This window comes from Achroia grisella, unplaced genomic scaffold (genome assembly GCF_030625045.1).
Source record: "Achroia grisella isolate CSIRO2021 unplaced genomic scaffold, CSIRO_AGI_Agris_v1 utg900, whole genome shotgun sequence".
Classification (NCBI taxonomy): domain Eukaryota; kingdom Metazoa; phylum Arthropoda; class Insecta; order Lepidoptera; family Pyralidae; genus Achroia; species Achroia grisella.
In genome coordinates this window covers 2063662-2207840 of record NW_026713059.1, presented here as the reverse complement: position 1 = coordinate 2207840, position 144179 = coordinate 2063662, and the positions used below count along the sequence as shown (strand labels likewise).

The 144179-nt window shown below is 30.7% G+C and overlaps 1 protein-coding gene across 3 annotated transcripts; it reads left to right on the top strand.

Annotated features, from left to right (window-relative positions):
- The first annotated feature begins 27707 nt into the window (after positions 1 to 27707).
- On the top strand, positions 27708 to 125295 carry LOC131853156 (uncharacterized). Of its 3 annotated transcripts, none has more exons than XM_059203980.1 (8): positions 27708 to 27934; positions 75562 to 75824; positions 104102 to 104337; positions 111749 to 111877; positions 112334 to 112427; positions 121016 to 121143; positions 121852 to 122020; positions 123574 to 125295. In XM_059203980.1, exons 2-8 carry the CDS (start codon positions 75731 to 75733, stop codon positions 123675 to 123677), a joined length of 954 nt encoding a protein of 317 aa, XP_059059963.1. In that variant the 5' UTR covers positions 27708 to 27934; positions 75562 to 75730; the 3' UTR covers positions 123678 to 125295. The 3 variants fall into 3 exon arrangements, with proteins under 3 accessions (XP_059059963.1, XP_059059962.1, XP_059059961.1); XM_059203979.1 differs by having other exon boundaries at positions 123550 to 125295; XM_059203978.1 differs by having other exon boundaries at positions 123547 to 125295.
- Positions 125296 to 144179: the final 18884 nt, after the last annotated feature.

Below are 144179 nucleotides of genomic sequence, written 5' to 3'. Positions count from 1 at the left end.
ATTCACTCCGCTAAGTAAGATTGATACAACAAAAATAGCTGAAAAAGCTGAACAAAGTCCAAGTTTCGACACAATTATGTATGTATGAGGGCCGCGAGGGATCGATGGACTTTTTTCTTTGGTTGGAAACTTTGGCATAAATCCTTAGGTTCGACGACAAGTTTTAATTTAAAACGACTTACCGCTCGATTTGCCGGCGGCAGTGTGGATTAAACTTGTCGTGTACGTATCACCACAAGTTTCAGGTATCAGAGATCAAAGAACGAAAATGTAAATAGAACGCTGATCTTTGGCGTCAATTCGCAGCTTTATTAATTACTGGCATTGGCTTCACGCTTTACTTTTAATTTCTTTTCAATGTCTACAGTTTCTTGGACGATAAAAGTTCTCAATTTCCAACAGAAATTGTATTCAACGCCGTGATAAACTATTACTTCGGGCCCCGCGGTTGCGCACCTCATGCACCCCGATAGTTTTACGTATCGCCGATCGACCGCCAGCGCTCGCTCGCTCTCCCCGTACCACGATATCACGAACACGCGTCCGTGTCGCAATGTAACGCGTGAATCAAGTAGACGAAGCTTCGGTCCCCAATTGAACAAAACTATTACGGAGTCTTCCTGTTTGTTTATATAATTTATATTTATGAAGGCACATTGATATTTTAGAATTTACAATACAGTGGAACTAACTACGATACGAATTAATTATAAAGATTCTTAAAGTAAAGAATTAAATAGAAATATTGAGGTAGAGTTACATATTTCCGTGATTATAATTAACGTAAACTAGTGCTTTTATTACTATCTTTGAAAGAAACACCAAAAAATAATCTTTGTGTTTTTCGTATATATTGTAATTGGTAATTACGACGTTTATTTATTTGCCAACGACATTTTTTTGAAACATGTATACTACATATTAACTTACTTACGTTAAATGAAATGTGAAAATATACGAAGGTTAGTTACTTTATAAAAGAGACAGTAAGTCTACGTTTCTGTGAATGATAGGTCTATCAATAAAAAAATCTATATATATTATATATTTGATACAATAAACCTAAATTTAGCAATAATGTACGTGACTTTAATTTTATTTATTTGATACGCGTGGACATTATTTCTTTATGTTTTAGAAAGTATATTTTTAAAAATGCGTAAGTAATTTAACATTATATGTAAGTAAAGTACGTAAAGATATACACTTTATGACAAAATAGTAAAACTTTTACAGTAATTTATAAATTATTATAATAAATATTAAGTTTTAATTACATGTAAAAAGGACGTGAACAATTACAACCTAATCATAAAAGATCTATTATCTTCATACAAATGAAATTATTGAATAATTATAGGTTTTAACATGATTATTTATATTTTTATGCATAATTAAATGACTATTCTGCAAACCTTCTCTATATAAACTATAAGTACGCGAAATTTCATATTCATCCGTCCGCGCTGTTTTTCGTAAAAAGGATAAAAAGTTATTACGATAACAAGAACAGGATAAAAAGTAGTCACGAATTAATACATACGTTTTAATAAGATTATATAATACTTTTCATTATTTCACTTTTTTATTTATTTATTTCCTTGGACCACCAAGGAATCTTAATTTTACGGCAAAATAATAAGGAAGATGGATAGTGGACATGTTTGCCATGAGTGAGCGAGACAGATATGACACCACTTTTCACCAAAGGCAACAAAAGTAAGTAAAATAATTAAAATGAAGAAAAATCTTAACCTAGTTTAGTTTTATTTAAATAAGGATAATATTGAGGAATAAAAGTTTGAACTCGTTGTACGTGAAACGGATGCATTTCGGGTCTTTGTAAAATACGATGTGCTGTGCTATTACAATAAGAAAGAACGGGAAAAAGAAAAAAAAAAAAAAAAAAGAAGAAAAGTATTTTCGTTTGTGTACAAACGAAAATACTTTGGTCATCTGCGACCTTTTGCAACACTTCTTCCTCGTAAGGAAAGCGAGTTCTACCTCCAGCCCGTATTTGATTCGGGAAATGGCCGCCCTCCGTGAGTGCGGCCGTTACATATTAGCAGTGATCTGGATAGCGCTCTAAATTTGGATATCTTTCACAATAAAGCCTAGCGGCAGCAATTGCATTGCATCTGCATTCCTCATAAATGAGGTGCTTGTTCGCAATTTTTGTGAAGTAAATAACAAGGATACCAACACAAAAGTCCAATTCCAAAAGAGACAACCCAAAGTTGTCGGTATGGAATCAACAAGTTCAATTCACAAAAATCCAAGTCCAAAAAGAGAAGCCAACAACAGCGAATACGGAAAGACGCGCAGTAGGCTGAGCTGAAGCTGAAACAGAATGAGCAAAATGTACTAACTGGTGTCAGACTGGTAGCGTAGCCATTTGCTTGGTATGGCGACTGTATCTGTTTCATTCGCGCGCGTTTAAACGACGCATCTCCGTCTCACTGCGTGGCACATCTGTCTCCCTCGCTCACGACAACATGTCCACTACCCATTTCTCTCATCATTTTGCCGTAAGATTAAGAACCTACTACTATAAGCTTGTGTGAATAAGAAACATTTGAACGGAATAAAATGGGTTAGCAAAAATCGGGTTACTTGAGGTTTTTTTCTCGTTTTTTTTTTAGTATGAAACTAACAAGTATTGTACATTTACAATCCTGATTAAATGTCTGAACTTTTAATGGCACTTTAGTACATTTTTTTAAACGAGGGCTTTTCAAACTCGACAATTTATGAAAATTTTAAATATAGTTTAACAAATAGTCTTAATTCTAGAAAACTTGGGGCAATTGTGTCATTATTTTTTACTGTGATTCTAGAAATGTTATTTGGCTTTATGGTTCCAAAGTTTAAATGAACAAAAATAATAAAAATTAACCACAATGACCGAATAATGGTTATAGTTTGACCAAATTTCTAAGTTTTTCTTTAATGCCCCTAATTTTCAAACTGCATGGAATAGATTTTTTTCTGATTTTTCTCATGATGGTTACAATCAATTCTCTCACTGCTTGAAATTGAGTTCTGGGACAGCCTGTATAGTATAATCGAAGCCAAATATTTCACCATTACTTTGATTTGCTTTCCATAGCTACAAAGAAAAGTGCTTATCTAGACTTACTACAGATAAAAAGTACTTATCGGGGAAAATAAAGTTGAAAATATGTCACAAATATTTATGTGATACTCCAACATATAGTCGGACAGACAACAATGATTAATTAAATAATATTTTTGTGAAATTATTGACAATCAATAAGTTTTTTGATTACACTAAATATGTAGTAACATTGAGAAAAAAAACTTTATTTTGGATTCAATATTATATATTATTAGTATTAGTACGTATAACATTTATTCGTATAAGTAAATAAAATAGTGTAAAAAATGTAAAAAGGGTAACTAAATGATTACATTACTTGAAATAGTAAAAGAATTAAGTTACAGCAATATTTAATTTTTGTATAAATTCATAGACGACTCCACGATTTTACTTTGTTATAATGAGTCAGTCGATTTTTTCTTTGGGTGTAGGGTTGTCACTTCGCCAATCCTAATAGCCGAACAGACCATCCAGTTTGGCGGGACATATTGGTAAAAAGGCCGGATACCCTACATTGTTGAGGGTTTTGTGTCTCAATATTATGTAAATATTTATTACAAATAAAATTTTGTAAATTATTATTAATAAGTGTTACTTTAGGTGCGATCCGTCAAAATATTTAAAATTTAAATTGACCCGTTGATAAAAAAGGTTGCTCACCCCTGTTCTAGATAAACAGTTATCAACATTTTAAAATTCTTCTTAACGTCTAATGAAAGGTAATTGCATAAATAAGTATTATTTACCTGTACCTGTTACTTCAGCAACTAACGAAATAAAAAAACATCTAAGCAAAACAAAACTTCTTGAGTTAAGCAATAAAAAATAAAATTAGTTTTACAATAAAATAATGTAAAATCCTACCAAACGGCGTACAAGACTATTTATTTTAGTCAGATGCCAAAAAAAGTCCCGACAAAATCAGTGCAACCATTTCAGAGATCAGCCGGAACAAACAGACAGACAGACAGACAAAATTGGTAAAAAATGTTATTTTGGTGTATGTAACGTATTTATATTTATATGCATGTAGTAAAAAACGGTTTTTTCAATATTACCAACAAATACTCCAATTTTATTTATATGTATAGATAATGGGAGTGCCCTATTTTTATTTATAAATAACTACGAAATCAAAATAATGTAAAATTTGTTTATATTTTCTTAACCATTTCTTTACATTAATACTAAAAGTTTTTTATCATTTTTAACAATTAATTGTCACTACTTTACAAATTATTACTTAGTATTACATTCGTAATATGTACAATAAATCATTACTAACTGTATTAACTTAAATACAGTAATTGTTAAATGTAAAATTAGTAACTGTCACCCGCACCATACTATAGCGTACGCAGTATAGTATGACGAAATGATTTACGATTTGATAGCGAGGCGAGCTCTCCGCGCTAAGCACAGGTACGACGTTGGCAGGGGCCGGGGACTGACTGACTTGGTCTAACTCTCATACAAAACAACTTGTGAGCAAGAGATTTTTTGCGGAAAAACAGTTTATCTTGTTTAAAATAAAAACTATTGATTATTATATACATCTGCATTACACTATTTATGTATGTATTTAGTATAATGTATATTGAATAATTCGGGTCTTAAATCACTCCCGTTTTCTTATACCAGTCAAAAATATATTTTCTAAGACCAATCTTTGAGATTTTTTTCTCTGCTACAAAAGTTAATCAATCATGTAACGAGAACTGTCAATATGATGTCAAAGATCTGAAAAATGAAATACCTAAATATCAGCCCCGAAGGATTTGTAATTGCTGAGAAAAGTTAAGGTATCTGAGGTCAATATTTGCGATGCGTCGCCTTCATACTGGCAACTACAAAAGTTTAAAAGCAGCAGGATGTATTTCACGAGGACTTGTGGAAAATGTACCTATGTATACATTTTTTAAATATTGTAATGCAATCATACATTAACGGAGCGACTTTCGGATATATTTTAATATAACTAATAGTAATTTCAGATAAAGTACTGTTACAATTATAAAGTATTACTTTTTCATGTTGTTTTGTTCAAACATATTTTCCAATAGTGTGTAAGTGGGGGAAAAGGGGATTTTAGTAATAGTGATCCTATTACTAGAAATGTACCATCAGTTCAATCTCAACGCGGTCTCCCCTGGAAACCATCGCGGATAATTCCTAACTGACCTCACTTCATCGTCATCTTATCTCCACTGTTAACCATTAGTCTACACCGGTAACGCCGAATATCATGTACTGTTTAATGTGTTTTGTTAATAATATAATATTAATTTCGATTCAATTGCAAGAGTCATGATTATCTACAACGTAAAAGATTATATGTATATGAAATGGTGATATAAGGGCATTACAGATTATTAACATTCATCTATTTGAATACTGTTTCATCGCTACATATACATATACTTTATTATTATGTTATAATGCAATGTTATCCGAATTCCTTTTTACGAATACCCATGAATGAAAGTGATTGACGTTCAGATTCCACCTCGGCACAATCCCTCGAGTGATATGCCTGTACGTAAGTAGCTTGACGTAAAAACGCGATAAAAATAAAAATGAAGTCTTTGTAAAGTGCTAGAGCGTACATAAAGGGATCGATTATGTTAAAATTAAATTTTATACTACGCCTTTTCAAGTTCGTTAAAGTTTATTACCGCAATATGTTTTACATATTGGCCGCAGTATTTTTGCGTTTATTTTGATATCAGAGCGAAATAAAATTATGATAATACCTAAGTAATATGATAAAATATGAGTATATAAATTGACATTTATATAAATTTAAATAGTGCCATAAAATATAGGGACTTTACTTTTTATATAAAAGAACGTCCATTTTTTATACAGTCCCATCTATTTTACTTAAAGCTATATTTGTAATGGGCATATACCTACGTCGATGTTTGGATTTTTGATGTTTGTTACTGAACTAAACTGAACTCTACATGCTAAATATATCTTCTTGTGACATTATGGATGGGTCTTGACGTTTGCGTCTGTGCGGTATATTCTTTCAGGGCACCAGTTGATGTTAGATTAGCCACTTAGCCCACGGTAGCGGAAAGCCCAGAAAATAAGGAGAAACTATGGTTTCAATGATTAAAAAGTATTCTTTATTTTGTTTGTAATTTTGAGAACATATTAGAACCATTGATCATATTGAGTACAGAGTATGTGATAAAAATCTCTATGTATAATAAAATATTAACAGATTTACGTTTAACTGTTATGCTTCTAACAATGTTTTAGGTGTTAATATTAAATTTAATAACATGTACACCAGTGTGAAAGCGGGTACGGCAGGGTTTCAATATGTTTGAATGAATACTAAAAAGTGTTTATTACAGAAATAATAAAATATTTCTATCATCTTATTCACAGACAAATATCATGGATGAACTTTGTTTATATTAAAATTGGCAGCAACGTTACTTGTCTAATTATTTCGTGGACACAATGACTGACAATGGAATACTGCCAAAATTGCAAACTTTTAGCTACATTTTCTAGACTTTTACATTTGCATAAGTTCATAATGAAAAAGAATCCATAGAAATAACAGCTGCTCTTGTTTTTATTAGTAGTATACTATGTATATAAAAATATGAATAATTTATTTTTACTTTATATTTTTAATGTGAGTCGGTTACGTTTTTATTCAACAGCCATTCGATATGGATCTAACCATAGATTAATGTCATAGTGATTGAACCTCAACAAAATAATATTATCACAATAGTAATAATAATAAGTTTATTATTCTTGCTAGTTAGCAACCCGCCCTGGTTTCGAATTAGATCTAAAGTCGAGAAATAAAAATATGTGTATGCATTACACATATTTTAATATATCGACTTTTCTGTACTATATTATGCATACATTATACATATAAATCTTTTTCAGAAATAGCTCTATTTATTGCAATAATTTCCATTAACAATTGTGTAATTTAAAAGACCTAAGCGTAATGGTACAGCGGCTGCGAATTTGTTTTTATATAAAAATATTACTTTTCCAGTTGATTTTTGAACTATATCGTTAGATTTATTTAATTTTTAATCGTTTCAAGACCGAACTTGCTTTTATGTAAAACAAAACTGATTTAAAAGACCTAAGCGTAATGGTACAGTGGCTGCGATTTTTTTTTTATATAAAAATATTACTTTTCCAGTTGATTTTTGAACTATATCGTTAGCTTTATTTAATTTCATATTAATCTTTTCAAGACCGAACTTGCATTTATGTAAAACAAAACTGTAGTCAAAGATATACGGTATTTTAGCTCTGTCTATCTAAACACGGCTGTTATGCTTTCAACTACACCAGTTCCACTTTTAAATCCAATAACAACGCAATATAAATGCCAAGATACAACTGTCAAAGCTCGTTCAAAGTTGAGGCTCACAATTCCGGCCACAATTTTCAATTTCATTTAGTTCGTTCTGCATCAACGTAATTTGCAATACAATGTGGCGTTGTTGTTAGATCCTAAAGTAGGTAGTAGTATATTTTTCTCTTATTTACAATAGTAAATAAGAGAAAAATAAAATAAAGTAAAACGTAAAGTTTAATACGGAAATATCCGTATTTAACTTTACGTTTTATGATGGGGACAGTAGTGTTCATTTTGTTTTGGAATGTTAAAAATTAATATTTTATGAAAGTATCGAATAAAATAGTCTTGAAGTGAAGGTATCTTCCAGGCAGCATTCCTCAGTCATTCCGTTTCACTTAATGAAGAAACTTTGTCTCCAACTTAACTAAGTAGCCTCTTACTTATTTCCAATAACTCAAACAAAAAGATACTTACCGTCTCATTCATACCTTTTATTGTAAAAGCTTAGAAAACAGTGTAAATTTAGAAACAAATGAAAACTCTTCGTCTCCCTAGTAAAGTACCACGTAATAATTTAATACTAACAAAACATTCGCTTTCGGGGGAAAATACATTTAAACATCTCTTTAAAAGAATTCATTTTTCTTTGACGCAATTCCATCTCATCACTTTCTAGCGAGGGTCTTTGTATGCGGCTCTTCTCACTAAGTACATTATGTAAATGTAATACTGGAGGCAGGACCGCCGGTCCTAGTACACTGTAGATAACCACACCCATATTATTATTCACAGAGTAAAAAAATACATACAACTTGATATTTCAAAATGGCAGCTTCCTAAATGGTGAATAAAATAGTTGATTTGACTGTAGCCTGAAAATTTCTAACATGCTACAAGTCTGTAAATAGTAAAACGCAGCGGGCAGCTTTGTCGTGTGAGTGCTCACCATTTCTTCAACGATGTCATGGCAACACATGTATAAAGATAATGTAATATAATTTAGCAAAATTAAATTGGTACATTTTGTAATTGTTTTTAATCCTATATATTATTATACATATAATAAAAATGTAACGATTGCTCTACATACATAAAAGATATATGAAAAACCATGATTATTTAATTTTTTTGTTTATTTGGTTGTGATTATCATTGACTTGCTGTGGTAAGCTATACTGAAAATATTGTGTTTGTTTTAGTGTAATCAATATAGAAACAAAAAAGGTATTCAATTCAGTTAGTTTATAAATAATTTAATTATTGTGATTTATATTCTTTTTTTTTCAATTTTATTTCCTTTCTAGATAATTATGTATATTTAATCGCTAACGTAATGTATTATTTACAATAAATTGAGGTAATTATTTATTTCCTGCTATTTGCATATAATACTGACAGTGATATTTTTTTATTGTATTCGGAAAAAATATATATTTCGACTACATATTCTTTTGCCAGTATGTATTACGATACTGTATTTTTCCTGTTTTTACAAGTTAGGACGCAACAAAGTCATGTAGAAAAATATCAATGTCCATATTTACCAGTACTCTCTGCTTACCATTCTTTATTTAACTTGACGTCTTTACAGTTTGAAGTTATTTGATATTTAAAGCTATATTGTAAGACACATTCTTGTTTCATTTTATATTTTCATTTATAAAAATATTCTATGGTTAACGTGTCATTAATATAAATTTATTAGAGTTCATTTTTTTTTCCGTTATTCTCTCAACTTTGTCGAACAATCATATCAGTCGTTTAGTACCCGTAGTCATGACGGAATACTGACCTATACAAACCATGTAGCCCCGAAGCATAGATCATTAGGTACATTAAGTTATCAGAAGATCATTCGACAAATAAATAAAGTCAGTTAGTAGTAGCTGTCGCAAACTAAGTAGTGGCTTAGGTAGTTAAAAGTATATGGTATTGCTTGATTTGTCCAAGTCTTTTATTTGCATTGTTTTGTGTGTATTCTACTATGCCTAATAGATTTTTTTAGTGGAAAAAAATAATATACGTTTCAAATTAATGAAATAACGGTATCTTACAACGTTTTATTATTTACTATTGAATTCTCAATATTTCGGCAGTATTAAAATGACATCTTGCCATAATCTAAGGTTTTCCACTCAGTCAGTTTACTGATGTTATTTCCTTAATATTTCTTATAATATTGACCACATAATTTTAAAAGGATGAATAACGAGATTAATTTTAAAAGACATGAAAGGGAAAAACCTCGAATGAATGGAATAAGGAAGAAGATGATTAATTTTAAAAAAGTATATAAATTCTGCAATCCACAATATCAGCTATCTGCCAGTACTAGTTATAGGCAATGATAAATCCGTTTGCAGTTCCGCACACTCTCCCGCTGTCGATCTGCGCCGCTGGTAGCTAGAACCTGTTAATTTCCGCAAGCTTGTATCGCCTGAGTGTAGTAGCGGTTGTATTATTGCGCCTTCCCAGCAGTTTGTGACCTATTACATAACTTTCAATAAAGTGCGGTTATGTTGACGAGCGATACGAGAAATGTATATCTTATTTTAATTAAAATAATACTTTAAATATTAAAATAGTGTGGAAGGGGATTGTTAGTCATGTAGATTAATAACCCTATTGCTAGCAATGTACTACGTCAGGTTGACCTCCACGCGGTTCTCCGTGAAACCCATCATGTTAAATTCAAAATTGATGAATTTGTCATCAGGGACTAACTAATCTGACCTCATACTCATCTTATTATCTTCTACTAGTGTCCCGTCAGCGTATACCGTATTTTTTTATTGATGATAATGAAATGATGCTCCCGCCTGCGCTAACGGTTCACGCTGGCGGGGCACTAGTGGAGGATGATAAGATGAACATGACTGACCTTAGCCCATCGTGACAAATTCACCAGGAATTTATGATGATGGTTTACAGGGGGAACCGCGTGGAGGTCAACCTGACATTATACATTACTAACAGTCCCTTTTCCCCCAAGCGTATACCGTTAGCACATGCGAGTATATCATCCCTTATAAAATGTTAAAATGAGTTTGTTTCCTTTTTACGCTATTGTCAGAGCATACTAGTGGTAGACAGATAGATATCTCAGTCTGAGCTATTACACATTGTCATGTAAATTCTGTTTTGGTTGCAGGGTGCGATTAAGAAATAAAATTACAGGGTAAGAGGCATAACATATTTGTCTCAGAATAAAAACGCATTCATCACGGGTAGCACATGATAATGTAATATGCGTGGGGCAGTTCATATGTATATAGGTGACGGTTACTGCTTACCATCGGATGTTCTGTTCCTATTTCTGTCAGTTTGTTTGCCATTCTAATTACGTTAGAAAGTCTTAAGCAGCTTAATTTGTTATGTAAGAATCACGAAAACTTATAAATGTAATACAAAATCAAGGCAATAATGATTTATAAAGAACTAGCTACTCACCCCGGCTTCGCATGGGTGTATGTATTATACATATAATACATACATCCATGCGTATTACATACATAGGTACATGTGTTATATATATAAACCTTCCTCTTGAATCACTCTATCTATTAAAAAAAAAAACCGCTTCAAAATCAGTTGTGTAGTTTTAAACATAATATGTATGCTTAACACATAGGGATGGACAGACAGCAACCGCGACTTTGTGTTTTACTAGGTAATAATAATCAAAATAATGACGAAGACGTTGAGTAGGTAGTATCTAAACGACTATATATTATATAGCCTACTTTTAAAGAGTCTATATAATAACTACTTTTTGAAATCTTTCTAAAAATAATTATACCATATACTATATCACCATTACGTACATATATCGTAAATATCTATTTTATTTTAGAAACGCTAATAAAATATTGTTGAATCTTGTTTCTAACGTATCCTAACCCTTACTTGCCGTTCGGAGGCCTCACTGGTTGTCTATTGAGGAAATGACACATGTTTTAGATCATATGCAATCCAACATATCTAGTGATGCCGTTTCAAGTACATACTATATTATACATATAGTCATTAACTACTAGTGGCTACATGTGTTTTATTTATTTATTTATTTATAACTCTTTATTGCACCTTTTAAAAATAAAATAGAATATACATACACAGTATGTCGATACAAAAGGCGGTCTTGTCGCTTAAGCGATCTCCAGACAACCTTTCGGTAGAGGAGAAAGGACAGAAGCTGTCTTGTACGGCTTTTCTAAATATAATACTAAAATATATTACATCTCAACATATCGTCACTACTGTTTTGCCAGATGGGGTAGTCAAAGGCGTTGTTAGAAATCGATGTTATACTCAAAACTTGGTCAGATATCGTTCAGAATATTTTAAATACTAGCTGTGCCCGCGATTTAACCCGCGTGTAATCTATACCCTATGTGCTAGTTTGATCTATCAGCAATATTATGACAGTTTCATTAATATCCATTAAATAGTTTTTGTATAAAAGAGTAACAAACATCCATCCACACTCAATAAATTCCGTGTTTATAATATTAGTAAATTAGTACGTGAAGTAAATGTTATAAAGTTATTTTGGGCGTGTCGGCCAGATTTGAACTCACGTCTTCTTGAGCGTAATTCATGGTAATCTATTAGGTCACAATACTCAACACTGTAAGTTCATTATATTTAGCATTTACATTTACATATTTTAGTCTATCACTAAATCTTTACTGGTATTATAAACGTGATAGTATGTATGGACTTTCATGAAAATTTATAGTATTATAGCTTGTACATGGGAATAATACATAGGTTATAATTTATAAAGGTACTGAGTGAAATACGTTACTTGAAGTAGTAATCCTCCGTAGAGAAAGTAGCGTCATTTAGTACCATATAGAAAAAAATAATGTAGGTCACATTTATCATAGAAAATTTTATATATCATTTGACGACCCAGATATTTGAAATGTGAAAGTATGTTTTTTTTTTGTTATCTTTTCACCACTAAACGGGTGAAAGATTTCATTTTAAAATTAAACTTAAAGATAGATACTACGAACACAAATATAGACTGTTTCTTATCTAAAAGAAAAAATAATATTTTAGTCATTTAGTATATATGAACTCATAAAATATAGAACTAGTAGATTTTAGATTTTTAATTTATTTATGTATAATATGAGACAGAGAGACACTGTTTCAAAAAAATTTAAATCTTCCATGTCTTTTACTTTTTCTATATATTAGAATTCGTACCACATACACGTATTTCACCAGTATACTTATTCATTCAACCTTATCCCTTATACTTTAGTAAGTAAGGTAAATTTTTGGTAAACAAACCTGTTATTCTAAAAATTTCTCGCTTCGGCCCTCGATTCGACCCTCCTCCGCGTGATATTGACATACGTAGTGCTTTAGATGAAATATTAAATAAACTGAAGCGGGGATATACACGGCCCTGTCTTCAGGGACAGGTATTTGAACACGTCTAACACATCTTAGCATGTGTAACATCAATCAATTTCTAATGTAACTATGTCACATAACTAACAACGTGGATGCTTAATGTTTTCCTTGTTTAAAGCTCCAATATTAACGAGGTAGACTTTCTTAAAATGTATCTGCATCTACAGAGGTAGATCTTTGTACCCCTATTTGAGCCACCAAGTAACCTTTGTAAGATATGTTTCTGTTGAAGGGTGAGATGCCAGTGATCCTTGTATTTATCAATCATTAAAAAGTATTGATAATAAATTGGTATATAAAGAAAATCATAATCTTCAATTGTACATATATTGTCATTGTAATATATGTATAGTGTAAGCAGGTTTTGTCTTTTCTGTATATATATGTGTAAAAGACTATATTATTGTACTAACTAATATCGCAACTTCGTTGTAATATAATATAACTGTTATATATATAACTGTTTGTAAATTGATTAAATTAAAACAAACAGTGTATTTTAAGTCTAAGTGAAGTATACCACAACGAACATTATTGAAAACTGCACCTAAATTCATGAAGCTGTTTCTGCAATTAATGCAATAGAAAAACACATACTCGTACAAATAATTAAAAATATAAAAATATAACAATAATTGTTTGAACTTTATTACGTTGATTAACCGGTAAGGTTATAGTTTTTCTCATATAATCCGTTTTACTCATGAACGGGTGCTGGTCTATGGGACTGGTCTGTTCTGGTTATGAATACTGATTAGACTATTTACTTTTGATAAAATTGCAATAGCATATCCTACCAGGATATGTTATTACAATTATAGTCACTCTATTTCCCAAATTTAAATTCAGGCAAAAGGAATCTCTATTATTGTCTTGTCAGTTCTTCTCGTCAAGAAATCATTCCGAATGATGGTAGATTTAATTTAATTGTATTTTCATAAGAGTCTCTAATGGACCTACATGAATAAATATGTATTTTAAACTTGAATTTGAATAATTTTCAGACAGTAATCAATTACATATCTGCAGAAGATTCTAAAACTAAAAAAAGTACATTAAACTTTTATAAAACACAGTAATTGGAAATTTGCAGCAATCATAGCGATCTGGATTTTTCAGTTTGAATAGATTAGCTCTCGCCGTCAGTTAAATCAATCGATTTTCAATTCGACGCCTTTAATTTAATTTTAACTATTTGCAATGTTGTGTTTACTTTAACTACCCGTTTGAACTATGAAAATAGCTGTTTCGTGTTTACGTTTAAATTATTTTGTACAAGATAAAGATAGATATTTATTTATTTATTACCAGTGAGGTAGATTTCGTAGAGATGCTTGCTTTGCCTCCTCTCTCATAGTTATAATATAACATAATTTTAGCCATCTGCAAAATGATTAGAGGTAAACTTTTTGCTAAGGCGTCTGCGTGAAGGATTCTGTTTCACTCATTTCTACCTGTAGCAGAGCATCTTTTTGTAAATTTGTGCTTCAGTTGGCGGGTGAGATATGGTAGTAAAATTACAGAGTACGGAGGCATAATAAGTATAATAATATAGGCCAAAGAATGGCAATGCTTGGGGTACGACATCACATATGATGACGTCATATTCGAGAGCTCTTCAGATATGTAGACAGCGGGTGGCATTTATCACCAGATCAGCTCGTCCGTCATTCCAGTTGTATAAAAAAATCTGGTAATGTTACTAATATTATAAACGCGAAAGTTTGTTACTATGAAAGGATAAATGGATAGATGTTTGTTACTCTTTCATGCAAAAGATTTAATGAAACTTTACAATAATATAGCTTATACATTAGAATAACAGATAGATTATAAATTTCACGCGGGTGAAATCACAGGCTAAGCTAGTTGGTAATATTCTATGAAAAATCAGCTACATTTGAAAAGTCGTTTAAATGTCATTTTGCAATAATTTTGCTCCAGTTAAGTGTCAATAGCAGAGCTTTCAACCATTAATAAATAACTGTTTTGTTCGTTACCCCGCCCAGTGTATGGTTGGTATTTACAAAGGATTAAAGTAACGTTACTATATAAATTAGTATTAGTTATTAATTGTTTTTAACAAAAAAATATGTAAATACAGACAGAGATGTCTTTCGGCAAAATGAAATCTAGATATTTGTTAACCGAGCTAGAATTAATTTTGCGAATAAAATATTGGTAATAAATCAGCTTGCTCAGTCTCAGCTATATTTTTATATGGTTGATAATTGAATGGTGCGCTAAAGGTTTACGCTGGCGGGGCACTAGTGAAGGATAAAATGAGCATGAGGTCAGGTCAGTTAGCCCATCTTGATAAATTCACCAATAATTTATCAGGATGGTTTCCATAGGGAACTGCGTAGAGGTCAACCTGACATGGTACATTGCTACTATAAGATCATCAGTCCACATTACTAACAATCCCCTTTCTCCCTAGTTTCAGCTATTTCAGCTACCAAGCAGCTTCCCTTGCAGCTTGCTTCCTATGTTTGGGTTGAAGAATTAAATATGTCCTATAAATTACACGATATTAAGGTTTAGAATGGTGCTGCCATTCTAGCACCATTCTAGGGGTAGTAGTAGTAGGTAGGGGTAGTAAGAGCATTGCATAATGACTTGATGTCTCTGGTATTGCTTATGTAGGTACTGATATAAGCGTCGGGTTCTTCTAAACAACAGGCGACCCTTAGGATATTTAGCCTTCTAGTTACAAGCAAAAATAATAGAATAATGGATTTATAAAAAATATATATAATTATAGAGAATTATATATTGAACTGCCTTCAAATCATAACCATGCCGGCAACCGAGCGTTGGTTGCCGGCATGGTTATGGCAAATAATAGTACTAATAGTAATAACCTAGATAGACTTTTTAAAGTCATCTGCGTGGGTTGGCTATTAATTGTTTTATGCTAAAAAATATAAATGTTTTTGTTTCAATTAAGAAAAACTATTCTGTTTTTATTTTTAAAATGTATAATTTAATTTTTTTTTTAAATTTAATTTATTTTGATATGGAGGCTTTTGTACTTGTGTTTCTGTTACAGCTACGAAACATCTTACTTTGTAAGATATGTTTCGGTTGAAGGCTGAAATAATGCAGTGAAATTATAAGAAATATTAAATATAATTAATAGTAACGCATCAGTATTTATATCATATTATTCATATACATAAAGGTGACAGTGACCACATACCATCAGGCGGGCAGTAAAATGGTTTGCAATTCCAAGTATATTAAATAAAATAATAGCAATAGTTATTACTAGTAGGCATACAATGAAAAGATCAATACGTTTTATAGTTAAGCAATTAAGTACCGGGTGACAAATAGTCAGCTTATAACCTGATACCTAATTGGGTTGTTGACATGTATGACGTACATTCACGGGTATTTATAGATTTAATAGATAGATAGGTTAGAATTATCTTTCTTGTCTACATTACCAAATTAATAAGCATATACAAGAATAAGAAAAAACATACCAAGATGGCAACGGGAGCTGCCACAGCTGTTTTTGATATAAGCACAACCTCTATGAGGTGCACATATACAGCGCTGGCTTACAGGTAGGAGCCATTACTCACAAAAAAAATAACAGACGTGGGGGTTTACATGATTTGTAATTTCAATATATATGTTTGTAATATTTGAGAGAACAATAAACAATGACGATATAAGATCTGGCATTTATCTATTCTTATATAGATTAAACGCAGTTTTATAAACGTACAAAAACTATAATTACTATATTATATCAATTAGTATTGGTGTGGGAATAACCCACATTCCCGTCTATGAAGGTATTCTATTTGTAGATACTAGTTTATTCATGGTTCAGTTTCTAGTATTTTTTTTATAAATTATGTGAAAAATAAACGGCTATAATATAATTGCGCAGGAAAACAAACGAGATGCTTGTAATTTAACAAAAATAGTAACTATAATATAGTTAAACGTTGCTGTGAATGCTAGATTTTATTCATATAAAAAGTGCTATTAAAATTTGTTTTATTATTAAATTAATTAGTTATATTCGTCAAGTATTTCTTAGGCTGGGATGAAAAGTATCACAAATATTAATTGCTAAAAATAACGGTATGATCTATGTGTAGCTAATTTAAATAACAACCAACCGTTTAAATTACAATAAGTAAGTAAAAAACATTCAAACATCTAATCTTATTTTAAATTTTCTATATTTATAATATTATTATAATAGTAATAAGCATCTATAAACATTTTCGGCAATAGGAATGTAATTTGCTAGGAATGTAATTTGTAAGTTATATAAATTGTCCTGATTGAAGTAAAGTATTACAAAACAAGTACATTATTTAGGGACAATTTTAGGCACTTAGCTGTAATAATAACAGAAATAGACATTTAATTTACTTCAGTACCCAAAAAGGTGTTCTGTGAGTCACTTAAAAAAACATTCAGTTGATTTATTTCAGTCGATTTCGTGAATAGGCTGAGAATACAGAGTTTATTTCACGTTGTAAATAATTACAAAACTAACAAAGAAATTGTCGTTTCATCAAATATTCATGGTGATTGGGATCGAAACTACATATCTACCTACATTTTTATATATTTTTATATAGAAAAAAGGTCATTCATTATGAATATAACAATAATTTCAATAATACGTTGCTTGAAAATAATTACAATCAAATATTTAGTTCCATCTATCAGTATTAGTACTATCAGTCTCCGATTCTATATTTTAGCCCTATTTAACTAAGTTCCATAAAAGAGAATTTTGCAATCTGTAATTAGAAGCAGGAATTTTTCGTATATGCCAATTAGTTCTTAGGAAACCAATCTGAACTAATCTTTATAAAATGTAATATAAAAATAGGTATTTTTGAGATTGATCCTAGTGCTTATAGAATAATAAAACATTCTGTAGTATCATTCTCCAATCCCAATTTTTATTTGGAAAAAAAGGAAAATTTGGCATTAATTTTGTAAATAAAATTTGGAATATAGGCTAGAATATATCTGATGATATGGTAATACCATTCAAGTTTTACCACTCTAGACGACTGAAATATCATGCCACATGCGCTGTAATTTTACCAGGTCTATGTAATCAGTAAATTAATAAACAAACTGACGCTCCTGATAGTTATTGGCAACCGTCATTTATTTAACAGTTCCACGAATAATACAGTAAGGTATAATGACACCGTATTTTGTAATTATACTACCATGTCTCAACTGAAGTAAAGCAAAACAAGCAGAAATACATGGAACATACGCTAGCAATAAAGTTACCGCAGTATCGGTATACTATTATATTAATAGTTCTGTATTAATATAAAATAGTATACCGAATCTTTTATGAATGAAAATAGTGTTACTGAAAAATCACTCGATATCCTATCCATTGCACCACACAGAACAAACCGTTGCGATCAAGAAGTTTAAAATCCCTTTGTGGAAACATCAATCTTGCTTTACATTCCGTTTAGGGTACGTTCGCTTGTATTTATCTTATTTGGGACAATGACAAGTGGTTTGTTAGACCCAATGCAATCTAAAGAACAATAGTCCTTTATATATTATACCACTAGCTTAATTTATAGTATTTCGTGGTAAACTTACATTAATTGCTATATAAAATTATTGCGACGAACTAACTACGTGTAAATGTAAGTAATTTAAAACATTTGGATTAAACAATATTAATATAAAAAAATATTGATAGTAGTATTGAGGTACTATCAATATTTTTTTATAGATGGTATATATAGTTACTTTATACAGTTTTCATATACAATGGAACTTTAGTAGGTACTAAAGTTCCATTGTTTATATTCTTACTTTCTTTAGTGATAACTTGAACGAAGCTAAACCTGGTTGATAGTGTATTATAAGATATTAATTAAGGAATTACGGATTATTGTTTCTTCTCATCTTATGTAATACATATATCATTACATAGTATAAAACAAAGTCGCTGACGCTATCTGTCCGTCCGTATGCTTAAATCTTTAAAACTACGCAACGGATTTTGAAGCGGTTTTTTGAGAGTGATTCAAGAGGAAGGTTTATATATATATAATACATGTACACCCGTGCGAAGCCGGGGCGAGTAGCTAGTAAATAATATAAATCATCTCTAAATAAATATTAATAAACAAAGAATATGATCATAAAGAACGCCTTAACATGATTTCTAAAAATACTCTGTGATTTGACCAAGAATATTAAGAACTGTCAGAAACAGCAGCTAAGTGAGAAAGTTGGTATAAGTAGAAATAAAAATAGGTATTTGTACGCACTACTGTTTCCTACGTTCAATACAATTATTAATAGCTTATAAATGTAAAGGTATAAATAAAATATTGTTTGTTTTATTATAAGTGTATATCATAGTTTCTTTATATTACTAACTGACCCCGCAAACGTTGTTTTGCCATATAAATTAAAATCTACAACTACTAACAAATAGAGGTTGATGGTAGAAGTGTGAAAAATTAGGGCCGTATTTTTTAATGCACAAAAAAAAATTGTGGACAACCTTTATCACTTAGGGATATTAAATAAAGAAGGCAGCCAATTCTCAGATCTACTGAATATGCATAAATTTTTTTACAAAAATCGGTCATGCCGTTTCGGAGGAATATGGTGGCATTGTGACATGAGAATATAACATTAGCCGTATACTCTTAGCATAGTGTTAGTAATATGAACGGGAGTTTAAGTACTACTAATAGTGTCTAAGGTCTATTTTAGTCACAATGAGTTTATATTTATACCCATATTTTTTCTTTCTCTGTTTATTACTTTCCACGTTATCAGGCTATCTAGGCTAACAGCAAACTCACTTTGCTGTTAGCAATATCAATAGTCTTTTAAAGTACATTCACATATAGGGTTCTACTTGAGCTTCTTTTTTAAGTATCAACAATTATATTTTTCAATTTACCTAATTAGATATATGAATTAAACTTTTTAGATAATAATAATATGAAATTTTGGTATTCGTATGGAAATTAAAACATTTCACATCTATCGACCATGTATATATAGATTAAATAGATTTTTCACTAATTGAAAGTAAAGTAGACTTCAAGTTTGATTAGATTAGATGATTTGATTGATAGATTGAATAGATTATTTGATTGTTCTCTGTTTAAACACTATTGTAGTTTTAAAATTGTGGAATAGGTATATTACATTGAAAGAAAGAACTCGTGCATCGATTATACAAAATGCTCGTAATAAATACAAACTATTGACCTCGAGTAAGTATAAGTTCAAATTATCAGCAAATTATTGGGTTGGTTTGTATAAATTATGGAACAAAGGTAGTTATGCCGATCGGCTAATCTGTTTAACCTTGACATAATGTGGAAATAGGGTGGCGTTTGACGTTAAGCGTAGAGTTCGTGTTTATATTTTTTTATACCTATAGTGACAATCAAGTATTTGGCGCAAGTGACGGTAAATGGTTATTATAGCCAGTACCGTAGTCTTACAAAACTTTATATTACTTTTAATAACCTCGGTGGGTAGTTCATTCTACAAACTAAGTGTATACGGAGAAAGCTTCTCTGAAATCTACAAGATGTTAGAAACACGATCGCTAAAATGATATTTCTGTTCAATATAAGTATGTAAAGTAAGTTATGTGACCGGCGAAAATGTTAGCTAGTATACCAGATAGAAATCCACGCGGTTCCCTGAAACTATCATGGTTAATTGTTGGGAATGCCATGATGAGCTGCCTGATTTGACTTCATATTCTCTATAACCGTTAGTGAATGTGAGTGCACCGTAGCATTATCATCAATGAATAAAAAAAAAATACAATTTGGACGGAAATTCAAAATTATATATTATCTTAATGGAAAATAAATTATATTGTAAAAAGTGTATCTCAATAAAAGTATATTTTCAGTTTATTCAATATAAGTAAAACTTCAAATGTATGTATCCTCTGTATAGTATTACTTTAGATTATATCTTATAATACGCACCGCTTTCACTAAGACCCAAAGGCCGTTGCGTACCCTTGCTCACGCATTTTACGAATAAAAAATACTCAAGCACTTATTTATATTCGTTTTTTTTTTTCAAAACATTTACTTTAAAACTATTTGAGTCACATAGAAATATTACAATTTTAGTTGTAGTGTTAAGAACTGGCTGAAGAAAAATATTGTTAAAATTTCGAACGCTTAAAATTTAAACTATGTAAATATACTTTTTCATTTTTAATTCCGGATGCATTAAGATGGTTAATAGACTATTTTACTAGAGGAAGATCTTATACAATGTCGCGCATAAGTACCAATTTATCACATATTTCTGTCGCCAAGTAGCTTGGAACTGTCCAGTAGGAAGGATTAATCAAAGGAGTAAAATTACATAGTAAGAATACTAGAATGGCAATGTACGAAGCTTCAAAATTTTGTTGTATCCATTATGTTATTTAGGTATTACTGACAAAATTATCAGACAGGTGGTTCAGTTTGAATCGGTCATGATTACTGAGTTTCTTATATGGTATAGAGTAGTGATTATTACACGGATCTCATCTATTTATTGCACGCAATATATAATCTGTGTTTTGGTGCTTATAATTGAATATATAAACTTAATTACTATGCAATTACAACAAAATCTTTTATGACATTTATTTCCTACTAATGATAAACTTACTAATATTGTATACGCGAAAGTTTGTGAGCGTGGATGGATGGATGACAATTGTTACTTGTTCATACAAAAACTACTGAACGGATTTTTATGGAACTTTACAATAATCTAGCTTATATTAAACATTAGAATAACACTTATCCTATAAATTTCACGCAGGTGTAACTGCGGTTACAGATAGTAATATATATTCACGACCATTATCCCAGATGGGGGACTTACATATATCGCTGTACTCCAGTAGTATTATGATCAATGTGCATGCAACCTAGTCAATATGTCTAGAAAAGTGAAAATCTTATATTATTTTATATAATCTATAATTATTCGTATCAAGACCAGATTTGTTACAGTTTAGCTAAAATTATTGAACATAAAAATTTATAAAAGAACTAAATTATTTATATTTCTATATTTCTATATTATATGTATAACATACATTAAAAAGATGTCCAATATAAATGTATACATAAAAGTATACAGCGGCAGCCTTGAATTCAAATTTTAAAGTTGGAGTTTATTGCTTTTAGTCGGATCAAGAATTTAAAAATTATTACCGTCTCGTCTTTGTTTTACGGTTAAGGGAATTCCAAGTTATGACGGAGTTAGTCTGTTGAAAGGAAAGTCTGAAAATTGTGTCTGCTGGCGAGTTAATTATGAATATATCTTAGAATCAGTTTTCTTATTGTTTTTTTTTATTAAAGACAATTACAACTGTAGATATTATTTTATATGTAAAAATATACAAGGAACATTTTGATTTCATTAGCAGAAATATAAACGCACTTTGTGTTTGAAAATAATCATTACCTCAATCAATATTTTATTAAAAATCTACATCAATGTTATAAAGTTGTTATGGAACCAATATTTTACATTGTTTAAAACTTGATTAAGGATATTTTTGTCGTATAAGTGTTACTATTCCGTAGATGATTATTACAATGTTTTACAATTTGTTGTTGTTACTATTATCTTTTAGACCTTGTATGTTATCCTACTCAATATAAATTGTTTCGGATAAATAGATAAAAAAATAATCGATCACAATTTATATATGATGATTAAATTCTATGAATTGCTAAAACAATAATTAAAATTAGTACACAAGTAGATAGAAATTACTTTTTTCGGTTTTTAGTTATACTCAATTGTTTATTACAATAATCCATAGCCGTATTCCACGGATCTACCTGCGTCATATGCGTCCAATATTACTCCCTATCATTAAAATAATTTTTAAAATTGACGAATTAAGTATTTATTGTATTTTTCCATTAAAAATAAAACAAAAGATAATATTTATAGTCGGTATATTAAAAAATTGGATTCCAGTAATAACAATGAAACTTAATATACAGAAACTTGTGATAAGGATAAATGTCAACAGTCCTTTTGTTTTGAAGTAATTATTATATAAATAATAACGTAACATAAGGAAACAATAACGTTGTTAGATGCGTAATAGTGTACACCCACATTGTTGTGTAGGTGTGTTTATTTTTATGTGACAAATAATGAGAAACCAGCTGACGGTCACTAGGTGGAAAGTGGAACAGTTATATATACGCCCAATGGTCGAAATTCGAGCAGAACTAATTGAAATTATAGGTTTCAACATTATTAAGGTTCTATTAATAAAGACGATATACTTCTATTCGTGTGTGTCGAATATATGGTAGTATGCGTAAAGTTTTTGTTTAATGTATTTTTATTTATAATTTATAAGAAAATATTAATATTCTGGACTTTTCTATATAAACTATAAATGTGCGAAATTTCATACTTCTCTATCTGTGCTAAAAGTTTTTGCTTCACGTATTAATTTAATGATATATAATAATTATAGCAAACAAGCTGATGACCCGCCTTATGTTTTGTGGTAACCGTCGCTTATATACACTGTATATAAGCGACTATCCCACGTGTCTGTAGTGTTGTACATACAACACTATGGACACGTGGGTTAGATTCCTCGTAGAGTACATATATTTGTATACTCTGCTCAGCTACTACATTGCGCTGTGTGAATTGTTCACGTATATTATTATTACTATTAATTTGTGACACTCGCTTTTAGACGCTTACTAACTTAAAAATAACTGGGAAATTTTAAAAAGTTAACATATTAAGGTAAAACTTTAAATAACATTTACCTCGATATTAACAAAAAAATATTATCATTAATGTTTAATGCGTGAATTAAACGAGAAGTCTAATGTCGGTGAAATATTTAATTTACAATCCAGCAATATTTATCAAAGAAAAATATACGTGAATTTTTTTAACAGAATTTAAACATAAGAATATTTTAAATTTTACTGTGTTTACTACCAACATTCCAAAGTATTTCTTATGCATCTCTTTTTTTAAACTGTATACATGCATTTATTTAGTTTTGAAATATACACATGTAACAAAGTTTATTAATTTATGTGAAGATAATAAAACAATAAATATATATGTTTGCAGATTCGTGCTCATACATCTACAACTAGATGGAATGTATATTATTATTATATATTATTAGAAATAATTATTACAATATTTTTGTGAGGTATTTATCTTAACTTGCGATATGGTCTGTAACCTATATTCATAAACATATTCTATAAAAATATCATCCCACTACTTCCATCGGTTTTCTCATGAAGCATTAATACACAAACAGATATAATTTTATTCTACGTAAATACAATCGTTTCTTTTGTTCAGCATAACCTTAAATTATAACATAAACATTTAGTCCTCATCCCATATGTCATCCCACATGAGTGGGAGAATTGTGTAAACAACAATAGCTGCGTTTACGTTTCAAGCCCTTTTGCAACCGACTTAATTTGTCCCTTGTCTTGAGGGTTTCATTAATGCATTCGGGAAATAAAACGGAGGGCAACCCATACCCATGTAATCACATTAGTCGAGAAAACAGTGGGTAACTTACGCTGAGATACCTCATTTCGTATTTTTCCAACATTTTATTTAAATAGTCACGGGTCACGGCTTAGCGCTTTTTTATCCCAACATGCATCCAAGAGGTAGTTTAGATCACAGTTTAGATCTGACCCACATAAAAAAAACTTATACTGATTAAAAAACCAAAAATTAATCCTAGAGATAATGGAAGGCTCGTCCCCTCAAATATACCTAGGGATATGTGGAAAAATAAGAGTTCAAGACATTGACAGTCAGCAATATTTCTGACCTCATCCAGTACAAAAGTAATTATTCTATGCGTGTGTTATATTGGTATTACACTGTGTATCATATAAATGTAACCTATGTTATTCTATTAGTCATTTTCAAATTTTATATACATATATAAAACATACAGATTCAGTCTAATATAATATTGCTTTCTGAATTGAAATCTAGTTTCTTAACATTGTTTTGAAACCTAACCAATAGTGAACCCTTTATTTGGATTATAATTTTATAGTTCTTTCAAAAGTCACAAAATTTATTGCAGATGTACTATTCAAGAGTTCGATAAGTAGCAAAACAGAACAATCTAACGTTGTTTGAACGCAATTGACTTAAAGAGTACAGTCGAACTCAGAATCTCCTTTTTGATTTCGATTACAAATACTAAAACACAGGTTACATCCATTACAGATATTTTATAAAATATGTAAAATAAAATTCACGTATGTATTCGTGTATACTCATCAAAGACTGTTCAATTTGATCTTTATGATATAGGTATGTAGGTCGAGCATTGTAGAGCATTAGGTCGAATCGAGTTGCTTATTCATCGTTCAAGGTTAATACTAAAGCGGTTTCAAAGGTTTATTACAAAATTTTCAACTGAAATTACTTCAACAAACGGTACTCAATCAATACCGTACCCTTCATAATCTAACGAGTAATTAAATAATTATCAGTGAAACAGTATTTTCACTTACATTCGAAATGATGCTGTTTTTTTTTTAAATTGCCACACAGTTTTATGCTGCTGTTAATATAATTATTCATTAATATTTACACATAATTCTGTGCTGAAAAAAATATAAAATTTATAATAATATGATATTAATATATATATTAATTTGTTTATATTAATTTAATTTAGCAAATTAATACAATTACATTGGTATATTGTTGATCGATAATGAATGATTAAACATTTAAACAACTGATAAAAAATAAGAGTTTTATGATTTATAAATAAATATGTTGTTACAGCAATAGTAGGAGCAGGAATAGTAATAACTACCTAACAAAAATATCGACTTCATTAATATATTAATTATAACTGACATTTTAAGTAATTAAATAGTTTTTAATAAGCTTATAATAACGGTCTCTATCGTTACTAAGAAATTATACAAAGGAAAAGATGAATATACGTAAAGTATTAATTATGTCCCCGAAATTCAAAACTACTATACTCGACTAATTTAATTTTCAATGTTTCATAGTCTAATAGGTTTACTTTGTACGACACATTTCAGACAGAGATTATTTTTAACGAATTTCTATGAAAATTTGAAATATAATATTATAATTAATGAGATATTATTATAAGGATTCGTAGGCAGCATGTGTTACGAGGTTTCTGGTTTTTTATTAATTACTTCACTCGGGTACCCATAACGTTTCTGAACTACACATTGATAAAATAATATGGCATATATCACTCTGGAATAATGTTAATTCAGTTAATGAAAAAGAAAATCCTATTTATTTTTTTATATCTGTAATTATGATACGTAATATAGTAGAGACTAGGAAGATGTCAGAGATAATTCACAGAGAGAAAAAAAAACTTCCAGATGGTTGCTTTGTACAAAGTTGTTGTTGTGCTTTGCAAGATATATTTTTTATTATATTAATATCAAACTATATTAAATATATAGTATACATTTGAACACAGACGCAGATGTTATGAATTTACTGTTTCCTATCAACTGCAGTTTCCTATAAACTCAAAATGTATTAACAACTGTCTCTCAGTCTCAACAATATCTTAGATAGTATAGTCACAGATATTGTCAAATGTCGGCGTTATGGTAACAAACATTTGACATATCCAAATTTTGCTTTGAATATTTGGATCCAACGTGACAGAGCGTGACCCTACATCTCCCGGATTAATTTGATTATTACGTTTCCATTTCAGTCATAATACTGACGGAACCGTAAACATTTTTATCTATACATAAAGCAAATTATTCTAATACTATTAGGGCTGACAAATAGAAAAAAAAGGTTCGAGTGCGTTTATAAATAAGAAACATCTATTCAGATCCTAGGCAGCCTTTATAGCTATACGTATTATTTACGTATGTATCGTTAGATACGTATAATTTGCTTCTACTATTACTAGGGCTTGTACTTAGAAATGTTACGAAATTAGGTTAGTTCTACGTGTATATTACCATATTTTATATAAATATTTTTTTATTTACAATTATAAAATATGGTATGATAATTCATAAGATCTATGAATATGAATAACACATAGGCGTGAAGGAACTTGGAAAGATACAGGTAACAGTTATTTGAGTAACTATTAATTAAGTAACAATTAATAATACTGATCAAGATAACTTCATTAGACGTCATCGAAGTGGTCAAGGTTGTGATAATTACAAACAAACTTTAGTGGACGAAGAATTCGTAAATATTCCTAGGAAGTATGTTTTATCTGCAAACGATAAAATACCCAAGTATGTATTTAGTAATATCATAGATCCACTGCACTTAATGCAGTATTAACTAAACTAAAAGTACCGAATACCACTCCGCAATAAAAATCAGGAACCGTCATTCGTCTACGTAGCCTACGTAACGAAATATTTATATATACGAAGGCATACATCAAAAAAATATATACGTGGGGAATAGAATTTTTGCAAAGCTATCTTAAAGTACTACAAGTTTCAATTTAGCAATTACCAAACCTATAACTTTATAAAAGAACCGTTACAAGACTTGGAAACATCTAACTAACCCCGCAGGCACCTAGATTCGTTTTTTCTTCTACATTCCCTGTCCTTACAGCGCATACTTTATTTCTATTTGCTCGTACTGTGAGGTAAGCGGGGTAGAGGCGTGGGGGGTTAAGGACACGCGCGTTGGCGTCGCCCCAGCCAGTTGAGGCTGCGTCGCGTGAGAGAACGCCTGTCACGGTCACAAGTGCCCAAAAAAGAACTGGTGTAACCCTATAGTGTTAGTGCCGTGAATGAGTGCCCGCCTGCAACGCACATGCGTGTACAGGGATGACCTATAGTGAACAAATTTTTTGTGACTTGTGATTTTGTGTTCCGTGCGACTAAGTGGGATCGTGCCAAGTCCGTGATAAAGTTACTGCGCTGCAATACCAGAAATTGCTGCCGGTAAGTCGAAGTGTTTTCAGTGATAGAATTAGCATAGTAACAGGATTGTTTGGAGTTTCGATTTATTACGTTTTGGAGTTACGGCCGCGTGTTACGGACTGCAGCCGGATGTGCTCGTAGCACCATTAATCAGCTCTGTTATACCGCTACTACCCTCTAAACGCTTGTAAGCTGTCTACTAATTTTAATTAGTCTAATATTTATGCTATTTATACAATAAATATTGTTTTACTTACTAGCGTCAACAAAATAAATTACAAAATAATCGCATTGAAAATATTTCAAAATTCTACGAATATAATAGTTTTAAACAATTTATCAGTATTTCTATAAAAAAAACATGTTATTTATTATTATCTAAATGTGAATTAATTAATATAATTTACCAATTATTATTTAATAATGTAACAAAATATATTATTTATTTCCTAATGGATTATCGTAGAGGGTCTACGAAATAGTGCTACGCCAACGCTAGAACGCTATAGTAGATATTCGAATAATGCATATATGTTTTAAAATATATCAGAATAGTAGCTTCTTAAAGTAAAATAATGATGGTATGAGTTTAGATTTATATAATTGATTCACATAATTATTTTATAAAATTTATATAATTAACGAGTTTTCGGCAATTTTATATGTTAATATAACTTAATGAGTATTATAAATTATATTATAATTAAAAACTATATTAATGAATAAATATCTCGTTAAAAGTTTACTACTTACTTTGTACTGTAATCCAAAATACAGTAAATAGAGGCCTGTCAACCGCTATACGCATATTTTGTTGAATGATTTGAATTCAACGCGGCGGATGGCGAGCGTAACGCCATCTCTCGGAGTTATACTATAGTTATAGCTTACTATAACATTTCAATTAAATAGATGTATTAATTAACGTGTAATTATACAGTAAGAAAATATGATAACTTTATAGAAAATAGTTTTAAGAACATTAAAACATATTACAATACATATATCTGGAATACAGACTCTTATGATAAGGTAAATCAACTGCCTCTTCGGACTATAGAATCAGCCCCAAGTATACCATCATTAATTGTGTTAATTATAATTATTACATATAAATTATACAATTTTTCTGTATATTCTTTAACAGAGACACTCTCTATTTTTCTCTTGTTCTAGTTCTTCCTTTAACTTTGTAACCATTCACTTTCTTTTGCTAAACATTTCTAACTCAAAATATTCAATGCATATTAAGGCATATCGATAACAAGATAAAATTATCTTTGGCGCTATTTTCAAAATTCTTGTGATTGACCGAATACTTGTGATGTATCACAAGAATTTTGAAATTAACGCCAATGATGATTTCACCGTTCTTAATTTAATAAATCTTTATCACAACAAACATCGACCCTTAACAACAGTCTCTCTCTTATTTATATATGCGCATCTTCACGTCATCATCAATAACCTTTCAGGAGAAACTCTTCAATAAACAATAGTGAGCTAGATCAGGCTTTTATAATAATGTTTCTTTAGTTTTAATTGTATTGTTGGATCAGGCTTTTATAATAATATTCCTTTAGTTTTAGTTGAATCCCCAAGACACACATGAAACAGCAAAATGGCGGCACCTCTTTTATCTTATGCGATGTCCGCGTCGTCCATACTACATTAATTTGGTGTTTTATAGTTCAATCTGTTTCAGTATCGTTTTGTAGAAATAAACCAATACCGAACATTGAAGAAGGCTGGAGCTTCGTCGAACTCTGTGATCTGTTATGTCTCTTCGTGATCTGATCTGTGAGAGACCATAAAATCGCAGAATGTTTGTTCTGTAATTTTATCCGTTTTCTGATTTTTGGTTCTCTTAATTGTATTCTACTCTAGACCCTAGCTCTTTTATCTTAAAGTCACAAATAGGTATATAGTAGAAACAGCAAGTAATCTCTTTAGACTATTTATAAACGCTACAAGATAATGTGAAACTATTAATTAAGCTGATGCCTATTCAACACTCATACTGAAACACATAGGCATTTATTTCACCACGTTACGTTAGTTAATTACTAGTTATTGTTCTGACTTGCCAAAACTCATTCTCTGATTAGATTCTATAATGCTACACTATAATTTTCATGATATAAATCAATAGTTTACTAGGCGTTTTCAATTGCTGTTATTATAGCACCTACGCAATCGTTGCTTGGTTTCAATAATTATAATTGTATTTGAATACTTTTCTAATTTTACATTTTTATTGATTTTATTAATAAATAATTATATGATATTATATTCAAAACAATCACTTAAGTTTGACTTAGAGTTGTAAAATGTTGCTAGTCATATTGTATCTACAACTTAAAGCCTAAAATCAAAGGCTAAGCTTACGGCTATTGAGACTAATTCTTAACAAACTTGCTTTAAAGGTGGCAGTGATGTTACAGAGAATGGAGACATAACAAAATAATCAGGTCATAATAATCAACATCAGGTATGAGAACACAATACACATTGTCATCAAATATATCACGACCGTTACAATCTATCTGGTGACGTCCAAGATATTGTTGACGTATGCATGCATACATAGGCACCGGTCACCACACTCAGTCAGAAGAAGTCAGCATATCTGGTAAAGAATTTCGTAAATAAACCTTACAGAAGTAAAAACAGATTGATCAAGGAACAACTGAACACTTAGTACGAAAATATGAAGCTTGACATAATTTCCCAAATGTATATGTAGTAGAGAAATTGTGTTAAAGTATACTACGGGTTTTTTTGGGGGTTTCAGGTGGACGGAGATTTTATAAAGTCTACGAGAGAATGGGTTTAGTACGGGTCATGCTACAAATAACATGGAAATCTATAGGTCAAATATTTTTAGAGACTCGACATTTCAGAATATACTTCGTCACTCGACTCATGTACCGACCGGTTTAGTATAACACCTAACTTTCGAATATAAGGGGTTCGATTCTCGCGATATAAGAATTTGTACTCGTATATATAATTCTTTGTATTGTTCTGGATTATTCTTAAAGTATTTATAAAAAGATTTAAGAATTTTTAATTACAGTTTAGTACCTATGGTATATAAGCTTTTTAGTTTGGTACTCCGTGGCGCTGATTGAATTATTTATTTAAACTTTAATGTATATAATTTTGAAGTACCTTTAGCGGACTTAACACCATGCCGCATTATCAAAAAGAACAAAACATAAAATGTAATTTGGAAACTGTAACAGGTTTAAATGAATGAAGTTTTAAAATTAGCCTCACGGATTGAATGACTCTGCACTATATATATTTTCTTATGATCATTAGATAAGTAGTAAACTTATTGTAGTCAATTATAGTTGTTTGAAGCACGTGCTATTAATGAATTCTGGTAATAGTGTCACTATACTATAATTCAACTGACTTGTGAATGAATATCTATTTCTAATATTTGGCATATACTTTTATAAAACTGAAACAAATATTTGTAAATAAAATATAAAAGTAAAGAACTTCAGACAGATCGAATTGCGCCTCTTTTGAATGATTCAGCACTATAAACCTTACTAGTAATATTGATGAGTAGATAAGCAGAAAACTTATTGTTTTCAATTATGGTTATTTGGAGCCCGTGTTATTATGGAATTCTATATCAGTACCTGTACACCATAATTTACTTGTGAATGATTTTCTATTTTAATATTTGGTATATTTTTATTTACTCGATAATTGATCGTTGTTACTATCATCATAACTTATGAATGTACATAATCTAAAGTGGATACAGTGTGCGTGTGTAAATAGAATAACTAATGGATTTCGATATTTTACATTTTAGGATTATTACTATTTTTGTAAACTATATATTTTTTATTTTTATGATGCCTACAACTTTGAATGTTTACAAAACTACATGTTAATATCAATAGAGTATTGTCGACTTTTTATATTAAGTACAATAATAGGCAATTATTTCAACATCATAATTACTTTATTCCTCACACTGGAACATATTCTATGTTCCAGTGTGAGGAATAAAGTAATTATAAGCAAGTAACTTGGTAACTTTTCTGAGATTTAAATTCCACTAGTTTCCCAAATAATAAGTACGTACTTCATCCTAAAACGCACAGTACAAATAATATACCAAGTATCATTAACGATTGAATTAGGTAAGATTCGATAAATCTAGATTTCTAAACATTAAAAGAAATATGAAATATGAATACAAAATTTATAAGTAAGCAGTAAATACCTCTAAGTATATGTATTTACCGTACCTGCTTTTATATGTTATATAACGAGAGGCTAAATGTGGAAAATAGAGCCGAACATACCATAGGAAAGTTGTCGCCACAGTGCACTCAATATATTTGAAACTTGTTGACGTTGAAAACTACAAAAAACAGTATTCTTACATACAAGTACTATCTGCTCTACGTGAAAAACAACAGAGCTAGTCCCTCGGTGAGCGGTTTCAGTTTCAGATTAAATAACGTGGTTGTTCTATTTTGTCTTATTGTTTACACTTGGTAAAATAAGATTTGAGTTTTTGTTAGGATACTGCTCTTAGTACAACCATTACGTATTATGGTTTAGACTTAGATTTGTCATCTTGATACTTTATTAAGATAGACTTTATACGTAGTTGTCTGCGTTACCTCTATTTGATCTATTCCAGCTACTCGGTTAAAGCAGCTTGCTTTGTAGGAAGTGTGTTGGTTGGAAGGTGAGATAAGGCAAGGTCCACACGCAGGCCTCCGGAAAAGCAACGTATGAATAGTGCCAGGGTCGTCACATGATAACGTGATATCATTCGTGCTGTTCCTGTATGTAGGCGACCGTTACAGTTATTCTGCAGGTGTGTCGTTAGCTAAGTAGTAACTAGTTCAGCAGGTTCTAATGATGATAAATGAACATTCTACAATCAATCAGCATAGAAATAGGTATTTTTACTATTACATTATTATAGATTCTATTAAAAATTGATGGGAGTCAATTGTCTTATTCACAACTAGGTCTAGTTTTAAGAATTTGCCTTTTATTAACAAGTGGCCAATCAAAAAGCATTACATTTTCATGATATCAAATACCGGTCCTTGACTCATTTCCTAACAGGTTCATTTGCCAAATTACTAAATGAAACCTTTAGACCCTTGGACCCTTTAATTCATTTTAACGTTCCTTTATTATTTTCTGACATTGTAAAATTAACACGTGGCAGGAAGAACGCTTAAACAAAATGGTCTCTTGAGTGTCATTTGATTGAAGGTAAATCGCTGCCTGCATTAAAAAGTCCGAAGATTAAGAAAAGAATTAAAAAGCTTTCTTCAAAAGCTCCGATGTCAGTTTATAAGTTGTCCTTATTACGCCCGATTTCGAGTCAGTTAACTTCTTTTTTTCTTAATATTTGTGACATTAATTACTGTACTAATCAACTTTTTACGAATTTACTTAAACAAAAAGAATCCTTTTAGAAAAATTCAAGGATTACATTTATTAAACTGACTTTTGCACACTAGGAAATAAATTCGAAAATATAAGATCACGATAAAAAATTATTAAAATCAGTTGTAGTTAAATCTAGTTCTGTATATTTTTTTATATTCTTTATAGTACATGTAGGTTCTCATATATACAATATATATTAATTAAGTGTTATTTCTTATAAAAAAATGTAATACGGCTTTAGCTCTGCAGATATTTCTGCACGTATTAGACATAATATATTATTTATATTAAATATTTATAACATTTAAATATTATGTGTTTATAATAAAATTTACGTATATTAACAAATTAAATATTTAACCACAATTTAATATTAATCATAAGATTGCAAAAATAAACCGGAATTCATGAGGTAACTTTGAATCCACTTATATCTCGTTAAATTCAGGTACAAAGCTCTTATCGCGCCTTGAGTGTCTCATGTCAGAAGGGAAAAATAAGTGACTCCCCACGAACCTGAAAAATTTCAGGCACACGAATTGATCCGTTGTGAAGCTTGAATATTTAAATAATTCATGTCGGGAACTGCTTCGCTCGAGAGCTGCCTTATTGATTCTGTTTAAAAATAACAGTGAACAATCTTTTGTCTCATAAATATGAATGGAAAGGATATGTAGATTAAAATTATGTATAAATATGTCATGGATAAGCGAACACGTGCAGATTATGTTTATGTATATCCATACAACAAAAATTGAATTTACATTATGTTGTGTTCTAAATTTTGTTATAATTACGAATATTTATTAATATTATCGAAATAACGGTTAAAATTATCGTGTTGTGTTAAATAAATATATTTACTTACTTACTGTCAATATTGTATTATATTCATGAATATAATTATAGAAGAAATATATTATACTTCTTACTTGTTGAAGAGTTTAAAAGGAATTACGGCTAACAATAAGGAAATAATATTGATTTATTGAAAGTATGGTTGATTAGCGCATATGATTGTTTTTGCCGAAGATATTATGCGCATTTGCACATATTTAAGGAATTTTATATTTAATGTTCGTGCATTGAGAAAACACCCATAGTGGAGTAACAATAGTGTATTAGGGCGGGCAAAATACCAAGGGTTTTCGGCTTAAGGGATCTCCTAGATGTGATGTGAATACAGGAAATTTAATGTTTATTACTTACCTAATTTAAAACAATGTGTGATCAATAAAAGAAACTGCTTGAAGGTTTTTAAATAAAGGAAGGTCTACATCCGATAACTTTTATAAGGAATACAAGTGGTACAGTCATGCCAATATATATATATCTTATTAGTCTAATAATTCAGTATTTCCTTCTTTATATTTAAGTATATTAACTATTAATATATTTCAAAGTAATCTAATATTATAAAGTTCAACTTTATTAATCTAATGAACCTTTTACAATTTAAGGCAGATGGGAATTCTTTAGTCCTTGATTACAATATTTTTACAACTTTGAGATATATTAAGTTCGTTAAGAATCTCTATAAAAAATAAATTTCTAAGACCTAAGGTGATGATTTAAGATGAATTTTTAGAATGATGAACAGGTATATGTATACGTATAACGGTAGGCGTATCATATACTCAACTATGAGTAGCGTCATAATGTTGAAATATGGATGTGAAATTTGGCGTTCTATGCAATTACTTCCGCAGCTCAGCTGGAAACGCACGCACTAAAATTGAAGTATTGAATTATTACAACAAAAAACTATTAAACAATTTTCAAAAATATTTTGGTAGACGATATTCGGTAGACGAACAATACAGAAAAATTTATACAAAGTCTACCTAGGTGTAATAAATTTGTTGATTTTTGTTAGATCTTGCATTGATGGTCGTATTTTCTTATTAGGTCTTGCAGCAAAGATTTTTATTTTGCCAGCCCACAGCTGCAGTTCATACTCATCACCAAATACCCAATTGTTTGATACTGCCATGTTTAACTTTGCAGCAAAGTAATAAGACTCATATTTCAAATACTTTTAGAGATATCTTTTACAAGGAATACAAGTGGTACAGTCATGCTAATATATAAATCTTATTAGTCTAATAATTCAGTATTTCCTTCTTTATATTTAAGTATATTAACTATTAATATATTTCAAAGTAATCTAATATTATAAAGTTCAACTTAATTAATCTAATGAACCTTTTACAATTTAAGGCAGATGGGAATGCTTTAGTCCTTGATTACAATATTTTTTCAACCTTGAGATATATTAAGTTCGTTAAGAATCTCTATAAAAAATAAATTTCCAAGACCTAAGGTGATGATTTAAGATGAATTTTTAAAATGATGAACAGGTATATACGTATAATAGGAGGCGTATACTTAACTATGAGTAGCGTCATAATATTGAAATATGGATGTGAAATTTGGCGTTCTATGCAATTACTTCCGCAGCTCAGCTGGAAACGCACGCACTAAAATTGAAGTATTGAATTATTACAACAAAAAACTATTAAACAATTTTCAAAAATATTTGCGGTAGACGAACAATACAGAAAAATTTATACAAAGTCTACCTAGGTGTAATAAATTTGTTGATTTTTGTTAGATCTTGCATTGATGGTCGTATTTTCTTATTAGGTCTTGCAGCAAAGATTTTTATTTTGCCAGCCCACAGCTACAGTTCATACTCATCACCAAATACCCAATTGTTTGATACTGCCATGTTTAACTTTGCAGCAAAGTAATAAGACTCATATTTCAAATACTTTTAGAGATATCTTTGGTAATATTGAGGCGCGTTAACATAACTCAAAGAATCAGATCTTAATAATTTTTTATGAGACCACCTAGAAGCATTAACTTCCAAATAAATAAATCCTCCTTTTTTGAAGTCGGTTGAAAATTGAACCACCATACAAAATATACACAATGACGTACATCTGACATATAAGCGTTAATACTCACAATGAGTTTACAATATAAAACAAAGAAATGTGTATTTTTATTGTAATGTTACCTTGTAAAAATACGTAGGTGTATGATTACAAATAGAATTATAGCTATATATGTGTAGGTTGTTGGCAACAGGACTTTAAATACAATTTTTCATTTTTTGACTTATAGATTAGTGTAGAGAAATTCGTTGTGCGTGGGTACCTCAATTTTATCTATATCAATCGCCAAGCAGATTTAACCAGTTGCAATACAAAATTGCAGATTCAGAGTCTTCGAAGACGAGAACTGGCAATGCATGTGTATTAATTTATTTAAAGTTTATATATTGTATTCTGTAAAAGTATAAAACAAAATTCTTCACTTAATAAGTCACCTTACTCGTTTGGTCCTAATGTATAACGAACAAATAATATTTATTTCACATTTATGTATGTATAATATTACGATATCGGTTTACATACTTAACTCACAAAAACATGAAGTACAATTGAAAACCTTCCGTTAGAAGTCATTTGCAGAAGCTATCGTTTTTTCCACAAAACTGTTAACGTTCATTACCATAAAAGGATATGAATATTTTATTAATATGAATAAAGTACAGAAAAAGTGACATTAATACAAAAATGTAAATCACATTTACATAATGGACACGTTAATGACCCGTTTGTTCATCGCCTTATTGTAGTCGAATCGAGTTGGGAGCCTTATATTTGTTTATTAAGAAAAATTTTGGCTAATGCATAAATTATGTCATAAGTATTTCATGCTTTTTTACTCTTTTCCCTATCTTTTCTCCTATCAATGTGACATATTTAGTAAATTTATTAATATTAAGGAAATATTTGTATAATTTGCGTTAATAGTATAAAGTTTGAATACTTAGATATAGTCACGACACAAAACTTTGAACACCTCTCATCCCTTGTCACATATAATAAAATGACACTATCTAAATAATAATATATGTTATGTTGTGTAGTCTATGATTTATTATGTTTGTTGTTTAGGAAATTTCAAAACAACTTTTCTTAGTATATATGCATATGTCTGGATGTGTAGTTGTAGGTTGAAATATATATTATATTTCTTTACATTTATAATTACAGACGTAGTATATGGAATATAGTAAACGGACATATCTACAATTGGCTGAGAAAATTTAAATTTTAATCAAACATTGTAGGTGCGAAGCTACTGTCACGTAATACGGTTCGCTAACTGTTTTTTTTTATAACTGAAGAGTCAGTCCGAAGCTAGATTTTATGTGTAAGTCGGCTAGTAAAACGCGAGACTCTCGAGAAGCGATTGTTTACATAATGAAAACAATTCTCTACATTATAAAATATCTTAGGGTGTAGTTTATATATACATTTATTACATCAGTCAGTAAAGATTGAGATACATGTCATTGGATTTTTTTAGCATTTATCACGACTATTGTTATGTAGGTATTTTCATTTTCCTATAGCGCCTTAGACCAGCGGCACTTTGCCAACAGAGAACTGAGCATTGGCGGAGTGCCACTCGTCTGTACCATACCTTATTGAACAAAATGTTTACGTAACTTTTGAAATATATCCCAAATTTTACAAACTACTAGGAAATGCAAATAGCGCACCTGACTGAACCATTTATTATTGTTCACAACTACGAAATTGTTAATATCTACATGACTAATGTGTGTTAATGAGCCTCTTGCCTCCATTATTTTTTTTTATAATTATATTAAGTACAGTAGTTGGCATTTCCAGCCTAACCGGACGAAAATGGAAGCGAGTACTAAATGCATGCCAAAAGAACTCTAAGAAATAAAGACTCAGGCAGTTTAGGTCCTCTTCTTTGATAATTAATAAACCCCATTTTATAATTTAAAAAAAATAACCGAAATCATGCTTAAAATATGTAGACAATAATAGAGGTTACAAAGTATTTTTTGAACATGTAAACTAGACCAGCAATTATATGAAAATTGCTATCAGTCATATTGTTTCTAAGTCACAAAATATGTTTTTTAAGTAAACTAGCACCCATGACTATTATTAGGTAACATCGTATCATACTTAGTATTTCAATTCAGTACAGTTCAATTCGAAATAATGTATTAGAACATGTTTTATGTTCATAAACAATATTGTTTTGACTATACCACAAAGCCTTCACAAAAATGGAACACAGCCAACATTTGCGATTTTAAATTATTTAAGCTAAACCAACAGTGAATTCGTACACAAGAAAACCACACAACCCGAATTCGTATTATGCCTACATACATTTATCACACGTTTTTCGGTGAGCAAACATCGTAAGGTTATGTTAGAAAAGGAATTGTGTGTGTAAAAACTGGCAAAGTATAGCGAGAGTGGCATCGTACCCGTTTTACTGGTGATTTATTGGAGCCGACCTCCCTGTTGCGAATTAAAAAGAAATACGAGCAAAAACAAATGTGGAATTGCTAGCGGTGACCGCGGACAAATACCAATGATGCCTGTCGATCTGTGCGAGGAGAATTCCAACATAGAAACAAATTGGAAAATTGTAACAGTTTTGTTTATATATGGCATTGTGACTTTAGGTTAGCTAAGTATATGTGGATAAATAAACAGTTTAAGTAAATTTATTAACAGTTCAGTCAATATAAATACAAATAAGTTTTATATGCTTAAAGACTCACAACTAAAGATACAGTTCACGAGATCTATATGATCTACATAAATACATGACTTAGATATCGAAGAACTAAATTTTTGCTGTTAATTGTTGCTGGATTGACTTTAAATTTGAGTGCTGATATTGTTATGACCGTAGGAATAATTTTAAAACTGAAATAAATTTTTTTCTCAGTTATGTTTCAGCTGGATATATATTCCGTGAGTTGCGTGCAGATTTGACTAATCATATCTGTATGAGACTGACGTAAATATATATTTTTTAGTTAGAACAAAGTAGCATTAACAATCTTACTATAAAACTGCGTTATCTAAAAAATAGTGTACTTTAACAATAAAAAAATTAAATGTATTTTTAATCGAAGTATTTCAGTTAATCTAACTATGTATCTTTTTGTATCTCCTAATGTTATTTGTTACAAGTAATAACATGTACCTTGTTTAATATATCAAATAAGTTCAATTTACTTTATAAATTTTATTTTATGTACATACTAAAGTTGCGATGCCAACCGGCCAGCTGTGTCTAGTCACGAACAAAATGTGGGTTGTACTCATTACATGACCCCTGGGCGCCATTACTTTCACACAATACTTGTTCCAGCACATTTCAAATGAAAGCTTATTTACGACTTCTTATTTCGCTCTGATACCCTTCCGTACTTTCATGGTAAATACTATTTATATGTACACTGTACAGTTTTATTCATTATAATATAGATTTAACTATTTATAATTGCATATTTGTATATTTGTAATTGAGAACGCACTTAAAATATAAATTTGATACACATACCTTATTATAATTTCCCTGTTTGTATTAACTGAGACAAAAATTCCGATATCATATTGTAAATTGATATAAAGTCTTTAAAAACCCATTTACAGTGTTTCCCTCCTACACAGCCCATGAAAATAGCCAAATATACGTAATTATAAATTATGAGCATCGATGCCGGTGTTATAATGGGTTTAAGTAAAGGAATAGGTGTGAATGGTCCTTATAGTACCTATTTTTATAACACAGACTTGAAGATCACGGGTTTATTACTTTCACAATGGGCTAGTTTGTTTGTCTGAAAAAAAAGAGGTAAGTGATTTTTTGTATCTCCGTCAAAATCAGACCAGTTTTAGTTTAACTAAACTAAAACTGACATAAGATGAATACAGTTATCCAAAATGCGCCTATATATTTATAAGAACGCAATCTGGCTATAGATATATGGAATGCGAAAATAACATAATTATATAAAGAAAAGACATTTATGTCATACTCGTATACCTAAATAAATGTACGGAAAATGTCGTCGTTCTGAGATGATTTGATTTGTCCTCCAACGCGTTGTAAATGATTGAATTTGTATTGACAAATTCTTAGACCTTGACGGTGTGGAAGATTTTTGGGGAATCGAAGGTATCGAGCGAATCTCGTCGGGTTGTGTTGGCTATACGAATAGTTGAGGCGATAAATATTAGGTTATGTCAGTTTTATTCACATCAGTATATAAAAAGATCTCGTTTTTCATGTTTATATTTCACTTGAATAGTTTTCCAAATAAGTTAATGGATTTTTTACCTTGGAAATTTCCACAGATCCATTTAGTTCTATGCTAAGCTTGTGTTATGGGTACAACTGACACTAATACTTAAATACATTTTTATTTGTAAATACACGCGTAATGTACCTAGAACAAGCCCAAACCGAAACAAACCATTATACTTATGAATACAAATGTTTGCAACGGGCATGGAACCTGCGACCATTGGTGTGCTAACCCACTAGATCACCGAGGCCGTCAAAATGGAAAATTGTAGCCTTTATATACGTAATCATAAATGGCATGTGGAATAATGTATGAGTGATGACCTATTGACATTAAGACTAGTGACATATTACGCTGATCTTTATTGTAGAATGTGAAATATCAATGATATGCAAAAAGAAAACAATTATAAAAATAGCATACTTTTTGTACAAGATTGCAATTTGTACAAAAAACTGCAAAGTTATACCTAAAAGAATTAAATGGTACATCGCTCTGTAGAGATGATAATTGCTTTACTCGCGATAGCTGTGGGATTGAACCTCTGTAGAAAATAGTCTTAGTTAGAACATAATGTAACAGTCTGATTAAAAAATGTTTCTATATTATGAATAGAAACATTGAGGTAATTTTCTAAGCTTTAGCGAGATTGTAAAAAGTGACCTGCGTGAGTTTCACCGGTTTCTGCCTCAAAGCTTCTTTTGAATGATGTAGGTCTTAAGATAAAGTTGTAAAATACAGGATTACATTCAGTTTTTCGGAAAGCGCATGATTTAAATCACATGATAACGTGATGTCGGTAATGCTGTTCATTTATATACATAACTCAGCGTGATTGCCTTTACAATTACATAAATAATGTTGTTTAGTACTCCTAGCAGAAGCTTCACATAGTTGCGGACTAGAAAGCACTGTGTGATAGCTCTTCAATTATATATTCTAGTACTATTATTATTTATAAACATCATTCTTTTAGACTATATTTCAGAGGCTAATTGCGGAAACGGAGTCCACTTTATTTAGACTGTATTTCATAATGATTGAAAAAGCCTGTGCTCTAGAATTACTAGTACTAGAAGTTTCTAAAGGAAATACTCAACTACCCTTAAATCAACTAAACTTTGTAATGAACGAGCGTAGATTAAGTCATACTCGGGTTACGTTCACAATTTATATAATGAAATTATTTAGTTACATAATTATTACTTCACAGCGATACCTGAGATCACATCTCGTTGAATAAATTAGTATAGGTATTACCTTACCTTGCTAGTCTAATAAGAAACGTATTTTATTTATAATAAGGATTAGATTAACGTATTCATATTTGATGGTAGTGACGTCAGCAACGGAGGTCGTACTTTAATGTTTCGTAAAAACGTACTTTGTTCCAAATTGTCTCATCGGTTAATTGAATTTCTATTCCGATTCAACGAACTGTTAAATGGACGATAATTGTATACATTGTTCTATTCAAATTGATTGATTTTCACTGTAATTTCAATTCATTTAAATCACATAGAGGACAAAACAGGACCGTATTTAGGAAAGTAGATTTTGTCATTGACTGAAAAATAAATTAGTGAAGATTTGCATAGAATATGTAAACATATAGAACTAATTGTAACGGTTACTGCTTACCACCAGGTGAGCTGTGAGCTTGCTTTCCCATAATTAAATTAAAAAAAAACAGATTTTTAGTACCAAGTAAAAGGCATTGCCAAATGTATATAGATCACCGTGGTGAACATAGCACTTGAAAAGCTCAGCTTTTTATGTTTATTATATGGACAGGAACGGTTACGCTATGTATTAATTTAAATTCAAAGATCTTTCTATACCAAGACCCAATGATTAATAATCATTTTCGATTTATGCTTTTTATATATTTTGAGATTCAGAAATTGATTACAATAATGACTATATTACCATGTAATTAATATACAAACAGTCATACTCATAAGTATACATTTTTGCACCGTGCAAGGAATCGAACCCGTGGTTTTTCTATACTGCTAGACCACCGAAGCCGTCATTCTTCTGACATGAAAGTATATAAAACTAAACTAAACACGAACTTCACAATTATTAAAGAAATATACAATACAAGTAATAAATATAAAAATAACACAACCCGAAGCTACTAAAGATATTTCTCCCAGAAACATGAAAGAATTTCGCTGAGAGCAAGAGCGGGTAACGTAGCTTCATTATTAACTAGCCCTTCCCAGCGGTTGGTCTCACAAAGTTATTGATTATGGCCATTAAGTTTTCAAGGCATCTCTTATATTTTCTCAGCGTTATGTCTTTTAAATATTAAGTCTGTTTCCGTTGTAAAGCAAAAACAATAGTGATTGACTTTATTTATAGAGAGATAGATTACATACCAAGTTGCTTAATTGATTATGATGAATTTTAGTATATTTATATATAAACATATATAAAAACCTATATGAGAATAGGTTAACGAACGAGAAATTTGTTGTACTACTCTTAAAAGGAATGAAATCGATGAATTATAAATGTAGTTTAGCGATTACAAGAATAATATTGACCCGGGCGAAGTATGTAGTAAAATTTGCTCCAAGTATTTTGCTTATAATTATGATATATGTAAATACTAACTTTTTTAAAGGTCTTTTATATAATATTACTAATTTTATATAGTAGTCTTTTAATTTATTTGACAAACTGACTGTAAACAATTTTACATTATACTAACTGTTACTCGCACAAACTTTCACCCCTCATTTCATTCCCATTCAGAATATTAATTGAGATCAAAATCCATCATAATTTATTTTCATATTGAACATTAATGTCATTTATTCGTAGGATACATATGAATGGATAGCAAATACATACATCCGGATAAAATTTAGCATTTATATTTTTTGTATCGATTGTCTTATTTTGTTACAAAGACATTTAAATGCCGAAGAAACCTCAAGAAACGATATGACCACTTTATATCAATTTTATTTACCAGAATCTTCGAAGGGTTTGTTTAAATGGGCCATTTGGTAAAAATAATCGCTCGGGTTTATATTCAATTTTGTGTGGAAGGCCACGGATTCATGATACAATCTAATCTAACACGTGCCCAAAGTATTAAAAGCGGTCTTTGTTATATTTTATATTTTTATTATTACTTAACACGTCACAAAATATGAAATTGACGATAGCCGTTTCAATTAGAGCACAGTGTATATATATATACATATATATATATATATAAAAATATCCCCTTGGGCACTTTGTGGCTCAGACGTGCCGTATAGGTAGTTTTTTGTTGATCCTTTTTCACTTGTTGATCCGGAGGCCTTTTGTTGATCTAATGCCAGATGACCATATATAAATGTTGATCCGTTTTGAGCCACAACTGTCACGACGAGTAATAATAATAATTAAGCGATTTATACACGATTTTATACAAATCCACCTTTTTGGCATACGAGCAGTTCTTGATCCAATTCAAACGGGCCAATCAGGGTGCAGCATTTGCCAAGGGCTTCCTCATTGGCACGTTTGGGCTACTACATTATGGCTACAGTAACTTAATAATGTCTAGCTAGTATTTCACAAATAATAGTCTACCTAATCTAAATATTTATAGAAATCAGTCTGGAGTAACGTGACTCCAGATCAAACCTCAATACTTGTTATTTTTTGGACGGGAATTTTTCCTTTTGTAACAACGTTACTGAGCGAATGAAGAGAAGACGTAACGGCGGATCCAGGGGGGAGCGTCATGGAGGTCTTGGGAGTCATGGGGGGTCATGACTCTCCCCCCCCTTAGCCCAGGACTTAGGTAGACCACTAATTGAACTAAAAAATAATGAAACAGCTAAATTTTTTGCACGATCGGAGTGTTGGTGCAGTAGTATTAATTATAATTAAACATTGTTACTTAAAACATAACAGTTAAAGTACTATAACACTAAAAGCAAAATAGGTATTTTCAAAATACTTTTTCAAAATAAATTACCCTTTGAGTTTTTGTTCAAACCTCAGATATTATATTTATTTTAGGTATATCAATCAATACATAGTATAGCATAGTACAGTCTGTCTGTCTGTCTGTTTGTTGCGGCTAATCTCTGAAATAGCTGGACCGATTTTGACGGGACTTTTTTTGGCAAGTAGCTGATGTAATAAGGAGTAACTTACGCTACTGTTATTTTAGAAAAATAAAATAAAATTTCACGCGGACGAAGTCGCTGGGGCCAGCTAGTCTTTAGATATACCGAGATTTAATGTTTAAGTTGCTATTATGTTATTGACAAAATTTTACTGTAATGTTACTATTATGTTATCCTACACAATTTGTATTATTTTGGATGAATAAATAAATAAATAATAATCTATACATCTATACATTTAATAAAAATTGGAGTGTCTGTTTGTAATATTGAAAAAACCGTTTTTTACTACATGCATATGAATATATATAAGATACATATACCAAAATAACTATTTTTATAATTTTAGTCTGTCTGTCTGTCTGTCTGTTTGTTCCGGCTAATCTCTGAAATGGCTGGACCGATTTTGACAGTACTTTTTTTGGCAGGTAGCTGATTTATAAGGAGTAACTTAGGTTACTTTTATTTTAGAAAAATAAAGTTAAATTCCACGCGGACGAAGTCGCGGGAACACCTTGTTTTTAATAAAAACATCTTTTTTGTGGTACTTGAGAATGTTGAAGCCTGTTGTTTGTAATATTGAAATAACCGTTTTTTACTACTTGCATATGAATATAAATACGGTACATACACCAAAATAACATATTTTACAATTTTTGTCTGTCTGTCTGTTTGTTCCGGCTAATCTCTGAAATGGCTGGACCGATTTTGACGGGACTTTTTTTGGCAGGTAGCTGATGTAATAAGGAGTAACTTAGGCTACTTTTATTTTAGAAAAATAAAGTTAAAAACCACGTGGACGAAGTCGCGGGAACATCTAGTGTATAATATATTAGAGATACCTACGTGTTTTTTTATTGATGACTAGCTGTACACGGGATTTCGTCCGTGTTGAATTTAACTTTATTTTCTAAAATATAAGAAGTTAAATTCCACGCGGACGAAGTCGCGTGTACAGCTAGTTGTCGGTAGTCTAGCGATTTAGCTAGCACACTGCTTTGATTCCTGCTTGGTGGTCGAGGGTTCGATTCCTCGCACGCTGCAAACATTTGTATTCATGAGTATGATTGTTTGTAACGGTCTGGGTGTTTTCTATGTATAGATAATATATATGTATTTACGAAAAAAAATCTTTGTATTTATATCAGTACCCATAACATAATCTTCAGCTAGCTTAACTTTGGTCTAGATGAAGCTGTGTGAAGTGTCCTGAGATTACTATTATTACTATAATAAATCTTTTCAAATCAGCCGATGTTTATTTTTGCCATAATACGTGCTGTTACCATGTGATAATATTACGTACGTACTTATTAAACTATTAACTTATTATTAACTATTTATACTGTTTTAAATGTGATGCGTTCATTATTTATATTTCCTTTGAATTAAAGACAAATGTATATATATATATATATATATACACTTGCACACTTAGTTGATCCAGCCACGATCCGTAGATATTGCTGATCCACTGTCTCTCTCTTTCTATCACTATAACGGTAGCGTGGTGGAACGGCAACATGTTGCCGTTCCGCGTTCTACCACTATCTTTGTATTCTAATATGCGATGTTGCCGTTCCGACCGAGACCATGCGTTGTTGCCAAATGTATTCGTCAATAGTAGTAGATACCTATACTCGATATATATTTTTTCAACAATTTACTGCAATAGTGAATCCGTATCGGCAAAATTTTTTAAATGCACAAAGATTTTTTGGCTCTGAATATATTTAAAAATCATTTACTTGTGTGTTGATGAATTTATATACTATGTAGTACATGAAGTACCTAATACTTGTTTTGATTTGAATAGGTAGCGATATTATGAATTTATTATACGTAATCTAAAGATTTTGACGAAATAAAAGTAATTAGTTATCTGTTAACCTTGACTTCATGCTGGCACCAGTATTATCAGATGATGAACATACTCTTCGAAAACTTACAGCAGAAATATCGTGTTTGGACTCATTAGATAGGTCTCGATGAATAGAGTTTAAAAAACTTAAAATAAATGGTACATTAGAAATAATGTATAAAAACCCCTTACGTAAAATTCAACCACTTTAAACTTAATAATAATAATAATTAGGAAAAGAGAAAAGCTATACATGCACTGAAAGTAATTGATGCCTTCCACACAATATTTTCAGTATTAAACAACTCTGTTTGTTCAGTAAAAGTGTAAATACACTGGTAACCTTTAATCATATTTTATATGCAAACATTACATATACAAACACTAAAGTTTTATTTCAGAATAGCCAGTAGTTTTCAAGAAATAAGTCTCTGAAATTGTACGTGTAACTTATATATATACCTACTAGTTTTTTCACCATAACAAACAACACCAATATGGCCTAGTTAGTAGTTTACCTGTGTACCAATTAATAATAATAGTAATCTCAGGACAATTCATACAGCTTCATCTAGACCCAAGTTAAGCTAGCTGAAGATTATGTTATGGGTACTGATATAAATACAAAGATTTTTTCGTAAATACATATATATTATCTATACATAGAAAACACCCAGACCGTTACAAACAATTTAATAATAAGTTAATAGTTTAATAAGTACGTACGTAATATTATCACATGGTAACAGCACGTATTATGGCAAAAATAAACATCGGCTGATTTGAAAAGATTTATTATAGTAATAATAGTAATCTCAGGACAATTCACACAGCTTCATCTAGACCAAAGTTAAGCTAGCTGAAGATTATGTTATGGGTACTGATATAAATACAAAGATTTTTTTCGTAAATACATATATATTATCTATACATAGAAAACACCCAGACCGTTACAAACAATCATACTCATGAATACAAATGTTTGCAGCGTGCGAGGAATCGAACCCTCGACCACCAAGCAGGAATCAAAGCAGTGTGCTAGCTAAATCGCTAGACTACCGACAACTAGCTGTACACCCGACTTCGTCCGCGTGGAATTAACTTCTTATATTTTAGAAAAATAAAGTTAAATTCAACACGGACGAAATCCCGTGTACAGCTAGTCATCAATAAAAAAACACGTAGGTATCTCTAATATATTATACACTAGCTGTTCCCGCGACTTCGTCCACGTGGTTTTTAACTTTATTTTTCTAAAATAAAAGTAGCCTAAGTTACTCCTTATTACATCAGCTACCTGCCAAAAAAAAGTCCCGTCAAAATCGGTCCAGCCATTTCAGAGATTAGCCGGAACAAACAGACAGACAGACAAAAATTGTAAAATATGTTATTTTGGTGTATGTACCGTATTTATATTCATATGCAAGTAGTAAAAAACTGTTATTTCAATATTACAAACAGACACTCCAATTTTATTTACATGTATAGATGTATAGATTAAAAAAAAAGTAACAGTCATAAGGCTAGTCGTATGCCTAATATATATAATAATGTAATAAATTCATTTAAACAGAAATTGCGGGAACATTATTTAAATTTGTAACTTTTTTACTGTCCTTCTCCTTTTTTCACATCTTTCTGTTATATCCATATAGTTCTCTCTATATTTTCTGATTTTCTTACTTTCAATTTGAGACTGTACTTATAATTTGATTATCGGATCATTATGTATTTACTTATATATAATATTTATACATTTATGGGTTATATTTAGATATATATTTACGTATGTATATTGTTATTTTTTTATAGAAATGTATATTTTGCTTATCTTTATTATCTTTATAAATCTTTTTTTGACATTTCTTATTTATATTAGTGCACCGCCAATAATCTTTCGCTGCACCACTCATGGTTGCCTGGTAAATAACGCGGCAAAATATTAAGTCCGCCACATGTACAAATTTTTTTGTGCATTAAAGTTAAAGAAATAAAAAAATACAATACTGTTTAATGAAAATGCGTGTTGTCTAGTGCTTTGAGATGTATCAAAATAAGGTCAACAAAAAGTCCGTGATGGTATATGTCTATCTCTTAAGGATAACCAACAATAACCATTTTTTATCTTTTACATTTTACGGGATTTTTTTATCGTATGTTTCCCTTAAAATCATGTAAACTATGTTATTATGTCATAATCTAAAGAAATAATAATATTTTATAGTGACATATCCACTATAAAATACCAAAAAATAGCAATGTAATTCGTTACGCGCGAATCAGGTGTTATAAGGTCAAAGGTCGGTGCACCCCGCGTATTTGATAAATAGTGCTTCTCTGGATGTCTTTAAGAGAAAATGGCAGTATGTACGTGTATATGTACAAGTCCTTAAGTGTTAAGTTTTTCAAATGTACATACAGTAAAGAATAAATATTTTTAAGTACAGTACTTACGTACATTAATATAATACCTACTTTTTACTTGTATCTATTGTTATCAAAATTAAATTATAAGTTCTTAACTTGACCACGACTATGTGACCCTCTCTTGGCGCCAAAACGAGTGAAAAAATGAACAGCATACGACGACGACGCAGTACCTATAGAGTGGAGCAACTGCTTATTCAGTTTTATTCAACTATTTAGTCCCTCCACCGTTACAATGAATGGAGGCGGATATTACAATGTACGTAGCATTGCGAATATAAAATATCTAGATTAGGTATAATAAATTCATAATTCATAGGCCGTTACGGTATCAGAGCCAAAGTCTTCTTTCTTTGTTTATGTACTGTTAGATGCGACAGCGACTTTGTTTTTATATTACTATGTAATGATTGATATACCTAAAATAAATAAAATATCTGAGGTTTGGACAAAAACTCAAAAAGGTACTTAATTTTTAAAAAGTATTTTGAAAATACCTATTTTGCATTTAGTATTTGAAATACAAAACACAAAACTATTTTTGTTTTTAGAGTGACATTTCTATGAATTCACTGTCGATAGCGAGCGGTGCGATGGAAAAAGATAACCGTTTATAAAAATATAATAAATAACCCTGGACAATTAACACAGACTGATACTGAACTGATATAAATAGATATTTTTATTTTGTAAATACATATAAAACACCCAGACCGATGAAAACAATCGATGACCGATGAGTACAAATGTTTGCATCGTGCGAGAAATCGAACCCGCGACCATCGGATGTAAAGCGGTGTGACCACCGAGGCAGTCGAAATATATAAATAATCTTATGAATTTAATTTATTCTAATTTGTTTATGTGCGCGGGGTGCGGTGTACGGTGCTCCCCCTGCCTCCACCGTTGCTGGAGCTTGCATGTATGGAGCATTGCGAATATAAAATATCTAGATTAGTAAATTCATAATTGATAGACCGTTACGGTATCTATATATATTCGGATTAAAATAAGTATCGCAGTAAGGACCAGTATATAAAGTGATCAACACAATTAACTGATTTTTGAAATATATATACAGAGCCAAAAAGTCTTTGTGTATTCAAAAAATATCTAATTTGTTTGTGTGCGCGGGGTGCGGTGTACGGTGCAGGGGGGACCCTGCCTCCACCGTTGCTGGAGCTTGCATGTATGGAGCATTGCGAATATAAAATATCTACATTAGTAAATTAATAAAGTCATAATTGATAGACCGTTACGGTATCTATATATATTCGGATGAAAGTAAGTATCGCAGTAAGGACGAGTATATAAAGTGATCAACATAATTAATTGATTTTTGGAATATATTCAGAGCCAAAAAGTCTTTGTGTATACCAAAAATTTAGCCGTTCGGAGCCATTCAGTCACGAATTATTAGTAAAAAAAGTGTCGAGTATATCGTACTATCGACGAATATATATGGCCACATCGCAAAATAGAATGCGACGTTGCCATACCGCCTGAGATATACGCGATAGGAGTCAAGTTATTCAGTGCGAAAGGTGGAATCGGCAAGTGTTTAGGTTGTGGCGTGATCAACAAAGTGCCCAAAGAGGTGTTTATATATATATATATATATATACATATATACATTTTCTACAAAGTTGATATAATTTTGAAATTAATAAAATCTGTGAAGTTTTTGTATAAATTTATACCGTGTACCTCTTCTTATTCTTCTTAGCACTGTCTCACTTTATGTGGGATCGGCTGTTCTAATTTTGTGGCACCAGGACAATCTGTCCGGGGTTGTCGGGTCGGGAATTTTTTTCACAATAATAAGTTTACTCAAGCTTGTGCACCAGGTGGCTGGAGGATATCCTCTACTTCTTCACTTTCGGATAGTCTTCAGGGATTTTTGACCATGTAATCCTCTTTATTTCACATTACATAGTTATACAATCTATACCTTGTACCTACATAATAATTATAATGGACAATCTATACAACTATGACCGTAGCAAGCTTGGTTATGACTACTGGACAACTAATAGAAATACTTCAATACTTTTTTTGTAAATATATGTGATACACCCAGACTAATATAAACAATCATACATAATTTATGTTTCTAAATAGAAAACATATATATTTATATTATGTATACACAGAATGTAAGTACATATATATAAATCAAGTAGTTAACATAGATATATTGATTTTCCTTTAGAAAATATCAAAGTAAAACGTTCTTTTGCTCTCAAAACAACGCCATAGGGCCCAATAATGTGTGGCGCGTCGCCACAAATATTTGCTTCCGCAGTGCAAGTATTTGTATGGAGTCTGTAGTGTGACGTCACATCAGTGCTCACAGAACCGAGAACGTGGTAATACTGCGTAATAGATATTCATCATTAAAGACAAGTGATTTAGATGCTACTTTTCAATTGCTTGCCACTTGTCACTCAGAATCAATCTGATTTTGACCAGGGATTGTAAACATAAAAAAAACAGTATTTTTAACTCCACCATAACTAATAAAACAATATTTTCTCTTTCGTTCTTTAATATTCCCTTTTCTCTGTTTTCTATAAGCTCGACTCTAAGCTTGACACGATGATTTACTAAATAAACAAACAACAATTTCCATCACGAGTTACTTTACTTGATTGCATATGATGATTGATCGTTCCAATACGTCCATAGATATCAATCTCTTGTAAGTTTGGAAATAAATTTCATAAAGAACTACAGGGCCAATTATGATACCTCAATACACATATAAGTACAATTGTAAAAATCAATAACTGCTTAATTATTCTTTATACTCGTATATTCTGTGTGATATAGGTGTATAGATATATAGCTACTACTTCAGTTAAGAATTATAATGAAATTGAAATAGAACAACGTTGTTGACTAAGAATCAAAGTATTCAGAAAGTGTTGAATATTAAATATAATAATATGCCTTACCTTCGTTTGAAATTGATTTTATAAACATCTTATGCAAATAGCTTATCTATTTTTATTTCATCAATTATTATAAAGTACAGTAGGTAAAATAAAATTAGATTGAATATTGAACCTTTCAATCTACATCTAATGATTACAAATGTTTATATTATACCTTTGATCGAATGGCACCTATGAACATCGGCATATGAGTCAGTTAAACAGCTACACTACCAGATCGTTGATATGTAAATATTTTTACAATACGTATACGTTGAAATGTTTATATAATTATTTGTAGATTAGAGAGAGCGCGTTTGCTTCGACCCAAATGTTTCTAGCTGATTAAACATGGAAGACAATTCTGGGGTAACATGCGACGCCTGTTCGGTTCATTGCGTCGTTGACTAGTGAAAACATTGATTACCGTGTTACGAGGCATATGCCTCCCTACATGAGGCGAAGATTTAGTCGTCTATTAACGCAACTAAAAGCAATATACGTATTGATTTTATCCGGGCTTTGCAATTCTCTTTGAATATTCAAATTATGTTAAACAAGGAAGATCTGTTATTATGGTTGGGATGAAAATACCATTAAAGTGGTTAGTTTATGTTTAATAATTTCTAATTACTACGTCGTGTAAAGCAATTATTGGTATGGTTGCCAAAATTTAAATAAATTACTTAGACGGAAAGCTTATTGAGTTTACATGTGACTGAAACGAAAGAAATGTATGTCTATTTATATTTCTGTTATTAAGATAATCTGAAAAACTTATATGTTCCTTCCCTTCCGGATTAGATTCCTATATACCAAGCGAAACGTTTTGTTATGTGTTTGTTAAGGTCAATAAGACAGGATATTTAAAAAATATATCTAGTCATGTATTTTTTTTATAACATAGAGTAGTCAATCTAAGTGTGATAACAGTCGCGATGGTTTTTTAAATATTATACGGATATTTACTGATAGTAACTGGATTATGAAACACTATTTTAAAGAGATGTTAAACAAAGGTTTTAAGATAAGAAACTATTTGACAGTTGCAGATACAAACTAAGATCATAATCTCAACTGTCAAATTTATATGTAACTAGCTACTCGCCCCGGATTCGCCCGGGTGTACATGTATTATACATATAAACCTTTTTCTATCACTCTATCTATTAACATAAACTGCTTCAAAATCCGTTGCGTAGTTTTAATGATTTAAGCATATATAGGGACGGACAGACAGCGACTGCGACTTTGTTTTGTACTATGTAATGATTACACATCTTACAGTTACAGATTACAGTTTCAATTTATTTGAAATAAGAAAAGACTGCAATTGCGTTACAAAATTCAATTTTAGACCACTAATATATTCCACTTTCTCTGATCCATTTAAACAATAATTTAGTTAATTTCAGATAGTAGGTATGTGCTATTAGTGTTTTAGAGGCAACCATCCAACATAATATGATCTCTATCAACGATGGGAAATATTATTATGGGTAGTTCTATACTAGAAAGGTGTTATGTCATCCCGGATCAGTATATAATCGGGAATGTTCAACTGCTAAATCTGAGATGGCATTTTTCGGTCCATTGGTTCCTCGTTTGATGTGGGTCTCGGAATTATTAATTTTGTTATCAGCCGAGTTGGCGGATGTTTAGTCCTTAATATTTAGTGAAGAGAATTCCAAATTATCTCTGCTGGTTGGCAAACAGTTACTTAACGTTACAGAATAATAAATGTATTTATTATATAACCGACTTTAAAAAAGGTATTAGTACTGTATTTTTGAATGTATACACTATACATTGTTTTTCATTATTGTTCAGGCACGGTTGAATTAATATGTGGCCCTTAAGCTGTTTTATAAGACCACAATATTTCAACATCAGTGTTTCAGCAGCAATTTTCAGTCTCTATCTAGAGATAAGAAATTAAAATTAGAATCTGAACTTTTAACCGTTGATTAAACACTCTAACATTCACGAACGGTCACTAATGAAATAATTTAAAAAGATTAAATAATACATACATAAGTATCTATTATTTTTATTCTAATCTATTAATTTTATTTAAAGAATGTCTGTCTGTTTGTTTTCTTTTCATGACGTAACGGCTACACTAATTTTAATAGAATTGGCATGAACATGAATTACATATATCACGAGAACAGTCAGGGGCCAACTCTTATCTTAAAAAAATATAAACTAATTGTAAGTACATTGCAACCGATAAAACTAAATACATATTTTTAAATACTGATTTTTTTATGTAGTATTTCTACTTTAACAACAATGCAATATTTACTATTAAACAATGTAAAAATTACCTTGTTTAATACAACAACATAAAACATAACTAAGTGTGCAATAAAATATTCAGCAAAACATTATACCTCGTGGCGGCTGTAGCAGCTATATTGGCGCGTAAAATGACACATTTGTTTAAGTGGCAGTTATACCGCTCGGTGCTCCAGCTCAACTCATATAACCACGGTTATGTACAACTACAGTCACCGTTCGTTCGAATTTTTCCGGATATGTAGAGACTTTCAATATTTTGGGCGTACAAAAATCCAGCTTGACAGGTCTTATAATAGAATTAACTGTAATATTACGCTTTCAACGCTGTAGGTTTATTAAATTCAGTGGGTTATAGAAAGTAAATTGCGATTTCTTTCTGCACAAATAATCGTTTATACTTGTATACTAATAGTTTTTTTAATGGATGATAATGGAATGATGCACCTACCTACTCTAGCGGTAAGCACTGGCGGGGCACCAATAGAGGATGATAAGATGAGCATGAGATCAGATCAGTCAGCGTAGTGGCAAATTCACCAGGAATTTATCACGATGATATACGAAGCAAATATTTTTTGTTTCGTGTAAAGCGATGTTTTCGTACACTTTAATATTTTTCATGTATTCCGATTTCTTACTCAATGTCTAGGCTGGCCAATCCTCTCAGCACAATGGCAACTCAAACGATAAACCCCGCTCTACAAACTGCATGAATAAATATTTACAATTGAATTATAGACAAGAATGTGAAAAATAAATAAAAAAATAATTTGGACAACAGCGTCCAACGCATAAATGAATTATATATGGATAAAGTAAATAAATAAGCCTAGTGAAATAAAAAATAAATAAGAACTATTAATGTTATTTAATAGAATACCATATAGTTTAACTATAATAACTTACAATACGTTTCGGATCACTTAACTTATAAAATCAAAGGTTATTTCGACGCTGTGTATTATTAAATTTTGTCACTAAAACACATATTTTTATAGCTGTATATTATTATTTTGGTTTTTTATTTATTATGAAATGGTAACCCTATCTATAGCGCAATAAGCGTGCGGATCATGTGAATGTGGTTGTTCCAGAATTTAGTACTTCGAGTCTTATTAACATTGTCTTGTGGGAATGCGTGAGCACACACACTAGATATTAGTTAGACTTAGTAAATCTTGTTAATTATAATTACAATGGTAATTTTGTATGACTCGCCCGAGTTGGTACTACCACTAATATAGATAACTTATGGCTTTACGTTAGAGGTAAAAAGTAGTACACAAACATTTTCAAAATCTATAGATCAATCTGTTAATGAAATTTAAAGGGGTATTTTTTTCCTATATTCGCCAATAAACATTTATATGATAAAGCACTTACCAAATAAAGACTTTGTGTGAAGTCTTATATAAGCGTTTCTCGAACTTATTTATTTTCCAAAAAGCAGTTTGCTTCACGTTAAAGTTTCTAGGTCTTCAGGAATAGCAAAACTGGAGCAGATCTATAGACATCATATATTTTATAACAATACCATTTACGTTACTTTGTTCCAAGGCAAGCAGAGCTTGTGCTTAGGGTGAGTCCTAATATAACTGATATAAATAAATAATTTTTTTTTAATACATACAGAATATATATAGAAAACATCCAGTCATGAATTCGAATGTTTGTACAGTGTTGAGTAATTGAAACTACTAACATTAGAAGAAAAGCGGTTTAAGTAGCAGTAAGTCTGCTAAACCGCGGCCATCGGTTTATAATTTCATTTATGTTTGTAGGAGATGGTTAACAATTAAATAAAAGATACATATATCGGCAGTTTACAATAAATATTCCATTTACGAACTTATGTTAGGAAATACTAAGATTCTGAAGTTAAATCTAAGAATTGTTTATTCTCGTGGAAGCAAACACTAAGATTTTGAGTTAAATCTAAGAATTACCATCCTTGCTTTTACGGTAACGTGTGCAATGTATACGTTATGTGAACTTGTAACATTAAATTTATTTAAGTGGCAGTTACGCTCAGTGCTTCTCGCTCAAGGCGACTGCCTCATTTACTTATGTACAACGTAAGCATATAAATGACGCTTATTTGTCAGAAATATATTTTTCAACATGAATAAAATAAATAACGTGGATTTATTGCACAGCGCCATCTAATCCCAGACTATAGGGTTGCTATTGTAGTCATAATACAGCTGAAGGAAATATTACGTAGGCTTTTTGGACGGCCCTCTTTGTCTAGCACGCCCCACCTTCTGAAGTCCGCGGGTTCAATTCCTCATACAGTACAAACATTTGTATTCATGAATATGATTGTTTGTATCAATCTGGATATCTTTTACGTATATAATGTATTTATATATAAAAATAAATTATCTGTGTTATATTAGTTGTCCAGTACACATCCATAACACAAGCTCTGTTTTGTTTGGGACTAGACTGCTCTATGTGAGTTGTCTTGAGATTTTATTATTATTAATAGTAACTAATATTTGATATACAAAATTATATTTATAGTCGTTATATTTAATACTGGTAAATCGTCGTCGTACAGATGAAGTCAAACAAATGTTATTAATGAAAAAAAAGGTACAGCGTTATATAAATCTAAAGTACAAATATTTTAGTTTGTTGAATGTATTTTATAATAATTGCTCAAGTCATATGGGTTGTCGCATGGCAGACTTAACACTGCTTGAAGTTTTTGTTCGCTACCAATCAATAAAAGCAACTGATCTGGAAGCGCTCATCTTAAAACTATAAAATAGTAGGTTAATGTAACAGCCATACTTAAATTGATGATCTACTTCCAGTTAAAAGAAAATGAGCTAAAAATGTTCGACCGTTAGCAGAAACAATGTGATATGTGAAGTAGGTATATTGCTCATGAAATTCAGCTTAAGGAAATTGCCTCTCCTTGGAGGAACCTTAAAAGGCGTTCGGAGGGGAAAATTTGATAGCTTATAGCTTTGATAGCGCAAGTAGAGTGATGACGTGAAATGTTCGAGGCTGTAGAGGAAAAACTCTTGCGATATTTTGAGTTCAATGATGTTCTTTCGCTTACCTGTGACTTATAAAAGTAATGATACTTGGAATAAATGTGATATTTATAAAACATAAGAGAGAATATTTATAGCCGCAAAGCCTCTTCATTTTTAGCATCAAAGTAGATTTTGAGTTGTATTTCTTTTTATGTGCGTGTCTTATTAGTAGGTAGTATGCACTTGGAAATTATATTCAATGGAAATTATATTCATTGGAAATTATGATGGAAAATATATTCACATTCTTGCTGAATTTGATAGGATTTGTACTCGCTTGTGTCCGGGCTGAGTGTATTTTCAGTTACACAGGGATGTAAACACAGAAACACTGCCAGTTTGCATTATCGAATTAAGCTATTGGAGAGTTAAGTTTTACTTAAATTATGGAACATACGTAACTCGTATGTTATTTATTATTTTTAATAAAACGAATAGCTATTATTTTTATAAATTAGAGTATGCTAAACAGGCGGACTGTCCACCTATACATATACGTTTAGAAGAAGTGATCAAAGCAACCGATTATTTAATATTTTACAATTTATGTACTGTAAGTAATTATGTAATATGGTACATTAAGTAATCACTAGAGTAAAAGTAATAGTAGTGAGAGAAAAAGTAACTAATACAATATAACTTCTGTATAAAAAAATGTATACTGAAATTACAGATATATGACGCGATACAAAAAGCGCCGCAGGACAGAACGTCCATTAGCTCTGATTAGTAATCACCAGTAATGGAAGTGTGCCGTGAATTGGAGGATTCAGTCAAAAAAATGGTCAACACGAATGTACGTACGCAGAAATACATATGTCTAAATGTCAGCAAGACTTACTTTACCTTACTTTTCAGCGTGACAAATAAAACAAAAAGTTTCTTTTGATATTCTCTAAAACTATTAATATGTATAGCCTTGCAATGTGTACAATAATTAGAATTACTGATTAAACGGATTAGAAATAATATCATATATTTAAATCCCATCCGGAATGTTGAGACACTCATGAAAATGGGTTACGTCAAGGCGATAAAAGTTAACAAATATACAAACATATGTATTTTGTTATCTTTATTTTATTATTCTACTAATATTATAAATATAGACGTTTGCGAGTGTAGATGGATAGATGATTGTTTGTTACTCTTTCACACAAAAGCTACGGAACGGTAATTACTAAATTTTACAATAACATAGCTTATACATTAGAATAACATATAAGCTATAAATTAAACATGGATGAAACCGCGGGCATAGCTTGATTTGTATATTTACCGAAAAGTAAAATGATCCCATATTCATATCACTATTCTATAAATAAAATCGATTTAAATTCAGTCATAACGGGTAAATAAATCTACCCGTATTATTCTAAGAGTATTCCGCCAGCAAATTGTTTTTATCTTGTATTGTATAGCTAAATAGCTATAGCATTGACATCCTACTTACCGTAAGTGTAACTTGAGTTATAAACATGAAACTTGGTCCATGTCGCTGATTTGATGGAATCCCGTAGCGAGATCAAGTATGGTTCGTTAAGTTTCATTCCGAGTAACTAAGTTAAATAAGTAAGAGGGACGGGATAGAAGCTGTTCACTTAATACCGTCACTTTGAAAAGGGTATTAACAAATATTTGCTTAAACGTGAAAAACATGCGATGAAAACTCACTTGAAGAAAACAAATAAATAAAGTTACGTCAAATTGTGTGCAGTAAAGATTATTTTTATACGAACGATTTACAGGATCAACTTTATCGAAAGACAGGTCTCACCGAATAGGTTTATATTTTGAGTTTCCTTTTTCTTACTTACTGTATATTTGTGCTTTGTTCAACTACTAACTTTTACTGACTATCAAACATCATCTACATCATCCTGGACTATAAGAAGTGGTGTCATACTTTACTCCTACTATATTAATTATTAGTTTCTATAAAGATAGTGTAACAATGACGAACATAGAATTTATTGGGATGAACGTTTTCTTCTATTTTTATCCATCGGTATGGATAAATCTGCCCCATCTTCATTGATGCCAAGGAGCTATGAAATTACTGAATATGAATATAATGCTTTAGTCTATGAAAATGGCAACATATAGAAAATATCAATAACTTTCGTACAATATTATAAATTACAAATTAACCTATAGTCAAAGTAAATCATCCTGGTTGCTATTCCACAAATAAAATTACTTACGTAGAACAGTAGGGATATTCTATAAAAGTTGTTCCGCATAATATCATAATCCGCTACAGCTTAAGTGTCGCTGAATCTCAAAATAATCTGGATAACGCTATAGGCGTGGTATATTAATAAAGTTAACATTATTTATAGCAATGTCTCGGTAGATTTACTGTTAATTATAACGTAAATGTCGTAAATAAGCCGTAGAACCTATTACGCCTGTATTAAAATATATACTCCCGATTATACCAGCAAAAGCAAACTAATCGATCAATAGTCGAATTTACTTGACATTGCGCAAAGGGATTTTTTAGAGGAATCCCTCATCAGATGAAGAAAATTATATTTTGCTGGAAGTCAGTATATGTGCAGAATTATTATGAATGTTTCTTTATGAAATATTTTTTCAGATAATTATAGAATGGTATACCTTTCTATCAATGATTAAAAATATTTTTAAGATATATTTATAAGTTCATATTTAATAAGTTTTAGCACTAAACTTTTATATCTCAAACATAAATAAAGACATTTTAAATATTTGTATACTCTCCAAATACATATATCGCATATCTAGTATAATACTGGTGTAATTAAGAAATTTAAAACGTTTCAAATTAGACTTTAATATCACATTTACAAAGTGGTCTTTTCAAAATTTGTATTTTTTTAGTTTAGCCAGTTTTATAATAAGTGTGCGATATATTTAAATATCAGAAACTGGTAATAATCATTATAATTATAGTAACTATACACAAAGTGTCTGCATGGGTAATATCAATTCTACTCACTCTACGGACTTCGCCTGTAACATTATTTATACGTACTAAAATCCCAATAAACTATTCATCAAAGAGATTTATTAATGGACAGCTCCGTAAAGATATTAAGGACTAAGGTCGAACTTCTTATAGTAATAAAACTATACCTATTCACAGTTTTCAAAGACGTTTCTAAGTTACGCATTAAAAATATATACACCGTCATATATTATTTGATAATGACGACGTTTATATGTTACATAGTATATAATGTATGTAAAACGCACTGGTTGTCTTGTCAAATAGTAAGTCTAAAAGGTGTTAAATTATATAAACTTTAATTTTGTTTTCTATCTTCTCAGTTTCTTTTTTTATAAAAAATCAAGCATAAGACGAAACCGTGTTATATAAAGAAAGGAAAAAACATACGGCATATTTTGAACACCTAATGGTCGTATGGTATAACCTAATATCGGTAATAAAAAATATCAGCGAAAATAAACAATTATCATAAATATTATATAACAAATAACCTTACTTTTTAGTCTACTTTAACACCCTTAAATGGCAATAGTGTTTATTAGTATCAAGTAACATGTAGTAGTGTAATATATTTTTATAACAAAACTAGCTGACCCCGTAAACCATTTATTTACCATATGAATTTAAATCGCTATTAAAAATTGGGGTTCATGCTAGAATTTTATATATAAAAAGATTAATATATGAAAACATGTAATTGTCACTAACTTTTGGTTAAAATCGTAACGCCAAATAACACATTTACAAACATTTTCACTAGGTATCCCATAACAGATAAGGGTATATATTTCTTACCGCCGTATCTTCTACCAGATTTGCTTAGAAAGGGAGATGACGGAACCCTTTATAAGCAACTAGACCGCATCCTTACACCGCCGTGTACATATTTGTCACGAGATGAGTTGACATAGTGTGATCGGGTACAGATAACTGACAAATATCTGAGCAATATTGTGGAGAAATATCAGTTTGGGATTTGCGATGCATAAAATTGTAAACATTTCAAAGCAACTCGGTAAATATAATATACTCGTGCATATAATTTTATAAACGCGGAAGTTCGCGACAGTGGAATATTTGTTACTCTTTTAAAAAACTACTGAATGGTTTTTAATTAAACTTTACAATAATAAAGAATATACATCAGATTAACACATAGGCTATAAAGAAAATACAGGTCATTACATTAAGAATTTAAAAGAAATTATAATAAGAATTATAATATACTTACCTCTACAATTATTATCACAGAAGGAGTAAACAGAGGCATTTTCAAACATAGACAGAAGCTGTTCTGAATGCAACAGTTCACTTGGTCATATTTCAATTCAAAGTGGCAGAAGTTACTGAACTTAACTAAAATTACCTCACATAATTTTAGTTACTTCCCGGAATTTCCTTTACCAGGGAATAATTTCGAAATATAAATTAGTGATAACCTTAGATAATCCACACAACAACATCTCGTTATGGATACTAGACATCTGATAGAAATACTTAAATGAATTAAATTTGTACATACAAACATAACATACATAGAAAACACCCAGACCAATACAAACAATCATATTCATAAATACAAATGTTTACACCGTGCTACCAATAAGGCAATAAGTAAACCATAAGGTATTCTAAACCTCTATACCACTGAGGCCGTCAAATTATATACATTTTTGTGTCGGCCAGATTTAATCTCACGACCTTTTGGTATAAGTCGGGGCTATAAACCACTAGGACACGAGACTCATAAAAATCTTTAAATTACTTGTAATAATGTTATTTATTTTGTGTCCCGGCAACAAGCAGTGGTGACCGGATAAGGAATGAGCTGAGTGACCCATTTCTGTCAATGTACGGTCCGCAAAATACTCATAATTTTGCTTCCATTACACAAATCTCTTCTATTTTTTTTCGTCTACATGTTTTGCTTTCGTCTACATGTGTCTCCGCTTACTTCTTAACTACATTAAAGAATTTGATATAATTTTCACTATCATTTTTAGAATCAATAAAATATTTTTTTTTATCGAAGGTGTGTATGCGTACTAGTAAATATTAACAATATATGTATATTCATTATTACCACAGAGAATACCCAGAAGTCAGAAACATAGTCAGAAACATACTGCTGATATCATACTTAATATCACATCTTACTAGAACATAGTAAAATGTGGTTAATATTTTACTAATATATGGTGTGATCCTGATGAGATGAGATCATACCGCGCTGGCTGAATTTAAATAAAAATATAATATTCTGAATAATAAAAATATTGATTGATTGTCTTTTGTATATATATATAGCTAATATTAAAGTAATAATAGTAGTTACGCAGGTAATAAATTTATATGTCAAAACTACACGGACTAAATTTGAAATTCTATTGTCCTTTTACGCAGATGCGTTATCCTAACGTTTACTAAATAAATATAGAATGGCACCAGCTGCTCTCGATATTTCAGGGGTCTACACATGGGATGAATCTAAATTTACCTAACTTTGGCTGTCAGCCCAACTGTACAACAATAGCAGGCTATCAGGACTATATGAGCCTTTGTATTGGTATTCAAACAAAGTGGTGGTGTACAGTCAGTTTTGTAGATTAGGTGACAGGGTCAGTAATAAAAATATCTTGTAACTTATATTGCGAACTTGTTCTTGGAATTTAAATTTATCAAAATATTGCAGATTACATAACTTCTACAAGCAACCGTCCATGTTGCTAACCATGGTTGATAAAAAGTAGCACCTTTCCCCATCATATATTAAGGTATTAAATTACCTTTACATTTATAATATTAAAATAACAATTTTAGGTATTTAAAAAAAACATGAGTTTTTCAAACAGTGTAACATAAATTTTCAGAAAGTATGTAAGGCAGAAATGTATTCCATTGTCTTACTTTACCATTTAGATACTGATATTTTTTTAGGGAAACTTATATTATTCTCTAATATTTTAAATACCTGGCTATTTTTCAATATTGGCCAATGAGATCTGTTTCATTATCTGATATTATAAAATAGTTAGATATTTCAAATATTCTAACATTTCAAATTGCAAGCTATTCATATAGATAATTAATAAAGTGTTATAGAAGCCGTGCCTTACTCAATTAACGATAACAATAATAAATAATTAAAATTGATGTCGAAACACGTTAGGCCCTGTGAAATCGTTATAATAAAGCCTTTATACACTGTGCAAAGGGAAATAGCAGCAATTTAACACCCCAAAGGGATTGTAAATCTAAGTAATTTATATTAATAGCCCAAAATTCGGGTTAGTTTTGCAGTACGGTGCGCTGTTTGGGGACCGATTCCAATGTTAACCAGATGATATTAAATCATAATAAATCGCAAATGTTTTTGTCTCTGTCTTATTGCGCATTTAAGATAATATTTTCCTTGTAAGCATTCTCTGTTCGAGTTAGGAGCAGTGCCTACTTGATTTATGATTTAACGAGTTGTTCTTCAGAATAATTTAGCTAAAATTACCTAAACTGCGTCAATGCGACATATAAATTTTGACATCAGTGAAAAAGAAATATTTACGACTATTCTTTGAAGACTCTTTCTGGAGGAAAATTTCTAATGAATATAAATAACCTCTACTTATGTATGGACAATGTAATAAAATTCAAATATAATTAAAATATTATTGTAATCTGATTGTTGTCATAAAAAAACTCATAATATATCACTACAACTGTTAACCTGGATGGGATAAAAGGCATTGCCATTGTCGACGAAATTATAAAACGCATTCCTTGATATTTGAATGCAACGTGTTGGGGACGAGCCTACCGCTGTCTCTCAGACTTTTAGTTTTATTATTAGGATTTCTTTCGCTAGTCAGTGAGTCAGTCAGAACTATAAATTTACTCATAGGTATTACATACATATACATATACATAGTATACATATTATACATTGAAAATACCAATATTATTACTTCAGAAATAAATTATACTCATAAATGTTTGTGTCGTGCGAGGAATCGAACCTGCGGTCATCAGACGTAAGGCGGTGTGCTAAACCGCGGTAGTCGTGGTGAAGGTCGTCGTTATTCTATGATAATTTCAATTATTCGCATTAAACTACTAAACGTTTTTTTAAACTTTCTGTTAGGGAAAATACTTTATGTGGAAGTCTGTCTCGTACCTATAATCTTCGGATTTCTTTGGCTTCTAACACAGGCCTCGGGTCTTGAAGATTTTTTCTCTAGTTTTCCAGTTTTCCGCCGTACGGTCAGTTATGTCATAGGTAGGGGGGGGGGGGGGGGAAGGAAAAGCGCGGTTACAGAAACTAACGGACTCTAATATAATAATCTGTGCTTACGAGAGTACAGGGTAGATTTTAAAACACTTTCACATTCACAATAATAGTTAGATTAGATGATTTACATAATGTTCCGTAGTAATATTTATTTTTACATAAGAATATTAATTAATATTATGATAATAAAGTTAATAAAAAGTCTGTCATTCCAACATGAATAACCTTAAAAAAATAACGCTGTTTTAATAAGACGACTCAATTTATTACTGTAATAAAGTTTCAGGGCCGTACAATATTTTTTTCTTCCGTAAGCTTCAGCGGTGAGTTAATAAGAACAACATAATAGGCAAGTATGAAATATTTTTGTCTACCCCTCTATTTCAGGAATAGCTAACCTGTTTTATTTTTTCTCGTAAACAACTATACTAACGAAATTATTTACTGAGAATGTTATTTCTGAGATGGAATAAGATTTACCTGAATATAAAAAAGAAAACAAGAGCACGAACTACTCGTAGATGGGTTAATCTGAACTGCTTGAGGCACATATTTGATTTTAATATATTATTAACCAGGTGAGCCTTATAAAGTTGTGTATAAGTTTTTTCTTTGAGGACTAATTAAAACAAACAAAACATTAATTTTTAAGAGAAGCGTGTCGTGTATAAGTTAAATCCGTAAGTACCCATTTTGTCAAGCCGTTTTGGAGATTAGCGTACACAAACATACAGAAAAATAGATATCTAAAAATCATATTAACTAGCAGTTAGTCTGATGAATACCAAACATGTTAATAAGCCAACTAGTGGTAAGTGACCACAGTTTGCTATGTGCATGGGAAGCGCAACGGTCAGTCTTAAAAAGTCAGTCATATTGTTGATGGCGGAACAATCAATGCCTTTGCCTTTCTAATTTAAGATTATAGCTTTATGTTATATAATGATTCTTTATTTATGTGTATTACTTGCACCCAACGTTGTATAAAATACTCAAACAACTGCTTTTGTTTATCCTATCTAGGATTATGTACAGGCGACTGTTGCCTGCCAAGTTGGATTGGAATATAAGCATTATCGAACCCAACCTGCCACTCGAACTACCTTGATTATACTAACTAGGATTACATCGCGTGCTGCCTACCACATTGAATTCTAATGGGCTTATTCGAATCCATAGTGCCAACAAACTACAGCTAAATAAAAATTTATGAGTAGAGATTATATCAAAAATTAATACCTTAATATCTTGGTTCCTTTGGTTTATTAGTTGGATTATTAAGTATTTGAAGTGGAATTTGTACATCACAGGCATGTCCAAGTTCTACTTTATTTCTTTCTTCAGTTATCAGTAAATACTTTTGACTTTTCATGTATATAGTTAATTACTTAAATTATTTTGTCTTTGCTATTGTTATAACTATAAGAGTCAACATTTATTTTGTTCAATTCTATTTAGTTCAGTTTATTTTCATTTTACTACCAATAAGGAGAAATTTCTCTGACGACCTCATTTTGAATTACAATTCAGGCCATAACAAGACTTCTTTTTTACAAAACAAACCCTTTTCATAAAAATAGGTAGTAATTAAAGTCGTTTCATTACTGGCTAAGAGAAACAAAAGAAAAATTAAAAATAAACAGTCAAATTTAGAACCTGTTCCTTTTTCGAATTCACTTAATTTATATTAGCATAATCGCATAAATTTAATGACATCTTTACCCTTAACATTTTGAAGTGAAATTATTATGAAAAATGTACTCATGAATAATGAGAGTCATTTTGTTCGCCCTCATTCTGTGGGAGTAATCTTCGAGTTATTGCGACAGTATTAACGCGAGAAATAAACATTGGGCTTAACATAATGAGTTACTTCATATTTATGACGAAATTAGGTATTTTGATCACAGTGAAGATGTTGTTTGCGTTCGTAGATATAAATAATGGGAGTATGATTAATAAAGATTTCGTTTCCCCTCGATATATTATGGTAAATTTAGATGTTTTAAAGAGCAGTTAGACTCAGAGAATAATGGATGAAAGCAGGCTAGTTACAAATTATGTTGTATCAAAGGAATAACACATGAATGTCGACTTAAAAAAATCTTATAATCGTGGACAAATGAATATCCAAAACATAAATCGTAGAAATCTGTTCAATTTCAAATAATACATAATGTTAAACGTTATTTCAAAAACTAATTTCAAATTTAATAAAAATACACTGCCAAGTAACCGCCTATTACAAGAGAGTCCTCATAAACAGTTCAGTACCACAATGACTAAAGTATCGCCTTAATTGGGCACATATATAGGCAATACAGAAAAAATACAATCGATACGATATCAATAAAAAAAATATGATATTTACTCTTCATTATTCATTGTACAAAATTATACATAGAAATATTTGTTAATAATTATAAAAGGCGGTCTTAGCTATAGTGCTCTCTCTCACAAACAACCTTTGACATTTTTCTGACAATCTGACGTTTTTGGTAAGGGGTATGAATAAATAAATTACTAAACCCTTTTGACAGTTGAAGTCAGTTGAAAAAGTTGATATTTATGGTAACCTTTTAATAAAAGTAACGAATTTATTAGTCATAAGGTAATTTTAAAATGGTGTACGAAAATTACTAAGCACATTTAAGTACACAATTTTGAAATCATCCTTCATTTTATATTTAAAATTAATATTTTATTAAAAAGATTATAATACACTTGTATTTGTAACTTTAATAAACCTTCGTTAGTGATATAACCTTCTAACATTTTATATTCGAATTGAATATAAATATTTATTAAAAAAAAATACGCTGACGTAGAGTATCCGTTTTTAATAAATCTAGTTTATTATTAAATGTCAAGCTACATGAAGATCTCTCAAATATGACATTAATAAATTTAATAGCCCTTAAGGGCCCTCGCTGGTTCATAAACTTGAGATATTTTTGAGCTGTTTTTATAAAATTAGCATATTAAAATGTTGTTTTACAATGACAATCAGGGGCAGTTTTATATATTCATTTATCAATATTTAAAATAGAAGTGTTCTTCTCGTGTTCTATATGCATTTGTTTTTATATCACATCTGTCACTGCGCTCTGTTGTATTAAACGTCCACAAGCATCTCTTTTTTATCATTTATTATTACTCGTAGCCTATTTATCATCAATCTAATGCTTACCGACATAGGCTTAGTATAAAGTTCAGTCCATTGACTCAGTTATTTCAGCCGCCAAATATTTTGTTTCCTAAGATGTGTTTCGGTTGAATGGTGAGATAGAGCAGCGAAATTATAGGGTATGACACCTTGGTTCACAGGAATGAAACGGACAAAAAAGTTGTATTTCATTATTAGTGTTGCGATGAATTTGACTGTTAATATTTTGAAGATCAAAACCAAGGTTTCTACTTATTCTTAATGTTGAAGCTATCCAGAAGGCTTACAAGTTCCTGGAATATAATGTAATTGTTACAATGATATCTTACTGTTTATTTTTGGAAGTCACACTCATATTATAACAGCTGAATTTCGAATCTTTTAAAGTTGCGCCCGTATCATTCAGGTTTGTAAGGGTCAAGATGTCCATAGACATAAACTACTACTAGTTTTCTTACATTAATTATTAGTCGTAAAGATTTTTTTTATTTAAGGGGAACGGCTAACAGCTGACTGACAATCCGATGATTGATTACACGAAGAGCACTACAGATATTACCTTATCATGTGACTCCTGTCATATTACTCCTTTTATACGTTGCTATTCCAGAGTACTGAGATTTCATGTCTCTTATCCTGTAATTTCCCTGATTTATCTGACCCTACAACCGAACTAGTTTGGCTGTAATTGAAGAGACAGGTACCCACGCAATCGACTTTTTACAGCCTACTTTAAGTTGATATCCGACCAATATTATCTTTATATATAAATGTATATAACAAGATAAATCTATTTATGTCTCTGTTACTGGTTGTCCCGGAAACAAGGCTTCACGTCTTCTCGTAATATGACACTATATTACCTTATGACATTATAATGTAATACCCTTGGATAATGCTTTTGGGATAGAGTGCTTATTATTTTCACGGAATAGGTATTGGTACTTTAGTTTTCTTTCATTAACAATGTAGTTACGTTGTTTGTGTTCCTAATATAATATGAATGTGTTATTTGCTAAAGGAATATTCTTCTTAATATTTAATACATTCAGTCTATTCTCGTATAAAAGTCTTCATTCACTATTTCTATATAATTAGTGGGCTTGCTATACTTATTTTTATATTAAAAAATTCAATGAAAGTAACGTGATTTCAGTCAATTTTGTAAGTACAGTTAGAATTTACGAACGTCATAAATAAATAATTTGAGACGGACATTAAATTTATTATTATTCAAATCATTGGTCGTATACTTATCATGTATTTATATTTAAATTTTAGAGCAATGTATACAACAATAACATTCACATGTAATTATGTATCATAATTTTATAAAATTATGAGAATAAGATTTATTGATAGATAAAAAGTTTTAGAAAACTGTTGTTAACATTTTTTTATAATAATAACATAACATAACATAAAACGTAGAGTACAATACTAAAAAAAGTAATCACTGCATTTCGACATGGAATATTTGAAACTCCAGATTTGCAAGAGGTCTCGATTTGATATTCTGCAAAAGTTCGTATCCTGATTTGTATATAAGCATTGGTTCGTCACGTTCATCCGCTTTAGCGCACGTCTCCTATTTCCTTTTCAACTGTACCAATATGTAGCTACGTAGTTACTCTAACAATGAATATTTCACTATAAATATTTCATTATATGGCAGATTAACTTGCTTAAAATCGCGTAAAATTTTTGTTGTTGGTAGTCTATAATACTATTTATCTGTACACCAAATTAATTCATTTATAAAAACCTTCTAATATTTTAAGCATGACTCAAGTACAAACATTCAATTTATATTTAGAAACTTTTGAATATTAGATCAAAATAAGAATCTGATAGACACATTAGTAGTTTAAAAAAATCGCAATCTGGATGTACTACTTAGAATATACTTATTTAAAAATGTTTATCTTATATAATAAAAATATGAAACGTTTAAAATTATGGTGAATCATAAATAAATAGTATAAATTTCTAACATAACAACATTCAGAAGTAATTAATGTTGCCTACTGACTCATTCCTTTGAACAAGTGAAAGTTCGCGCAAAATATAATCGAGCCTCTGTTTACGTATGAACAAAGTTATAATGAGTTGAAATGTTAGTATTTGTTCGCCCAAATAAGCTTTCGTGACTTTCTGTGAAATATAACTGTAAAAATTTCACTGTTATTTCACCAATAACTTCATAAGTTTTTTAGGTTAATTGGCAACTTTAAAATGTTTTATTTTTCTTCTAATTGTAATTAAAAATAACTAAGATGTTAATTTTAAATAGGAATTGGAACATAGCCATAAAATATGTTCATCTGGTTTAACGCATATATATTGTATCCAATTAGTTCATAAGTGGAATGAACAGTTTCAGGGACCACCTGATGGAAACTAACTATTGCCTATATAGAAGTACATGAACAGTATATCATGGAGATTACAAAATATATTATGACATTGTCATTATTCCTTATCACAAAAGTAACATGTCTCCGTACTGTCTAATTATAATTTAATTTCTGTTATATCACTTTTTAAACCAAAATCATAGCTTACAAAGTAGGTTGCTTAACAGGAGAAATTTTTAGTTTATTATTATTATTAGTTTATGCAAATGTATCCATATAGACGACTTTGTAAAAAGTCGCCATTTATAAAAACAATTTACATTAATACCGTTTTGTTCATGATTTAAACATAAGAATATAATATTAACTGCATCTTTGCGACAATTAAACTACAGAGTATCGGCGAGATGTTCCTAATCCACGATTCTGTTTAACAACATACTTAATGTTGTTTATATTGTCCTCATCAAGAGGCAGTGTTTGCAATAGAGATTGACATTGTCAATATCGTAATCTATAGATTACATCCTAGTTCCAACTTATATTACAAATGTGCGTGTAAAGATATTTAGATTCGTGTTAGTGAGACACGACAAATGGGTGATATTCATAAATACATGTAATATGTACATGTGTGTCATATGCTTAGTAAAATAGCATTCTTTGACATGTGGTAGATTCATGTTACTAAAACACGGCAAATGGGATATATTTATAAGGAATGTGGTATAGATATGTGCCATATGCTTAGTAAAACAACATTCTTTGAGATGTGGTATAACATCATTATTGTACAAATACAATATACAGGGTATGCCGCGATATTTTTTTTGTAGGTATATCCTTTATTAGATTATTCATATAGCTAAATAATCTGGGCTAACTAATTACAAACATTAACTAAACAAAGCCTGCATTATTACATCCCATCAAAAACATAAATGTGAAACGATAGCCGAGTTTAATAAATATACACAGAAAATAGACATATGCTTCATTAATTTTGTTTATATGTATTTATAATATAAAAAAATCCTAAAACAATTCAGATAAGTTTGTATTATGCATAGTCGAGCATTAGTAATTCATAGCATATATAGAATATTCAGGCGATACAGATAGATGACTTATTTGATTGTATCTATTAGTATATTTTACGAATTAATCATTTATGTATATTGATATTTATTTAAATCGGAAATTTTTTGTTTGTTAAAATAAATATATTAAAATATGAATTTGCTTTTATAAAGTATTGAAAATTATTTTGAATTTTGAAAATTCAGACACATCGTGTTTGTATGTAAGAGTAACAATCCCATAATATTTATAATGTAAATAGCATATAATAAATCAATAACAACGTAACGAAAAAGTAAACTTCATAAATCGTCCAAACAGTAAATTTAAACGTACGATCATTTTACAAACTCAACGGAAAGCAGAAACTTACTTTTACGACTTCCATCTCAAGAATTCACAAAACTACCGTAATGTTGAAGGAAATAAACTAAAACGTAACCACTATCCAGTCTGTGTGTCAAGGAAAAATCTACAAGCATAACTGTATTTAACTCAAAGATATTGCTCGCCATAAATTCACTTAGTTGCCTCAAGATCGTAAAGTTTTTACATCAGCTCGAGTTACAGTGTTATAATGCAAATGAGTTCTATAACTCTCCGGCTGGTCCCCTTAAATCTTCTCTACTTTGCACCGCAACTTAACAACCCAATCTTAGTTGATTCTGACAGTGATAATAGCATAGAAGCAATATTGGCATTCAGTGTTATGTAAGAAAAATATCTTTAATTTATGTAATATTTTCACTTATTTCAATACCACAACATTTTTTAAACCAGCGCCTCGCTGCGTCTTCGCTCCTGATATTATTGTAGAGTTCTTTATAGTTTAAAGTGAAATTTAAGTTTAAGTAGCTAGTTAGTTTAAGTAGGTAGTACTAGTTTAATTAGTTTAGTAATTTAATTTAAGTGAAAATACCTCACGTCACTTCCTGAGATATGTAGCTTAATTTCTATAGATAATATAATTTTCAAAATCGGTTTACTATTCTTTTGTTTATTTCTAATAAAAATTTAGAAATACACTTAAGCTTTTTTTATTACATAGTGAAACAAAGTTATTGTTGATACAAGAGTATGGCCAATAATGATTAAGTACTAAATCAGATTTTATTCGGGATTTTCTTCAAAGTTTTCTTCAGTTAATAAAAGCGGATACAAAGTTTCAATTTGAACGTATCTGTTAGACATACAACATACAAAAGACTTCCACAATGTCTGAGCTCCATCCCAGATCCCCGAAGCCATTCCGTTTGCGATACAATTTACCAACGAAAGCTATCAACAGTTCAATCAGATTACATTTTTCAGACACAGTACCAGGAACATCGTAGTTCTATTGAAATACAGACAGAACTTTCTAACGCATGACACGCAATCTTCTAGTAATCTTATATCAAATCTTAATCTGACATTAAAATAGTTCGTTTAGGAATTCTATTTTAAAATAAAATGTCAAGGATAATATGGGGAACTTAGTATATATAGATAAAAATAGCAAATAAATAATATTATAAAGTTAAAGATATCATATGTATATTATTTAGTCACTTATATAATTACATTTTCACTTATATAATTTTTCAGAAAATCAGCCTTCTTACTTTTTTTTACCGCTCGCTGAAATTGAAAATATGTAGAGGTTATTATATATTACGTTATACTTAATAGGAGGATATGAAATATGGCTTAAAGACAATATAATGATCGACGAATGTACTATAATACCCACAGTTGTAAATACAGCAATGGCAACAGTGGATCCTTTCGCAAATACAGCTATCTGATAATAGATTTTATCAGAGAGGGTTTTCTAAAACAAATCTGAAAGTTTAATAATGTTTATTGCTGTCAAATTTATCATATGTTTTAATTTATTATAAACACCTTCACATTCAAATTCAACATAGCAGGTCTAGCATACCGCGGTCTCTCGGATATTTTGTTATTAATGTCACCATCCCCGGGGAATGGGAAATATAAATTTGAAATACAAATTTTTTTTTGTGTCGACCTGATCGAAACTCACACTTTTTTGCCCAAATACGGGAAGGAAACCACGGGGCCGTGACGGTCTCAACGTATATTTTATTGACTACTTTTTTAGCTTTAACAATTACAAATTGAACTATCAATTTTAGGGTTACAGCATCCGCGATATTACATTAGGACAAAAACGACCGAATTCGAGCAATCAAAACGATTCAGTTTGCTTTTGTCGAGAAACTATCTCCGGTACGCCATAAAATGTTTTATGGTCAATACAAAACTTGTTTTTATAGTATGTTTATATGTCGCCAACTAAAGAATGAATGTGTTATAGTGATGGATGTTGGTAATTCTACGCATACGCATTTATGTCAATAATATTATGTTGTTAAATTTATGTATAAATGAAAATATATACAAAGACTAGTCCAATTTAAAGGATAATGAAATTACTAAGTTTTTTCTTTTTTAAGGACTTAATTCTGATTGTTTTTCACTTTTGAATATAAATAATTTTTTTTTACTCGTTAAAATGATTATATATCTAACCTATTCTGCTGAGTAAGTGTGATTTGCTAGTAGGCTCCAGTACCGTAAAAGATATTTATCAATAATTATTTTATATTTATTAATAAATTGTAATTTGAAACAAGTAACTGTTTATTAAAAATTATACGCTCCAAAAGTTGGTAGTTGGTATATATAATGCAATTCTAAAATTGTACTAAATGTATTGCAATTTAAAAAACTCGCCTGAGGAGATCAGGCATATTAGAAACGGAATAAAATTGTTAAAACAAATTATTTTTAAAATGTTTATTTTGGTTTCGTAGTTAGTCTAGCCTTAAGTAAAATAAATCTTGTTTTCTCCACATTAACATTAAGACAAATTGAAAAAGAAATTGTACGGCAAAGGAATGATAGGATTTCGCTGTCTCTTTGAGTAATCACAAGCTTCTTTTTTCGGCTGTATTTTTATTACTTCATTAGGATTAGTTAAATTGGAAACTTAAATTTTAAAGTAAGGTTCATCAAAATTTGTAAATGTATTCGAAAATTTCCACTGGGTATAAAACCCTACTTTTTATTTATTCAACAGTACGTATATATATAGTTATTATTTAATTGTTTTTAATGAAGATGTATGTTTACTTCTTTTTTATTACAGATTTATAATTTTCTTAATAAATATAAATTAATAAGCTTTAATTAGGTTGCTCAATTTCGACACATTATTTTATACGTTGGATCCTTAGTAATCACGAGGAATAAATATTAGATTTTAACAACTCTTTCACCTACCAAAGCTATATTTGCGAAATATGGATTGTATTACGAGTAGGCAGTGTATCTTTAGATACATCTAGTCTAAATTATATACAAAAGTGTAGCCGACTCGTGTTTAAATAAATTCATTAAAAGCAGCGTATCAAAGAAATAACGGGCAAGAAACTCGTCTAAATAAACGATAACAAAGAACAAACAGGGTGAACAGACGCGGCACTCAGCGCATAAAGCAATGGAACACAATACAATTTCCACCACGAACGCCTCTACACAATACGTGTCGTCCTTTTCAGGTCACTTCCAGTTGTAACGTGTTCAACAAATAATTATGCGGCGACCATTGTATGAAAAAACGTCCGCTAAGTAGCGCTAACACGACGCTTTGATTTTTAAAAGCGTCAAATAGTATTACTGGCACGGACAATGGCGATGTCAATCAGGGAAGTTTTATTAATTTCCATTTTATGAATGACATAATAAAATTATATAAACGTGGAGGTCAGGTCAAAATAAAAATTTACATAAATACGATTTAGTAACAAAATTCAACAAGTGATGGGAATTTTTAAAGTTTAACTGGTATTAATTAATGACCTTCGTAGTGTAGTGAGTACTACCTATATATTGTAGGTATAGTAAAAGTTCTGCTCAATTTGGCACTAATGTAGGATTGTAATGCTTTCACATATACATATTTATCAGATATTGTTACAAATACACAAATTTTTACTGTAATACCTAGTCGTGATATGTCGGTACTTCAAGTTTGAGTTTATTCAAAGTTTGGACAAACATTCGTGTATTGATCTCTGAGTAAACATCAGAGCGATCAAAGTCCAAATGTATACACATTTGCTCAAATCCTAGCTCCGAATGAGCACTGTTAGTGTATTTCCACCGTTTGCACGGTCTATAATGTAGATACTTTTGTTTATTTATACACATGTTCAAATGTGTACTAAAATTCATCAAACACTAGATTTGAACGTATGTCAAATCTATGAAACTAAATTATTCTTCATCAATATGTCTATGACGAAAATGTATAATAAACAACCCTTTCATTCAGATACAGTTTCTTTTTAGTTTTGTACATTTTACTTCAAAGCTAATAAAATATCTAATAGACACTTTCTTTCCTTTTCAGATGTGACCCAACAGAGCCAATGAGTGACAATTGTAAAGGAATCATACCCGAGAAGAATGTCGACCAAAATGTCGGCAGCTAGACAAAGGACGATGGATGTGCTGAAGAGTTGTTCGTGAAATTGCACAAAGTAATAGTAAATATGTCGATAAAAGCCAGTGTGGGTTAAATGAAAAGGGAAAAAATGGGTGGCAAAGGTTTAGGGGGTGAGGTGATCGGGTTCCTCCTTGCTGTGGCTTTCTGCATCATTTGCCCGGAATACGGTGAGTAGTTTTAGCACTTCATACCCTTTCATTGGAATATAAAATATTGTTTCCTATCTTCTCTAAATGGTGTACAACAAAGTGGTTATCTGCGTCTGTCTGTTTTTCTGCTTTGATCTTTAACCGCGGAAGATTTGATGTAGACGGGTTTCACTGTCACGTATATTCTTTACGGAAAAATTTTATATATAAAAATATGACCTAAAAAGTTATATATTATACATTAAAATTGAGTATACTTATTGTTCAACTTTGCACAGTAGAAAAGCCGGTTGGAAAGCTATATGTACCGCTGAGAGATGCAACTAGTGTAATATGTGGGCAAAATATAATTTTGACCGCTTTGATCAGCCAAACAATTTTTATCGAAGATGTAGTAACTTTCTGTATAATACCAACAAAGGACATCAATATCAAAATGATAAAAGAAAGTGTTCTTTTTAACATTTTATTTTATTTTAATAACATACTTAATATTTATTTTATAAGACATAATCCAGGAAAAGTAAAGTACGCTTAATATATAAAATTACAATAGGTATAAAGTAAATAAGCGAGGGAATCCTGTGCTTTGAAATAACAAAGAGGAATTAGAGTATAATTTAAACTGGACACGGAATCGCCTGAAGCACTTGTATTTGCGAATTAAAAGGATATAAATAGCAGACTATGAAATGTTGTAATTACGACTAAAATTGTGACCGAAACAGTGACTTAACATTCGGAAATAGGAATAATTTTCGTTTGCAAGTTTGAAATGCTTTGTACCTTTGTCACATGTAAATCAGAATCTTAAACAATTTCTTTTGAACTTTGCTAAAACAAGGCTTTTGAATAACGAATGTATGCACAGAATTACCGTATAATTTATAATTTTTCTTAATATAAATTAAGTGTATATATAAGTACGTATAAAAAATTATCTTTTTTTTTTATTTATATAATGAATCGAAAATATAGTGGACTACGTTTAATGATTAATTTCTATAAAACAACAATTTCTAGATTACCTTTACGAAGTCATCTAGCTCTGTCTAGAAGTAGAAGTGACAGGGGAATTACAGACATGCTTTGTGAATATTTGTAATTCCACTATCTCAGCTCAGTTCTCAGGCCTTACATACAATGTATTTTGTGATGCTGTTTATGTATATGTATACTTGCTTGCTGTATAGCTTGTTTTCCATTCCATTAAAAACAATAACCAGGATGAATTTAATTGTTTCATTGGCCAGGACGTGATGCGTAGTAAATTTTAAGTTGCAATATCGACAAGAGGCTTAATCTACGGCTTTAGGGAAAAACCAATCAATGAAAATACATTATAAAGCATCAATATTTCAACAGTAAAATATTGGCTGCTAGCAGTGATTGATTTAATATAAGTAATTGAAATGAATGGAATATTTATTCTACAGTATATAATTTTAAATTCTTATTAATTAAAAGCCATTGATAGGTATTAATAATTGTTATTATTAATATCAAATATTTCAATATAATTCGATTTTAATAATAACTAAGTACTAATCAGGAAATTTTTCTTCATATTTCATTATATTATTTATAACCATTGTATGCATCAAATAATTATTAAATGCCATATGCTTAGCACATAATTTACATTCATTAAACTGCATGGCAAGCCTTACTTAAACATTATAGGTATATTTATTATTTCCATCCCTTACATTATTTCCAAAGGAAACTAGGCATAACTTTATATAGATAATCCTACCTTTTATTAAGGAACTCGGGTTTATGAAGAATTCTTCCGTTTCACTGATCTTTAAGACTTCCTATGTAGCAAAATGTTGTAGGTATTAGTGACGAAATATGAGCCCATATATTTGCCATGTTCTGTAGATTCTTTATAGACTCCGTGTCATAAAATAGCAGTTATTATACTTATTTATATAAATAAAACATATTTTTACCCGAAATAATATTATAAAAATATAGAAATAAATTGAATAAATTAGTGTATGCAATATAACTACAACGTTTCCTGTTTACCCGAAAACGTCATCCAGCATGAAGCTGAATAATAGATAGATAGAATATTATTCTTCAACAAAGAATGAAAAGTAGCAATATTACTAGGTTCGTTTAAAGTTTAAAAAATATATTTGACTTTAAACAATCATCATTAGTTAAAGTCAAAATATAATTATAAAATCTTTTTAACCACAATTACAATTCAATCCAGCGGAAATCTTAAAAACTATTGAAGAGATTTAAATGCAGTAGGTATTCATTCATCAACAGAACGATATCTAAAGTTTAGGTATATTAAGTTTTTGAGTAAATTAATTGAAATAACCGTCCGAAGCCAGGCGATTCGCTAGTAAGATTTAAAATTAACACTGCAATGGCTTAGCAGAATCATAACAATTACACTAACTGGCAAAACTGGGCATTAAGACAAGCACTCTCTACCCCAGAGCTGCAATAACCACTTCAAACGATCTCCAACGGCATTTTTGATGAATATCAGCCGAAACACAAAAGCAACTAGTAGAAACTTTGCTTTAATTGTCTACGGGTGTTTATGTAAGCTGTTTTATTAAAACCCTCAATGTAAGCTAACAATAAACGAACAAATATAGGCCCATACTATTTTCACTTCCACAAAGAGTAACCGTACTCGCAAATTGTTCAGAAACCCAATTATCCTGGGTCGTACCCGAAATTTTCCGAGGGCATACTGCTAAGTTCCTTTCAAAAGTTAGCTAACAAATTTAACCGACACACAACTAGTTTTGTAGAGGCAAATTTTGACTCACTATATGTACCAGCAGGTAAGATATATGCTAATCTATATATATTATCTATCTAATATTTACTAGCTGAACTGAATGAAATAAAACAAACATTAAATTTTAAATGAAACTTAGCACAATACACATATACGTCAATACGCATAAAAATCAGTTATGGCGTTTCTGAGATTAGAAATCGCAACAGATAAAAATAAATCTAACAATCGTTGTTTTAGATATGACTATGATTCGCGTAGTCTTGGTGGTCCAATGGCCGGGGATTCGATTCCTCGCACACAAACATTCGTAATTAGTTTTTGTATTTTGGTATGTTATGAAATATATTTTTTTGTATTAAAATGTATATTTATATGTTCATATCTGTTGTTTAGTATCCACAACACAAGCTATTTAGATTGCGGCTAAATGGCGTTGAATAAAATGTTAAGTCGAAAAAAATAAAATTTTTTGTAATAAGTTTATAATTCAATGTCTTAAAAAATGTAATAAGTTTATCTTGGTTGTACAAATTTCCGTACATATCACATATAGGTTCAAATTATTGTATTTCAGGGTTGTTTTGCTAGAACAACTTTAATTGGGGTTAAGCAAAAGTTTGTAATTCACTGAATGCTGGTATTTCTCTCTTCAACTAACTTCATATTGACGATATTAGATCGAAAACTTTACTCAGTTCATCAATTCGTGGAGCGTTGGGATTGAACAAATAAATATATTCTTAGTATATACTACATATATATAATTTAATTGGATTACTGAAACACTATGGATAATAAGCCGAAATAAACATTGTTATTATTAGTGTATTTTTGTCTCTATATACCTATTAATATATTATATATTTCACGTCCACTCATTTACAACTAATTCTCTTGTATTGGAAAATATTGACAGCAAACCCACTTAGTCTGACAAAACTGGCATAACCCCACTGGGAGTCAACTATGACTTATTGGTACACAATTAACTAATAAATAGTTTAAATGAAATATAGAAATAAGATTAGCATACATCCGATAAATTTTTCTACCAAATATAAATTAAATTCTATAGATAGTCCGATCACGTCTTACACTGAAAGGAGGTCAGAAGTATTCCAAATGTGTCTGTAAGTAATATGCAATAAACATCCTTGAGTTTGAAAATTAAGAACTATTTTCGGTTGAGGTAAAAATGTATTTATTATGCTATAACTACGTAATAACATAGTTTAATTTATTTACTAAATACAAAACTGCCTATTATTCGTATATCCTTTATATACAACTCATATTGTCCCCTTATGTAGTCTATTATTACACTTCCAGATTAATAGCTTGGTATAGTTTTATTCCAAGATTTCCTTCTAATCATCCGATATATCGAACCCCCAGCGACGCCTTCAAACTGAAGTCGTTTCCGCACGTAGCAGTTGGCCTTCACCCGCTTTATAAGTCCTTTTGCGGAGTTGAATTGTCATCTGTACTGTGCACTTTCATATCCATAAAGGCCAGCTTCTGCCAGTAGAATTTCGGAATACGAGTAGTACGTAACTAATCACCAATGTATATATAACATATGTATTTAATTGTATAGTTTTGTTTAGTTCTCTTTAAAAATCTTCAATGTATGAATTCCGATTGATCTACATAGTGTACAGAACACGCAATTAGGAAATCAAACTTGAATATATAATAATATATATAACGATGTTAGGACGTCATAAATATGTAATACCTAATGTGTCTTTTATTACGTAGCACCGTTCTGTTTTCTTTCTTTCAACATGTCCCGTGGTGACCATAGTGTACAGAAATAGGTACCTTACCTGCTGAATAAAATAACACTCTATTTAGCCGCTCCGCCTGGCGAAGGTCGTCGTTTTTTAAATTATGCTCACGTGAACTCGAACTAAATAAACAATTCATAGAGATTGTTTTGTCTATTTTTGTTTGTATCCATTATTCCCTTTATTGCGTTTCTTAAAGTGTTGTAATTGTTCAAATGAATAATCTTGTATTGCTATCTATTTTTATCCTCTTTCGTTATGGATGGAGAAGACAGGGAGAACCAATTACGAAAAGCCTCCAACCTTAACAAGTAAGTCCTTATCCTGTAATGCCATTCAACTCCGAAGGTTACTTCTGGAACATTCTATATTTTCTTTTCATCTATAGATTCCTACTGATGTTTTTGTATATATAATTTAATATATGAATTAGATATAGAAAGTTTTATAAGAACATTAATTATAAGTTTTCCTATTTGTATATAGTTCAATTATTACAAATTTTCATTATTAGTAAAAAAACTTGCTTGATTATGATAATAGTTTATCTTCATACCTGTAATATGAGGAGGTAACTACTATCTACTGTTGACGTCATTGCGAATATATCACTGGACATTTCTAACAGTATATTTGAACAAAAGTGGTACGGGTTAATTTACTATCGTAGGTAGAATTAATGAGATTTCTTATTAGTTTTACCAACACACAAAGTTTTTGGTATAGGCTAAATTCTAAGTTACGATTTATAGGATTTAAGTAGTAAACCACTGAGCCATGGCATTTTCAAAGGGTGTTATGTTTGTTTGCAACACTTTATTGCACAATTATGTTAAAATATTATATACTTTACCGTAACACCCGCCGAAAACTAAAATAGATTTTACCGTACTACCCGCCAAAAACAAAAATACCAACCTGATCACCATATAAAAAATACGTTGATATCGAATGAACGTCGTATTTATCCCTAAATGGAAAATCCCGCCGTTGTTAATATTTGTGAGGACTGCACATACATCATTTGAATATTTTATTTCTCAGTAATAAAATAACTTCCGTTTTTGTTTGTCTGCTAAAAAATACGTGATTCCATTTCAGGAAAATAATAATAAGTAAGCAATGTGAATATTACTAGTCACCGAACTAGGCGGGTATCGTACGGATAGGGTCCGGATTCACCACCGGAAGAGGAAATCCGGAGTTGATGGTCATTACACTAGACGTATTCTCGATTGATGACTGTACAAGTACCTATACTTATATGTGTTACTTTTTATAATAGGTGGAGTAGTGATTTTTTGTAAGGATGAACAGGGAATAATTTTGGGTACATTATTCCCTGTTCATCCTTACCTGCGCTATTGTTATAAGCTGACGCAGTGGAGGAGAGATGTAAAGTCATTACTCAACCTACAGTGGCGAATATTTGGGATTTAACTGCGATAGTTTCCAGTAGTAGTAGTACGCGCGGAGTACTATTTGAAAATACCGTCTCACTTTCCGATCGTCGCCGGTTCACCCAGTTTAATGCAATTACTTATTAGCTATAAGTTTGTGTGTTTGTATGGGTCTGAATATTCTTAATGTGTGTGAATGTTATTATGATCTAAGTATTAAAAAAATGTACCTATTTCTAATTGTACCATATGTATATGAAATACTTCCAGTACTTGATTAATTTTACATTAGATGGCACCTGTGAAATAAGTTGAGAGTTATTTTCGTACCTATTTACTATTATACAAAAGTATGCTATGTTTATATCTAAATTAATTTTGTTTGTAACAATGCTTTTGTTAAACATTCAAAATATATTAATATATTACCAGCAGTAAATTTCATAAATACTATTTACTTAATTTGTAACTACTTGAAAAACCACTCACATTGTAGACAACATACCTACGCCAAAAGAGAGTTGAAACAACATCTATAAATGCAAATAATTCTACTTCTCTGTAGTATTATTTGAATTGTATTGTGATCCTCTTAACGTAAATATTTACGTAGCAAGTAAGTATTGTAAGCAATACTCTATTTATTAAATAACTAGCTATACTCACGACTTCGTCCGCGAGAAATTTAACTTAATTTATTTTAAATAAATGTTTTTTTCTAAAATAAAAGTAGCCTTATTATAAACTTCGAGGGGCATTTCACAGCGGATGGAAATAATTAGAACTTCGCTGCAAATCAGTGGAATTTCTTAAAAATAAAAATTAAATTCTTTACTAGCTGTTACCACGACTTCGTCCGCGTAGAATTTAACTTTATTTTTGTAAAATCAAAGATTTTTCTATAATAAAGTCTTTATTACATCAGCTACCTGCCAATAAATGCCCCATCAAAATCGGTCCAGCCATTTCAGAGATTAGCCGGAACAAACAGACAGACAGAGAGATAAAAATTGTAAAACAAAATATTTTGGTGTATGTATCGTATTTATATTCATATGGATGTAGTAAAAGACGGTTATTTTAATATTACAAATAGACACTCCAAGTTTTTTTATATTTATAGATGTATAGATAAGAACTGGTAGTATGACCTTTGTGAAGCCAAATAACATTACTTCGTAGTGTCGTATTCCTGCGTTGATTGTGTATGGTTTCCTCAGTAAAAGGGGTAAATTTACATCAAAGAACATTATTTATTATACCATTATCTGTCTTGTTACTAATTCTGTTTACTGACTATATTATTTTTAAATATTTAAGAGTATTTTTATATAAAACTATAGTATAATTCAATAAATTATTAATTATCAAATTTAGTTCAATAAGATTTGCAAAATACTTGCAGACTCGACAGCTCTCACTGAATAGAAGTGTTATTTTTTCATATGTAAATCTACTTGGTATCCGTGATATTAGTACACCGTCTTACTTAAAAATATATCAGAAACTGGGATTTAAATCATTTATCTATTTAATATGCACTACAGAAACAGATATGTATCCAAATATGAAATATTACATAGTCTAAAAATCAAATAAACAGAAGTTTGTAATTAGTCCAGTAGTTACATCACACTCTTCAAATTAATATTATCAGTAAAATATATCTATTCGAACAAGTGCAATTCAATAAACTTAACGAATTTCGGACTATAAGAACTCGGTATAGAATTCTCTCTATTACCCCAATATTGAAGGGATTACCGATCCCCGGGTGCCCCCATTCCCTAAGGCCAGCACGTGCCCTGCGCCCCTGTAAGCAGCGCGATGAATAAAGCTCTACTTGAAAAATTAAAAGGAAACGCCAATTTTTTTTTATCTTGGAGATATTTTAGGTGGCGTTGTTATATCGAGTTACGATAAAATCGAAGCTTTCAATGTTAAACCTGAGTAACCTTGGAATACAACTTTTGGTAACAATGATAAATGAGAAAAGTTTACCGGTGTATATGTGAATAATACATCAAAGTCGTTTGGTTTAGTCATTTGTAGAATACGCAATGTTTAGGATTATTACGATATTTGCCTATTATGTCTTATAAAAGTTATTCCGTTTGAAATTACTATTCAAAATGGTGTCACCATTTTAGAATAGTAATTTCATACGTATTGTATTGTATTGTATATTGTACAATTTAATATAATATTGAATATCTTGGAATTAATAACTTTTTACATTATTGTACTAAATTAGATCATATTCCGCTTGATAGTAGGTATACGTATAACTTTATTGTTTAGCATTGTATAAAACTCTATATAATCAATACAAAAACGTTAAATTTTTTTGATATGACAATCAAGCTGACGGCACACTGTACCAAGGACATCACGTCATCATGTTACACGCGTGGCTATTCCAAAAGATTATGCTGTTATATGTCTGTACATTGTAATAAGTAAGCTTGTTTGGCGACTGAAACAAGTGAGATACTATCCAAGCTGTTAATTTTAACTACATCTTGTTTGCAGTCATCGTCTTTATTTTTTTAATATCACATCAATAATTGTCCTGTTCATCTATATTTTAATGTCTTCATAATGTTACATCTACAAAAGTCAAAAAGGTATCATAAAGAAAATCTAAACTGTTGATCATATATTATTAGCTTTAATTAAGTCAATAAAACTGCAATTGTTTTAATAGAAATACAATTCCAACGAATGGAAAAGTTTTCAAATTACAACCATAATAATTCAAAATTATACCTACCAGTTGTAAAAGTTTAATGCCTCAAAATTAATTACCACACAACCTATTGGGTAACAAAAATGGCTTGAAATTTATAATAGTGAAACAGGGCAAGTAAACGATGTAGTAGACTATTCTGTTATAACTTTCGGAAATTGTGCAAGTTATAATACCTTCTGTGCGGTTATAAATAAAGACTTTGGTTTATTACAATACTCGTAAATTGGAGGGACCACCCAATAAATATAATTAAGGCCGTAGTGAAAATATGAGCCAATAAGCTCACGCGACTATGCGATAACATTCTAGATAAGCATATGATGTGGATGTGGTTAATTTCATCCATTCAGAGAACCATTAAGCCGGAATTATAGGTTTTGTAAGGTACAATTGATACTTATTTATCAATATTAATACGATGATTATATTATTATGTTTTAAGCTGTTCAGTAATGTATTTACAATAATTTGTTGCCTCCATTTGTTCTTCATTCTGTTCATCTGCTACAATTCTTTAGTAAAGTTACAGTGGTGCACTCTCCTCTTTCCATGTCGTTTTAAAATGAAAACTAACAGAATTTTTACTTAGAACTAAAGCGGAGTGGAGTTATTTGGGTGCATCCATAAACTTATTTTTTTTGTTTGTTTAATTTATTTTATTGTATTTATAAGCACTGAGCATAGTTCTTCGTTCTCCTAAATCTTTTATTATAGAATAATTCTTGTTTGTTAATTGAATTTTAGAAATTTAATATTTTATAGTTTCAGATATGTTTTCAACTGTCGAAATAAAAAGTCTAATTGTCAATAAACTTTCAATGTAGTTTTTTTAAAACAAAAAGCGATATCAAATATGTTACGTAACCATATATTTCTGTTTTTAGCGTTTGTCAAAATTTATTCATGATATTTTTACACAGAAGGTCAGTCCATATTTAGTCGGAACCGCACTGTTCCGGGGTTAATTAAAAAATAATTTTACAGTAACATGATTGTGGAGAGCAGATGGGAAGATACTTTAATCGCTTCTAAAGCCTCTCCAACGTTATGACAGTATACTTGTAGATATACATTTTATGTTAATTAATAAGGTACCTAAACCAAATCTTTAATATGAAACCAATATTCAATTTATACTTAACTACTTTTGATATCCGATCGATGATAACTCAAATTATATCTGTATTAAAATATATTATGTATAGCACATTTATCTATTGACAGCTTTGGTAGTCTAGCAGTTTAGCAGACCGCCTCATATCCATTCGAATTCGATTCCATGCATGATGCAAATGTTTCCTATTCATAAGTATGATACATAGAAAACACCCTCCCCAATACAAACATATTGGGGACGATGTTTTTCTATGTACATACATATACATAAGCGTATACTTGCAATAAAAGTACTTAATTATTTATATCAATTGTTTAGTATTCCTAACATAAACTGCTTAGCTTGGGACTAAATGCAATGTATGAATTCACCAGGGTTGTTATTATTATTAATCCATTAATATTTATTTATTTATTCTTTTACATACAAAAACGTAAACAATCTTGTCGCACTTAATCCTTGATGGCATTCTCTACCATATAATAATATGGTATATACTCGTACAATTAAAAAAAAGCAAAAATATATCTAAATTCTGACCATCACAGCCTATTATTGAAAATTCCTTCCTCGCCGTGCCATAGCATTTTCTAGTTCGCTAGTCAATAACCCTTCAAATTAGTTTTACAATAGGGCTTTGTCCAGCCAGGCTAATAGGTTTGTCTAACCTAGATTCTTGTTCATGATTGCCAATCAACATTGCATAAAATAATATTGAGTATGTTTAAGGATATTAAAACAACAGTATTACTTTAATGATATGTACTCGCAGTTTTTAAGTGTCTACTTTACTTAATTCTTTTCTATACCTTATAAATTTACTACGTAGTGATTAACTACAGTAGTTAGTAATTTATAAGTAAGGAAATTTCAATAATTGGCTGTGATATTAAAAATATTTTTAATTTGTTCTTAATAAGAGTTATAATTTATGTAGTTGACTAGTTTTGATCTATATATACGAAATCAAATTATATTCAGTTATAATTGGGAACTGCTACTCCTAAATAAATACTCATAAATAGCTATATTTTGTCAATATCTGTATATTAAAACTCACTTGAACCACATATTACGTAATACTAACAGAATTTCATCAAAAATATTTTCTGTATTTTCTACGAGAGTTTAAAACAATAGAACATGTTTTCAGTCCTTATGGTTTTGTAGTTCATTTAATATGACTTTTCATTCAGATATACTTACTTTGGACGAGATAAGATCTCGAGAACCAAAATATGGAGCATTTAGTGATGAATATATTGATGTTATGTTTCTATTATATCTAAATTGTATCTCATAAATACATATGTGCATCTAGATTATACATATATATATACAGAGAATCAAACTGCAAACATTTTATAGTACAATGAGCAAAGTAATCAGATGTTATAAAACTAGGTATTGTTTTGTTATTAGTATTCCTGTCGCATACTAATGCAACATAAACTTAATGCTAGTCTTGGGTATGCAGTTACGATCACGAACTTTGTTACTGGGTATACTTATAATCACGGTCGTAAATTATGGTTAGTTTTATATGAAATGTACAAAATTTCTCGTTAGATATTTTATTAATAATGGGTGAATTTTCTTTGTTGGTGGCTTAAAAGAAGATGTAGTATGGACATTGCAAAATTAAAATTACCTTAAAGGAGATGAACTAAATGACGATAAGAAGTCTAACTGAAATGAAAATGTATAAATTATTTATGAATAAGTAAATAAATGTTTTCAATCATAAAACAAAAGTCATGTTCCATTTTGAAGAACAAATTATCATCTCTAAGGTCAACTGAAATGAAAATGTATGTAGATATATTTAATTGTAAAACTAATTTATATGAGGTTTCCGATACAAGTTAAAATTCCCAAATCCTTTTCTACGAGTTTATGATCGCAATATGAGATACACGTTCTCAATTAATCAACACAGTATCTCTTTAATGCGTACATATACAACTTTAATGAAACAATTCCGGTACAAGTATTCAGTATTTGCACATAAGCATTCAGTAATTACGTATTACAGTACCTGTTGTAATTCCGTCGAAGTTTGCACGAAGTCACGCGGGCTTGACTCGAATAACCCCACCTCCCGTCGGAGCAGTCGATTAACCAAATCGTGGAGACCGGTTCGCACTGCGGCGCTCTACTTAGGCATAGCTAATATTGCTTTAAAGCGGTATCGAATAAAATTTGAATCGCAGATATCGAAACTATATCTCAGTATCCATATATCTGCTATATCGGTCAGATTCTACAATACATATGTCGATTTTATATCATTACATAGTATAAAACAAAGTCGCTGTCGCTGTTGTCCGTCCCTATATGTGTTTAAGTCTTTAAAACTACTCAACGGATTTTGAAGTGTTTTTTTTTTCAACAGATAGAGTGATTCAAGAGGAAGTTTCATATATATAATACATGTACAACCATGCGAAGCCGGGGTGATTAGCTTATTGGTATATAAATCCGACATAATCTATTAGCTAAGTTAGTATATTGTAGAATCTGGCTGGCAGTCTATACTGATATTTAACAATAGGTACGTAAATTTATTAGTATGTACGTATATATTTAGTACGTATGTATTATTAAATAGTGTACATGCTGTTACTTTAGTATATTGTTTAGTATACTGTTATTTATTTTAGTTAAATAGGTATTTTCAACAACAAAGATACGCTGAACAACATTTTCACATTAGAAATTTGATTACAATTTCCCAGTGTACAGACGCAAAGCATTGAGGCATATCGTTCGATGTTCTATGTCATGTCTCTGGAGAAATATGTACATCGATTACTGTGTTTCGATTTGAACTGAAGGCTAGGTTAGCCAATTAGCTGGTGCAATTTCTAATATACGAGTAAGATGCTTTTATTCTCAGCGGTTCCACGAACATAATTCATTTTGTAAGTCTTATTTATGTTTATACTATCTACTCGTCCCTGCTTCGCCTTCGTACGTGTATTATACCTACATATAAACCTTCTTGTAGAATGACTCTGTCTATTAAAAAAAACCGCTTTAAAATGCGTAGTTTTAAAGATTTAAGCATACATAGGACGAGGACGGACAGACAACTATCGCGACTTTATTTTATACTATATAATGATGTGATTCGTGTAACTAACACTTTCTATTATGAATTAGGTACAGCCTGTCTATTTTTTTATTTTTGAGTACTGAATCCAGTACATGTGATTTCAATTTTTTAACCGATGGGTTTTGTATCTAATATATGTATACTTTCTAAATAAGGTTCCTTACTCGTGATAAGAATTTATTTGAGTACCTAATTACGTTCTGAGTATATTTATTGAAGCGGAATAAAACGTATTTATTCAAATACGATAAGGATATATAATCAAAATTTATTCGAAATAATATGTATGTAATTATTATATTATAGATCAATAATGATTATAAAACCGAATCGCGTAATATTGTTTTAGATGATTGTACTAGACATCCAATTTAATGTTTTTAATATTTAAAATGATTACAATAATTACAATTTTATAGCATTTATAGTTTTTTAAATCTGTCATTTATGATAAACGGACAAACAACCATATGACTTTTTATTTTTACCAGTAGCAAAACTAATACTGTAGATAACTAATAACAAACTTTATTAGCTCATCATAAGTTCAGATTTAATCTTAGTGTATCATAGCTAGTACGAGCGAAGGCTTTTATAATTAGGTCAAAGACTACGTTATATTATACCGAAGCGTAATGTTCCATTATTATGAATGGTTCTAAGCCGCTTATTAGGTGCAAACGTAATAACACCGCAAACTGAAACTACTGCTGCAGGTGAAATTGGTTTTTGCTCGAGGTGTTTCCATAAATATCAGGAAATTTAAATCTTATTAGTTTTACAGTTTCACTATTCATTTAAGCATGTGGTTCTGGGAATAATATATCAGCAGTAAATTCTTGAATTCAAAAACATTTTTGAGTAAAATTGAATTCTGGGAAATTTGGACTTGCTTAGATATTAGGTCAGTAAATAAAAAGCTGTTGAAGTAGTTCAACTATAGTTTGTTTTAAAATTTTCGCTCTTCTGTACCTCTCGTGCTCTAATTGAAAAATGTTTTTTTCATTGTTCAGAAGCAACAGCGTGGAGGTCGACATGATAAGATACATTATTAGCAGTTGAACTAATGTGGTTGACGAATACGGTGATCTAGTTTGGTATTCCGCCTTATAGAAATATCTATAGACGGTGATTTTTTTCATATACGCTAAAAATATTTGTATGAATACTTTTTTTTGTATCGGTCTAGGTGTTTCAAAGTATTTTATATATATATATATCTATTTTAAAAAAATGTATCAGTTATTTAGTTCCTATAGTACAAGCTCTTCATAGTTTCAGACTAGAAGGCGCTATTTTGTTTGTTTGTTTTTAACACTTTTTTGTACACTAAATACATTTAAAATAACTAAGGATACAGGTGTGAATTATTCTTAGTTGTTAGCATTATTATTCCTTGTTACTGGAATCTAAAACAGATTGTGAAGGTATATTATAGTATCGGTTAATCAATTGAAGGTCAAAACTCAGGATACATATATAGCAAAAAATACTATCTACTTAGATAATAGGTATATAACAAGAGGAAAATCCTATATTAAATTGTCTATCAAGATAAGACACCTTATTTGACTGCCGTGGCGTATATTTCACACGCGTGTAAGCTATCTCATGAAAGCTTACTATTGCGAAAAAAACCCATAAGATCCAACTCCAAACGGGAAATCGATTGTGAAACCGCTGAACGTTCCTATAATGCTCCATTGTCTTCATAGACCATTTACAATAAGATATGCCATTAGCAGACGTTCTGCTTCTCAAACAGTACTAAGAGTATGATCCCGTACAATTCAGAAGTCATCTATAAAAACGACTATTAAGCCGTTTACATAAAAAAGGTATTGTTTCATATTTTTATGTTTCACGCCATCTATTGTTAATTAGAGTCTACTTTATTTAAAAAATATTAAAAGTAATTTGGACATTATACAAATGAGATATAGGAAATTGTTAAAGAGCTCCCGATATTTCGACACTGTTACAAGTCACGACTTGATTGTTATACATTATGTAAACTAAAAAAAACAATATCTTTAAATCCAATAACAATTTAAGTCTTAGTTTTTTAGGTTGAACGGTTTCTATGGGTCGTCGCATTGTTAATTAGAGTCTACTTTATTTAAAAAATATTAAAAGTAATTTGGACATTATATAAACGAGATATATGCCATGTGGAAATTGTTAATGAGCTCCCGATATTTCAACACTGTTACAAGTCACGACTTGATTGTTATAAAAAATGTAAACTTAAAATAAAACAATATCTTTAAATCCAATAACAATTTAAGTCTTAGTCTTTTAGGTTGAACGGTTTCTATGGGTCGTCGCAACGGTGGTTGTATTATGAAACGATTTATTTGAAATGTCAAGGAACTAATTATGTTACAGAATGTCATGGAATGGAATTAACTCTGTAACTTATAGTGATGGAAAAACTTTCTGTTCGTATGTTACAAATAAAAAAAAAACATTATAACTATCATTTCTTTAAATTGAATTTAGAAAATGCACTTTTTCATCAATTTCCTTATTAGGGATTTTATATAGAAATCAAAACAAGAATATACATGTTCACTCATCACAAATCAAAAACTTCGTAACCCTGATATAGGCATGCGTTTTCATTTCATTACATCACCATAGCATGACATACCGTAACAACAAACAGGTCAACCATAATTTTCGAATGAAATTGTAATATAAACCAATCTTTATCTTTTTGATGCGGAAAAAACTCAATTTTTCCATTGAATACCCAAAAAAGTGGATTCACATATGTCAGCGCATAATGTATGCAGATTTTATTTCCAAGTGTAATGATGAAACCATTGCCTATTTCCATAAAATTATTATTCATGACTCCCTAAAATATGTTCATGCGAATACGAAACAGGAAAAGTTATATTAACTTGGAGAAGTTAGATTAACGCTTATCCAAACATCTAGGTTGGATGTTTTTACAGAGTCGTCGGAAATAAAACCCCTGCTCAGTGGTTGCATTATTGAAAGATCCATCTGAAATGTCAGTGAAATATGTTACAAGCTCAAATAGAACATACGATCTTGTTAATTTTTCTCATATACTTATATTGTAATGTTATGTATAGTAAATACGTATTATTACAACATATATGAAAAAAATTACAGAAATATTTTATGTATTTATATTAATACAATAACTAAACTAGTTATTGTATTTTGTTACGCATTTCGATTCAAAACATTATATCCATAAGTCTGAATTTACAGACGGTCAGCTAGAGTAAAAGAATATTTTGTGGTATAATGTCGAATAATTAGTAGGAGTATGTATTTACAAGTACACAAATTTTATATATTTCTAAAATTTGTTATTATTTTTTTAGGATGGTATTCAATGGATGAAATACGTTTGCATCTACAAGAGATAGTATAAGTTTATATTTTAGATATTTTGTAATATTTTTTCATGCAACAGAAACCGTAATTAATGCATATATTGTTTTGTGTTCGACAAGTTTGTTAAGAAACAGCGGCTGCATTTTCGATCAATATGTTTTCGATGAGGATCAATAAATTGCTTTAGTAGGTATCAAAATAATAAAAAGGATCATATTCTTCTCCACATTTTAATCATGTCAAAAAAATGCAAAATTATGTTTCTTTCAGGGCAAAATAGTCTAATTAAAACTATTTAATTTATTTTTAAATCGCATTATTAGAAATGAAATATATTTAGTAGTGTACTTTGTTATAATTTGTACCTAATAACCCACACCAAAATACAACGCAATGATCATACAAGTAAAATATTTATTATGTAAATAATATTATTATTTGAAATTATATTGTGAATTCAAACACTGTAACATATTATAATGAGATACTATTGAAATAATGACAATGCTGTTCTTCGGAATATTATAGCTTTGAAATTTGAGTCCTCATTACCTCAAGCAAAATATACCCTTCCTGTTTTTTCTTGTTATGTTTGCATTGATTTTCTTTGTTATATTGTTTTCTATTATTGGTACATTGCATATTTTATTAATAGGCTTTTTCTTCTTGTTCATCTAAGGAGATAGGCAGAGATAATGAAATGATATTACATGATGGATGGATGGAAAGTTAAAAGGTTTACGTAATTAAAGGTTGCTAACGGAACACCAACGGAAAATTAAGTAATTTCAATAATAATATAATTTCCACCAGATGACCTCTCATAGATAATAAATTGCTATCACTTGTGCTCATTACTAAGAATCCCTTTCTACAGTTACCAGATATTGTACAGTAGTTGCTTGTTGGTTGTTTTCGCTTTAGAGGCTGCTACTCTTTCGAGTGATTTGAAGAGCGTTTGAGTCAAATACCTCTTGTATTTGACTGTAGTTCAATCAAATCGACCACGTATGTTTTCTAATCAGAACTGCCACTTTCACTTTCTGCTATATCTTTTGCCAGCAATATTTATTTGAGAAATGGAAAATATATGTACCAGTATTAACTGCTTAATACAACCACTATTATTCACAGATTGATCGTACAACAAAAACTACTAAAAATATATTTACTTATAAGCAGTCTCGGATGTTGTGTCGTATCTTCAGTGAAGTAACTTCCAAATATTTTCAATCAATCTGGAAAGATGTTATTTCTGGAAGATGGAAAATAATGCAACGATAATTTTTACCAACTATATCTTTAACCAATTTTTAACAATAGAACTATTAAGGACTAGATAGACTAGACTAATAGACTTTTAAAAATATAATTGTTGCCGATTTACCTATTTTGTATGATTCTGTAATGTAGAAAATACTCTTAAACTAAGTTTCCATTCTACTGTTTCTATTATAATATTGTAGAATTCATTTTCAATAACTCGTTCACGCAAAGCTAACTTCAAACACGTAACAAAATTAAACGGAAAGAAAAACAATTGGAATTCCTAAAGCGGCTTTCATTTTAGCAATCTTCTTAGAAGCAATTATGTTTATAGCAATACTGCATTAATATTTAAAACTGATTTAGCTAGTCTAGACTAGAATATTGTTACATTAGAACTACAATACTATTATTAATATAGATATAGAATACGTTCTACTAACTACAGTAGTTGTTACAAGACAGTGGGAAATTTTAGTATGTCTACTTGTAGACGAAAATTAACTTCGGAACCATTGCATCAATTTGAATAAATCTTTTAGTTCTTGATGGTATATAGAACGTCATTCATTCAAGAACCGTACTGTTGTTTTTCATACAATTTATTCCAATTTTCGGTCATTTTCTTAAAATCTTTATACAATAACGACTCTACTCGACTCGACTTTTTTTTCGATGTTGCTTAATGTAAGTATGTCTTGGTTTTCGCATTCTCTCAAATTACTATACATGGAAGAAATTACGTTCTTGTAATAGTTCTATTAGTTGGCGAGTGTAAAAAAAGAAATGGTAACTAAGTGGTAACCCACACGCAAATAGGCAACGGCAACTTCTTACAAAATAACTGCCTCAAAAATGGAACAGCAGTGGATAAACACTGGTTGCTTAGGACTGATTTTAATGTTATTTTCTTTTATTGTAATTCTTTTTTTTGCAATGGCAAAGAAGCTTACTCACTAATGGTAAGTGTTAACTATGTCATAATATAACTCTCTCGGCGATATACATGAACGGCACTGCGAACATCGTATTTAAGTCAATTGTTACTACTATTGTCGCATTAGTATGTACAATTTAAAAACTTGTGAATTCGACAATAAATTGAACTTGGATACAACTTAATATTTCATCTCGGGGGATACTTACCTTGGCTGCTTATTTACGACTTCTGAACATCAGCCGTCGGGTGGTCCCCAGATACATACATGTCTACGTGGCGGAAGATATTCCCTTTTCAACGGAACTAACCTAACATTTCACTCTTCCTACAAATTATGAGCAATATTCATAACTGAGGGTTTATAGTGTCCCACACTAGCCTTTATTTTGCAGTACATCCTTTATCATTAAGATTAACAGGAAAGTTGTGACGTATACGGTTGTCGTAAAATTTGATAATTTTCGTGTTATTAATATTATACAAATTTGTTGTTGTATTCCATATGTGACCATACTTTGTAGTTTGATATCCAATGTACTTTTACTATGATTATATACTCGTATATTACATATTGTATAGAATATATATTACTATAGTAGTATAGATAAAATTTAAAGTTATGTCAGAAAATCATTGCTTTTGATAGTATTAAACAAGGGATGTCTCTTGAGAATATAAAATCAAAGGATCCATTAAATAGGTCAAAGGTTATATTATGTTAACAGTGCTAACATTTTCCTTTTATCAGTATAATTAAATGTAGACTCTACTTACTTTATATTACGAAAATATTGGAATTATATTACGTTACGAAAATATTAATTAATTAAAGAAACCATTAGAAAGCTTTAGCCCGCCAAAGAGTCGGTTTAGTCCACAAAAGGATTTGATAAATTTGAGCCTCAAATTCATGGCCTTATGATAAATCAGAACTGAATTTATTCAGTGATAAAATAGGAGGCCTTCTTTTATGATTAAATAATTACAAATCAAATTCTTGATAAAATCTTAAATATATAAATTAACATCATAATAAGGTTTTTATTATGATGTTAATTTATAAAGATTTTAATACTGTGATTAGTGTTATTTAAATAAAAATATTGAAATACAATTTAATTTTAATTTATTCTAAACTTATTAAGCGTGATTTTAAAATTGACATTTATTTTATGGAATTGCAATGGCAAACAAGTGAACATTCTACCGGATTCTAAGTGGTAAGCATCGCCTATATACTGCACTACGTCATCACATTATCACATGATGCCTTGCCATTCTCGAGGATTAATATGTTATATCTCCAAATCCTATAATTTCACTGCCTTATTTTACCTCCATACCTAAAGACTTCTCACAAAGCAAACAACTTGGCTGTGATAGGTTACGTAATGGCATGCAAACGAATTTTAGGAAATTCTCCCTCGGTATAAACGGTTTATTTATAATTTCATAGTATATTGTATTTATTACAATATTAATATCACATAAGATTTGATCAAAATAAAAAGAACCATTAAATAGATTGTGTACATTATTTTATTAGGATGTAGTCTCCACATCTTTCTTTCCTATCAAGATTTATTGCCATTTACACTCTACTTAATTGTTTGCCTGTATGCTGTACTGAATTGCACATTAGATCTAGACATCTCAAACCAGGCTCATAACTTTGAACGATAGGAACATCAAAGAATTCTGGAGCCACCAACTGTGCCATTTAGAAAAACAAATTCCGCCTTATCTAACCAAAAGCAACCATGGACAACGTAATCTAACTTGTGTATTACGTATATAGTGCTTTCTTTCGCCACAATTTGGCTCGCTATCGCCGCCGAGGCATTTCTGTTGAGATTTATAGCAATGACTCTTTCACTAATATTGTTTACTTCGGTAATGGTCAGTTTTATTGCTATCCGTTGGTTGCTTTTATTTGATTCGAATCTAACATATGGAATAGTATGAAGGATTGAATTGGAGTGTTAAATTGAGTGTATCTTAGTAAATACACTACAGTTTCAAAACATTCTGTCCATTATTTAAGATAATATTATTTAAACACATTGTTTTATTTCTATTTGTTTAACCAGTTCAAAAACTAACATTTAAGTAGTCCAGGAATGAGTATTTAATTTTTGTTCTCACTTAAAAAACTACATCATTAAAGATAATTTGAAACTATTCTACTTTCTCCGTGAGGTAAACTTAAAAAAATTTTAACGTAATATAAAGTTTCTTTTAAATTATGCTAAATCGAAAATCTCTAGTTTATGGTTCTAAATTAAGGAAATGAAATGAAATCTAACAGAAATAATGAAACCAGCAGGCTTACTCTTGAACTCAATAACGATGGTAATCTAATCAGTTTTTGTGATTATTGTTTAATATATATTATATAATTGTGGGATAGTTCATTCAATGACCACACTACAAAATTGTTCTAAGTATAAAATTTTTGAGAATAACGATGGAAATGCCACAATCGATAAATGTCGATAGAATATTTATTTTTCAAAAGATGAACAAAAGTTGGACTCTACTAGAATAAGTGCTGGTTTTTATGTAAAATCAGGTTATATACACAGTTTCGTTTCTATATGATTAATTTGTAATAATTTTTTATTCAACTATACTATAGCTTGTATTAAAAGTACATTTTATTTTTATATCAAATTCAGCATATAAAAAAAACAATCGATACAATACGACTCGCATTTAACAATCTCCGCAACAAAGAACAGCCCGACATAAATGCTGCTACATTTCCTATATTTTATTGGTTTCACAGGCATATACTTCCTAATATAGTTGAGATATTTTCACATTGAACGTTGCTTGTAAAAATATGTTAGGGTTTCCGCTATAAAATTTCCCTTCCCAACCCTTCCCTGTTGTTCGGCGTTCGTGTTTTGTTCCATTCGATCCCTCCTATGCCGCCATTTTGTGATATTCAATACCGCCGACAATAACAACGCCCTGCGGCCTTCTACTTTATTATCATGTATGTTATTAGCGTCGAGCAAAGGGAAAGTGGTAACTATCGGAGAAAAATCTGGAACAAGATTTTTTCTTCTTAACGTTGTTGGCAGCAATGACGTTTGTCTATGATACGTACTTTGAATTGTATATTTACATTAAACTGTTTTCTCTATTTACTCCATACCTCGTCAGGTAATTGAATATTATGCACATAAAGTAATATCTGATTGATTACTTTTAGAGTAGTGTACTTTAATTTTAAATTAACATCTACACTTACTTAAAACTTAAATAATTAAGTTATATAATATTTGCTTAAGTTAACACTGTGATTAATTAATATTAGTATGTAAAGTAAGTTTTGTATATGACTATATATATGAATATAATAATTTGATTCTTATTATTCATGATTTGTTAATTACGATTATGCACTGATTGAAAATTTTATAAGAAAATAAAAAATTAAAAAACAATAACAAATAATTAATCAGTATCCATTAAAAATATAACTTGTTATTTAAACAGGGAATTTACTTACAGTTCAGTATTACATATGTACATCAATACAGTTCGACTATAATCTAAACAAACATATATAAAATAATATAAAATTCCAGCTGCACAACTCGTAGTTACAAAAACTTTCTTGTGTTCTAAATAGGTTACCTGTCTATTGGAATAATGGCCCGCTTGAAAAGACTTAAGATGGGCCATAAATATTACCCACCCAGATTAGTGAAAATCACGCTAGCATGCTACTATTTATTTCTTTTATGACCTGAAGAACTGAAGAAGTATAGTCGTTAAACAGAAGATAAAAGAATAAAATTATGTAATAGTAAATAGTAATTGTGAATTTAATTACCGAAATTAGTAGTAACTACTATTAAGCAAGAGAATTTGAGAGCTTCGCATAGCATGGCGTGGTCTAGTGGTTTATTAACTCTAACTTACAAAGTCGTCAGTTCAATTATATTAATTTTGAACTGACTCTATAGTTAAGGAACGAATAACAATGACAAAAAAATAATTGTAAGGGACGGAGTAAGACTCACTCTTTACCACGTTGGTATACAGTGTAATGTGGACGGACATGTCAGTTTAGTGTCAGTTTCATTGTCGTTCAGCATGACTTCGACAATTGATAATGTCCCTGATTTCCCCATCGCGAAGAACAGTGGTATCTTTAAATTTATTTTAAAACAAAATTAAGTTTGTTTCTTGATGAATCAAGATTCTGAAATCACAACAACAAAAGAAAGTTACAGCAAGAAGTAAGCTGCTGGGAACGTTAATACAACATCATTAAATATTGACGCCACGTTTTTTGTAATATTTACAGAATAATTAACTTAAAACATGTCAAATTCTTTCAATGCTTTATGAGAGAAACTACCTTTTATTTATCTAATATGACATATATTCCATTTTAGTTACAATGTTACATTTAATACTTTTGGTTTCATGAAAAACCGACGAACTAGGACAAAGATATATTCTTAGACTGATATTGTATAATTTAATGAAACAGAAAACGACTCAGTTCTATTTTTAAATGCGGTGCACAATCAAAAATTTGGAGTGCAGCCAAGAACGATTAACATACAAAAAATAGACAAAGTAGTTAATATTTCAATTTCTTTTAATAAAACCGAAGTATGTAATAACAAAATTCTAATTTCTGACTTCTGTTTATTTAAGTAAGTATTAGAAATATTTAATAACTACTAATAAAGTAGTATAATGTAAGTGTTTAGGTTTCATGTATGCAGATGAGATAACAATCAATACTATTTAACCGTTTCCTGTTTCCAGATTCTTGTTACTTCTTTTTTAAGTAGTATTATTACTCTGATTAACTAAAATAGAAAACACGTATATTAAATTTTCAATATATTATATTAATATATATATTATGTATTTAACATTATATTTCGCGATATTTACAATTAACAACTATTATTGTCAGTACATGTACTTAGATGACCCCTACTCGAAATAAACGACAAAATATTTTTCTACAGTATAGCTGAACATTTGTGCGAAGAGCGATGTCGGTGCAAATATTTCGCGCCTTTATATAAAATAATACACATTGAAGAAAAAAGTAATATTTACTTGGGTACGATAAAAAATAGCTAGTTACGCCATTAGTTTGGTAAATGTTTCTTAGAGACCTAAGTAGCGAGAGCACTTGGAAAATATGGCATCGGCTAAAACAAAACAAATATTATATTTGGTTGGGCACTACAAACGTACGCGACGACCTTCAGTGTTACTCATATAACATTGTATCAAATTACAAAGCACACACATTATTTTAATGCAGTAAGTTTTTTTTGGGATTTCTTTTATCAAAAAGTTTATAGACATTATCTTAAGATTAAGTAGAGTTCATTTAGAAATAAGTATTATTGTCTATGAAATATAACAATAAGAAATTAAATATGCTTCAAATAGTACATAATTTTTTTTCGTTTTTAAGTTTTTAAGTTTTTGATGTTAAATGTTTCTTATCAAAATAGTGTAATTTAAGTTAATCTGAATAAAGGCTATAATAATTATTATTGTTAATGTCTATACTGTAAGTTTCAAAAATATATTTTTATTTAATAGTATTATAAATCAAATTTAGTAATAGTATTTGTTGAGATTTTGAAAGTTCTTCTAAAGTGAAGTAGATAAAACGTAGAGACAGTTTCTTAAAAAATCTCGTGCATACCAAGTGACAACAAATGTTTTCTATGAATAAAATTATTTTGATATTGAGATTTACCATGGACTTCTACTAACGAATTGTGAGCAGTTGACTTCAATATATGCAATGTAATTTGCATTTATCAGCAACAATGTGAAATTGGAATAATTTCGTTCATTCCGTGTATAAAATTACGACATTTATGTAACAACAAGAATTAATGTATAGGATAAAAAATTGTTATAAAAACATAATTTGCCAAGCAAATTACATAAATAATATTTCATTTACTTTCTGTCATTATTTTATTTAAAAAAATGAAGGCAGAGCGAAAATGAGAATTAATAAAACAACGCAATTTCACGGTGTCACTCCCGCACGACCTTCGCCCAATATAATTATGAATAATAAAAATGTCTACAAAAATAAAATGTCCAAGGCAGACAATATTCGAATAAAAAATGTATAATGACAGTGTTGAATGGAAAATAGCATTATTTGATTGTATAATTGAGACATGCGTAAAAATGTATATATTGATCGGTTTATCCGTGAACATTAAAAACATTATTGAAAACACGGGATAGTAATATAATGATGCAAGTTGAGACGATGTATGTACATATAGTAACATTTTAGAATTTACTGACACAAACAAAGAAATATACAATTGGCGAGCATAATGCCATAGTGCATTCTCTACCAGCTAACCATTGGTTAAAAACAGAAAGCTGTTGAAGGGCAGTAATGGAAAAGGCATACTTTTGGTATTTACATAACCTAGCATTTTAATAATTTACATTATAATGTTAATCTGCTATACTAAATAACATCACTTATATGTATACAGATGTGATAGGGTTTGCACAGTGCTTGGTATTCGATATTTAGATTGTCTTACTAGTTTTAATTAATTGCAAGTTCTTCTAAAGTGAAGTAGATAAAATGTAGAATTGCTAATACGATGATCTTCAAGGATCTATAATAAATATAGTGTGCCTGTAGTGTCACTGTCATATTTCACATTCCCATTTTCACATTTTATAAACAGTACTAACACAGCTTACAAAGGATGCTCATTGTTGGCAAAAATAGTAAAGATATCTGTATCCACGCAGGCGACTTTGCATAAAGACTACCTAGGTATCTCATCCTCAATGATTAAATTCACTTTTAACTGGACAGTAGATTTAAAATAATAATATTAAATATTGACAGCCATAAGTGTTAATGTATCGTACACGAATATTTCATTTTGAGTTTTCTCTTTGCGATGCGATAATTAAATTCATGGTTATCAATAATAATAAATAATTATTGTTGTTAATCTATACATAAATAAAATTGGAGTGTCTGTTTGTAATATTGAAATAACCGTTTTTTACTACATACATATGAATATAAATACGGTACATACACCAAAAAACATTTTTTAGAATTTTTGTCTATCTATCTGTTTATTCCGGCTAATTTCTGAAATGTCTACACCGATTTTGACGGGACTTTTTTGGCAGGAAGCTGATGTAATAAGGAGTAACTTAGGCAATATTTATTTTAGAAAAATAAAGTTAAATTCCACGCGGACGAAGTCGTGGGAACACCTAGTAAAAAATAAATTCCACTGATGTGCAGCGAAGTTCTGATAATTATTTCCATCCGCTGTGAAATGCCCCTCGAAGTTTATAATAATCTATAACAGTAAAAGAATTATAACGTAACAAGAAGCGACAATTATTATAACATTCCTTTGTAAGTATTCGATTAAAAAGTCAACGACAAATAGACAAAACTTTTAAGTGTCTACTTTAGATTTTTATTAGTTAAGTTCTCTAACTTAATCTTGTTACACACCAATTATTTTAGAATCTATAAACTGGTACTTATTACTTATATGGACATATTATAAAATAAGTTATGAAGATGTCTGTAATATCACACAACATGTGCAATATCATATTTAAGAATACCGAAACATTTTTGATTTCCATGTTAGATTTGTTAAAAGTTATCACTTTTTCTTATTTATTCTAATATCACTAACCTTCGTTTGGAGAAATATCGCTAACATATAACAATATTTAAATAGTCACGAAAGTAAATTTTCCAGTTTCTTTATTAATTATTACTCCTATCGTGACGTTTCTAACATTTGGAGGACGATGTAGTCTCTCATGTATTTCACTCTATCATAGTATTCGGGTCAAGTGAACAAAGTCACGAGAATAAGCTAGTAATATCCAAAAAGTAGTCTAAATATTATTTTCTAAACTTTCATTACTTCATTTTGTACTAAGTAATTTACATAGTTGATTGACGGTAATTTTAAATTCAAATTTTCTATAATGAAATAAGTAACAATGTAGGTAAATATTTTAGTGAGTCCAAACTGTGATAATAGTTCTAAATTAGTTCAGATATTTATAGGTGAACATTGACTGATCACACTACTGGATATAGCTACTCGTACTAAAGATCAGCCTCTCCCAGTAAACCTATATCGGCGTGTTCATGTAGGCAGCATGACGTCACGCGGGCTCTGAAGTGATGTTCACTTACACGTGATTGGTTTTACGAAGTTTCCACGCGAACGGACTGGTATAATAAAGTTAGCGTGTTAATCCATACGGGTATAGCGGCATGTTAAATTTGGGTAGACATTCATACCCATTTTTAAAATGTAAAACCTCATACATGTAAATATAATGAATATTGTCATTTTTTTCCAAAGTCGAGTCGCAAATTGGATATAGAAACAATAACGGTCGGAATTTGATCACTATTAATTTATTTATCAGAAGATTCTGTCAGAGGTCAAGTTTCCACACTGAACATTAGTGGTCTAACACATGCTAATTGTAGCGGAATTAAACTAAATACTATAAATCTATTAAGTAGTGAAATGAACTTCCGCAAAATAGCACCTAATTCGATTAAAAAGGTATATATACCTATATAGGCCACGGTTACCACTTCCCATTAGAATATGACACTAACTTATTTTGCAATTCTATTTAAATTAAAAACTTACAAGTATATTTTTCAAACTTTAAACTGCCATTGAAACGACGTGAAGAATTTACAAAGTGTTGAAATTTTTATACAGACGAATCAATTTTCCAAAACCAAATTCATCTGTTTTTCGCTTATTTCTGTATTCGTATCTAAGATATGTGCCAATTACAGATTTTCATTGACAGTAATAGTACATTGTCGTGCCTCAATAATAGGACCGGAAAACAGTTATAGGAACTTTGTTGTAAGACAATGTAACTCAATTTAGTTAAGGTTCGCTCGATTTATCTCGATGAATACTTGGCTGACAGATATAGATCTGTACTTGAAGAATACTTCAAGGTTTTTTTTTACTATTTTAAACTGTGAGTACATTATGTAGCCACTACTTTAATTTAGAAATAAGGATGACATAATTTTACTAAGATTTGTAAGTAAAAGAACTTGATGGTTTACTATCACTACTCAATCAAAGGATTCTAGTTCAAATCTGGCCAAAACCAAAAATCCTGTCAATATACATACATATAGACTAACAGATTCTTTGGTGACGGGAATAGATACTTACGCAGATCAAATTTCAATCAGAGACTGCGGTAGCCTTATTCCCCACTACTTGAAATTCAAATTTGCTCACCGAAATGTTGGCATGTCAAGTGTTGCGTTCATGGTGACATCTTCCTGACTTGACAACTCATTTGACTACCCTCATAGTATAACAGTATTTTACTATACTAGCGGTACCCGCGGTTTCACCCGCGTAAAATTTATAGCCCATGTGTTGTTCTAATATATGACATATATTACAGGAAAGTTTCATTGTAATCCGATCAGTACTTCATCTGCATCTCACATGATATTTATCATCATATTTCGCCGAATTTACATAATATCTATTTAAATTATAGCCTATGTGTTATTCTGATGTATAAGTTTCATTTCCGTAAAGTTTTATCAAAATCCGTTCGGTACTTTTTGCGTGAAAGAGTAACAAAAGTTCATCCATACTCAAAAATTTTTGTTTTTAAAATATTAGTAAGATAACAATTTTCTTTTCTTACAGTGTCATCAGCCCAACGAGAGCTTGGCAAAGGAACACCAACCAATGCCTCAGTGACGGTGGCCCCAGCCGGTTCAGCGGATAATGCTATTCGGTCAGGGGCAGCCCCCGCGGATGCTCCGCGGCCTACACCTCGAACAGGGCCGTACTTCGACCTTGTGGCATCTAAGAATGTTACAGCTCTCCTTGGCAAAACGGCATATTTGAATTGCCGAGTCAAGAACTTAGGAAATAAAACTGTGAGTAGCTTTAAATTATCCCAGTAATATCCTTTTTCGACATTTTTTTATATAATATGATTGACCAATAAGCTAATGAATCTGTAATGCATTTAATACCACTAATGCGTTGACATTCTGGAGGCCTAAAATTTCATGTTCTTATCTGTAAATTCACTGCCTTGTTTCACCTTTTAACAAAAAATACACCTTACAAAGCAAGCAGCTTGATGATTGAAATATTTGTTTATGAGATGAGGTACCTACGCAAATGACTTTTTGAAATATTTGTAGGTTTCATAGATTTATCTATATTTTTACGCACTTATTAGATTTAACATTATACAAAGATATGTATAGAGTTTAGATATATTTAGATACGACAATCTATATCAATGTCGTAGATGATAAAAAGGTATGACTTAACCTTTGTATTTCAAAGCAAAACCTTCAGTCATATCTATTTTTAACTACTTTCCTTTCATGTAATATTATCTCTTAAAATTTATTCGTACTTTGAGGTATTATGGACTTTTTGTGAACAAATCTTTGTGGTATATAATTATTATGGAAGCAGAAATAGCTTGAAAGTTTATATATAATATTTTTTTAATTATTTTTCCATTTTACTATGTTAGCTTTTGTAGTTAACATGTGTTTTAGACAACGTATTTTTGTATTTATATATGTATTTTTTTATAACCTCTTTATTATTACCTGTTGAGCGGATCTTACACTGCCATAATATATTGTTATTATATAGACGGACGGACAGTCAAACTGACGTGTAAATATTGCAGTATTACAAAGTTTTAGTTTCATTGGCTTGGGTGCGGAACTATAAAAAACATCACGTAACCTAATTGGACGACAATATAAAAGAATGGTAGATGCAACATTGTTCGGCATATACAGTGTGCAAATAAACTGCAAATGCTTATTATTATTTATTACTTCACAACGTCTAGGTCATTAAGGTTTACTACCTTAAATTACGTACATCCAGAGATACCAACCGCCCTAGAATCACTACATAAGTCTGAGATTTATGATCATCGGCACATGGAAGAACATTTTCATTCTTGTACAAATTTCTACAAGATTTTAACCAACGAAATTTTTTACGACGGACTTCACGAGAGATTTCATCTGTTCTATGAAATATAGGTATATCAAGTGTTGCGTTCTCCACCACTATGTCAGTTGGCAATGCCTCTGGCTATCCTATCTCGGAAACAGTCGTGATTATATGTACTTTAGAGAAATTAATGAGGTCTATTGTAGTCAGAAATGCGAGGTTATGAATATGCAAGAGTCATGTAAGGAGAGGCTACCTGAATAAGCCGTGCCCATACGCACTGACCTATATTCAAGCTATTCTTAACTGAAAATGTTATCACATTCATATGACTGTGATAGCAGTTTTATTATATATATATATTATATTATTCCTATATTATATAGGAATAATATAATATATATATATATATATATGAATATTACTTTATTAATGTTGAATAAATAGCATTGTTTTGCAATATAAATTGATGTCGCTATAAAACAATAGGGTTTGAAGGGTGAAAATTTAGGCTTGTATGTATTTTAATGCCACATTATAAAAATATAAAATAAAATTGTCCAAAGTTAGGGGTGGACAAGCCTTATCACTTAGGTATAAGAAAAATGGATAATAGCCGATTCTCAGAGCTGCTGACTACGTATATAAAATTTGATAAAAATCGAAAATGATACGAGAATAATTTATATAAGATGTATACAATACAGAAAAGAAACATGTGACATCTTGTCATATTATATATATATAAAAATATATGTATTTTATTTATAAAGGTAAAGACAAATTCGTATTTCATTGAGGGCCATGTTTTAAAGTTATAATGACTTTGGCGCGTATTTACTTTTAGGTTAGCTGCTCCCTATGGATAACAAGATAAAGTTGTTGAACCTGAAACTAAAGCCCTAATTAGACTTAGAACTTCTTTTAATTACTTAATAGTGTTACATCTACTTAGTTTTCTATATATATATATATTCATCATTTTTATATGCATGACCATCAAGATGATGATGAATAAAAATGCTAGCTACGAACGTAATATAATATATAATATTTTTTCCTTTCATCTGCATAAAAATACGTGTATACATTCCAGTAATTGCGATCACGCAAGGAGCATTCCACCGTTTATAAGTTATTTTGCCTCTGTTATTACTGTCGGTCTTGTTTTCCTTAGTTCGCAGCCTGTAATTATCTTTCGACGATATCCTTCATTTTGAAATAACAGAACTTCGGCCATCTTTGTTTTTATTACATTTTTGGTATACAAATTGTACGGTATTCAATAGTAGGGCTTTTCCTGTAAGACCTTCGCCGAAAGCCTTAGAGGACTAAAAACATTATTCTTTAGACTATGAAAAACATACTGTGTTATATTATGATTATATTAATACGTAAAGCAAAAAGTTAGTAAAACTTTTACGAAATTGCGCGAATGAAGGGTGTATGAAATTTTGCGCACTTATAGTTTATATAGACAATATTTTTTAAATCATACGTAAAAATATATGAAATCTATAAAAAAGCAATACACACATTACCATGTATTTTACACAAACATTACACATACGTTAATCAAGTTCAAATTTATAATTTAAATTAACTATGAATTTCGACCATTGGACGACCATGATAAAAATCTCTAACCTCATTTTTATCATTAGCAACTAAATTAGAATCAAGATGAATAATAAAATTAAAGAGAGTCTAACATGTGTCAAAAAGATTAGTAATAAAAGAATTGAAAGATTGTATTTAGAAATGAAAGTTTATTCCCAAACTATTACATAATGCAGATTCGGTTAATGCTTATTTTAGACTATGAAAACCTTGCATAGAAACGCAATAATGGTTACTGTTACAAACTATTTATATATTATTTTATAGTTTGTTTTTTTTCTCGTCTCGTTATTTTTACTGCACCTATTTATAAATCTATAAATAAAATATTAACATTAGGTATTCGAATACTTCTTCTATTTTATTTCTAATATTATATGACTGAATATTTCATTCAAAAGGAATCATTTTTATTTACTAATCCATAAAATTGTTCAAATTAATTACCGTTCAGAATAAAAGCTGAAGTCTGAAGCTGAAATGACGACGCCTAATTGATATAGATTGAAAGCGGTGTAAGCGTCCTTTTTTTAACAACGTAACGAAAAGTTTTACCGGTTTCAACGTTGGGAAATAAAACTAGTGTTTTAGTACTAGTATTGTTGTGATGGGGTTCTTCTGTCTTGAGATAGCATGTGAGATGTTAAATAATAAATAATATGTACGTTTGCAGTAGAATTGTATTGTCTTTTCTTATAATATTTTTTACAACAATGTCAATCTATATTTGACAACTAAACTATTATAAAATAGTAATCGGTGAGGAGGCAAGTATATTATTTAATTAACAACCTCTAACTATAGATAATCTGAACTATCATCGATTGTTGTTAATATTTTGCTTAAGGGTAGCTCAGAATGAATAAGCTAATTACTGACAGCAGAGTTAATTATACGCATTGTAATGTACTCCAAGTATTAATGTTAAGTGAATAATTTCGCTTTCAATATTCAACCTGTCAATTTAGATTTCATGTCAAAATCAATTGAACTTTGCTTAGGCTGATACTGTAACGCAAACTAACATACTATAGTATATAATATATGCGGACGTTGAACATAAGGACAGTGTCTACAAATTTACACACTACTGTATTATATTTTTACTACCTATATAGTTATTACATTATCTTTTCTGTTTTTATTGAAAATAACCATGAACAATCGACAATTATTTCTCGTATAAGAGCCACTATTAATATAAGAATTAAACAAAATAATATAAGTATAGCAGACGGTGAAATAATTTCAATTAAACTGGATTCTGTACTGCTCGACGCACTTGCTGCAAGCACTCGCTTTTATAATACAGATATGCGAGAGTTGAGTACACGCTAACACTAACGAGTCCCCCTTATTTCAACAGTCAACAAGCAACGTCCAATTTACGTAGGGGTGTACCACAAACTCCTCGCTTAAAATGAAACGTAACAATAGCACAATGCAACTTTAAAGTCCCTTTTGTGAGCTCAACTTTATAAATAAAAGTCTCATTAGACCGCGATGCCATATCTTTCGCATATATAACAGGACGGGCTAACGAGATAACTCTGTTTCTTTCTAGCTAGAGTAATGTGCGGGAAATGGAAGCTTAACAATAGAGGATACGTTAATTAATGTAATTGATTTCACAATTTATACGGTCACTGTTATTTAAGTTTGTAGTTATGCTATTATTTAAATAAAGATATGAAATTTTACTAGCTGTTACGACGACTTCGTATGCTTTTTTTTTTGAGAAAAATGATAGTCAATCTCTCTTCTTGTGATAGGTACAGACTATAGTCTAGTCAAGTTTTGTTACAATCCGTTCGCTATTTAGTTTAACTGTAATAGTCGATAGACATACAGACACACTTTCGAATTTATAACAGTATGGATGCCTTAAAGAAGTAGTTCTTTCTAATATCTAAGTCCCTTTCTAATATCTAAAGAGAAAGAACTTAACGATTATTATGCTTCTATTATGACTTGAAGTATTGTTTGGTTTTATAATTTTATGTTGTCATTTAAAAGAGTGCGTGTTACAAAATAACACGCAACTATTAAACAATTCTTAATAAAAAATAAAAGTAAGTACTTTGATTATGGAAGCACAAATGTTTGAACTAGTTATGCTAATGTTTCAGTTTTGAGCACACAAATACGCCATTAGTAGGCTCACATTTTCTCTATTGATTCTGCACTCGCTAATGAGATGTGCTGTCTGTGCATCTAATGTTTTGCTATTGAATATTTTGCAAAAGGTACTATTGTGTTGTGAATATTTAATATTTAATACTGATGATTGGTGGAGGAATATTATTATAATAGTGAAATAAAAAATGGTTAGAATTGATTGTACACTGAATTTAATAGTGACGTTAAGAAATATTCGAGAGAATATTATATTAAAAGAAATGTATAAAAAGAAAAATAAAACAACAAATGTTTCATGCATAACGTTCCATATTTGAATTTTATAAATGTATTATTTGACTTATTGCGATCACAACACAATGAAAATTGTACATTTTATAGTAATTAATTTTAATTGAAAATTACACCATTTACACGTGCATATTATGTACACATTAAGTGTTTTTTTTGTAGATAACTTCAAGCCTCTGTTTCCTTTACTTATACAAAAGTATATGAATATTTTTAGATAATAAAAATATTCATATACTTTTGTATAAGTTGACTATGACTCATTTTGAAACTTTACGAGTTGAGAGTCTATTCCTTTTTAAATTTTACTTACTATAGAAATTAAAATTGACTAGCTAGCTAAGAAGAACATTCTTACTTCATTCTCATAGTTTTCAGGAATTTACGCTATTTTAAAACTGTAAAACTAAAAAGATAGTAATTTCCCTGGGTGCAGAATTTTACATTAGTCTTCATTTAAAACAAATTTGAAATGAGGGTTTAAAATATTAGTAGATAGGTAGGTATAATAGTACTTAGTTTAAAAACATTCAAATAGGGATATTGGTGAATCTCATTATGTATGTATTGTATTTTGACCCCATCATGTCAACCTGTCTCTATACACTGCTGAATATTAGTCTTCCTAAATGCCTTCAATCGTGTTTAACTCTTCACCTTCTGCATCTGTTTTCTACATACGTCTAAATTATTTCAGCTGTGAGCTATGATAAAAAGTATCTCGTTAATTTATTTGCGTCAAAATTGTAATTCGATTGAAGCTAATAATTATTAATAACACTCATTGAATTACATATAAATAATTTTCTTTCTATTTCTTAGACAAACCTTAGCTTCGAAGAGTAACAGTAAGGACACTTCATTAGTTTATAAGATTATTTGTAAATCTAACAATATCTACTTAGAAACTATCTACACTGTACTTTTAAAGTAAATATCCAAATTCAATATCAACTTGAATCCGCCTGTAGTTCCGCTTCAAAGCTTTAATACTCTCGTAGTATTCGTAACAAAATGCCACGTTGAATATTACTAACAATTCACATCTCCCACGGACGAGCCAGCAAAGTTTTGATTGAATTTATAACAATTTCGATACCACAATTAAATTTGCAACGTTTGTTCTAAAACGTAATATTCTTGCCGTCTTTTATAAAACACCACGGTTAATGAATTATATTTCATAATCTGTAATGTCAAATAATGTTGTAATATAAATGCGAAAAGATAAGCAGGTTGAGTTTGTAACAATCTTCAAGTCCTATAAATTTACAGATTAAAAAAATGAATTTTAATGCATTAAGTGAAAAAAAACAAATTTGAAACAAATTTCTACTGAGTCTCCTGAGCAATATAGTAATAATACATGGATATCATCATATTAAGATTAAATCTCCTAAAAATTAATTAGTAAAAAAAAACATATAGTAGCGAAATTCCCCACCGAGCCACCTGGCTAGTATGGTAATAGTAGACTTACATTATTCCATTAAAATATGTAAGAACATATAGTTTGTAAAAATATACAAGTCGTAGAATTCTATAGAAAATAAAGTAATATTTTGATTTTGTATAATAAAGTCATTTCAAAACAAGCCAAATGAAAACAAAGCTAAAGAGGCATTCATAGTTCTTTGTGTATTCTAACGCAAACTAAAATAAGCTTTACTTGTAGAAATAATATTTGCATTACTTCAACGTCTGACTACATTGTTTTAAGATCTAAACCCGAAATAGATTTCAGGGCTTTTGTTGTTCCAAAAATAAACTTTTATAATTTTCTGACATCTTATTCAAAATCAAATATCAGATAATGTGAATAATTTCTTAGCTGGTTCTACAATATCGTGTACCTAAAACATTATATTACCGAAAAGATCCTATTATTAGTAGAGTTTGTTTTCAAACTATTAGGGGTACACACATTTTTTGCTCTCAGCTAATCCTTGTTCAATTTCAAACGACTATCGAGATAGACTTTGCTGTAGAAGATCATCTTCTTATACCTCCATCTCACCTGTTTCAACCACAAAGCAATTTGCTATAATATTATGTTTCTATAATATAATATAATATATTATAATAGTATGAACCTGAAAATAAAGCAGTAAAGTATAAGTGGGTATATCTAATTAATAAAAAAAGCGACAGGCGTTTATAAAACATGTTAGTCCTGTAAAAAGGACAATTTGGCAATATCCAAATAGATAACTCGTGTACCTATTTGGAATATTCTGGAGTTAGAATAATGTATTTTATAAGCCTAAAATTACTTTGTTATATTCTAAAATTACTTTGTTCTAGTTAAACATGCAAGTGTCATGGGTGAGGCACCGAGACATTCACTTGCTAACTGTGGGACGATATACGTACACGAGCGATCAGCGCTTCCGGGCCATACATTTGCCCCATTCTGAAGACTGGACTTTACAGGTCAGTTGTATTTTCTATTACTTAACCTAGATACTTATATTATTTTAGCTTCTATAGCATAAAGAGATAATTTCATTACGAAGGCTAAAGGTCAATTAATGTTGTTTAATTAAATTGCTATTTTTAATTTCATTTTACTTATTTCATTGTTAAAATCACTGTATATAAAAATACATGTGTATTTAACATAAATGTTCTTCTATAATTTAATATTTACAACTTATTCATAAAAGACCACATTTCAATTAAGTATACTATGTTCTTTTTTCCTATCTCTCGTTTTGAAATGAAATATACGCAATAAAATACTAATATAATTTAATTTGTTGGTATATTTTTATGAAAATAAATCATATTATTATGCTCATCAGACTAGAAAATTGGGTACGTTCCATTAATTTCCATAAAGAAAATTTAAATGTATCTCAGTCCTTAATATATACTATTTTGTTTCAGATTAAATATCCCCAACATAGAGACTCCGGCATATATGAATGTCAAATATCATCTACACCACATATGAGTCATTTTATACATTTGAACGTAGTTGGTGAGTGTTGTGACTATTGTTATGCGAATATACATATATGTGATTGGTATAGGGCAATAGTCATCGTTATTTTTATACAAATGATCTAGATATCATCATAAGAATGAGACAGGTGACAATCAACAATAGAAACTGCTGCGAACTAATTCTTTTGATCTTCGATTTATTATTTCTAATAAATACAATAGTTATACATACTGAAAAGTGGTTTGAAAATTAGCTACTAAAACGAAATGCATAATTGGTAATTAATGAAATATTTATTAGAGACTCAAACTCAAATCCTATTACTCACTAAACATTTTTATTTTAAAACGATATCTTGCCAGTTCAATTGGATCTATATACCGAACTGGACAGTAGGGAAAAATTAAAATTATAATGTAAAAATTAGACGTTCAGAAGCGGCTAAAATGTTCTACATGAATAAATGATTTTTGAATTTGAATTTGAAAATACCCAAAATTATTTATTAGCATAGAACCTTTAGGCACTCATGTGTACGTCATATTTTTTATGACTATCCATACCATCTAGTTCGACTAGTAAGTTCAGTTAAAAAGAATTGGCATCAATTAAACTCAACTGATACCTTTTTTATGCTTTTTTAAGTTACTATTATCGAAGTTAGACATTCTGAATTTTCAGTAAAAGCCGTAATCCTAAAATTTTGTATGACATTTTAGACTAAAATTGTGGACAGTATCTGGACATATAAATAAATTAAAAATTTATATAGAAATAATACCTTCTAATGGAAACGTAATCATTATTCAACTACCACAATGACTACATATTTCTTGTTAGATAATCAATAAGTAAACCAGTAAATGTATACTTGATATACAACAGACTTAATGAAAATGGACAGCTGTTGTTCTTTAATATAAAATGCCTACCTTTAATAATAATTTAATAACGCTCAGTCATTAAATTCAAGGTAGTAGCTTGTAAGGAGTTTATTTTGAATATACAAAAACTTATTAACTTTCAAACGATAACGTAAAACGTTGTTTATGTTCGGGTTATATCTAAGTCGTTTGCGTCACAAGAGTTCGTTAAGTTGGTATTGTTTACATTTCTCGTGTTTGTGCAAGTCGGTTAATTAAGTATGGCATGTAAGGGACAAGCACGCGTGTTTGTTATGGGGACCTCGGAAGAATAATAAAAACATCTCTCTTTACAAGCATTAATTACTCATCGAAATTTCAACCCCTCTTGACATTTAAGTATAATAAAGCCGAAATGGAGGTTTTCTACCACTTCGGTTATTTTCTAGCGATGGGGGAAATATAGGTTAGAAATAAATTGAAGTTAAGCGTTAGAAAGAGTAGAAAGTGCATCAGAATCTTTGCCTCTTCGATATACAAAGAAAAAAGAACTGTGCTATCCTGGCAACCTAAATACATGAATGGGAAGTGATGAAAAAAAGAACAACAATTAATATATTTCCTCTACAGATTTCTTTTTATTGAAATAATTTTTATTCACAATTCACATTCTAGTTGAATTTTGAATAAAAATTTGTGCCGGCAATGAGGCTGTGACCTGGTAATACGCTAGTAGAATACCATTTTTTGCATTGCATAAGAATTCCAAATTTTTATCTGTCGTCTATTATAGTAAAAATTATCAAACCTCTTTGGGTAAAAAAAATCGTAAATTGTATTATCGGTAAATAGAAACAAACATATTTTGAATCGTTCATCGTTTTAAATTTAAACGAAAGTTTTAATGTTCTTTTTATGTTTTTAAGTGTAATTAACTCATAATGAGTGGTCAGGTTTCCGCACTGAATGTTTGTGGTTTCACACATACTAACAGTAGCTGAATAAAATGAAATTATATATATCCATTAAGTAATATTGTATATTTGTTATGGGCAAATTTATTACTTAACTTATTCTATTAGTTGTGTAGTAACTATAACATAAACTACCTGATTTGTGACTAGATAGCGCTGTGTGAATTGTCCTGGGTGATAATCATTATTCTTTCTCACAAAAAAATATACTCATCCGGGTATAACTAGTGCAGGATTCGAATGAAATTTAATACATAGTTAATACATATGCTGGCGGCGCGGGTGAAATAAATATTGTTTGATTTTGATTTAAGTGGACTGTATCTAAATAATCTGACGGGTACGTGGATTGACACGATACACTGTTAGGTTGGTGATTGAGAACTGCTTGTGAGGATGGAACACAAAGAAAGACAGTTCTGGTAAGGAAGGAGGCACAGTACCTTTGAATTGTAGGTTGCAGTGCGGCGGCTATCGGTGTCTCCAGGTCCCAGCTACTTGCTTCACAACAATGGCACAAACACAATGGTCTTAAACACACTAGAGCGATGCGGTGGATTAAAATGTTTAGTAATTATCACGAATTACAAAAAACTTGATCTTAAGCGCGATCAAGGCGGGAATTCAATGTCAACTTCAGCGTTCAATTTAACAGTGACGCGCGAGCGCGATATGTCACTTTCGATACAAGCGAATCTTCTCGCTCGCACTTAAAACAAAGGTATGTGCGGGAATAGGAGAGGATAAAGGAATTAGTGTAGTGCCAATCCTTAGAAAATTAACGTTTCGTACCACGCTAAATTATTTATTTGAACAAACTATTACTAATAATAATTATACAATGATAAACAAAAATGTAATGTTATATGGCGCAACCATTCCCCCCCGCCTTGAAGGGACGCCTTCAAAGTAAAAATAGAAACTTAAAATAAACTAAACCTTAACCTAGAACTCGTATTAACTAAAACTAATGTCTAGGTAAGGGGCACAGACGTACAACCGGATGCAAATAAGAGCCGGTTGCAGTTTTTACACGAACAACCCGAATTACGCCGTCAGAAGCCGGAAAGACCTCTTCAATAACCCCTAAAGGCCAATGAAGTGGTGGCGCGTTTTCAGTACGTACAATTACAACAGTTCCGACAGTAATCTGATTGACGGGCGTATTCCATTTTTCGCGAGATTGTAATGTGTGCAGGTACTCCGCTCTCCATCGCTTCCAGAACGTTTGCACTAATCTGTCTAGTAATGCGTGGCGTGAAATCAAAGAACTGTCAGCTATTTCTGCGGCGGGCAAATATTTCAACGGAGTAAAATTTAAAATATGTGCGGGTGTTAATAATTTTGCGAAACGACAGACATAAACTACGCAGCGAAGAAGCTTGAACCAAGAAGAAAAGCGATTTACCAGAGCGATGAAAACAGATTCTTCTGGCGGTGTGCGAGTAACAAAGGAGAGTTTCTTCTCCTCAGGCGGGTCCATAACAGCAGAAGAATTGAAAGCGGTGACTGGCCATTCCGAAAAGGTGGATTTAGCCCACTGCGGGCCGTTGAACCATAGGGGGTGGTGAATTATTTGGGCAGGAGTAAGCCCTCGCGATAGACAGTCGGCTGGATTGTCCGAACCAGACACGTGATAAAAATTGTGCGGTGAAAGCAGAGATTGAATTTTAGAAACTCTATTCGCGACAAAAGTATCCCACCTGTGGGGCGATGCGTGGATCCAACATAAAGCAACTGTTGAATCAGAAAATGCGTGTATTGCCTTAATTGGATAGCGGTTGTTAACAGCGGTAACAATATTATTAATTAAATTAGCGAGCAAAAGCGCTGCGCAAAGTTCGAGTCGGGCCAACGACACGACCTTGCGGGGTGCAACCTTAGATTTTGCACTTATAAGATGCACAGTACTCACACCATCATTCTCGACGTGGAAGTACACAACAGCACCATAAGCCTTTTCACTAGCGTCTGCGAAGCCAATGATGTTCACCACACTGCGTTTTGTGATGTCAACATGGCGCTGTAATTTAATTTGATCTAGACTGGGGAGCTCATCCCTGAAACGTGACCATTGTCTGACGATAACGTCAGGGGGGGCGTCGTCCCAATCGCAGTTGCATAACCATAACTCTTTGACAAGAAGTTTGGCAAATAATATAACGGGTGCTACGAAACCCATTACATCCCACAATCTTGCGACACAAGATAAAATGGTGCGTTTTGTACACTTTTCAGCGGGCGTGCAAATTTTTAAACTAAATAAATCTGAGCTAGGAGACCAGCACAGACCCAGAATTTTATGCGTATCAGACACATCGAATTCTACGACCGATGAAAGTCGATGTGTTGACGGAATGGAATTTAAAACTACTTGCGAATTGCTCGTCCATTTGACAAGATCAAATTGTCCGGCCTTCATGAGTGAGATGATCTCAGCAGCTGTGACGATAGCCTCATCTTCACTATCTAGACAATATACTAAATCATCCATGTACAGACCGGTGTGAACCGCTTCCTTAGGTTTTGGGAACGATTCGCCTTCGTCGGTGGCTAACTGCTTAATAGTACGCAGTGCAAGAAACGGACTCGATTTGAGTCCAAAACAAACGCGATTAAACTGATAAACCTGGAGAGGTTCGTCAGGCGAAAATCTATACAATATGCGTTGAAATCTGCGGTCACTCTCTCTAATACGAATGCAAAGAAACATTTGCCTAATATCGGCAGAGAGAGCTACTGAAAATAATCTGAAGTTAACTATAATATCAAATAAATTGCGTTGTAAATTCTGTCCATTATAAAGAAGATCGTTGAGAGATACGGACGTGCTAGTTTTAGCGCTAGCATTGAGTACGACGCGCAATTTAGACGTGAGTTTATCTTTTCGAATAACTCCATGGTGCGGTATTATATACGAAGGAGCATTACTATCATCATTAACGGGTGCGGGTGAAATATAACTCTTATCTAAATACTCCGTAATGACGTCATCATAGGCTTGCTTGAGTTCAGGCGAAGCCTGCATTTTGCGTTCGAGACAAAAGAAACATTTCTCGGCTAATCGACGCGAGTCGCCAAGAGAATGTGCATTACCCTTGAAGGGAAGCGCGACGGTATAACGACCGTCGTCCTCGCGAGTGGTAGTGCCAGCATAAATAGCTTCACACTCCTTGTCGTCCGGGCTGAGAATCGGTGCAACATTCACCTCTTCCATTTCCCAGAATCTACATAGAACGGATTCCATCGTGGGTTCGGTAACACAACAATGCGCGGTGGTAGTGTAATTACAATTATCTAACATATTAGACACGGAAGTATCGGTATTTGATCTAGCGGGAGCTGAACCTACAATAACAAAGCCTAATACGGTCTCAATAGCATACGGCGAGACGTATGTGGGTTGACCTTTAACCTTACGGGACAATATTAAATGCGGGAAAATTGAGGCACCGATTAACATGTCAATGTTCCCAGGAGTAGCGTAACTATCATCGGCTAAAGGCAAATTTTTAAAATTTGAAAATAATGAAATATCGACACTAACAGTCGGTAAACGTTCGGTTATTTTATCTACAACTAAGGATTCCATATCAAATTTAATATTACGATTAAACCGTGAAAAGAATTTTATATGTACAGAACCCTGTGTGGCCTTTGTTGTCCCTCCTATACCTTTAATCGAAAAGGTTGTATTCTGTATACATTGCAATCCCAAGCGATTACAACAATCCCTAGTTACAAAATTACTTTGAGAAGCACTGTCCAATAATGCTCTAATATAATGTTCGTTACCGTCTCTATCGATCATTAAAACACGAGCGGTGGCTAACAATACTGTAGTATGTACGCGAGGCATATTTTTATTAACATTGTCTGATAACGTGCATAATGCTACGTCTTCCGATGCGCGGGATACGACGGGTGTCGGCGGGGGTAAGTGCGGGGCGCGGTCCGTGCAAGGAGCCGGTCGGCCGCCGCCGCCGCCACCAACAGCGGGCTGCGTGTGCGACGAGTGCGACGATAGATCCACTGCGCGTGACGTAGTCGCTGTGACCGAACTACCACTGAGTATGTTCGCGGTGGAGGTGGCATTACTATGCTCAAAGTGGAGCATAGTATGATGTTTTGAGTCACATTTGTGACATCGACTATTTGAGTTACAATTAAATACACGGTGATTTTTACTTAGACAATTAATACAGTAAGAATTAGATTTAACAAATCGGAAACGATCATTAGGCGTTAAATTTCGAAAACCTGGACATTTATATAAATGTTCATGTTGTATGTTACACAATGAGCACTTAGGCTGCGGATTAGCGGTTGTAGTATAAGAGTATGTAGATTTATGTTGCATAACTTTCGATGCCGCATCCATACGACGATCGACAACTTTCTTAGTAACTTCTTGGTTGCTTGAAGAAGTGCGTTGCAATATTTTAATGTGATCGCGCACAAATGACACTAATGTATCGAAAGATGGGATGTCGGATCCCCGTTTATCTAGTTCGAAAGCGCGGGCGGTTTCGGAATCTAATTTCTTTAACGCGGTATACAAAAATATAAAATCCGAAAGATTATTAATTTTTAAGTTATTTAACGCGGATACTGAAGTTGCGAATTTATCGAGAAATTGTTCTAAATTATTTATATTTGATGAATGAAAGGGCTTCATTTCGAATATTTGATCTAGGTATGATGATGCGAGCAGTCTCTTATCTTCATACTTACTAATTAAAGCATCTAAAATGACCTTATAATTTTCAGAACAAGGGTTTATACCGGCAAATACAGAACGAGCTTTACCTGTCAGTTTACCCATCAAATAATGTAATTTTTCCGAATCTGACAATCTAGGATTGTCATGAACTATGCTTTTGTAAGCTGTATAGAATAAAGACCAGGATCTCAGATCTCCTGAGTATTCCGGAATTGGTAGGGGGGCAGACGAGGCCTGTCCTCATCCCTATTATGCTGATGATGTTTGACATCAGGCGGTACCTCTAGCGATCTTGCGGCTCGTTTTATACGGCAATACAAATCATCAAATGCCATGAGCGGTTGATAATTAATAACATATTTAGGATTCAATTTAGATTCTAAAGTATTTATTTTATCTAACATAGTTTCGAAATCTGAGCGTAATTTGTCAACTGTTTCGATCTCACACAAGAATGTTTCTCTTTCATATTCACTAGAAAGATTATGAGTCCTATCTGTAATACTTTGTATGCGAGAAAACATTAAATCCTTTTTAGCGAGTAACAGGGGTAACTGATTGACATCCGACATGATGAACAACCTATAAATACAAAAACTTGTTTGTACTAATAAATATATAAGAAAGCGGTGCGGTGGAGAACAGATAAATACCTACACAAGTTACGTGCGGTACGGTGCGGTGCGGTGCGGTGCGGTGCGGTGCAATGAGAGCCGTACACAATGTACTTACAATTAAAATACGAAATAATAAACCACAACGTACTCGTGATAAGAATCTGTCAAATATTTATATTAAACAAAGCGATGTCTGTTTATTACAGCGTAAGCAATGTCTTGTTTATTACAGCGAACTAAACTCAAAGTCTATGCCGCTAACCTATTCAATAGTAGACCGGTAGAAAGCGATAATATTAAGCTATAATATCGTATGCGTCTCAGCCTATCCTAAGGGGGCCTGAGGATATCAATATGTAGGTAGATAGACTACCTACAATGGCGCGAAAGTAATTGATAACTACGAATATAAATGCGGTGACTACAAAAATAAAGTTGTTTTACCTATAGTTAGGTTAAAACAATGCGGGAGTATTACAACAAATCGTAAATACCTACTATTACTTACGATGCGAAATTGAGTTGACACGGAATTTGATATGAATCTATCAGGTAGTTGTACCTACATGTACCTACGAGATTCTAGAAACATCGATATAACGAAATAAAGAAAATGATGTAGTAAAATACAAATTAATTGTATGCGTTTGTACGAAATATACCTAGAAATAAAATATCTAGTGTGGTTTAACCAAATAATTACAATATTCGGCTCGAAATGGACCACTAAAATAATGGCGGCGCGGGTGAAATAAATATTGTTTGATTTTGATTTAAGTGGACTGTATCTAAATAATCTGACGGGTACGTGGATTGACACGATACACTGTTAGGTTGGTGATTGAGAACTGCTTGTGAGGATGGAACACAAAGAAAGACAGTTCTGGTAAGGAAGGAGGCACAGTACCTTTGAATTGTAGGTTGCAGTGCGGCGGCTATCGGTGTCTCCAGGTCCCAGCTACTTGCTTCACAACAATGGCACAAACACAATGGTCTTAAACACACTAGAGCGATGCGGTGGATTAAAATGTTTAGTAATTATCACGAATTACAAAAAACTTGATCTTAAGCGCGATCAAGGCGGGAATTCAATGTCAACTTCAGCGTTCAATTTAACAGTGACGCGCGAGCGCGATATGTCACTTTCGATACAAGCGAATCTTCTCGCTCGCACTTAAAACAAAGGTATGTGCGGGAATAGGAGAGGATAAAGGAATTAGTGTAGTGCCAATCCTTAGAAAATTAACGTTTCGTACCACGCTAAATTATTTATTTGAACAAACTATTACTAATAATAATTATACAATGATAAACAAAAATGTAATGTTATATGGCGCAACCATATGCTGTATTAACACATAAGATATTTTTACTACAATTCACGTTTGTAGCACCATGAGATAGTGTTGGTCAAAAATAATTAATATTTCATTCTTTTTTCCAGAACCAACCACAGAAATCATCGGTGGACCAGATCTCTACATTGATAGAGGGAGCACTATAAATTTAACATGTGTGGTTCTGTATTCGCCGGAACCACCTGCGTATATTTTTTGGAATCACAATGACGCGGTAATTATTATTTTTAATTAGACTATCTCATACTGCGATTTGATATCGATCCTGCATATAATTTGTCTAACTCATTCACTGTTCAAGACCTGTGTCTGTGGAACTCTCTACTATTCGCATGTTTTTTCTGATACCTTCCAATAAGTACATACGTACATATGTTTAAGTTTCTATATTATGTAAATCTATTTATTCTTTTAATAAATAGTGTATTTATGTACGTCTGCTATCTTTTTATGTACGTAATTTCTGTTTCAGATTATCTGTAAAATATGACTTAGAGAATTGTTGTTTTTATTTTCCTTATTGTTTTTTTTTAATATGCTTGTATTTTTTTCTGTGCACATTTAATATTTTATTATTATTGTAAATTGCTAACTTGATTCTCTATAAAACTAATTATACTATAAACACCTAAATTAAGCTAATCCCAATGATAGATATAGTGTTACCCATTAGTTTTTCATGTACAATGTATATCCAACTACATATGAATTCGTCAAGTATTCCGTTCACGACGCGTCGACAGTTGACAATTATTCTGACTATCCCATTTCGAACAATAGCCGTGAATGTTATTGCATGAATTAAGTTTCATATCAGAGATAATCATAATTAATAAAATCATAGAAGAGCACTCAGCATTGTCTGTAATCTTGTACTGTATTATAGTCAGGAGATATAAACTATTTTTTATATATTATACAGATTATAAGCTACGATTCCCCAAGAGGTGGAGTGTCGGTAGTCACAGAAAAGGGGGAGACAACTACGTCGTTCCTCCTCATCCAGCAGGCCAGACCTTCGGACTCAGGGACTTACCAGTGTAACCCAAGCAACGCGCAGTCCAAGAGCGTTGTAGTACATGTACTTAATGGTGAGTAAAATCCACTTTATATCCATGATTTAATGTACCTGATAACTACAAAATGAGTAATTTAGAGTCAGAAATTCAATTAAGTTAAAATTAAAATAATATAGGCATGTTACTATTAAAGACGAATGTTTAACAGTCTAACGGTATTTGAAATGAAATAAGACATTTTGAATGAAGATTTTATTTTTTACTAAGAAATATTTTTTAACAGATGAGACCGTGTCTATAGCCATATACACTTGTATAGCATAACCATAATACAGCAAATTGTTTCATATATATTTTTTGTCTTGAGGACAAACCCTAAGTTAATATACAATATATATATTATTTATGGTATTGTATACAATATTGTATTGTATATAAATTCAAGCAAATGTATCTAATTTTATCCGAATGGATAGTTATCATTAGTTATTTCTAATAATAATAATGTTTTACACAATGCTACCTTGATAAATTTTACCAAGTACAATTGTATAGCTACAATTGTTTTAATTTTGCTAAAGTTCACATTGTTACTTCCTTTCGCATAATTAACAAGAATACATACGTTTATTAAAATTTGTTAGGTAGGTACGCTCTGTGAAAGTTTCCCTCAGTATTATTTAAGCGAGCGCAACTTTCAATGATTTGTGTATGGAGAATGTAGAACAAGAATATTATACAGATGTTATAAGATGTACTGGAGTGCGCAGGCAATCACGAAAACAATCGTCCATTAAATCTGCAATCATTTAAAATACTTGACAGCGCTATTCTTTAAAGACATCCCAATCTGGTTGACAAACGAGCTTAGTGAGATAGCGGAAAGGAAATACATTTTTAAAAATCTCAGGGAAGAACAAAAATTCTGGATAAAGCCCGTTAACATTAAAACAATGATAGTAATAAATCAAATTAATGAAACGCTTGTCGTAAATGGGTGCGTTAATAATTTTTATTCGCAACAGTGTTATAATTAGCTACGCCTGTCGCAAGGGAGCATCATAAATTTTTATATCTATGTGTTTATACGTTTCGGCTTTTATTCCCCATTTTGTGACCAGTCAGGCCTTTCAACAAATTATTAAATGCAAATTGTTGTCATTTATTATTACCTAGCCTAGCTCGCGATTTTATACCCGTTTCTGACCGTATATAGTTTTTGTTTTTAAATTAATTGGAATAAAATTATACATAGTGAAAATAGTGTAATTAGTGAAAATCACATTCAAAACAATTAAGCCTTTTCTGAAATTAGCGCTATAAATGGAACAAAAATTCTAATTGTAGTTATTTTTTATTCTACTATGTTCATAAAGTTTCTTAATTTTAATCTTCCGTGTAAAGCGATTATTTACATTTTTATTATATAGATATATTTATATTTGTTAAACATATACATATATGATGTATATGTTTAAACTTATGACATCAAGTTTACTAATTACGTTCTTCTTTCTGCCTTAGTAATAATTCTTATTGACCTATGTTCAAAATAATTGTAAGAATATTGCCCAGAGCAGTTTTAATTTTTGCCAAAGAAGCAAATTCGATTTTCCCTTTGTCAGGTGAATATCCGGCAGCAATGCAGCGAGGTGGACAGGCTTTCGCACCCACATCTCCAGCACACTGCCTGGTCCTGGCTACGTCACTCCTCATAACTCTTTCTTGACATCTACCAAGAATCGCGTCTATGTAAATATGAGAATTTTATAATTTAGCTATTTATAATGGTGCTTGTGATTGGAATATACAGTTGTCATTGAACATTAACTACTGCACAAATGTCATTGTAAGTGGTTAAATTTAATTACTCGCTATTTTATAGTGTGGGTTGTGTTATGTAAAATATAAATTTAATAAATCCCCGAGCAGGTAGCTGGAATGCTTGTTTCGTATAGAATTGTAAATAGTGTACCATAATGCCATTATGCATTTATTATTGTTATATTTAGTTTGATGAATATTTAATTGATCACTGTTAAGTTTCATAGCTCCAAACTACGAGCCCTCGTTAGTCTGTGAAAATGTATAGCTAGAAAATGAATATTAAATTAACAAAGATAAATAAATTCGATATATTTCTTACGGTACTTAAAGTAAATTTTGCTTTGGCAGAAACATCAGTGCATAGTCCTCTTGTTATAATAGAAACTATTTAAAAAGAGGATCGTTATAAAATCATTGAAAGAAACAAAGATATACACAGGAATGTATAAACAGCTGACAATACTATGTTAAAACACAAAATGTTTAGAAAATACAAGGATTGTATATATATTTTAATTACGAGTAAAGATATACGAATCACTCTATCTAGCTATACCGTATCTGTAATAAAATTGTAAATTGTAAGTAAGTAATAGTGGTGTTAATAATTTTGTAAATAATGTATCTAGAGGACTTATACAGGTTTCTAAAAAACCGGCAACAAATAGACTTATCGCCGAAAATATCAGTATTAGATTGTTTCGATGAAATAATTTGGCACTGTGAAAGTCGACTTGAAATATTGTAAGTAAAAAATGAAAAATGCATTGAAACCTGTCAATAAATTCCTCTTTGTAATTAAAATATTAAATAAATACAGACTAGATCATCTATATAAGTATAAAATTAGTAATGGAGAATATAAATTTTACAGACTAGTTAGAAAAGAATCTGATTTGAAATTACACGTTGTTTGTATTTAAATGTTCTTCCTGATGCATTAACTTTCCAATATTAGATAAATAAAGAGATTTTAATCCTAACGCTTCAGTTGTACCCATTCTTTATGATTCTTAAAAGAATGAACTTAATGCCTAATATAAATATTGTCTTTTGAAGAAAATTTAATTTTCTACATTTATTTTTATATTTATGAATAAAATATTTTGTTAGTTCGATGTAAAAGCTAGAAATCCCCCGTCCCGTTTTATTGCAAGAGATCTCATCTGCATAATGAGATTTAATGTATTATTGAAGTGCTTTCAAGACAGATGCTGTCGTTAAAAATAAAATAAATATTAGAATTGTTTATTTATTATTTATTGTAAATAACACGAGCTGTCGGTAATTCCTTTACAAAAACATGTAAATCGGTGTATTATAACTATTGAACTAAAACTATTTCACTGAAGTGTTTTACTTGAATTAGGGTATAAAATGACAGATCTTAATTAATATAACCAGTTATTATTATGTCAAAAGTTTATTATTGTATACAAGTAACAATAGTATTAAAACTTGTTGTATGTATTATGATACCTGATGATGCGGCACGCCGCGCAATATAAATTACATGTGTAATAAACATTATAAAGAAACAATAAAGTTTTAAAAAACAATTGCCTTTCTTTTACAGGATGCAGTAGACATTGTCTAGAGAAATATAGAGATACTTAAAATAACTTGCAATTCCCCTGGTGTTGTGGGTGCTCATGGGCGGCGGTAATCACTCACAATACTCAGGTGAGCTGCAAGCTCGTTTGTCCCCTATGTTATTAAAAAAATATGTCATATTAAAAATATATATCTATTAAAAACGAATATACGTATATCGATTAAATGAATGAGAATTTTTCTTGGGGGGGGTTAGAATATTAGAAATGGTATTCTAACAATTTATGTATCAGTTCAAATTCCACGTTTCTTCAATCGAAATCATCGCGGTTTACTCCTGCTGAATTCGTCAGGATGGGTTAACTGAACTGGTTTCTCATTAACGTATACTGTTAGCCAACACAGGTATAACATTATTAGTAACATTAATAATCCACATAAAAATATCTCAAATTAATATTTAACCGCTAATTCCTCTATGCAATAAGATAAGATGGACCGCAAAAGTAGCTTACGTAAATGCCTTTTAAATGTCAAATATAATAATATTTATAAAATATTCCATACCATGCCAGACAGTGTGACAATTGAACCAAGGTGCTAAGAAGAAACAAACAAAGTCACTTTCACATTTATATTCTTAAAAAAAGATAAGGAGACAAAGTCAGCTCTAATGAAGTGAATATTTTAGTGAGCAAACAATTTGTCTCTCATTAAGTACCAATTACGTCTTTCTATCTTTTACCTTAATGTAATTACGGAATAGTATTTTTTTGCTATTTAATTAGAAGATCAAATAAACTATCAGGCCATCTGATAGTAAATGGGAATCGTCTCACGTTCATTTATTCATTTCAAACATACAAATTTGAGTTGATGATTTGACATATCATACATTTTTGTTTGATTTCATAAAAACATACCAGATCAATTGTTGATTACATAAAAATTAAATAAAATAGATAGAGAAAACAAATTAAATACAAAAAGAAAATTTCAAGTCTAACATATGACAATTCTTTTTTATGATCTAGCGATTACCTACCTACTTACGTGACCTACATATATGTAATATATCACGGACATCAGCTCTTCATTGGACAGCATCACGGATATCACACATACATTATATGCATGTGTTAAAATTGCCATTCCCGAGGACTAATGTGTCATGTCTATGTACAATTCACATAAATCTCACCTAACAGTGCCTAAGTGGTATAGCGGTTTAGTACATCGCCTTACTTCTTATGGTGGCGGGTCCGATTCCTTGCACAGACATTTGTATTCAAGAGTATGATTATTTGTATTTACAAAAAGAAATATCTATATATTTATATCAGTTGTCTAGTACTCATAACACAAACTCTGCTTAACTTGGGACTAGATAGCAGTGTGTGATGTTTTTTTTTAAATATCTCATGATAATTCATCATGAGATATTAAAAAAAAATCTTTTAGTTGCAGCACAAGATACTAACTATATGGCTGGTAGAATAATTAGGTCAAATAGAAACCATACATAACTTTGTACCAAGTCTCCTTTTAGAATTATAAGTACGACAAATAACTATTAAAAAAAATGTTTAAAAATATAAACAAAATGTTTAACGGGCAAATAATGTATATTATAGATTCATACTGGTTCCTAGCAAACTTTCTGTTTACACATAAAAGTACGTAAAAGAAAAAAAAATGTCGGTAAAGAAAGTGGAAAACAAGAAGGGAAGGGCCGAGGCGCGTCTTATGAATACCTAATCGGGCTGGAGCGAGATGAAAGATGTGTTTCCTAATTCGTAAAGACTTATTTACATGCTACATCGGATACTTCACTGGAGGAAAATATTAAACGTTTCCTCACAGGACTTGATAAAACTATTTACATATTACAAACGTTGGACGATGTTATAAGAATTTATTGAGAAATATCAATATCATGATCTATAATAAATGTTAAATGTTATGGTATTCTATGTAATATAAATAAAAAATTACAATAATAAAAGTTTATAAATTGAAGTGAATAGGATAAATCACTAGTAGTTTAGCATTAAAACTAAATCTGGTGGAAAAACTAAAGTATATGTTAATAATTAAGGCAAGTCAAAAAACTGAGTTAATAATCAGAGATAATTTTCTTTTATACCAAAATTAATAATTTATATTCCGCTATACTGTTAAACTAAACTATATTAAATTTATTATATTTTTAATCGTTAAATACTAGACACAAAAGTTTTCAATGCTGTTGAAATTGAAACATATAAACTTTGCGATATATAAGACAGGGCAGCAAATCAGTAACTATGTCGTCAAAAAAACATATGTATAAACAAACTGAACCTATAACTTCGGAAATCCTGTAACTTTTTTATTTATAAACCAAAAAAATATATAATTAAAGCTTAATATAATACAATAAATAAAACCGCATAAAAATCGGTTAACGCGTTTCTAAAACATCGACAATTTTTCCAAAAAATGTAGATTTTGCGTTGATGATGACACCTAATAATTCTTCTCATATCATAAATTGCATTATTGGACCTATGTATAAATATTATTGCATTATCACCTATTTTGTTAAGAATACTTGACCTACTTGACATTAAGTAATCTGTACATACTTATCGGTTCATTCACAATATAATAACAAGAAGGGTTGCTAATACCCAATCCACGGCACTTAATACAGGCAAACATATTTAATAGGTTACACCACTACATGCGCAGTTCGCGTTTATAAATGTTTGCGTGTGGGCGTAATTATAGGGCTATCAGCAACACGCGGGGTAACGGAGGCAATCGAGCCAACAAACGATTGTCTTCCTAACTGTCTTAATACAATTGTTATCTATCATTAGATCAGATACAAATGATGTTCAAACATGATTAAATTATATTTGTAACAAAATTGTGCTTCTAAATTCAAATTATAATGCGATTGTTTTATCGTATCCGATCTATTGTCAAGTCCTATCTAGAATAAATAAAAATGGTAGGTGTCATTTATCATTTAATATAATGAAAAGAGCTGTACTTGAATACATTGTCTATTAATTAACACTCTAAATAACTGAAGCAACGAAGCTAACAAACGGTTGTTACAATATTAATTCTGAGTGGGAGTCACTTTCAGCGTTATATGTAGGTTTTAACTTTGAAGCTAAAAATTGTACAAAATATTATTCCCTACTAAAACTAATATAACGCTGAATAAATGTAAATAAATTGATAATTTAAGAACTGCTTCTAAATTCAAAATACGATGAGATTATTTTGTAATATCTCATCTACTATTAAGTCCTGTACATATTTCTTGTAATGTAATATTGTAATTTTAGATCTTTTTCAATACATTTTCATGGAAATGCCTCGAATTATTTTAATGAAAACAACCTGTACGAGCACGTTGAACTTTGATTATAATATTTTGCTTCTAAAATTTATTTATGAATGTGTATTCCCTGGAAAACGCTTACCAAATATTGTTCCCGTCTATTTTGCGATGGAATTAGTCACTGTAATTCAGTACATAAATTTCATATAAATTTATGTACTGCATATTGCAGATTTTTTGGAAAATGTATCTAAGAGTAATACAAAATAAATAAAATGTATGTTTTTTTCATAAAGATGACACTTAAGATATCATACAGATATACACAGACAATAACAGTTGTAGTTATATAAATAAATTGGCACACTTATAATTATTTCTGTACCTGTCTTTTTCAACTTATTCCTCTATCAGTTAGACCGATTTAGACAAAATTTGTGTGTAAAATTTCAATGATTTCCTGGATTGTTTGAAATTGGTAGGTGGTGCTACTTTTTTGGGCATGACGACGAGTCTAGAGTCGAGTATAGGGTCCACTGTATACATAACAGATAAAAAACGACAATATTTACTGAGAAAAATCAAACAATTTGTTACATTATTCCTTATAAAAAGTTTTAGTATCTTCCTATATTTAGCAGATATCAATTATACGCAAACTGCAAACTAACGCCCAAAGTTTCCTTATTGCGTATGTTTATAAGTAGTACGTCGGATATTTTATCATTATCGGATCTGATATTTTCAGCACGCACGAATAACACGAGCACCGAAATTACTGAGTGGCACACGATAGGGGGCGCGAAACGCGTCCATCAAACGACAGGGTGGTATTTAATCAACCCGTAACATCTGGGGATGCTATTTTTACTTTAGAACGAATTGAGTGTATATTTTATCAAAGATTCTCATCAATGTAAAGTGATATCTTTCGCAAATTTATTGTAAAACTATTTTATCTTAAAGGTAAGGTTCATGCACTGCGATTTAATCTTTTGTATTTCCCCTTCTATTATAGTGTTTATATAACAGTGTTCAGAAGTTTGAGATTTTATAATCAACTAATTTATGGAATGCTAGTATTTATTTATATTTTTATGTAATTGAAATAGTCAACAAGGTCATGACCCCCACATGATACCTCCGTGGTACCTCTCATCCCTTATTTACGATACCATGCCTTTCCGCACCTTGTAATTGCATTGCTTTATCTCCTACTACCTACTCGCCCCGGCTTCATACGGGTGTACATATAATATATATATAAACCTTCCTCTAGAATCACTCTATATATTTAAGAAAATCGCTTCAAAATCTGTTGCGTAGTTTTAAAGATTTAAGCATACATAGGGACAGACAGCGACAGCGACTTTGTTTTATACTATGTAATGAATTCAAACGAAAAAAGGCTTACAAGGAACAGGATATTGACGACTACATCATCAAACATTATATACAGCTATTCAGCTGAAGTCGACTCAATGCAAGGCTTTTGTACCTCGGGTCTCTACTAATATGTCTACCTTCCTGAAGGATGACTACTGGCTCAAGGGAGTATATCTAAGTGTATCTACGTCATCTTAGAAGACTTCTTGCTAACAGTGTCGTAACCATAAAAACTATTATGTTATTGTTTTATAATTATGATGAAATAAGTTAGTCTGTGTATATTATATCTGGCTAAAGTTGCTAAGAGTAAATAATAATAAAAATAAAATCTGAATGTAGGAAGTCTATCTCTATAAAGTAGTTAGAGCATCTCAGTACTTTTATACGCATATATGCCTGCCAGTCACAGTTGCATATTTTCATTTAATTCCGGTTCCTTACAGAATACTGTGGCTGTGATATTTAAAGACTCGTTCTAGGAAAATTTAGCTCTTCCTAGAATGAGTCTCGAAAAATCATCCCTACGGGGACCTACCTCGTTACCCGCTGCAGATTATTTTTTTCCAGGTTTCATTCGTATTGCCAATAAACATTTCTGACACGTGCATGATCTTATGCAACTTTCTATCTCACTTTTTTTCTTTATTTGCGTATTAAAAATTATTATCCATTATAATATTCATAAAAATCATGCACGTTAATGTAAATTTACTGAAATCTGAATTTAATAGCGACTGATGGGTTCTTCTTATAAAATATAACCTTTTTTATTGATCTACCATTATTGTGTTTTGATCACAGAGACAATAGTTTTTATTATAGTGTACCCCAAGTCATCAATTATTGTGTTTCTTTACTTCTTATTCTTAGTTACAATATATTTTCGTCCAGGTTTATTTATATCTCTAAATAATAACAATGATAACGTAACTTTTGTAATATCACTTTCGGATTATACCATTTGGTTGTCTATATTTTCGGCTGTTTGTTTGGAATAAATATTGTAAGTGAAATAGGAGGTGACACATTTTAGATGATTCTTCATTTCTCCAACAGCGATTTCTGTTTATTATTAGTACTATTATTTTAGAAGTCATCTCCGCCATCTCGTTTTTAAAATTAGTTACAGGACTTTTAGTATTTTAACAATTTTAATAGTAGAAATTTCATTATTATACCAACTCTTTATTTCTGTAAATATTAAGTTATGTGTAACGTGAACTATGAGATATCAAGTTCTACAATTCATTCCATAAAAGCGTTGTCTATGGTAATATAAAACAAATGATTTTGTTTTATATTTTATATTTTAACTAAAAGTCAAATAAAAAATTTAGATATTTTTTATTTGACTTTTAGTTAAAATATCATATCATATTAATTTTTAATCAAATACAAAATATGTGCATAAAAATGGATATCTTATATGATCGTATCACATATGATATTCATTTTTAATCACTGAATTAATATTATATATTTAATAATTAAAATACACCTAGAACTGTACATGTATTTTAATAACTTATAAAGGTTTTTTACGCCTTCTAACCATGAAGTAAACATGGTTAGCAATTCAAAATTATATTCGTTCCCATTCATGATTATAAAATACTAAGCGGCAAGATGTTAGGAGAAGAAGAAAATTTAACGAAAACAACCCTGACGCTCGAAAGACGCAGTAAAAAAGTTTGCGTGCACGCTATTTTTTTGAAAGATTAATGCTGAGCCTTACTCCGAGATGACTTAAAAAGAGCCATTCGCTACAGTTTTCGTCGTAAACATAATGCCTAACGCGCAAACTTTGCATTCGAGTGTTCGGCGGATGCTTGCGTGAAGCAAGATCGGGTTTTACTTACGTACATGCGTGCGAAGTCGCTTAAAATTATTATCCATTGAATTGTTCACGTGTCGAGCGATCGTCAAGAGTTTCCTGTTGTTCAATATGGTTGTGGTAGAGTATAGAAGAGTAAAATGTTTGGGTTCATGATATGAGGCAATGTTTGCATGTTTAGCTTTATAAAGTAGTCTCTAAAATTATATGAACAATATAATCTAGTAATATTGATAATAACAAAGTGGTAGACAGTAGATAAATTCTAGGTTAAGTTTAACAATAATATATGTATATTTAATAGAGATAGAAATGGACGATTGTAGATATATGCAGTGGAAAAGATAATAACACAGTCAATTGTAGTTACATGAAGTGAAATTTCAAAGACATGGTCAACTGTAGATAGTAAAAATGTGATAATGTATGATAAATAAGTATCACCAATAAAGGTAACTATAACAAAAAAATGACTATGGACCTACTCCTGAAAATCTTTGGCCTTAAGGAAGACCTTTATATTAAATTTAAATACCATAGAGTTGTTCCCGCAAGTTAAAATGACAATAAAACGAACGCACTACGTAATTCAAACCTAAATATTTAAAATTACTTTAATATTTTAATACTTTAATATGCCCATGCCAACAGAGTTGTAGAAATAGTAGTTATAAAAACAAAATTAATTATTCTTACATGTTAATGGATTCTTGGTAACGAATTTAACGAAATTTGGGTAGCGGTTTTTCGGTCCGAGAATCCAATTTCACGATAGACGAACTCCAATATTCTGGTAAACTCATTCATTTGCAGCCTTAATAAACATTGAAACTTTTATATCCGAATGAAACTTGGTCATCTAGGTACAGAATGTAGAATAATAAATTATTTAGTACAAAAGTCAAATATTTATCTTAATAAATTTCATACTAAATCGTGATACCAACATTACATATAAATTACATAATTACATGTTTTAACAAAAGTTTCATGTTAAATTTTACAGATATACGCTAGTGAGATATTAAAATATATAGCCACAACTAAAATTCTAATGTAAATAGCATGGACAGCGTACATATCATAAACTGTAACTGTTAAGATTTAGGTAGTGATATATATTAAAGATTTATTATTCTATTAATATAATCTATAGCAGATAGAGGTATATTGGCAGAAACTTCTCAGTAATGTGATGATAATGATGTAATTCCTATCCAAAATAATTTAAATTTTACATGGAATGTAACAAATTTATTACATAAAACGTGGATTTAATTGTCTTTTTTAATATAATTATCACATACAGTTGCCGAGAATATAGAATTAGCATCACTTGTTAACTTTGCCGTGTAGAATGCAACTGTATGCATACTGACACTTAAATGGCGGCACGCTAATGGACCTAACCCAATTAGCTCTCCCGCTTGTAAAATAACCTACATCAAGCAACAGATTGACGCCTGAATATTACAGATATATACGTGGATATACTAGGCATATGACGAAAACATTATTACGACTGTTGAGATAAAAGCAATTGTATACATAAACGGGATATTTTCAGTGATAATATTAATTATGAATATTTATGACTTAAAATTACTATAGTAAAATATATTTTCGAGTTTGTGATATTTCTCATAAATAATATTATCGTAGTAAACATTGAGTTTGTAATGCGTACATTTGTAACCAACATTAAAAAAGTGCAAACTAGCAATTATACTTATCATGCTAGTTATAATGCGTCATATTATTGTAATTTCTGTATATCTCTTTTAGTTATTATCCATTATCTGAAGGTTGGGTTTGATAATAGACAAATACACACACCAGACACATTTAAGAAACCTAAAATTCTTCTCCACGTAATTTAGAAATGCTAAGTTGTCCCCATGAAAGTTGTGTACATTCTCTCTTGTTGTATACGTGAATTTACATAAATTGTTACAAATGGATCTCGAGAAGATACGAGAGTAATGTTTATAAATATCCGGCAAAACCTTAACGCTATATCTAAAGCATATACATGCTCAGGGAGGAAGACTCCAGTTCAATATAATGACCCCCATCGACTACGAACCTATTTCCTTATAGCCACGAGCGGCGTTTCACCAAATTGGCCCGCGTGACTTGCTATACTAGGCGCCGAGTTAGTACTGGGATGTAGCAGGAGCACATACAAGTGGGAAAACAACATTATTATATTACACTAGTAATCTTCCCCGGCTTCGGCTGGATGCTAATAATTATTTAGTTTTACATATATTAGCATAAAATACAGTCTACGTCAATCTGAAATAATTTACCTTTTAAACAATGATATAATTTCTTAATTTGGTGGAGTCATTGGAATGTACATGAAGTAAATAAACAAGTGCTCAATTTTATACCACAGTCGTGGCTATCAAGCATAAGGCCTATCTGATGGTAAACCGGTGCCTATAGACGCATGAAACACCAGGAGTGTCACGTGTGCGTTGCAGTGCCTATTTGGAGCCCTGTGGAGATTTATCGTCATTTAAATGTTAGTATCAGCAGGAAAACAGCAGCGAGAAAGATTCCTTTGTCTTATTATCTAATTGCTGTTTTTATAACTATATAGTTCCTATTTCTTAGTGTATTCACAGCCTTAATAACCGTTTCGAGGTCACAGTAATAATATGAACCGATAGCACCCGCCCTCAAGCAATAGGTATAAGTTGTTAGTTTTAAAACGTTCTGATCGCTTCCACGCCTATACGTTTAGACCGTATTTTAATATTTTTACATCTTTGCTCAGCACAATCGATGATAGTTTCGGTAGTGAGGCTATATTTATACTTTCTATTAAATATTTCATATTTTGAAGTGGTACTATTTTTTCTGTTATTACGCCCTGTATATTTTTAGTATGAATTATAGCTTTGAGGATTTTGATAAATATTTAGTACATTATTAATTATAATATAAATGTTTAAAGATATAAATATTAGTTGCGTATATACATTGAAATCTTGGTCGATTTTAAAAATGTATAACATGTTTTTTACGGGTAGTAATTACAACCTAGACTGAGCTATTTACATGTAGAATGTCCGCTCTATTAGACCTAAGCATCTTATCGAATCGAGAGACGACTAATATGAGTTCGTGAGTTATTTACGACTAATAATCTATCTAAACCTATTTGCATATTTATAGAGAGATTTAATTAAATATTTACTTTTAATTATTACAAAGTAAACATTAAGCTGATATGAATGAATTTTACCTATTATCTACTTCATACTCCGTATTTATTTATTTTAGTTATGTCAAGTTTCTCTCCCGTCTTCCTACTTTCCTAATTAAAGAAGTTAGAAACCTCTGACAGACAGCCGGCTGAACAGAATGACAACGTGGCTACAATAATGTCACCGTTGTGACGGGTACACAATCCAGTAAATCATTCACATTTAGTAACAATAAGAACAAATAATTAAATATGTTAATTAAAAAATATATATACTAATAATAATATATCAGCTATACACCTGATTACAATTATGTCTTATGCATTGCCATTCCATTAAACTAACATAGATATTATGCCACTTATCCTGTAATTGCACTACCTAATCTGGACCCTACAACCGAAACATGGCTTAAAAAATAAGCTTCTTGGCGGCTGAATTACGTAACCCACGCAGACGATTTTTATACAATCTCTGTCCTTTGTTGTTTCTGATTGTAATAATATGCCAATTTTATTGTATTGAAAATAGAAAGAAGAAATATTGTTGAAGGTTATTGCTATTGATATCAGTTTCACGTGACGGAAAATAATAATGAAGTCTTAATCATTTGCCTCTATGCTAATAAATGCTTTCAAAGTCAAAAACCAAATTTTAGACGAATTACTATGAAATTTGCTTAACCAATTCCTTGCCGACCGACTCTTTTGAGACATTAGTTTTAAATTTGTATTTTTAGAACAATTCTTTTTATATGTGTTATATTTACATTTGATTATATGTTGATTATATTTCACTTACTGACATTGTCTTTACCATAGTTCGCAGTTGCATATTAATATATTTTAGTATCATAATCTATGTTTTTTCCACCACAGATCCGTTACACAATTGCTTTAAAGTTATGAATTACATTTACTCTATATTGCATTTGGTTATATTGAAGCGTGATTCTGCATAAATTATTACTATTTAGCGAAATCAAATGGCTGTGCTCCATAATGTGTAGTCGATAAAATTATTTCCACATATTTGGTTGTAGATACCAGCAATCAAAGTGGACATTGTAGTTACTTTGTATCTGCATGTTCTCGTTTATCAAAATTTATATTTTTATCAACCTATTGACTTACTAATGATTTTTAACACTAATAAATATTAATTCGAGAGACTGTGGTAGGTTCAGCCCGAAAATGCATGTGTTGTGTTTCACTGTAATTTTGACAATTAATTATGCCTGGAATGTTTAGTCGTGATTAGAATGTTTAGTAGCGATAGTAGGCTTTTTTATTTTAATTACTTATTTTCAGCTCATCTTGAAGAGTATGCCTGTAATATTGCTAATAAATATTTATTTTAATGGCAATATTACAACTTTATATAATTTGACGGCCTAGAATACCAAATTATAGCGACTTATTTTCCGATGGTCGTGGATTGTGATGTGAGTAATCTTCACACAGTGCAATCATTTGTATTCATGAATATGGTTGCACATATTGACCCAGATCAATACGAGCAACCATATTAATGAATACATGTTTTCTACATAAGTTATGTAATTTACAAAATAATATATATTTACTTATTTGTATCATTTGTTTGATAGAATCAAACTCTGCTTAGCTTGGGACTAGTTTAGAGTTATTAATATTATTATAAACTGAATGGTGAATATGTCGTTATTCAACGCACTGATGTTAGCACTGAAGAAAGGTATAATTATAATATAATTCAACTATAATACATAAAATATGGCCTCTTAAAAAATCGTAAAGTAGTTAAATATATACGGCCTCAGAGTAACGATGTAACATCTACCTCTTTATATTTATAGATATTTTATTTTATAAATAAGCAGAACTTTTAGACCTTTAGAAAATTGGTTGAATAAGGCTTAAAAAGAAAAAGATAGGAATTAGGCAAATTGTTTACTATAAGTTGAGTAATTACTAAAAGCATTTTTACTCAAAGAAAATCTACAATATTTGGAATACTAACTACGCTACTACTAATAATACACTACTACTAACTATACTACTAACACTCATTACTTTGTATTTAGTTCTGATGTGGTGTTCGAGCGTTATCGAATATAACTAACTATTGACAGCCGCTAGGCCGGGTCACTTTCACTTTGCCTTGCGCCTACGATGTCACTGCACGCGTACCTTATTAATTAGGTAATTCATATTCCTTGTAAGATAGCTTCAAGTATAAAATACAATAGTTTACAGTCCACTCATTAGTTTATTTGTCCTACACGAGTTATCAACATGGGGTGTAGTCAGTATTATTGACATTGTGGTGAATGCACATTTTACTGAGAATCTTTGGAGCCAACGTGTCAGGCAACTCATTTATCGATTTATTCATGTTTATCATCGTTGGAAAGATGATTAAAAAACTAAATTGATATATAAAAGATTTGGTATCGAACAGACTCGAATTTATGACCTCAAAGATTTATAAGTTAGCGCACTAAACAACTACGAAGCTCTGAAAACGCACGAAATGTGTACAAACGACAAAAAGTTAGATTAATGTCATAAGTATTTAAATTACTCTCTGAACACAAACAGGTGCTGGAAATCTGTCAGGTATAAAATATTAAGGAGGAGTAACGTATTAGCCAGGTAGGTATCTAGTACATTACTCCTTATATTGTTCTGAGACTTCTTGTATACTTCTGAAACATAAACTTAGAAATCACGCTCAAAATAGATAGATGCCTTCGAGATATGGTGTTGGCGTAAAATGGAGAAATTTATAATAGAAGGTGTGACCGGAAGAAGAGGCAGAGGTAAAGCACGTGCACTATGGACTACCATTCGAGATATCTCGTCAAGGGAAATATTCAGTCAGTGATCTACTTGGCACAAAATAGAGATGCCCGGTGAGTATTGCTTAAAAGAAGTAGTTCTGGTGGTCACCGCCCTCAGTCTTAAGTAATCGACTAAGAAGAAGAAGACCTACCTACATAATTTACTTAGATGCATTATCAGGGTATAATTGTAAAATAGTGTCTTTTACAGAACTGTCCATACATGTATTTTGATTCTAATTGCGAAAATTTGTGTGTGTATCTCCTTGTCTGCCTGTGTATTTACGTATTACCTTAAGTGACGACGAAGAACGGTCATACGATATTTCTTATCTTAACAAATGCAGATGAAACCGCGGGTAATAGCCAGTAGGCTATATTTAACATGAACATCAGCAGGGGATATTAGCTATAAATAAGGTTTACATACTATATTGTGGGAACAAATAATATTGTGAATAATGAAAGATCAATAAAAAATGTTTGTCCATTATTAGTAACATTTATAAAAATTAGGATCATAGAATTTCTATTATGAATACACGAACATAACAATATTATCCTCGTTACACTAATGAATTTAATTGAAAATGTGAATATGGATTCGTAAGTATAATTTTCAACCCTTGATAAAACCCTGGCGTAACAAAAATGAGGGTACAAAATCAAAAGAGCATGAACTCGTTATCGCCGCGGGGACGGTTAAACAACAATTAGTTTGAAACCAAAGTTCCATTCCGTTATTATATAATGATAATTACAATTTGAATTGCGTTTTTAAAGTAGGTGGACAGCTTGTCTTGTTTCCAGTTTTCAAACTCGTGTTCGTGGATAATTTTCATAACGACCTCGGTGGTCGAGTAGTTAACATTGGCTCTCAATACTCGCGGGTTCGATTTATATTCTATATATAATATATTTATATGAGCATTTGTTATATATTATTATTGTGTAATTGTACATTATGTGTCTTGCTGACGCATTACCAGCTAGGTATACAGTTCCACAATTTTTTTTAAATTATTTTATAAAGTATCGCTGAAAAAGTTACAAACTTATTTTTTTTTAATGTACAATATAAACATTGTTATTAGTACGGGTATTTTGAATATGAATATATTATAAAAACATTTCAAGTCGAAACCGCCTATTTCTTAAAATAAGAAGCTCTCCACATATCCCTTCCCAATTCAATCGTTTCCAGAGCGCTTCGAAAACAAATTTTATAGGTTCACGGCTTCAAACCTCGAGAGACGAAAAAGTGTTGAGCGACATCTTTTCAAGGTAAACATTTACCCTATATCAAGAATTTCTTTTATTTTATGAACATCTTACGATTGAGAGAATTGATAAAATATTTTGTTGGCAACGATCTCTGTGTTATAATGTCAGATGAAATTTCAAGCAAGCGAATTAAACAATGTGTCTTGTTTATTATCATTTTGGATAAGAAATAGCCCGTGCAGTAACTTAATTAAAGTAAGTAATTAAATAAATACATGAAATAATGTACATGAATGTAAGTAGATAGAATCCAAGCATTTAATACTCATATGTATTCTAAAATATATACTCTTATTTTTTCTATACACAGCCGAAGAGAGTCTTTGCGTCTGACGCGATGTATTTTGGCAAAAGATATCGTGTGTTTTTATTTTTATATATATATTTTTCTACTGCTGTGCTCCTAACCCTAAACACCTAATACGAACTAATATGTTATTTCATTTAATAATATTATAAGCTATGATAAAATCTTTTAACATTTTTAAATATATAAATAAACATTTTGATGTAAGTATAAATGTCAATACGAAACAAAATAAATAGTAAAACGCCTATAGTTTGCAACCTTTGTTGAAAAAATAACATAATGCTCATATGTTTTCCAATTATTTATACCTTCATTGATTAATATTTTTAATATAAATATACATTAATTAATATCGAGTCAACCTGAGGGAAAATTATTTCAAGTTCAAGTGTAAACGATTTCGTGCTTTATCGAAATTAGTTATCTGTTTGTATTTTAAACTCTGGGTATATATTTATTCAGAATTTGTGTATCAAAATATGTTCTCTTAATTTTACAATATGTATATTTTTGAATAAATTTGTAAAGTAAACAAAATTAGATATAAATAAGATTTACTATTAAAATATTGAAAATGTGTGAATATGTAAATAGATTTGCAATTGATGTAAATTATTTTCTTCATTATAAATGCAAATAACTTGTTAGCTGCAGTTTTATGCTACATGAGTTTTTATTTTTGTAATTATTCAAAACTCTATTTTTATTACTTATCCCGCACAAGTATAAATTTAAAAATCTAATTTGTTCACTCCACACAATTGGTAAAATATATTTAACAACAATCAACCCAAAAAACGCAAATCATCGGGGAAGTTAACTCCATTATAAATAAGACTTTAATAAACTTATAGTAAAAACTAGTTAATTGTTGCAAACAAAGTTCGGACACGTAATCGCACTCCGTTTGATTACTAGACTAGTGATTAACCAAATCGGACGGAAGGCCTTTCCCTTGAGCCAATCAACCCTCACGTACCTACCTACTTGATCCGGTCGGGATTACATCAACTTCCTAGCCAATTTCGAATAACGCTTACAACTCTATTGATTACATCTATTGAACTCTCAACTTACTATTATAAGTATTTAAATTTTTAAATAAAATATCTCCCTACTGAACCAAAAAAATTTTTTTTTCTGTTATTAGAATGATCAGCTGATGGCTTACCTATGCTCAGTATTAAGTGTAGTCTTTATACACAAACAATATTAAGATAGCATATTATCCTGTGATACTGGTTATACTCTAATAATAATAATTTGCCATATTGCAACACTATGGTTCCTAAGGCATAAGGTTACATTCATACCCTATAATTTAAATGTCCTAATAAATGTCACCTGGAACATTTCACCAGTACCTTGCTGCTTTGCAGGGAGTTTCTCATGCAGATGATTTTATACAAAGTCACCATCAAATTTGGACTAAGTTAAACAAATTATGAATAAGATTTAATAATTTTAATATTGATTATGATTTATTATTCATTAATAAAAAATATTACGATTTTAATATTTTAATTGTTAAGCAGATTAACAGGGAACAACTACTAAGACAGATAATGCAGATGGCTCTGTACAAAATTTACTTCGGTTAATGAACCCATGAAGTCTCTTATACATACCAAATCCTAATATGAAAAATTAAGGATGAGGATCGCGCAATGTAATGCAAATACATTAAAACATAACACACGGTACGTATTCTACAACACGCTTTATTATTAAAAGCGACCCAAGGCGAAATTTTATACGCTCACATTTGTACATGAAAGGTTTTGGAGTCTTTGTTACTTACGTCTGAATAATGTTTTTTATACTCTGCTTATTATTTTTGCTAATAACAATATAGAGGAAAATCATTTGTAATTTCAGTATGAATAATTATCTAAAATATCATTACAATGCATATAAAGGTCATAAATCTTTATATTTTATTATCATTTACAGAATAATATTGTTTTAAAATACTATTTTGTTATAATAAGTAAATTACTCAGTTTTGTAATTAATTATAGTAATTGTAAACATCAAAATTTTATTTTAAACTAAGGTGAAAGTCTATTATTATTTTAATCTAAAATTGATAAAAATTATTTACATTATAAATTGGTTAAATTAATATACAATGATTGTATAATATTTAGTGATTTAATTTTAAATTATAGTTCTCCGGAATCTTATAAATACATACTATTTTAATATAACAATAAATTACTTTCATATTTTATTGATTAGGGAATTTACAAAATTTTCTATGGAACTTTATAAAAATAACATCTTATAGAGCATGCATGCAATTCCCATTATATACTTTCCTCATTAATGAGAAAGGGACAGAAAGTAGTTAATAGTTCATGGTCATAAAAATATTTTTACAAACTTTCATATAATAAATTCAGAGACAAGAATAATACAGCTATTAAAGGGAACCCACAAAATCTCTGTAATCTGTGCAGGGGAACTAACTAAGAGGCAGCGATTGCGGCACGAATAGCATGGGGAAAAACTCCATTAAACAGAAGCCGATTAGACTTTTATAACAAAAGAGGAAGTATCTATGCTAAAATATTATTCATTTCTATTTCACCTATTTCAACAGTCAAGCTGCTTGCTTTGTAAGCTATATTTTGGTTGTAGGATGAAGAGAAGACAATGAAATTACATAGTAAGGTAGCATAATATGATAGTACCAGATGCTAGCAGTAGTTTATTAAGATCTTGATGCTACATCTCAAGTCTTCAGTAGATTTAATGGAAGCATAACAATAAAATAGTACCTACATGTAAAACATAAACCGAATGAACTCAGCCTGTACAAATTTAAAATAAAGATTTCTATCTAATTCTATGTAATAAAATATTAACACACCCACTGTGGGTTGAATTCTAAATGGTTATTCATAGTAATTCCCCGTTCACCCCTATATACGGCACGACCCCTGTCTCAGAACCCCGCTTGTGATACTGCATATCTTCAACAATAACATTCCGCTGGGCTCGCTTTGACCCTCCATTTTTAGTAATTTTATGTGAATACGTCAGGGAACAATCTAAGATTTGATATCGAGAGAGAAACGTTCCAATGACATTCCATTTTTTTATGACAATAAAAGTATAACCGTTTGGCACAGTATTATTTTGAAAAATAGGAGAGGAAAAATAATAATAGGCATTTCAAGAAGTTCTTTGTTTAAAAACATAAAGAGAAAAAAATAAATGTATGACTAGCTATGCCCGCGGATTCATCCGCATAGTACATATAATCTATTATTCTGTATAAGCTATATTACTATAAAGTGCCTTCTGTATCCGTTCAGTAGTTTTTGCGTGAAAGAGTAACAAACACCCATCCATCTGTCTATCTATCCTTACTTATAAACTTTCACGTTTATAATATATAATATTAGTAAGTTTTATAATTAAAAAATAAGTAATATCCAGTCCCACTGATTTGACATGTTAGTCAGTAATATAAAAAAAAAAATATGTATTGTATTTTTACTAAAGACTGTTAATCATTTAATAATTGTATTTTTCTCAGAAAAAGTTAGGGTGGACATAAAGGTAGATTTGTCGACATTATATAATTATTATAGAATGAGTACAACTTTATTAGTAAATAACAATACATATTTTTTTATTAAACATGCAACATTCGATGAACCGACCATGAAAACAACCATGTGTTTTCATGAGTCCATTTGTTTATCTATTTATTTGTATATTACCACAGTATTATCTATTTATAAAAAATATATATTTGTCTAGAATACATAGATCGATAATAGACTACTTGGTAGATTAGAGAGAGCACAACAGAAAATATTCAATCGTCGTAAACCAATAAGTAGTTTTAATTACGACAATTCACATAATTGTCATACAAAACTATTTATGACGATTGAATATTTTCTAATTATTCATATAATACATATGTCTGTTTATATGTTGATCGATAGGAACATAAATATTTACATATATTGTTCGAGATGGCACTACGTTATTATGCTAATAAGTAATAAAATTGCGACTCGAGACATGAGAACATATTGCTGTCAGATTTATTTGGTTTGCCGGAATTAATATAGATACGTACAATATACCATCATATGTGAATAACTAAGTCACTGAATGGAATATGTACTGAGCCGGAACAATCTTGCTAAAGTAAAACGTATGGTTGTACTAACGTTGATGTAAGTACTTGGCTTCCTTGAGTACGTAACGGGCGTATGAATGAGTTTATGTGTTTTGTGATGTGGTACCTCCATTTTGAATGGTAGCGGGTTCGATTGCCGTACAGTGTAAACATTTATATTTGTCTTTATGTGCACTATGTATCTATCTAAATATATATAACTCAAAGGTGACTGACATAGTGATCTATCAACGCACAGCCCAAACCACTGGACGGATCGGGCTGAAATTGGGCATGCAGGTAGATGTTATGACGTAGGCATCCGCTAAGAAAAGATTTTGATTAATTCTACCCCCAAAGGGAAAAAATAGGGGAAGAAAGTTTGTATGAAACTTTGTCAATTTTAAACCGATCGGGCTGAGACTTTGCATGCATAAAGCTACTATGACGTAGCCATCCCCTAAGAAAGGATTTTGATAAATTCTGCTGGGGATTATTAGGGGATAA

What these genes read in the sequence shown, in the direction of transcription:
- LOC131853156 (XM_059203978.1), top strand. Translation starts at nt 75,731, where the DNA reads ATGAAAAGGGAAAAAATGGGTGGCAAAGGTTTAGGGGGTGAGGTGATC. An exon ending in CTGAAGACTGGACTTTACAG is followed by an intron (nt 111,878 to 112,333) that starts GTCAGTTGTATT and finishes ATTTTGTTTCAG; the next exon opens with ATTAAATATCCCCAACATAG. An exon ending in TGTAGTACATGTACTTAATG is followed by an intron (nt 122,021 to 123,546) that starts GTGAGTAAAATC and finishes TTTTTGCCAAAG; the next exon opens with AAGCAAATTCGATTTTCCCT.